Consider the following 127,576-nt stretch of genomic DNA (forward strand, 5'->3'; position numbering starts at 1 on the left):
GGGTCTGTCAGTCACTCTGCTCTGCTGTAAGCCGAGGAGAAAACTTTCATTGTATCCTACAACCTTTATCCAATGAGGAGAGAGAACGGCATAAAGGGGCGGTCCTCTCTGTGTGTGCAGCCAAGAGATGCGCGTGAATGTGGTGACGTAGGGACGAGGGCGGGGACTGCTAACTCCATCTGCTGACAGGAAGTTAGCCAAAATGACCGGATCGCTTACTTCTGCTTTAACGCAAATAAGTCTAATTTTGAATAAATTTGAGTTTGTTAGAAACTAATGAAATATTTATTTTGTTTTTCAACAAGAATAATAAAGTCATGCAAGCCAAAAAACATAATCTCAACCAAATAAAAACTTAATTATCTATCTTTACTCTTTTCCATTCAACACCAAACACTTAAGCCATCAGCCATTTATGAAAAATAATGGCTGATGGGTATTAGTGGTTAGAACTCTCACCTTCCAGCAGTAAAGGTTCAGGGTTTGGTTAGGCCAGGGGCCTTTGGAGTTTGAAGGTTCTGTGTGGGTTCTCTGTGTGAGTGTGTGTTGTTTGTCTCATTTCTTATTCATTTATAGCTTAGGAAAAATCAAGTAAATAATACAAAGATTAACTTTGTTGAATCTAACCAACAAATTAAGTTCATATTACTCAGATTCACAAAAACAAATTAGTAGTTTAAACAAAGATTAATCTAACTTGATCTACATAAATTAATTATGAATCAAATTTTTTTAAGTAGATCTGGTACTTTATTTTTATCAGTGTGGAAGTCTGTACAGCGTCGGTGACACAGTGACTTTTAATGTTTGTTTTGGAGAGGAGGACATCTCTGTGGATACATAAGTAACAACCTCCTGAACGACTCATCACTGAGGGAAACCGGGAAGCTGATGGCTTTTGTTAAAGAGCAACTAAACCCCTCAGTTTTGGATGACGTGCTCTAAGCTTGAAATTCCAAAAATGCCTTGATTATGGGCGGGGCTCCAGGAGCACTCTCTGATCCCCCCCCCCCCCCACCCGCGCCGCATTCACACCCGCAAAACCACACAAAGGAGAAAAAAAAGTAATAAACACACATCGACACTTCTGCTAGCGCTAACGAGCTACTAACGAGCGACTCTAACAGCACTAGTAGCGCGGACACTAAGAGCGGACGCCGGAGCCGTGACACAGTGCATCTACAGCCGATCTGCTAGCAGCCGTGCTGATTGGCCGGGGAGCTGGTGGACGGTGACGAAAGCTGCCTCCAAAACGTCATCTGCCTCCATCTCAGCCAATAGAAAAATTTGATTGTAATAGCCATGTTTCAACCCATAGAGGGCAGTCACTCTACATTTTTACTACAAAATACACCAAATTGAAATATTTTGACTAAAATGTCAAGAGTTGGACCAGAATCAATCGACAACACTACTTCATACCCAAATATATTTGTTTTCAGCAGAAAAAAGTGGTTTAGAGGTTTAGTTGCTCTTTAATGTTTTGATTGAGAGAAGTTCCATGTTGTGTGTTAAAAGCTGGGTTCATGGTGATGTCGCTCCAGTCTCATGGCTTTATTGATGCTCTCATTTGCATTGTTTCTTATTGATCTTAGTGTGACAGTCCCAATGTGATTTGTTTTGCCCATTATAGCTACTGAAACAAATTAAGAACAGTCCATATAATATTATATTGCCACCCTGACAGTGATACTGATTATGTTCCATGTTAACTACTAACACTCATTCAGATATCGTCTAAGACTTTTGGGGATACTGATACAAGAAAGATCAAGTAACATCAAAACCTGTGTCTCTACAACTTTTATACCCTGTCAGACTTTGTTTTAGTCGTGTGTCACTGTGTTCCCATATCTCAGCAGAAACATAAAACAAAAAGATGAAAAAAAAACGCCTGTACAATGCTCTGGGCATGACAACGTCTCAACCTCCTACCTACCTGAGGTATATGTGCGTGTGGGTATTATTCAGTCTTTGGTTCAGCAGATTATTCTCACTGAGGACCTGCAAAGACTTAATAGATGAATGTTTCCCCTGATGATCACACGTTTATCATAACTAATAGAAATTATTGCCAAAACTATGAAAACAAGCCCCGAGATTTTGTCTTTTACATAAGCACATATTTTATTTCTCTTTTGCATCTCATCTCCCTCTGCTTCTCTTCCCCTCTGTCTCTAAACTCTTTGTCTTTTCTGCCTCCTCTCTCTCTCTCTCTATCCATCCTTCCCTCCCTTCTTCAATCTGTATCCCCCTCTCTTCCTTTCCTCCTCCCTCGTTCCTTCCCTCTCCACCCCTGCAGGCAGTAGCCGCCTTGCACAAAGTGACGCGATGGTTGTAATTGGCTGCCCTCTGCCACGAATCAGATCACAGCTGGCGCTGGGAGTGCTCTGCCGATTACCCATAACCCCCCCACAACCCTAGATGAGGGGCTAACCCCAAAGGGAGGGGAAGAGAAAGGAAGGAGACTAATTTTCTTCATCTACTGTTTGCCTCCTCATCAGCCCCCCCCCCCCCCCCCGTTGTCTCACCACAGTGATGGTGGTCATCCATCGATTGCAAGCAACACCTCATTCTTAAGTGGCTCCTCCTCAGATTAGCACCGAGCTGATGGGACGGATCCCTGAAAAGGGCAAACAATGATAAAGACCCGCACTGCTTTTAAAGCGTCAGCCGTCACTTACCTTTCTCCTCAATCCTCCGCCTCTCTTTTTTCTCATTCCCGCTCCCATTGCACGCTTTCTGTGAAGAGAAAAGAAGCTGATGAGATCTTGGGCCTGTGAGCAATTGACTTGAGATTGCATGGGCTTCTCGGACACTCAATCGACCCCCCCGCCCCCTGTACTCGGAGAGGGGTCACGCTTGATGTGGTCCTTTATTAGCTCAAATTAGGCCTCTGTGTCTCCAAGAAGGGAACATTCATCTCCTTATTCATTTGTTCTCCTTGTCCCATTTATTTACCTAGTTGGCTGGGCAGTGGGCTGTTTGGACAGAGAGCATTGGTCGCCCCAGGCAGGGACACAAATAACATCTTATGCACATTAGTTAGAAATCACCAATGCGGGGCTGAAGGTCAGAGAGAGGGAAATAGGTGAGGCTAAAAGAAGAATGGGAAGATGTGCAGGAGCTAAGACTGCACTGTGCAATCTACGTCTATCACACTGCACTGTACTGTTTGATACATTTTTAGACTGTTGCCTTTTTTCCCCACTCAGCCACTTGTTTCTGTTCATCTGTCACTGTGAAATTAGAGTCGGTTTTGTTAAAGTTCAGTTGGGATCAGAGGCTGCTTTCAATACTCTTCATGGTGTTGCCTTCAAGGACGGCTGGTCGTCTGTTATTTGAGAGTCAGCAGGAATAAAGCTTTGCATTCATGAGCTGAAAACAGCTCCAGTGGTGGAAAAAGGAATTTTTACACAACTGCAGTACAGTGAAAGCAGTACCCCATGAAAATATGGTCCATTAAAGGTCCTGCAGGTCCATATTTGACACTTTTCTGGTGTTTTATTTGCATTATTATAAATACAAAGATATATTTCTGCTTTTAACTCATTGAGTGCCGCGCTCCTTTCCAAAGTTTTAGTCAAGTGTACCGGCAATTTAGACCATTTTTGACTTTTTATGTAGAGCCATAGTGTATTCTATATTATTGCCACCAACACATACTGTAGCTCAATTGAAAGGTTTAACTTTATGCTTCAAATTGCCACAAACCGTTTGTTTCTACGTGCCTCCGTTCCTGAGAAAACTCAAGCTAAACATGGCTGGGTTTCACCAAAATCCCTGCTTTTTTTCTAGAAAAGGAGATAGAGCGTCTTTTATGAAAGGTGCTCTGTTTGTGTCTGTCGCTCTTCTGACACTCGCATTTCTGGATCAAAGGGCTCGTATAAGATAAATATACACAACAATTGTTGTTCTATTCACAAAACCACCATCGGGGGCGGGGGGGGCGCCACTAAACGACAATAACACAGACGCACCGTGCCGTGTCACAGCCTCTCGCCGCGGAACGTGAGGGTCTGTCGGCCACAGCGGCTCGGGAACACCGGTCCCACCGGTGGTCGCGGTTCTTCTGTGGTACGGGTCGGTGATGCCGGTCTGCTTTGACCCAGAGACCATCAGATTTTACCGCGGGAGGACTTTGGGGAGCACACGGTGTTGCTCCAGATGAAGACCGGGCGGGACTGTCGGCTGAGAGCTTCCTGTTTCTGCTCCGAGCTGCTGGAGCCTCACGGGTGAGAGCGGAGCAGCTGCTGCATCTGCATGCAGAACTCGTTTGCAGAAGCTGAGTTATGATAAAAAACTTCCAGATCATGAGCTGTCATGTGACTTTGATCGTCATCTATGTCAGTTCTCCTCGTCGTAGAGTCCCCAAATTTACATATAATGTGTATTAAAGTGTCTATTTTCATAATTTAAAAAAAAGCAAAAAACGAAAAATCTCGTTTTTGGCACTCAACGCATGGGAACGAAAAACGAGAAATTACGTGGTTGGCACTCAATGAGTTAAGAATCAAAAACCATCTCAGTGTACTTCTGCATCTAACACATTGATGAGCCAGTCCTGACGGTGCTGCCTGTTGTGACATCATAAAGTCACAGAAGTCTTGATGGCTCATAAGCCTCAGTTTTTCAATAGTAGATATGTGCAGTGTATCTACTGAGCACTTAAATGCTGTTTTAGAACCTAGACCTAGACTGTTTCATGATTGGATATTATCAATTGAAGCTGTGCAGTAAACATTACACAGGAACTATGAAAGATTTGCACCTTAATTAAATACTGTAGCTTCGGTTACAGGGAGAATGGAGGCTCTCTGCCTTCCACGTAGCGTCTCTTGGCTGAAAACCAACCTTGCCAGACTAGAGCCTCCGACCCTGTGTCCTAGATCTTGTCCCGCAAGAAACATGGACTACTTTACAGCACTATGACACAAAGAAGCCTGGTAATCTGTAATCTCCTGTTAATGATACCCACTTCGGTAGACAACGCTCCATGGATTGCCTTCTCACTGGCTTTGTTGAAAACAAAAGCACATGGCCAGGAGGAGGGCTGGAGGGTTAGCTGTGAGATTTTACAACAGTGAAACATATGCACTCTGAAACTGTAGGGGGAGCTCTCAGGAGAAAAAAAGTGACCAAAACAGCAAATAAGTGAACGATTTCAATAGTTCCCCTTTAATATAGAACCAACCAGTTGGTACAAGTGGTTCAAACTGCCACTAAACTACAGTATTGGAGTAAATAACCATACTTTTGTGACCAATAAGACAAACAATAGTTAAAAATTGAATCTTTTAAAGTTTCTGTAACACACCGGCTCAGTGAATGCGACATTAAGGTTATATTGAAGAAAAACTTCATCTAACCAAAAGGTCAGACCAATAAGCGATGGTCTGTGGAAAGTTCATCCATGAAAGCAGCATATGGACGAGTGAGTGGCGTCTGTGCTGTGGGGTGTTATATTGTGCACAAGTAAAAGGTAATGCCAAAATAAATGGATGTCGGCAGTTGGAAGGAGAGTTCACACGGGTCGGCTTTTACAGTGTGGACCAGTCAGGTGAACTCCATCAGCTGATGACGCTCTGATGTCAACCAACATGCTGCCTGCTGAGGATTCACTGACGTTCTTATATCTTCAATTAGGACATGCTGTGAAATCTGAGCTGCCAATGAACACAACAGGGGTTTAAACACTATTAAATGTAGATTTGATGATCACATCTTAATTACGAGTACAAAAACCAAACTTTGTAATTTCTGATTCTAAACAACTAAATCAAACCCTACAAACAGCATTATGTGTATTTTTTATTTTGCTTTTAGCCAGAGGGTGCTAAGCACTGGTCTTTCATCAATGACTTGCTGTTGCCCATTTCCACAGCTGATTCATGACTCAATTATTGGCTCATTAACACACAATATCAATTTATAGATTGATGGCCATGAAAAGCAGCGGACCCAGAGGTGCTGAGGGATCAGGCTAAGGAAACATTGTTAAACATGAACAGTTAGGAGCATCTCTTTAAAGGCGCCTCCTGGCTCATGTGTATCTACAGCGATGATGTCTCTGCTACAAAGATGGATGTTTTCTTTGTGGTTTATGTGCAAAGGGGGGGAGGAAAGTCAGCGAGTGCATGTTTAAAACTCATTGTATCAAAGACCACCACGCCGTATGCTAATGCGTTGAGACGCCTCTAGCAGTAATTCATGGTTACCATGATGACATGCTTCACCCCGACCTCTTTGATCATTACAGTAGTCGTGTTGCAACAGAATCGTGGCTCTCTCTCTCCGCCACAGGACCCTGCCTCCTCTAACAGACTGCCAAATGTCACCTGGCTGAGTTCACTCCGGCCTTGTGTCTCTTTCAACGCAGCGGGGGGGACCGGGCCGAGTGATGAAAGGTGAAGAAGAAGTGAACAAGTGTTCTTGGGTGTTGTTTTTTCTTTTTTTCTATCAGTGAGCAGTGATTTCACTGGCACTCAGAGTACAGTCATCTCCAGAGGCCAGGTCTGCGTTTTCTCCCTCAGCTTTGCTTCTTTTAAAAGCCTCTATTTGAATTTAGAGAAGGAGTGAAAGAGAGGTGGAGGGAGCGCCTGCTAGGGGCTGATGGGAGCAGACAGAGAGTGCAGGGGTTACTGTCAGACAGAGAGCCTCTCTCCTCTGCTTATCTCAAATTCTCTCTCTGTCTGATCACGAATTATAGCCCTGACTCAACTCGAGCAGAGAGGAGAAAAGCCGAACCCCTTCAGCCATCTTCGCCGCTTATACCGCCTCTCCTCCGTCCTCTTCTCTCTCTCTCTCTCCAGCCATCCGACTCGGGGCGGCTATGGCTGGCCTTTAAAAAAGGCAAACTTGTAATCTGATAATTAACAATCTGCTAAATTTCTCAAAAGGAAAACAGTCATGAGAAATGTCTGCCTCATGCCTGTGAGTGGGATGACCTTTTGCCGAGGCTGGAATGGCAGGCGAGGCGAGGCGACTCACTTAGAAGCATTTAATTAGCTCTGCTCACGGCTGTGTGCGCCGCCAATGGACAGAGGACGAGGACGAGACGGAGGAGGAGAGAGACTGTCGAGGAGGGAAGGAAAGACATTCGCTCATATGGCGCTTGTTCACTATCTATACGGCAGTATGGAAGGTGCAGGAGGAGTCGGGTGGAAAATGAAAGTAACATAGCCTGGCTCGGTTCTGACATATCTTCTTTTTTTTTGTTCTTGTTGTTGTTATCGTCGACTCCACGGGGAGTTGTCTGTCGTAGCTTGGAGGTCGGGCTCTGAGGTCATGAAGTGCACATTTTAACGTGTGATTCAAAAAAAAAAAAAACGAGAAAAAAGGGATCAAGACTCTCAGCCAGGGCCGTTGTATAGGGGAGAAAGGTGATGATAATTCTAGGGGCCCAGCACCCAGTAGGGCCCACAAAAAACCCCAGTAGTCTAATCTTTGTATGTTATTTATTCTGCATAAGATCCTGACTAATACTCATAGTAATGCTGCATTAGCATCAAAACAAAGTAGGCTAAATAAAAAATGATAATACATACGTAGTCTAAGAAAGAAGGGGAAAATTCAGGGGGTAGGGGCCCACTTTAGTATTCTTTAAGGGGGCCCAGAATTCCTAGCAACGGCCCTGCTCTCAGCACCAAATGGTTTGTTTTCTGTCCTGCTCGTCTGTGTTTGCTCTTTGCCTCTCTACACCCAGGCCTCTAACCTCAGCAGCTGTATGGGAACACGCCGGCCCCTCGGCGTCTTCTCTGGCTTCCCTCTGTATGTCACTGTTCATCTGCTGTAAACGCACAGAGGCAGTGACACACGAGATCTCTACATGTTGCAGTCGTGATATTTGTCCTATCATTCCCCGCAATATAACTCTGCGGCGTTACGACGTGCCCCTAGACACCACATCCCATCCTTTGCGCTTGTAACATTGAGCAGTGTCGGTGTGTACACCTGTAGCTGTGCTTTCCCCCGCTACTTCCCCTTAGGGTCCCCTTAGGTCTCATCAGCATCACTTGGCTGACTCAGTACTGAGGCTGTGAAACAAGAACAGTAGCAACACATGTAAAAATGTTTTATATATATCTAGCTGTTAATATCTCACAAAGTGAAACAGATACAAGCGCAGCTGCTCAGGAACTAGCAGCAAGCTATGCTAGCCAAATTAGTACCAGCCAAAGCACCTACAGCCAAAACATTTCATTTACATGGTGCTTAGAATATTTCTGTTACTTTGGCAACACTGTCTCCAAATCCTCCTCTTGTTGCCTAGAAACGTTTATGTCCATCTGTCTGTCCAACTAAGGATGTTTCAGTGGGCTAACGTATTTCAGGCCTCAAAGGTCAAACGTCAAGGACATGGTGAACTTGCAAAACACAGTTTTGGCCTTGAGGGCAGAATATATGGTGCTTTGAGGGAATTATTCAAATCTGGTTTTAAAAAAAAATGTTGGACTCAAGGATGAGCAGGATGTATTTTGGAGGCTGAAGGTCAAAGATCATGGTGACCTCAAAATCTGTGAGTCAAAAATCAAATGTTCACTTGTACTCAAGGATTAGATTTTAGTGGTAAAAGTGTTTGGTTTCACAAAACAACCCAAACCATTACTCAGCAATAGTGGTTAACACAGTTGTACATAAAGTTGGAAATATTTTTTAATTTTTTACCTCTTCTCATGAACTGATTGTGACAATGTGATTCTTAGTAGATCTTTTCAAAACTGTATTGATCAATCTCTTCCAAACATATCACAATTTACAAATTAAACCACAATAAACCTATGCAGTATAATGGGAATAAAAAAATATTTCCAACTTTATGGGCAACAGTGTGTATTTTATATGACTGAGATGTGACACATCTGACCCAGACAAGCAGGAGGAAGTAACTTTTTTTTTTCCTAGTGTCACTATTCAGTGTGAACAGTAAGGATTCACAATTACACTCAGGCTATAGTAATACAATACACTCCATGAGCCCCATGTCTCTATTCTACTCTTTATTTACCCTTAACATCCTGAATCTATTAGTTTTTCACTTTAATGACAAAGTTTCACCAACTGGGATCATTCAATATCGTTTTTCTTTGCTTCACTGCCTTATTGCTTTATCAGACACAATATGGAAATGTGTTTCTTAAATCCAACAGAGAACAGTGTCATAATGTCAAACGCAAACTGAAAACTCACTGTGATGTATTGGCATAGCGAAAGGAATAATGTATCTCAGAAATCCATAAACAGAACAGCCAGAGGAAACGAATGTCAAGTCAATTCAACAAAGTCAATAAAGCATCATTATTCCACCTCATTTCAAGCTCACATAGACAAACGGTGAGTGAGATATTAGCGCCGGCACTCCCAGAAGCAGCCGCGGCTAATGCACTTAGAGGGTTAATCACTGCATTTGTATGCAAATATGTATTTAAGTGTGTCTGCCCTTATGGGAGGGTTTAATGAAGGAATTGGGCACAGGCAGTAGGTGACATTCAGCACCTGTGCAACCTCGGCGGATAGCTTCCCTCACGCTATTTGTGAATGTTAATTGCTTTTCTGCTGCTGCCACCTTCCCAGTCTCCACCTGTCCCTCAGTCCTGTGCAGCAGGGGACTACCTTCCGTCCTTTAAAGCCGAGGCTGTTGTTTAAAAAAAAAAGGGGGGGGGGGGGACCCTCCGAGGGATGAGGTTTTGTTGTGACGGAGCATCACGCCAAGCCTGACGCCTGTAGACGGATAAAATATATATAAACGAGAAACTTCAATTATCAGAGGCCTGACCTCTTCGCCGTTGGCTTGTACCTGTTGGAGAGGACGGTGTGATGTCATTCCTTCTCCGCCTGCTCCTTCCTCCAGTGTGTGAAGAAAACACAGAAGGTAATATTTGCATATCCAGTTGAAGAGAGCTAATCCATCCAAAGATAATGGATGTTTTGTAAGAAGCTTGCATAAGACAAAAGAAACCAGCCTCTCTTTCTTTCTATATATATATATATACACACACACACATACATAGAAAAAGAGCTACATAATCATTATTATTATTATTATTACCTGTATATTCTTTTTTGTCCACAAGTGCACACAACAACAACAAGAGAGGAGAGGAGAGGAGGTGAGATGCGATGAGGAGAGAGGAGGAGGAGGAGGAGGAGGAGGAGGGGGTGAAGATAGAGATCTTTCCATTTCTGACAGGGAGCTTTGAATTGAGGTAATCCACAGAACTGTGAAAATTAAAACCTCATCTGTTAAAAGAATGCAAATAGACCTTTTGATTCAGCTGCAGAGGGAAATTTGCCCAATCAAAAGATTAGCACCAATAGTTATGGATTATGTTTCACTTTTATGCTCAGTCTCCACACTCCCCAACTCTTTTTATACTCTTCCTCTCTCTATCTTCCTCTCTCTCTCTCTTCATCCAGATCTCAGTCAGGATATTACAATCTTACTGTTTTACAGAGAGGCGGCGGAGAAGAAAGGGAAATGGATACAGACATAGAGAGAACGAGAATTTGATACCGGCTCTGAAATCTACCTGTGATCTAAATTTGGCCTGTAACACTGACAATCCATAAGCACTTTTCTCAGCTTATTAGCGGGGATTCACGTGGCAAAATGAAATATTTAACACGATAAATCAGCCCCTCAACTCCCGTCTCGTTACTATGGAGCGAGGCTCAATCAGCATCTATATTTGTCGCAGTGTGTATTTGCTTGTAAATAAATAATGCATAAATCCTGGCTGCGCCGATTGGTTGAAAGTGACACTAAACATTTATGAATGCCGTGAATCTGTGTTAAAACACCAGCCATTTAGTCCGGAGTGGTGTTTAATGGGCTTTGTTAAGTGGACAACATCGCTGCAAGTCTGTTTCATGGCTATCACCTGCTACGGCTAACAATCTCTTATTTTAATTTTGTTCCCGTTGCTTGCGGCCTCCCTCCCAGCAAGCAATATTCAACCCAACCCCATATAAAAGCAAAGACCAGGGCATTGATTTTCCTTGTGTGTGTGTGTGTGTGTGTGTGTGTGTGTGTGGTTGTATCTGATACATCAATCTCATTAAATGGGGCGCTCAGGGTGGAGGCCTCAATGAAAGACGTAAATTTGAACTGTCTCGCACACAAAACAGCGCGGCGTAGTGAACAACGGTGTCCACACTGTGCAATTATTTGACCCCATTAAAGCAGTAAACCTAAACAGTAGTAAACAGAGGAGAGCAGAGGCGGGGAGAGGAGAGTCAATTTATCTCCAGACATCAAGCTTAACAATGTGAGGAGCTGAGAAGTGTGTGTGTGTGTGTGTGTGTGTGTTTGTGTGTGCGGGTGTGTTTGCAGGATGCTGCAAGTTGTCGTCATGGCACAGTGACATTAGAAAGAAAGGGCAAAGGGATCACAGGGATCAGCGTGCGCGTTCCGCTCGTGTGCACGCGCAAGATGTGAATGTGAAAACATTGTCCTGACGACAACCCTTTCACACATTATTGAGCCCAGAGAAGTATGCAGCTGCAGCGGGCTGTCAGCCATGATACAGCTCACAACACAGGGAGGTTAGACCAGGGGATGTGAACTTGGAGAGTTTGCAGCAAAACAGTTAATACCGTGTGTGTGTATGAAGCCGCGAGCCAGATGCACATGATTTAATGTGGGCGGTTTTTAGTTTAAGGGTTTGTAACTTCAAACGCATCTGATTGAGGAGTCTAAACAGCATCAGGATCAAGCATCCTGTCGTGGTTGTAGTTTGGTTTCTCAGCAAAAATGGATGCAAAGAGGAAATCCAGCTGTTGACTCCAGTGTTGGGAATAACGGTGTTACAGAATAATGGTGGTAATACCGGTGCTACTTTTTTCAACGAGTAATCAAAAGAGTTACTGTTACCCAATGTCCGTCACAAAATAATACACAAGTGTACGTTATATAGGCTACACAGTTCTTTTAGTCCATCAAGTCGGAAAAAAGGCGTTTATCTGGAACTAGGCAGGCTCACAGGAGGAATAGGAGTTGAGGAGTTGGTTAGTTCCAGATAACTGTCAGATTAGGGTTATGGTTGGGGGGTTTTCCTGGTAATTTTTTACTTTTATAATGTAGTAACTCAGTTTTGGGGAGGGGCAATTATGTTTTGGGGAAAGTAACTAGAAACTATAACTAATTACTTTTTTAAAGTAACGGCGACTGATTCAGCAGAGAAGGTGGATTATGCAAACATGGTGGATGTTGCGTTGGCCCTGAGAGCTCAAAACACTGCGATTTAAGAAAACACCATGGATCTCTACATTATACATTATATCTACATAAGTTTTCATTTCATTGTTTTTAACATCGCAATAATGTCTTATATAGACAAAAGCATCGTGACAATATCAGCAGGGCCTCAGGCAGTGATGGGAATAACGCCGTTAAAATAAACGGCGTTACTAACGGCGTTATTTTTTTCAGTAACGAGTAATCTAACTAATTACTATTTCCACCGTTACCACGCCGTTAACGTTACCGACAATTAAATGAGGCGCATTACCAGCGCCGTAACGTAACCGTGCGGGGCCCCCCGCGGATGACTACATCTTTTTATTTAACTAGGCTAGTTAAATCACAGTAGCATACTGATGTGTTGAACTTACAGGCTTGTTACTAAATGTATTAATTATCATGATAAATAAAACTCAACCTGTAACACAGCTCCATGTTGTCTCTGTGTGGTGTTCAGGGACAGTCAGGACAGTCTGAGGACAGAGTTTATATTAATGCACCGTGACACTGTGGCAGGTCTCTGTACGTCTTCACCACAGATCAGATGTTCAGCTGTAGGAGCGGAAAACTCAGCTGTGTTTTTTTTTTTTTTTTTTCCCATATCAAGCTCCGGTAGCACAGCAGGACACTGTGCAGCTTCTGCTCACCTGACTCTGTGCAGCTTCTTCATTAAATCCAAACAGTCCGACACAGCAACACACTGCTCCTCTTTGACTCTCAAGTCTCTGTAGCTCATCAGCCCGGAACTCGCCGTCATGGAGAAACGACGGCGGCGTTTGGCCTCAGTGTCTCGGACTTCCAGAGCAGCTACAGCGCAGCGTTGTGACCTCAACCATGGTTGATGAGAGCAGAAATGTTGTTGTTGTTGTTGTTGTTGTTGTTGTTGTTGTGAAAATGGGCGAGCTCGTGAAGACGCGAATTTACACAAAATGGTCACGAGTCAAAAAGAGCATCAAATCGCGTATCTCGCGTTTGGTCGCGCGTCAGAACTCGAGCGAAAAAAAAGCGTTCCTCAATTCTCTGGCCTCACACACGATGAAATAGACGAAGACGCGATGGTCCCGTCGCCAAAAAAAAATCGGGTGTATTGCGTCGCAAAAAAAAAAAGTCGCGTCTACCGCGTCTCGCGCCTAATCGCGTCTTTGCGTTACGGCCTTTTACACCGCGGACGTAACGAATAAACGGTTACGGTGTGAACGAACAACATAGAACAGGACCAGACGTGGCGTTGTTTCCTCTTTTCACCGACAGCTCCACTCTCCCTTACTTACACTAACTACTGTTATTGTTGAGGCCAGAGAATTGTGGGATTTGTAGTTTTTGACCAATCGCAGGTTGTGCTCTTTTTGTGATTTTCCCGGTTCACACACTAAAATTTAGATTTTCACATTTTAGACTTTTTAAGACCCCGCGGATACCCTGTTATTTCATATAAAAGTTTAAGTGCATACATATTTTATGATGCTGTGTATTATATATTATATATTTAAGACCATCTTAGAATTTTCTAATAAATGTAATACTTTTTAAGGCCTTAATTTTAGATACATGAATTTAAGACTTTTTAAGGATCCGCGGATACCCTGAGAAGTTGTGCGCTCGCAGCAGGACAGATAATATATGGATATGGATAATCGGTAAAGTTAATAATTTCACTTAATGTGGCCATGAATAAATTAATTTCGATGTTTCGCCTGTTATTAAACGCAAATCTTGAATAGGTCTCCGCTGTTTTCACATTTAAAAAGGTCTTTGTTGTCTTTGTACAGAGACAATATGAGATTTGCTTGTAGCCACAGCACTTAAAAAACCCACTGTAACCAATTTTCATAGGCACACCAGCCTCGCTTTCAATAAAACACACACTCGCGTTCCATAATTGCGATCAGTGAAATATATGAAAACAATAAAATACAATTTAAAAATGAGAGAAAAAAAATCAAAATTCTTCGACATATTTAAACTTAAAAAAAAGAAAGAAAAAGTAACGCAATAGTTACTTTCCCTGGTAACTAGTTACTATTATAGTGAAGTAGTGGAGTTACTAACTCAGTTACTTTTTGGGAGAAGTAATTAGTAACTATAACTAGTTACTTTTTAAAAGTAATGTTCCCAACACTGGCCTCAGGTGATTCCCATCCAGGCTGTGGGACACTAGTTAGCTGTCACGGTATTGCATTTTGCAAATGCATTGTAATAATCTCTGAATGTAATGTCCCATTAAAATAGATTTTTTAAAGGTAAATAATAAATAATGTTGCACAGCCATAATGAAACGTCACAAATATGACAAGAACTTAATGACAAAACACAGAATGTGATATAGGGACAGTGTTTTCCTCCTACATAGTCAGATATAGCTGAGTTTCTGGGTCTGCAGCAAACAGGGATTCAGATAAATAATATTTTAACAACATGAAAGTCATAATATTAATTCAAACAAAACATACCGGTATACAGATTAAATAACAGAGCTGGACACATCAAAATCAAGTAGGGAAATAAGTGTTAGTCAAAAACCTATGATAATAATTTGGAGGCGTGTCAGACAGTGCATGAATACCAAATGCTCTGTGACACTGAAATGTAATAGAAGAAAAATAATAATTGAAGGAGACATGTCATCAGTTTGCATCATCCATGTGTGTGTTGGTTTGAAAAAGTATCACAATGATAAACAAAGCGTGTTGTAGCGTCCAGTGCAACCGAAAACCTCAAAAAAAAGAAAAGAGGAGCAGAACATACAGCTGCAGCCGGGGGAGAAGAAGGTGGATTTTGGAAAGCTTGTTTGACGTGAACAAATTTTCACCAGTACTGTTGCATTACTCCGGCTCACTAGTATATGTTTGCATCATTTCACATGGTTGCACTGAGCGCAGATTCCACCATGACTCTCTGGGGTGTGAGGGCTTCGGCTCATGCATCTCTGAGATGGGTTTCCCAACAATGTCATAAGTTATCAGTGGAAGCAGAGGCAATTAGGTGAATAAATGAACACGCTGGATAGGATACATTTTGAGCTTTATTTTTCTGCATGTGTGACTCTTTACTTTTTGAGATTTCTTGGCAGATAGATTCTGCCTTGGACGTCCATCTCAGAAATCCTCACTTATTTCCTCAGCAATGTTAACAAATCATAGTACCTGTATCCCCCAAAACACCATTTTTAAAATCCTACAAGTTGACTTGTGAAATCTGAATGTGCAGCTGACTCCTGGCTTCATCACTCTCCTCTCCAACTCCCCCCACATCCTCCCTCCCCATGTTCCTGCTGATTGTGGAGGACAAACGCGTCACAGCGCTCATAAGCCTTTTTAATCAGCGTGAGAGATTGCCCACATATCTGTTAACTCTGTCACTAATGGCTATTCTTCCTCATTAGGGAATGCTATCGCTCCTCTCTCCCTCCGCCACGTGCAGGCGTGATCAATTCCTCTATCATTTACCACCAGATCAATCTCACAGCCCCTCTCCCTTTTTAAACTTCAATATCACCCCCTTCCATCGTGATGCATTACAGCATCTAATTAGTCACATAGCCCAGGGAGCGGAAGTGGAGCAGGGGAACAGATTCTTACATTCAAGGTGGGCTTCTGTAGTATATAAGTCTTCATTAAAATATAAAATCACATACACCCAGCTCTGTAAGTGTAAAGGACAGACATATTGTAAAAGTCAAAATAAAACAGTTGGAGCTATGTGTTGTCATCTAATTTCTCAATTAGTGCTTCAGGTGGTTATTTCTTACACGATAAACCCCTGAAAAACCAACCAGCAGCTTCTGAGGCTGAAAACTGAAGACTGAAACCAACATGGAAGTAACAAAAACTGCATTTTAGTGCAGGTTTTTCAGTCAAGTGAGTCAATCTAAGGCTGTGTCCACATGTAAATGAAAACAGCTGATACTTTTCTATGTGTTTGGGCCTACACTGCAAAAACTCAAAATCTTTCCAAGAATATTTGTCCTTTTTCTTGTCAAAATGTCTAATGTCTAATTTCTAGTCAAAACTAATCTCTTTCCACTTAAAATAAGACCCACCTTAAAAATGCACTTGTTTTTAGATCATTTTCACTTGTTTCAAACAAATATTCACTTGAAATAAGTAGAAAAATCTGCCAGTGAAAGCAAGTTTTTTGTGCTTGTAATAAGGAAAAAAAACTTGCTCCACTATCAGATTTTTCTACTTATTTCAAGTAAAAATATTCTTGAAAGAAGTAAAAAAAAAAAAGTGTCTAAAAACAAGCTACTTTTCATGTGATGTTTTTTATTTTAAGTATAATGAGATTTGTTTTGACTAGAAATGACATTTTGACTGGAAATAAGACAAATATTCTTGGTAAGAGTTTTTGCAGTGTATAATCCACTCCTAAACAGCGTTTTTGGGCCTTAAAGCATCACAATGTTAGATTTAGCAGCTACTCTGACCGACAAGGCAACTGTCTGCTACCTGTGTCGTAAATGGGACTGTATGCTGTATCCTCAAGAGAAGCAGTAGCCTACGTGAATTTGTTGACGGAGCTGTTGCTGTTGCCATTACCGGTAACAGCCAGCACGACCCCGCTCAGGCTGCAGCGGCCGCACGGTTCATCCTTTTAACCATTTTTTCAACCACTTCAGTGAGTTTAAAAACATTAGTTTAAGGTCGAAAAACTACACAGTGTTTGCTTTAAAGGCAGATATTTTCAAAAAACCCTTCTGGGCAGTAGACTTTTGAAAACAATGTTTTCACGTTTATGTGTGGAGAAGGAAAACAGAGTTTTTTGTTACACAGGGGGCTGGACTCGAGTACCTGGGTGGATGTCGTCAAGGCTTCACTTGTTTGAATACTGTCAGGACATAAAGTTCAGTAGAATTGAGGGCGTAGATGCAGTAGAGTGACAGTTGTCTTGGCTACACACATGACATGCCCGTCCTTCTTTGCCCTCTTTTTGATTAGCAGGGGAGTGAGGTGGAGCCAGGCCGACCCACTCAGAGAACACCGTCAGTAGGCTACACATAAATGTGCTGCTGATTCTACACTGGGAAAAAAAGCTCCACAGTGAGCATCATTTTTAGGGGTTATTGAGTTTTATACTCTGCAAATAATGAGATTGTTTCACCTTCCAATGCAAATGAGCTGGAATTAGATTCTCAGCTGCAACTATGGGCCTTGTTTAAAGACTCTCTCTCAAGTTGATACATGACATCTCATTAACAAAACAAGGGTCAAGGTTTATTTATTGTCATTGTAAAAAAAAAAAATGCTTTCACATTAAGAGAAAGAAAGTCATACTCAGCTCCCAGCTGCTCAATAAAGTGACAGTAAAAAACAAGTGAATAAGAAGACAAGCTTAAAGTCCACAGCAGCAGCAGCAGCAGCAGTAGAGGGGCAGAGGGTTCAGTTTGTCAGTCTCTGGAAAGAAGCTGGACTTCAGCTGTGATGTCCTGGCTTTGATGCTCCTCAGTGTCCCGTCTGAGGGGAGGGGGACAGACAGTGGGTGGGGTGGTGGTGTCCTTCATGATACAGGAAGCTCTGCTCCCACACCTGCTGACGTAGATGGAGGCTGCTGGTCATGATGTTTTTGGGCAGATCACGCTCTGCAGTGCCCGTGCTCTTGAGTGGGTCGTTCACTATTCGGTTCGATTCCCGGCTCCTTCAGTCCGCATGTCGAAGTGTCATTGGGTACGACACTGAACCCACACTTTCCCTCCGATGTGTGAATGTGTGTGAATGATTAGCTCACAAAAAAGCCTGTCTGTATGAATGTGTGGAAGGGTGAATGTGACGAAACAGTGTGAAGTGCATTGAGTGGTCCAACAAGTGATGGATGGATGTAAAGGACTTGCAGTAAAGACATTGATGGGCCTTCTATGATGCTGGTCATCACCATAAAATCAGTGGTCATGACTGAGTATTTCCACCTTGAACTGCAGGTTTCATATGTCACAAACCTAAAGGAGTGCCGTTATTTCTGGCATAAAATATGGTCATGTACTCACCCATGTAACTTTGGTGTCATTAGGAGTCCTTACGACGATTTGTAAATCCATTCGAGAGCCACGTATATCCATATAGTGGGGGTGATCTGGGCAACGAGAATGCAGCCTCGAAATAACGCATTATCTGCCACAAAACCCATTATGATTTGTTAGTGCTATTCCACAAGAACACTACCAGTTACCATCTTCGAGTGGTCCAACAAGTGGCTAGAAAAGCACTGTGTATGGATGGATGTAGAAAGCATATTGCAGTAAAGACATTGAAGGGGCTTCTACAGTACATGATGCTGGTCATCACCATGAAATCAGTGGTCAAGACTATGACTGAGTATTTCCACCTTGAATTGGCAGTTTCATACTGTATGTCACAAACCTAAAGAGGGGTGTCTTCAGGCCGCTTACTCACTGACTGTACTCCTGTTCGGTTGTGTTTGTGTGACTCCATTCATGAATGCCTTATTAAAACTCAAGAAAGACAGCTGACGTGTTCAGTTATCCTTTTTTAAATACTTAATTATTTCTGGCATAAAATACGGTTGTTTACTCACCCATATAACTTTGGTGAGTCCTTCTGACGATATTTAGATCCATTCGAGAGCCGTGTATATCCATATGGTGGGAGTGATCGGGGCACCGAGAATGCAGCCTCAAAATAATACCACGAAACCTGTTGATTTCACCAATATTTTGTTATGATTCGTTAGTTCTATTCCACAATAAGAATAGAGGTCCAACAAGTGACTAGAAAGCGATGTATGCATGGATGGATGTAGAAAGGACTTGCAGTGAAGACATTGATGGGCCTTCTACAGTATATGATGCTGGTCATCACCATGAAATCAGTGGTCAAGTATTTCCACCTTGAACTGCAGGTTTCATATGTCACCAACCTAAGAAGAAGAACCAATCATGTCACTTTGTGTGGATGGGAGAGAAAAAAAAATCAACCTGGGGCCCAAAATCTGTCGTGTTGACATTTTATGACAGTGTGAAGGAGTGAGTTCCCTTTGAGAGATAGATACGTACTGTATGGATGGGCAGGTTTTGGTTTTTAGTGAGGCCATCTGAGAACAATTGTTTCCCCTGCATTTAGCTCAGTTATGAGGTCAATACCTCTGTGAGGGCTTCAGGGACACATAACACACATATAAAAACCTGGGTGTAAAGTCTTGTGGAGCTACAACCACAGCGGGAACTCAGATTGTAAGAAAGCCATTGTGAGTAAGAACAAAGCCAGTGAGTGAAGAATGAAAATGTTTTTGTTTTTCAGGAGGTGATGCCAGTTTCATTCAGAATACTAATTATTCATACTGTTTTGATGATGGTAGGCTATAATGAAACTGACGTGCTTCAACTTTCTCTCTTACAGTGCAGTATCTATTAACCGGCAGCACAAGGTTAAAAAACAACACTCGACTCCATGATATGAAACACACAGGGCACAGTTCTTTGAAATGCTACACCTGATAAGGCTGGATTTAATTACTATGTATACTTCATGGCCAGTGCTCAGTGATGCTGATTGGACTACAAAGGTGGCAGCTGGTAGCTTTTTTTTTTTTTTTTAGCCTCCTTTGATGTTTTGGGATGATATTATTGGTCTAACCCTGTCTGGCTCTGCCCCCTATGACCTTCAGAGTGAGAGTATACTGCAGGTTAGCAAGAGGTGTTGTTCCCCCTCTGCCGCGCTGCCTCTCCATCCCTCCACTGTGTAGAGAGGGAGGTGAAGAAAGAGGACAGAGGGAGGTATTATTTATTAATAGTCAGTCTCCCCAAAGCTCTGTAAAACATCCTGTTGAGCTCCCCGAGGTAAGCACACAGCTTCAAAGCAATTAAAACCAAGGCTATAAGAAAGGGATGAGAGCAGAGGAAAAAATGGATAGGGAGGAGGAAAGAGAGAGAGAGAAAGGGAGGGAGGGCTGACCGGCCACAAGTCCACTGGGTTTGACTGGCTGAACAGTCACATAGCTTCTTGCCTTGCAGGGCAGAGTCAGGGAGCCCCGTGTCTGGGTTTCAAGCCGTGGGGACGAGCTCCGACTTCTCTGGAGGATGATACAACCAGAATGGAGAGAACACATAGTGATCCTCTGCCTTTTTCTTATTCCTCTGAGTCATGTGAAGAAGTTACAGAGGAAAGGGCCCGAGAAAAGAAGAGAGAGAGAAGCAAAGTCTTCTTTAATTCTCAATTTTTCTGTCAAAAACCCTTTCACACTCTGGGAAAATGTTTAAAGCGGGTGGTTTGGGGATACAGCTGCCCTCGGGTGTGGATGTGAGGTTAAAGGATTATCTGCCTCGTGTTTGCCCTGTGATGGACTGTTAACCCCTGCAGGCTGTTTACCTGGCCACTGCTGCATGCTGGGAATGTTGTGGTGTACCTATCACAAAAAAAACAGATGAGTATCCCAGCAACACCTTGACCAAATTAGCACAGCCTGACCCTATTGTTCAGTCCAGTCCAATGCCAGATTTGCTCAGATGCAAGCCCATGTTAATGTTCCACATGGGGGTACCCAGCAGCATCTAAATTTAAAAACTTTGAACATTCCTAATAAATAAACTATTTTGCAGCTTTCAACATAATATAGCCCCAATACTTTTGAAACTTTTGTACATTTAAACTCAGTACATTATGAAGTCCATTACTCTGTTTTATCTTTTCAAACACTGTAAAACCTATTAAACCTTTCTCCTCCAACATTTTTTGTTCAATTGACACCAACCTTCAGACTGTCCTCCACAAAGGATTTTTGATATTTGAAAAATTGAGCCTACAGTGAATGAAATCGTTTGACTAGCCAATTATTGCTAAATACATTTTCAATGTTTCTGAAAAAAATGACAATATTTTGGATTCACTGTTGATGAAGTTTAGCAAATATCAGAATTTTATCTTTAAAACTGAATTTTTAAAAACATCAGCTTAGTCCATTTGTGAAGCCACACACCAGGGCTCCAATCTGGCCAAATAGCTCAGTGAGTTTGGAGATGGTTCTTGGTCTCCGAGGTTGTGAGTTCAAGTCTCAGCTAATGTCCAATTGACACTGTAATGCCGATGATCTTGTTTTCTTCCTATTTTATCTCGTATTACTCAGAATTGCCTAAATTTGTCTAAAATTGCCTGGCTCCAACCACTGCTGCGAAACATCCTTAATTCTTCTCGCTGTGTCCTCGACTTCCTGCTCCACACTGTATCCAACACCATCCTTCTCATAAACCATAAACCCGTAAACCAGCATGAAGCAAGGTTATGCCTATATCCATCAGAAAGTGCTGTTAGGCATCATAAAAAAAGCTTAAGTGGTCTTTAATAAAGGCGGGTTTTACATGCCTCTCAGGCGTTTTCTCATAAAAACCTGAAAGGTTTTGGCGAGTCGTTCTCTCTTACGGGCCTGTAAAACCTCAGCGTCCTCCTCTAACCGCAGTGACACTGTCAACGCCTCACGCCGAGGTTCTTTGTGCCTCTAGGAGCTTCATAACACTTGCATAATTGCCCTGAGATGATGCTCTGTCCCAGTATCCTCAGCTACCCCCACCCCCACCCTGCATTCCGTTCCACTCCTCTCTTGTCACTCCACATCTTATGATTATATTTGTCGTGAGCTTGATTCGATCAGAGAGGAAAAATAGGAGAAAGAAGGGGATCTGTGAATAACTTATGAGAGCTCCCTCCCTCGAAATTGAGGCATTATGATAGGTATATTAGTTCCACTGCTTTGCCATTCTTTACCCCGTCGTCAAGGTGGGTTATGCAACTGAAAAGGCTGAGACAAAGCAACTATTCTGGGCGGAGGGGCTGTGTTTTCCTCAGAGGCATGAAGGAGGAGGTGTCTTTCCTCTAGGACAGAAACAAAAGAAAAAGACAACAAAAATATGTAGTAGCAGAGGAATTGGTAACCACATACATATACACAGGTGATATCAAAGAGAACAGTTATTTACATGTACAAACTGTAACCAGAGAGGGGGACTGAGTACATAAACACTGTCTGTATCCAGGTCCAGGTCTGTGCGGTGAGCTAGCCCAGAGATCCTCCAGCTCTGGGGATCCCAAGAGGCTCCAGAACCAGACAGGATATGTAATCCCTTTGGTGCACTCAAGTCCAAGTCCAACCCACACTTCCACAGGATGACATTTAGGAGAAAGGCAAAAATATAAAATAAAATAAAAACATTCTGAACCCCAGCTGCCGTCTTTCCAGCTCTTCCCAGACGTCTCTGCCTCAAGATGAGCCTCGTGGTCGGTTCATCTTGATTTCTTGATATCGTAGTTTCCTTCTGTATTTTTTTTTTTCCTGCGACTGTCCTAGACTGCAACCTTGAACTGGCTTTAAAACCAAAACAGCCCAGCAATTTCCAGATCTCGTCCATCACTGTCCTGCAAAGATTAACTACCGTGATGACCTCGGCCAGAGATTTGCCACTATAGACCTCTTCCAGGCTCCGGGTTGTTCGGCTCCGGCTTCTTTGTCCAGCAGCTGGTTGTCTGGGCCAGGCCACCGGCTGCAATGAAGAGCCTCTGGCTGAAGCTCACATGGAGCTCTGGCTTGTGGCTGAACATATTTATTATGCACCTTTCTGTAAATGCAGGGATGAATTAGAATAATTCAGGACTGAGTTTGGTTTGTACTGGTTTCATTTTGAAGTAACCACTAGACAGCAACTGATCTGAAAAATTTACATATTTGGACATTTGTTAGTGCTTTCCTACCAAAGGAATGGTCAATGGAGCCGTGTGAAGAACTGCAACAGAATAACACATTTGCCAAAACTTTTACAAATTCACACCCATGAGCAATTTGGAGCCAATTATTCGCCGAGCCAGCATGCCCACAAGGAGAACATGCAAACTCAAGAGCCTCCTGCTGTGAGGTAACAGTGCTCACCACTGCACCATTCATCCATTAATACATGTGGGTCCTTGTAACTTTGAAATAATACAACTATGTCAATACTGAAACAGTGTAATTCATGTCCTCCAGCTGTGGAACCTCCACATTTAAACATGCATAAGCAAATTAAGGGGAGACACTACAGGTGAATAGGGTAAAAATGTTAAATAACAGATATCACCATGAAACATCCCAAGTTTATCACTGACATTAAGACAAATATTTTTTGTATTACAAGTTTTGTCAAATTTTATGTTTAAATATGTAAATGAGGCAATATCTAATGAAATATGCGCTTTGCATACATTTCCAGAACCAAAATCTGAAAAATGGATAAAGCCCCTCAAAATTCTTGTTTTATTTTGTTGACATATTAGAGTCAGAGGTTTTTACAGAGGGGATTTTGGATATCTCTTTTTTATCACTTTGGTAATGAGAAAATACTGTGACCAGCCCATGTTGTATAAGTCAGGCTGTGAATGATCAACAAACCACTCTGTAAAAACCTTCAGAAGAATATAGACAGGAATAAAACTGGAAGGTTTGGTGTCTGTAAGTGCTGCTGAAGTGGAGATTTCAGGTTCAGAGTCTGAGTCTGAAAAACTCATTTTAAGAAAACGGCCTTTAAAGACTTGTAAAATTCCATAGAATGTTAATGTAAATCATACTTTTACGATTGGTTGCGGATGTTTTTTATTTTTGGAGCCTGGAGTGAGAGAGCTTTACAATGATACCTGACATGACCTGGGTCAGACAACAGGCACAGCACAGTATGTCACAGTAGCTGTTAACTTTTGGCGAATTTAGGAGAAATCTAACAAACGAGACAAGATGAAGTAAAATAACCACCTTAATGTGGACGGTCTCCCATTTCGTTTGACTTTTCTGAAAGAATGTTAAGAAGGAAAATTGCCCAAAATCTCAAAATTGATCAGTGCATGAAAAAACAGTGTTTTTGCCTGTAGTGTCTCGCCTAAATGCACGAAGGATGTAGAATTGATAAAAGGTTAAACAATGAGTAGCCTCGTAAACCAGCCTCTCGCGGAAATGCATTTCATTTCATTTCTCGGGAGAGTCTGGCCTCATCCCCCCTCTAAGTGTTTGGGGTGGGTGGGAGCTGGGTGGGAGTAGTAGCAAAGACGGTTTAATATCTTTGATAGTAGCGTTGACAGACAACCCCATTCAGCCAATCAGCAAGTTGGTGTAGTGACGGGGCGTTGCACCAGTCAGTCCCTGATTGGCCAACGTGCTGTGTCAATCACAGCGGGCGACGCTGATTGGCTCGGCCTTCTGAGGGTTTCAGTCCAAACGCTTAGAATGGGGATGAGGCCAGACTCTCCCTCGGAATGAAATGAAATGAACTTCCGCGAGAGGCTGGTTTACGAGGCTAAACAATGAGGGGATTAATGAGGCTCTGTGGACTGAGAGCAGAGCATCTGATGCATTCAGTGTTGCAATACAGTAGAACTCACCTCAGAGATGATAGAGTGGCCTGCCTTTAGAGAAAGCTCTGTATTGCAATCATCTCTGCATGTGCACTTTTATAGCCTATCTGTGCTTTTATGAATGTACTGTACTGTACCTCAAAGCTGAACCATCTGGGCCTTTTATCTGAAGAAGAACAGACAGGGACATTACAGCACACAGAGGAGCTAGCAGCTCCTGACAGCGGTGCAACCTGGCCCTGCAAGGCTGCACGTAGATAAGTCTGAGGTGCGGCGCTATCGCTGACGCCCGGGTCACCAGATACCATCCGCAGGTTCATCAGTCAAAACACACTTGCCTTGCTGCTGTGGTTTACTTACCCCCTCCACACACACACACATACACACCTCCCTCTGCCCTGCAGCTTTAGGAATATTAAATATGTGCACTGTGCTGTGCCGTCCCCCGTTGCAGATGCAGCGCCATTGATTTTGTGTCAATCCTGAGGCCGCAGTAACTTGATTTGGTATCAGTGAAGACTAAATGAGAATTTTCTAAGCAGGAGGAGGAGGAGGAGGAGGAGGAAGGGTGAAGGCTTGGCCAGTTTCTCACTCTGATTATCTACATTTTTTCAAGTGCTTTTTAATTTATATTTAATAAGAAGGTGCAGGGCCGTTGTGTGATGATAATTCTAGGGGCCCAGTGCCCAGTGGGGCCCACAAAAAACCCCAGTGGTCTAATCTTTGTATGACTGATTTATTCTGCATAAGACCCTGACTAATACTCATAGTAATGCTGCATTAGCATCAAAACAAAGTAGGCTAAATAAAAAATGATAATACATAGTCTAAGAAAAAAAACTGGAAAAGTCAGGGGCCCACTTTAGTATTCTTTAAGGGGGCCCAGAATTCCTAGCAACGGCCCTGAGAAGGTGGAATAGTCCAGTTTTCTGTCTGTCCGTCTGTCTCTGCCTCTGTTAGCAGTGTCACCTCCCTCATACACCGGGCTCCCGAGGCATTCAGAGAAGTTTGACCTTGGTTGTTGCCTCTTGTTCTCCTTAATTCAGAAAAGTCCAAGCCTTGGAGTCTTGACACTGCAGTAATTCAACCTGACGATAGATGTGCTTTCTTTCATTTCTTTTTAATGCGGCGCAGCAGAGCTAACAGGTCCGGGGCTAACATCCCACTGGGTTTCTTTGGCATAAGTAAAATTTTCTTAAAGCAATATTCATCATAACTGATTCTACTCTAATGAGGATTCCAACCCCCTGCAGTGCTGAGAGCTTCACCAGAGTCAGCAATGAGCTTAATGCAATTAAGGCTGCGGCTCCCTTCGACTTTGCGAGAGACTGTTTGCCCAGCTGCTTCTTAAATGTGGACAAAGCCAGATAAGCAGGGCTGGAGTGCTGGGGGCACTTTCACTGGAGCTTATTTGACTTGTTTTAGTTGCCATCAACTTTGTTTATCCAGCTGAATTTAAAGACCCTGATGTAGAAGTCAATTTAAAGCACGGAATTACAACCATTTCTTTAATTCTTTTTTTTTTTCTTAAAAAGGACATCTGTATTTTATTCCCCTCTGCAAACCCCCAAAAACAACAACAACAACAACAACAAAAGAAATAGCTGAGAATTAGTGTGAAAAGCGTCGTAGCTGTAGTGGTATTGTAGGATCTTCCTCAGCTTGTCTGCGTGTGTGTGTGTGTGTGTGTGTGTGGGCGACTGCCAGCTTATGAAAAACAAGCATGAAGCAACATTTCATTTGATTTACAAAGTGTATCTCCTTGTGCGCACGCATAGGTTTGATTTTATGGGAAGTAACATGTAAACGACAGAGAATTGTGCTGCTGTTATCTGCATTGTGATGCTGCATTGTGATTCACCATACACTCTGACAGTGGCTCTGTTTTTTTTGCTTTTTGTTTTTTTGTTTTTTTTGCCACATCACTGGCAGCGTTCCCACCTTTCTCACAAGAGCTCTCCCTCCTCTGGTGGCGCGCTCTCCCTCCACTCAGCGGCTCAACAATGCCACCAAGTGGCCGCTGGTCGCCACGGCGCCTCGCCTCCTCCTCTTTTTTAAAAACATGAGGTTAACAGCTCCAGATGCTTGCAGTCAGTGCACCACAAGGGGGGATGGCATTGCAGATGCAGGTGTCATGGTGGGTTCAAAAAAAAAAAAAGATGAGCAGGCATCAGGCGGCCATGGAGCTTGGCCGCCGTCCCAGTTTTTGATGAGCGGGACATCAAATCAATAATCTGGTCATTAGTCTTACAAGAGCAAATCTGAGAGTGATCTGCTGTTGAAACAAATCAACACCGCATGCTGCGACTCATTATGCCAAATCCTCCCCCCTCCGTCCATTATAACCTTTTATGTCTATCAATAGCTGCTGAAATGCCTACCTGCCAATATCTGTGGCAGCAACGGCCTATCAGGGCGCTTTATATGCACTGCAATCTCCCTCTAATTGCACAGGACTGCAGACCTTAAGCATCTGCAGCGGGGACAAAATGACATCTCAGTCCGGATGCATTTCAAGTATCAGGCCACAAATCCTTTTCCTTCTTTTCCTCATCAAGGTCGCAGTGTGCAAAGCGCTAACAATGTGTGAGGTTATTTCCCTCCCGCCTTCATTACTACGTAATTAGCCGTGGTGCTATTCAATTTCTCTCATTTCAGACTTTTCAGATCAATATCACTCAGGCTGCTGGCTAAATAGCCGTGGCCGCTAGGAGGGCTTTTCTATAGCTGAATGGGGAGGTATCAATCACAGGGCCAAAAGAGACGTTCAATGCTGTTGCAGGGGGCGATGACCACACACATCTTGAGGCGCGGGAGTGGTACAAGGCTCTGGAGGTGGTGATATTTCAAAGAGGATATTACATTAGAGTGTCAGGTTTACGACATCCCCTTTTTTTCTGCTCTGTATCAACCCCTATCGAGGCAAAGACACAAATCTGGACTTTTCAAAATTGATTTTCTTTTGTTTTTTCCTGGTACATTGCAGAGTCTGTCACCTCTTTGTCTGATTTCCTACCTCCATGGCCCTCTCAGAGTAGTCTACACACTCATCCACTCTTTTTGTGGTTATTTTTCTCTGCTTCATGTATATCGGCTCAGTTGAAATCTAAAAAGATCAATTTTCTTTGTCTATTTATTTGTGGTGGACCTGGTGTTTCCCGGCTGGTGGCAACACGCAGCCACAGGAAATGAATGAGTCACAGTTGCATAATTGCGCGGTTAACGCCAAACGCGTCCGGGGTTGTGCGACCAAGGTCGATAGGCCGAGTTATGAGCACATCACCTCCGCAGTTCATCAGCCCACTGTTAGCCGACACTGTCCCACATGAGAGCACTTAGCGGTATCATAGCACTGAATGAGATATGAGCCGACTCAAAGGCTGGATATAACCCGATCAATGTCCTCCCATTGAACAGAACATACAGAGAGGGGAGTCAGGCAATCAGAGGCCCAGGCTGACTTCATTCTGAGAGTAATTAGATGTGGCATCGACTCCAAGGCGCTTTCAGGAGTGGTTATTAATGTCTACAGTGGAACGCCACAGGAGTCTATAGAGCATGGTCACATGAGGGATGGCAGAGGTGTGGTGGTGGCGGCTGGATGGAGAATCGATTCCAACATGTGGATGAGCAGGTTTTTAGGTGTGGATCTTGGGCTGATGTTTTTTTTTTTTTGTCTTCAACGTCCTGTTGTGAAATGATCTTGTTGGAGAGGGAGGAACTTGAAAATGAATTTCATAACTTAAGTTACGGTGCAATATGGACTGTTGTAATCATATTCTAGTAGGGGCCCTCCAGTATAGGCATAGTCATCACTACAGTGTCCTGGGTTTGAATCCGACTTACAGTATGTCGCCCTCCTCCCCCTCTCCCCTGATTTCCTGTCTGTCATGCTGTCCTGTCATCATAAAGGCCCCAAATATATCTTGAAGGTGTTCAGAAATTGCCGGTTGTCCTGTTTGTCGTGCCTCCTTCTACAAGTTTCCATGAGTTGCCACAGAAGTTTACCCGAGTAAGGAAAACTAATTTGATATGGCGGCATATTCAATGTTTGGGGCGAGACCGAGCTTGGTGTGTGTGTGTGTGTGTGTCTCAGACGTTTGATTGTGACCAATTTTCCTTTTCATCATTATTATGATCACCAATATAACTGACCTACACATGCACGCACACACAACCACACACACCTTATTTCACATTTTATGTACACATCAATGTAAGCCATCAATGCATGTTCACTGTGTTGTCTGTTGCGTTTTTTTTCACGATAAAAAAAAAAAAGATTGATGGATGACGGATCCAATATCAGTGGCTGATGAATCGTGAGCAACGTGACGCATAATTTGTGCGCCTGCATTATCCAATGCGAAAAAAAAACTACCCCACTTTCATCCCGGATTTACTCGAAAATAGAATTTTGCACAAAGTTTGGGCTACATCGTCTGATAGATGACTTATTACACTAATTTTATGACCCATTAGTGGAATCAAATTCATTTTTCTTTTCTGTACACCTTTAAAAATATATCATAAAAAATATAAGATAGATAGATAGATAGATAGATAGATAGATAGATAGATAGATAGATAGATAGATAGATAGATAGATAGATAGATAGATAGATAGATAGAGTGTATAAATGAATATATATAGTGTCTAAATGAAAAATATGCCACAACTTTTAATCAGCTTCAGTGGTTTTCAAACTATTTCACCACAATGTTAAACCACTGACCGCCATCTGATAATATTTTGGTTCTCCATTAAGATTTGTAATTTTAGATGTTGTAGTACAGAACGTGTATGATACCCATGACCACAGTACACCTATATCCTCTTGCTGTGTTACTTATGGATGGAAATATACAGTATAGCAGAAAAAATGATTTATCTCTTTCAGGGATGTAAAGCACCTTGAGTGGTCGATCAGAAAGGCTCCTCAGCACAGCCCATTTACCACTTCACACCTGTCAGTGTCGGCCCCTTTGTTCTGCGGTGTATTCAAGTGAACGACTCTTGAGGTTTGCTTCCAATGCAAGGACACATTCAGGCCGTAGTACAACAGTTACATTATCGCTGTTGTTAAGTGAGTCTTATCTCCAAAATGTCACCTTTACAGGAAGTGAGCGACACGGCTTTGATTGTGGTGGCCGTAATTTGCAGGGGCTTTTTCCGAGTCATTTCTTTTTATGTTAATTCTTCAAGTTAAAACAAGACATTTTCTGAGGTTTCACCAGAGATTACCTCTATGAATAGTAATGGATATGAAATTTTAACTTATTTTAGATCAAAGCAGCTGAAAAACATCCATGTGATTCATTAGAGTAAAAAAGAAAAAGTACCTAATTCCCATTTCACAAAGACAAGACAAAACTTAGTTTTTTTCAGTAACATTAGTATTATTAGTCACAGAAATCCTTAACCAGAGCACATATCAGAAAGATGCATTTAATACTGAGGAATCATCCAGAAACCACAACAAGTAGCGTGACATCAGTCTGAACGATTCATATACAGAAGAGCAACAAACATCTTTAGTCAGGCAAGGGAATGAAACAGAAGGACCGGCAGCTATTTAGCTATTTACAGAAAAATAAATACCAGCAACGTGATGAGTCTCAGTCGATGACAATCCAGCAGTTAACAATATGGCACTCGAAGTCTGAATTCATCTCCACACAGGCACAAAGACACAGAAACATTTCCTCGGCCTGGAATTTCAAGACTTCATGTTGCCTAAATAAATGATAACTTGGCATGCTACTTTAAAAAAGAAGAAGAAATCCTCATTCTGGCCAGAGAATAGAGCTGTGAAGAGAGAAGCATGCAGGATAGAAGCAGCAGAATACAACTTGCATCAAAAGAGATTCTCAGGAAAATGTTTTTTTTTTTTTTTTTTAAGATGCTGCTGTCAAATGAAAAGCCTCATTACACCACTCTTTTTTTTGGTATTATTCTTTTGATTATTGTGTTTCAAGTGACAGTGTAAGAACATCAAAAGCTAATAGAGGGATCATCGGGAAGTTATCCAGCTCCCTGCTCTCTGCTGTCAATGCACGGCGTCTATTGGAAGAGACGGGCTTCTTCATCTGACAGCAGCTGCTTCTGCTACATTCACAGCACTGTGAGAGGATAGATGGTCTATCAGTGCACTGGTATACCAGACATAACAGTACTGTATACTGAAAACATCACGACGGCAACGGCTAGAGGACAGTTACTGATATCCAGGAAAAAACATGACAGAAAATAGAACATTGATCAGAGTTCACTCTAATTATAACTGTCCACACGGTCATCGCAGCTGTTTTCTCTTTTGTTTGGAGAAGCGGTTTTTGCCTTTTGTCGCTCCAGACGGGCACCGCAGATCCACAATACTTTATCTGACACTTGAAAATTGGCCTATTGAAACGTATTTCAAAGCAAGATGATAAACAATAAAAAGCAGGGATTCTCAGATAAAAGGAGACAGTAGCTTAGTCTGGATGGCAGGTTTTACATTCTTGGAAATAACAGCACCTCTATTATGTTTTTTTTTTTTTTAAATCTTTAAAGGAAAACCTAGACAATCGTTCCAATCTGCAGCAAAATGTGCTCAAATTATAAACTCCACTGACTTTTAGCATTCCACCAAGAAAATACAATTTTGTGGATTTTTTTTTGTTGTTTTTTTGTCTTTTTTGTTTAGAATATATAGTATAACACTTGGCCGACATCAATCAATCAATCAATCAAAATGTAGAGATTTGACATATAAATCATACAAAGAACATTCCATTCACATTGGTCATCAACATTCATGTGTGGAGAGGAGTTGCTGTTGCAGTGTGCGTCCACCGTGTGGCAGCGCGTCGACATCCTGGCATGTGTTCTCAGTGCAATGTCTCCTCGGTGTGTGGAGGTGCTGTAAAAACTGACATACTTGTAGCACATTCTGGCTCCTGACAGTCGCTCGTTTTGGCTTCTTGCACGCACACGCACACACACCGACTGTAGGAGGGATTCTAAAATAGCGAGCTGGAGACTGGCCTGTGCATCCGCACCGCACTTCAGTTCAAGGCTCCTGCAAAAGATTGTCACACAATCAGTGATGCAGCTTGTGTAAAAAAAAAGGTGAACACACAATTCTCCCTGCAAGGCTGAGTCACAAACTGGGTGAAGCAGGTTCAAATGGCTTGAGGTAATAATTAGTTTCTTATGGAGGCGGCCTGTTGCAAAATAAGGTTCATGTTGCCCGACCTAATATCATTTGCGTTTAATCAAATCACCACAAACTAACAACTTGTTTTTGCTCCAGGCTCCACTAGCGGGTAGTTTGGCTGGTATTTTGTTCACCTTATGAGTCTGTGTGTGTGTGTTTGTGAGTCATCAAGGCAGAATGTGTTCAAGGAGACACCTGCTGTTGAGGAAACCGCCACAGAGGTGTTTTTCATGTTTCCATGGACAAGCTTTGCAACCCTGAAGGATGCAGTCACAGAACTTCACAGATGTGTTGATGACGACGGGATGAAGGGTCAGTTCAAAGATGGACTGAGCACTGCAGCCATGTCATGATGTAATAACTGCTGTTGTATAGTTGTTTAGTTAGACTGAACAGCCTGCACTTCTATGCAACCTGCGCTGAGGGGATGTACACTTTGCTTTGCCTTAACAAGCCAAAAATGTTGGTGACATCACATAATTTCCAATGCAGTGATCACTTTCTATCACTATCACTCATCTATATTAATATTAAAGGAGCTGTATCTAAGAAATGTACAGCAAGTAATCATAAAATCACTCAATAGACTAGGCTCCCACAGAGTCGGGCGTAGCCTACTGTGCGTGTACGGCGCGCCTCGAATACTTGCAGACGTCAACTTTGTGGGGGCCAAATTTGAAATACTAATCTAACTGAAAACAATAGTACAGTCAGAATATTCACATTTAAACATTTTATTTGCAGCCTGCAAATCATGTTTATGTTTTGATTTTGTGTTTTGGCCTGTTGCGCCATCTACCGCCCTCTCCCAGTCACAGAGTCTGTGGCATTTTGGCCTCCGGGTTGCCAGTTATGTTAGCACTGAGCTGCAGCTACGGCTGGGAGATAAAATTACCTCCAGTTCAGATTGCGACAACATTTTTGATCTATTTCTAATAACAGCTATTATGGTCATATTTCCTTGATATCACACAGGAATAAGCTGCTTTTCAGCCTGCTTTTCTGCTGTCTGATACACTGCCTCCTGTCCTGAGCAGAGAGCCTAGTTAGTTGGAGCTGCAGCAGCTAAAGCTAAAGGGATGGCTTACAAAGTGAAAGTTGGAAAAGAGGGAGGAAATGTGGGGAAATGGAGCCGATGGTAAATAAAGTGATGGTGAATGTGTGGACAGTGGAGCCTTCTCTCCTCACAGTCAGAGTAAAAAGCTAAATATTCATCAACAACCTGTTTAACCTACAGAAACACAAACACATAGGAGATAATACTATGACAAGATGTACTGCTGCTTCATCCCTCTGACTGCAGGTAGTAACTAATGCTGTCTAACATGTTTTAGAGAGGCATGATCATCTTTACTTTGAGACTGTGAGCCTCGCTCTGCTCTCAGCCACAAAACTGGAGCAGAGCAGAGGTTAGTGTGTGGTTATCTGGCAACCTTGCTGCAGTGTTTTGAATTTTACTGCAGCAACAGTTTGGGCCACAGTCTTACATACAGCTCCTTTAAAGAAAGTGTTTGGTATTTATTCTGGAAAGAGGCTGAAGTAGTTACTCTAATTATATTCCAAGTCCAGAGTCATGTTATTTATAAGATATAAATTCCTGATTCTGAACAACTAATCCTAATTATAACATGATTACAAGTAACTGCAGATTACACTGATCAGGCCTAACATCATGACCACCTGTTCAATATTGTGTTGGTCCCTTTTGCTGCCAAATACACAACAAACTATGTTGCACAGAACCAGCGTGACCTTCTTCATCAGTCTGGGCAACAGTGGCTGGTCTGTTGGATGGGAGCACATGGGCCAGCCTTCTCTCCCCACGTGTATCAATGAACCTTGGCCCTAACCCATGACCCTGTGGCTTGATCAGTGTATATGTTAAGTGATGCCAAGTGTACATCTTCTAAAATCAGCTGTTTAAAGGTCCAGTGTGAAAAAAAACAATTGAAATGTGCTCTCTGGTTGGCTGGATTTTCCGTTTGGGCTGCCGTACAAACATGGTGGTGCAATATGGCGATACTCTCTAAAGCAAGACCCTTGCTATTTGTAGATAACAGAATAATTATATACAAGAACCAAACAAATTTTATTTTAGAGTGATTACACACTTATACAAATATATTCATGGGTAGTATATTCAGATTTTGCCATTAAACCTTGACAATTATTACACACTAGACCTTTAATTAGCCATAAGTCATGCAGTGTAATGAAAAGGATGGGAGTTAGTGATGATAAAAATACACTATATCATCCACAGTTTGCAATATTATTACAGTACAGTAAGAGTCACATCTTTGTAGGACATCAGGAGGCATTCTGGGTAATTCAGAGAAATACAAACTTCCTCACCTGGTTATAGGTGGACGTCAAACACTCCCTCCTCCACTGTCTCTATGTCCTCTTCAGCAATTACTGATGGGAACAGAAAGGAAGGGGTGGGGGTGTGGGGGGTGAGAAACAGCTTTATCAAACAAATGGCAATGCAAAACACACAGTGCAGCTAATGAAATGCACGGCCTCCGTCTGTTTACCGCGCCAATTCATTTCATTTTGCGTGGAAGCTATTGTCTGATGGAGTCGGTTCGCACCGGTATGAGTCCAGAGACGCAGGTATAGCCGGGCTCTCCACTTCTGCTAATTCCTGATGAAAACACCGCATCTGTGAGTCACTGGCCTCGCTGAGAGCCGAGCCAATCACATTTCCATTGCAAATCATTCTCCATTGTTTGAGAATATCTTCCCGAATGTCAGCGCACCATATGCTCTGGGGGGGGTGAGACAGAAGCACCCTTCAAAAAGTGGAGGTGTTTTACTGGTGATGTGTGAGTGCTGCGAATTCCTCTGAGCTACACTCTTCAGAGAGGATGACTGCATTAGACAGAGGTGTGGGAAAGGAAGTGGTGTTTTTTTCTGTTGGTGTGTTTTTTTTGCTTATTTGAGGAAAGTGAGGCTGTTTCCTGTGCTACTGTTGCTGAAGTAACACCCAGACAACGGTATTCTACTCATCACTGGAATTATTTTGCGGTTTGGTTTTAAAAACGAAGCCTGTAACAAACAGAGGAGAGTTTAACACCTCATAACTAACACATTAATGATTATAGCTTCATTTTAATTGATCTAAGATTCTTTAATTGGCCCGATGATGCTTTAATTCTCCTCTTTATCACTGCAGCTCAGAATAACATGATCACATCTGTGAATAGAAACTGAAACCCAAACCATCTGTTGTTTTTGATGAGAACAAATATCCATTCCACACAGAGTCGTTATTATAAATGATGCTTTCATGCACTTATTTTCACTGTTATACAGATTTTCTACTCTGTCTTTCCTATTCTAATCATATTGTTTACATTTCACCTTGGTGAATGTCACTTCTGGATAATCAAATAGCAGGCATCACCGTTTCTTCTCACACTGACTAAATACCTTAACTCACAGCTCTCTTTCTAACTGCCTTTGCACCTCACACCCTCGCTGTAGTAGAACAGGCTTGTAGTCAAGGTCTCACTCCTTTGTGTAGAAGGGAATGTGAAGTATGATGTCGTTCAATCAAAATCTAAGAATGACTTCCAATATATCCAATAAGGTTAAACACAGGTCGTCAGGTGCTGGTTGGCAGCAGGAGAATATGAAATAAAATGAACAATGAGCAACCACCACACACTGTTAGGACTCTGGGATTTATTTTTGACGAAAGTGTAGCGTCATCAGGTTATCCTCAGGTATTCCTGGGTGTGTTTAAAAGTCTTTTGGTCACATCAGAGCGATAGATATATATAATATAATGTTATATCTATCGCTCTGGGTCACATGACCCATCATAGTCACATTTTTACATCTCAGCATTCAAATCATGGACATTATAAGATCAATATTAACCATTGCAGAGTTGCACAAATGTATCTCACTGTAGTAATCAAGTTTAAAACAACATAATTTCTGAATCTCATACGTTAATATGAATAATGAATACAATTGATGGCTCCAAACGCACCACAAACCTGTAGTGTGTTTGTGGTGGGTTTCAAGCCATCAACTCTATTTTATTCTATTCTATTCTCTTCTATATTGTAAGGTTATTACTTCTATCTATTTTGTGTGGTACTATATTATTCATATTAAGGTACAGTATGAGATTCAGAAATTATGTTGTTTTAAAGTTTATTGCTACAGTGAGATACATTTGTGCGCAAGTGTGCATACTGTGCAATTCATTCATAATTGAAAATCTTATAATGTCCATGATTTGAATGCCGGCATGTTAAAAAGGGACTATGATGGGTCATGTGACCAAAAGACTTTTAAACACACCCTGGAACTGCATTGTTCGCCACAAATTAATCACAGTAGTCCTAAAAGTGTGCAGTGGTTGCCTATTTTTCATTATTCAAATGAGATTGTTTGTATTTTCAGTGCAGCAGCAATGTTTAAGCTTAAAGGGATAGTTCAACATTTGGCAAATTCGCCTAGTGCCATAATTCCATAATAGTCATAGTAGAAGGTTCATTACCTTTAATTATCTGTGCATGTTGTTTTGAGATGTGCGGGGCAGAGACGCAAGCTGCTCAGTGAACACAGTGGAGGTGAATGGTACAGGCCCCCTGTCCCTTTAAAAATCATCAAATACACAATCCAACAACTCCAAAACACTCTTGGACAAGTTTTGACCTGTACATTCACCACGCTATGAAATAATCATGTATAATTACAACACATGACGCAAATACTCGGGACTACTTGCGTTTTTGAAATCACTCCGCCCAGCAGCCGTGTCTGGAATGTAATTCCGGCTACGCATTTGCCTTGAAAACAACTCATAATGTTCCATTATTATTTCATAGTGTGGTGAATGTGCAGATCACAACTTCTCCACGGGAGCGTTTTGGAGTTGTTGGATTGTGTATTTGATGAGTTTGATGAGGGACAGCGGACCTGTACTGTTCAGCTCCATTGTGTTCACTGAGCAGCTCACGTCTCTGTACCGATAAATACTGGTAATGAATTATAGGGGGGAATATAGGGATTATGGCAATAAGTGAATTTCCCAAAATGTTGAAATATCCCTTTAAGAACCAAAGGCCCCTCACCTGTGTTCTGCAGACTGGGTGGAGTGTTTGCAGGTGGGGGGAAGCTGTAGGACCTGGCCTGCAGAGTGGGCGGGGTCTCGTGGCTGATGCTCTTGGTCCTCTTCCGGCACTCGACGGCCAGGCGGCTGCGGCAGGCCTTGTGGCAGTTGACCCCGCAGGCTGCTCCCACGGCGTCCATGTGGACGGAGAGGGACGGCGGCAGGGACAGGTTCCGGGTCAGGAGGAGAGGGCGGCGGGGTCGTCGGAGGGGAGGGAGGGAGAGTCGCCGAGAGAGGAGGCGAGAGGAGAAGAAGGGAGGGAAGGGCCGAGGAGAGGGGGGGGAGGGGGGAGACAGAGGGACAGGGTCAGGCACGGGGATGGGCGCCAACAGAAACATCGGAGAGAACGGAAGAGCGAGCGGCGACGGGATCGTGCATCTACACGGCATGCACACACACGAACACTGGCACACACACACGGTGAGGCCGACTGTGCCCGACATCAGCTCTGTGAGCGAGGGGGGGTCTAATGAGGAGAGGGGCCACGGGTCATCCAGTGAGAAAACACATGAGTCAAACAACCTCACATTCACACAGCTTGTTAAAGTTGCCACAGTAACAAAGACATCACTTTTCCTTGACACCACTTGAAAGGAAAGCTCAGATTTCACAAAGGTTTGACTCTTCTAACTGAGGTGGAGGCTAATTAAACTTTCATCACCACCTGCTGAAAGTATAAAGAGCCATTTAAAAATACAAAATGATTTTTCCTCCTTCAAACAGGAAGTGTTTTACCCAGCTCCATTCATGACGAACTGTCTACCTTGAAATGCTGAGGCAGAGCCTTCTTTGTTCAGCTCCACTACGACTCTCTCTCTCTCTCTCTCTCTGTCCTCGCTGTGGCATTTAGTGCCGTGTTAGCCACGGAACACACCCATGGAATTTGGGGTGGAGGGAGAACGAGGGGGGGCTGATGTGACCGTTCAATTACACAGGAAGCTCAGGGCCAGTAAGTGGGTTAGTTAGTGAGCACCAGAGCATCAGGGAGACATGGGCGCTCCAGAGAGTGGTATTCATATTTAATGGACAATTATGGAAGTTATGAAAGTGAGATTGATCATCTCTTCTTGTGTGTACATGTGTTTACACCACTGATGGGCAGAGCCGTTGTATAGGGGAGAAAGGTGATGATAACTCTAGGGGCCGAGCATCCAGTAGGGCCCACAAAAAACCCAATATGACTGAATTATTCTGCTTAGACCCTGACTAATACTCATAGTAATGCTGAATTAGCATCAAAACAAAGTAGGCTAAATACAAAATGATAATACATACGTAGTCTAAGAAAAAAAGTGGAAAAGTCAGGGGCCTACTTTAGTATTCTTTCAGGGGGCCCAGAATTCCTAGCAACGGCCCTGCTGATGGGAATAACGGCATTACTAACGGCACTACTTTTTTCAGTATCGAGTAATCAACAAAGTTACTGTTTCCCCTGTTATAACAAAGTTACCGTTACTGACAATAAAATGTGCCGTTACTTGACTGAAGTCCTGTCACAAAATAATAGGCCCTGTTAAAGTGTACATTATATAGCCTACACTTTTTTTTTCAGTCCATCAACTAGTCGAAAAAAAGCAAACTAATCAACCCACTCAGTATTCCTCCGCACAGGCAGGCTCCACAATAATACTGAGTGAGTTGGTTAGTTCCAGATAAACAGGAGGGTTATGGTTATGGTTAGGTGGTTATGGGGACGAGTCCAAGTAATTTGACATATTTGAGCATTTTATAAAAAATAACATAATAGTTTCTTTTCCTGGTATTAAGTTACTTTTATAATGTAGTAATCGAGTTACTAATTCAGTTACTCTTTGGGGAAAATAACTAGTAACTAGTAAACTTTTTAAAAGTAACGTGCCCAACACTGTTTTACACAATACCAGTCATCTACAACACAGTGCCCCGCCCCAGGGTGTGACAGCACTACATTAAACCCATAAAAAAAAAAAACTCTAAGATGCCTCTCACATTTAAGTCTGAATACTGTATCTGAAGTCAAGCCACACACACACACACACACACTCAACAGGGGTGATTCATTTCAATTATGTCCGTGGCGCTCTGTGGTAGCCTGCGCTCCCTGAGCAGCTAACAATGGTGATGGGGATGAATGGCTGTGGGGCTCTTTCATTGACTTCCTCTGGACTCATTAATGCACTGGAACACTCACACACTCCCAGTCCGACACTCCTCAGAGTGAAGAAAAGATGGGACACTGTGGGGGGTTTTTGCGGGCAAGAGTCTAGTTTTGTACGTACACAAGGCCTAAGTGTGTTTGTTCACCTCCTCTTTCTCTCTTGACGGCAACAATCATGTGGCTGCGCTTGTCTTTTATTAACAGAATTACCTTTGTGCACGACGCTTAAATTACATTTTAGCCTTCTCTTCGACACTTTGAACAGGATGTGTCAAGCTAATTAAGAAATTAGTGATCAGAGAGGCGTTTTTACTTCTAACACAAGACGCAGGGTGCTGTGAACGCAACACACACCGCAGGACCTCAAAGGCCCAAAGGAGCATTAATTACTCTAGTTGCTATGCAACTCCAATGTTTGATGATAACTTGCAAGCTTTTTAATAAGCATTAGCGTTTAGCTAACCTAGGATGAACCTGAGGAAGCAGTTAATAGAGAGAATAGGAATGGGTTGGTAATTGAAATGCTTGTTTTTCATAAAAAGAATGAGGAGAAGGTGAATATATTACATCCTCTGATTCCTCATGTTAGTCCTGTTTCTGGCTGCGAGACACTCAAAGGTCAAGGTGCCAGATCTGACGCCACAAACTACAAACTTTGTGTAATCAATCACTTCTTCTAAGACTTCCACCAGATGGAAACTTGCATGAGTTGCACTTTTGGCAGGGCTTTCAAAGTTGTAGCTTGACATCTGGATGGGAACATATGTAGTGCAAATGAGTCTGAGTGCTGAGTGTCTTGCGGATCATCACTACTTCGTTTCCAGCATCAGCACAAACCGCCGGCGGCCACGTCCAGGGAGGAGGAAGGAGGAAGCTGCTTTAAGTGTGTGTTTTTGAAGATAATGGCCATGAGGATGAGAGGGTGGGAGGGGCTGGACGGCTCGCTTGTGTGTGTGAGCGTGTGTGTGCAAATGCGAAATGAACCAGCTTCCTCAAACACAGCTCTACCTTAAAGGACAAATAATTGTGTATTGTGGTCCCAGCTGCTAGTGAAAAGATTGTGTGTGGACATAATTGTTTCTGTGTCAATGACGTTTACAAAGCATTTCAAACTCTGTAGATGTTTAACTGCAGGGTGTGTGTGATGGCTTTGAATCCATTGTAACACAAAAAAATACTTTTTTTTTGAGGATTCATCTATGGAGGACCAGGGAAAGTAATAAAGCATTATCTTAATTTCATGTTTTAATAGAGATTGAAAAACTATTGCATTTATAAATGGTTTATCTAATGAGCTGTGTTTGTCAATCCATTTTTAGATCTAAAGTTTTTCCTGATGGATTAATAGGTCATGTGTAAGTTGTTTAATGGCTCAATAAAATATGAAATTAGGGAAAAGCTTTGTTACTTTTCCTGTGACCTCCCTGGTCCTCCATACACATCTGGGTGGAACACGCACATCTGTGTTGCAGGTGTAGAACATGGGAATTGCTCTCTTACCTTTACACTTGTAGCCTTGTTTGTAGAAGCCCCAGATCTAAAAAAAATAAATAAAAAGACAGAGACAGAGAAGGGACATGTGGGGTTGTGTTAATTAAGATAAGTTTTTCTGTTTCCACTTGGGCAAGAAAGATGTTGAAACAACCAAGGTGATGCAATAATTACAGCAACAGTCAGATGACAAGGGGGGGAGAAGTTGCTGGATCTGGATCACAGGTTTACAAAAGGTCATCATAGAAAAATTCAAAATATTTCACTGTAGAATTACATGAGTCTTAAGTTATATTGTCTGTAATGCTTTAACGCTTCCTTTGTCTTTGTTTTGCTTCACCATGTTAAAAAAGGGAAGTGAAAAAAAAAAAAACAGCAGATAAAAATCAATATAGCTCATAAAAACGCATTACGCAAAATGGAAATGGAAGTACTTGGTATGCAACGATAAAAAGAAAAAACGTGATTATTAAATGAAAAATATATCAGTGTTTTATTTGAAATGACAAATTTGAGTGCTTTACTTTTTTTGTAAAGGTGGCAACAGGGTGCAGTACTACCCTTACAACTTTTCTATAACTCTTCTGAAGACATTAATTAGATTGTATTCCTCTTGACTCTTTCATACTTTATATCCATGGTACAACAATTAATACTTCCCAGACATCTATTAGTCTCTGTTCATTTCACTACATTGTGAACATTAGAGACATTTAACATCTTGCCGCTTCCATTAATTGTCTGTGGGTGAAAACTAATCAACAACATAATGAAAATGCACGCTCGTATAGGAAGTCTGCATCATTTTTACTGTTGGCTCCCCGAATACAACTTTTAAATAACAAAACACAAGTGTGCGTAAATGACTCTTTAACTGTCTAACAGTATGAGCCCCTAAGCTGTGGTGAAATGAAATGTATAATGAAATATCGGGTAATTCTAAAAACCTATGCTTTGGGAAATGGCTGGCAGTAAAGTGGAAGCATACACACAACCAGCGGTTAATGGGCTAAAACATGTTAACGCACCCACGTAGTTCACATCTTGATGTACCCCACTGATGGGAGAGAGGTACAGGCAGGGCCGTTGCTAGGAATTCTGGGCCCTCTTAACTCATTGAGTGCTGCGCTCCTTTCCAAAGTTTTAGTCAAGTGTCCCGGCAATTTAGACCATTTTTGTCATTTTTGTAGAGCCACAGTGTATTCTATATTATTGCCACCAACACATACGTGCCTCTGTTCCTGAGAAAAGTCAAGCTAAACATGGCTGGGTTTCACCAAAATCCCTGCTTTTTTACTAGAAAAGGAGATAGAGCGTCTTTTATGAAAGCTGCTCTGTTTGTGTCTGTCGCTCTTCTGACACTCGCATTTCTGGATCAAAGGGCTCGTATAAGATAAATATACACAACAATTGTTGTTCTATTCACAAAACCACCATCGGGGGCGGGGGGGGGCGCCACTAAACAACAATAACACAGACGCACTGTGCCGTGTCACCGTGGAACGTGATGGTCTCTCGGCCACAGCGGCTCCGGAACACCGGTCCCAACGGTGGTCGCGGTCCTTCTGTGGTACGGGTCGGTGGTGCCGGTCTGCTTTGGCCCAGAGACCATCACATTTTACCGCGGGAGGACTTTGGGGAGGACACGGTGTTGCTCCAGATGAAGACCGGGCGGGACAGTCGGCTGAGAGCTTCCTGTTTCTGCTCCGAGCTGCTGGAGCCTCGCGGGTGAGAGCGGAGCAGCTGCTGCATCCACATGCAGAACTCCGTTTGTAAAAGCCCAGTTATGATAAAAACTTCCAGATCATGAGCTGTCATGAGTTTCTGATTGTCATCTATTTCAGTTCTGCTAGTCGTAGACTCCCCAAATTTACACATAAAGGTGTGTTAAAGTGTCTAGTTTCATATTTTTTTAAAAAAGCAAAAAACGAGAAATCTCGTTTTTGGCACTCAACGCATGGGAACGAAAAACAAGAAATTACGTGGTTGGCACTCAATGAGTTAAAGAATACTAAAGTGGGCCCCTGCCCCCTACCTTTTCCAGTTTTTTTTCTTAGACTATGTATTGTCATTTTTTATTTAGCCTACTTTGTTTTGATGCTAATGCAACATTAGTATGGGCGCATGACGTCTGTCCGACTACCCATTTCTCCGACCACCCATTTCTCCGACTCCGACCATACATTTCTTTATTTTTGCATCATCAGTCCGACCTCCCACTTCTCCGACTTAAGTAGCCCTAACCCTTAACCTTACCCTAAACCTAACCTCAACACTGTAGAATGGGTAGTCGGAGAAATGAGCCGTCGGACTTGTGGGCAGTCGGACTGACGTATGCTCCCCCATTAGTATGAGTATTAGTCAGGTTCTTATGCAGAATAAATCAGTCATACAAAGATTTGCCTACTGGGGTTTTTTATGGCCCCACTGGGCACTGGGCCCCTAGAGTTATCATCACCTTTCTCCCCTATACAACGGCCCTGGGTACAGGGAGAAGGAAGAAAAAGGCAAATGAAGAAAGGAGGGCAGAGAGATGTGGAGTAAGAGAAAGGAGGAGAGAGGGGAGGTTGGTGGGACAGAGGGGGCGGAGGGGGCCCGAGATCAAGCGGGACGCGGGGAGCACGAGGACAGTGGGGGAACAATGACATGAAAGAGCCGAGCTGGAGATCACACACAGCACTGGCACATCTGAGGAGGCACAAAATATCCTGACCTCTTTGCACAACACACACACACACACATAAACGTACATGCATGGATGCAAACACGCACACACATCCATAGAGGCGCATACATATATATACACAAACAATGACACACACACATAGACGCAGTGGGAAAGCGCGAGCGCAGTCAGAGGCTCTACAACAAAGAGAAGTTGCTTACGAGCAGAACATCTGAACACAACTCTCCTCACGGCTCTGCCTACACCGGCTGACCTTTACCGACTCAGTCGACTGGAGAACACAATGCACTACAAACAAGAGCCGCAAACACTGACTTGTTACTTTTCTTTTGACACGTTACTGCAGGCTTTTTAGAAAACAGCTACTTTTAGCTGCGCTGTGTGAGATGTGCTTTTATTTTTGGAGCCCTTTACTCTTTATGTGTTTACAAGCTGCGGAGTCGGGATGCTGCTGTTTGTGACTGAGCACCAGGCCGGCACATTAGATGTCAATTATTAAAAGCAAGTGTGTATTTTATCTCTGTTTAACAACTGTACTGGATGGTTTCGTTTTCTAATAGGAGACTTTGAATGAAAAGAAAACTTTTAAAGGTCCACTGTGTAAAATGGGGGGAAACCGTGATATCCAGCATTTCCAGCATTTCCAGCAGATTCTAGATTACAGCACGCACTCGCTCGCACTCATCCCTCCCACCGGCAAAGTGACGGTGGCCTCTGAGGACAAAAAAAACATTCAGGCTGCCGTACAAACATGACGGTGCAAGATGGCGACTCTCTCCAATATAAGACCCTTGCTATTATGTATGAATATGAATACTTATAAGGCTACGAAAACCAAATGAATTTCATTTGATATTAATTATACACTAATATAAAATACATTCATGGGTAGTACTGTATATTCAGATTTTGACAATAAACCTTGAGAATTATTACACATAGGACCTTTAATTGAGTTGAGGGTCAGGTTTTTTTTTTGAGTGCTGACCTTGTGTACTGTACTTGTGTTCCCTGTGCTGCTGCTGCTACAGTAAGTGTTTCTAAACCAACTGACTTCTGTGTTTTTCTACCACACATTACGTTCTGTTCCTGCCTCCCTGAGCTCAGGCAGGCAAATGGAGCCAGGAGAGTTTCTATTTGCAATTAGCTACTGTAAATTCACATCAACAGGAGGTGCCATATGGCACAGCTTGTATCCCAAATCTGGTGGCCCTTTGCTGCATTCCTGCCTGTCTCAAATCATATCAATTAAAGGCAAAAAGCCAAAAAATATACTTTATACGGAAAACCAGATAATGTTTGTTATTTTTGGAGACGTTGAAAATGAGGGGAGCACAGGCAAGTGTCCTCTTTATGCTGGTCTCAATGCAGGAAGGGCATCCAACATAAAAACCAATGCCAAATGAAGTCTATGGATATCGCCTCTTATCCAAGGGGCTTCATCAGTTCATATGCAACAAGTCTCACTAGTCTGTACTAGTTGGACAAAGACAGTGGAGTAACACCCAGGAAATATGTCAAGTTAAAATCACAAGACTCATGAATCCTACACCGGATCGGTCTAGGCCCAGGTTGCAGTGGTCACCAACCTTCTTAAACCCAAGATCCCTTACTTCAGCCCTGGTGACAGGCAAGATCTACCTTATAAACAACTGTCCAGATTGTACTTATAATTTAAGGAATTGTATCTTGCCTAGTTGTGATAGAATTACATCAAACACTTTGGTCCAGCTTTCAAATTGATGTCACTAAGAACTGCTGTAACTGTTAGGCCATCCCTGTCTTATTAATAATTTCACATCATTCTTAATAACTTCATTTCAGTGCATCACAAAAAATGGTAACACTTTATAATAAGTAGGCTACACACTATTAAGCATTAGTAAATGCAGAATTCTTCATTTATGACGCGTGAATACTCATTAGTATGTAGTTTATAAATACAGTTAGTGCTTAACAATGATGAGTAAAACATTTTTAACTGTACTTATAAACTACATACTAATGAGTATTGATGTTATAAATGATGAATTCAGTATTTAATGCTTGACTAATGCTTAATAGTGTGTACTTATTATAAAGTGTTACCCAAAAAATAAAGGCATGTGGCTTATTTCCCATGGGGAAATTATTTGTTAATAGTAAACAATAATAATTAAAAAAAAACACACTTGCAGTGAGCAGATCATACAAACTACCAGTATTAAGTGTTACGTTTATCAAGTGAAGCTTCATGCAAGTTACAGCATTTATTTCTAGTATTTCAGAAAGAACTGTAATGTGTGCTGACAAAATTCTCAGTCCGTGCAGCTGCAGCTGTGACGGCCACACTTTGCTCGGAGCAACCGGTGACAAGAACCCTCAATGTAACAACCACTCTCTGTGCAGCACTGATCCACTCTGTGCGGCTTCTCTTATCTGATTGGTTACTTTAATGCTCATTTTCTGGTATTTTCGATTGTGATCTACAGGTTGGCGACCACTGTACAGGATGCCGGTGGAAATTGGGCTACTCTTGGTCAAATAAGGAGAAGAGGAAGGCGTGTTTGTAGGGAGAGAGAGAAGAGGAAAAGTAAGAGAATCAGACTGAGAGTAAGGACTTTGAATGTTTGGGCTTATGACAGGAAAAGGTGGAGATGTAGTGAAAGAGGACATGAAGTGAGTCAGTGTGAGAGCAGAGAAGGCAGAGGATAGAGTTAGATGGAAGCAGATGATTCGCTGTGGCGATGCCTGAAGGGAACAGCCGAAAGGAAAATCCTGTGAACCTCAGGTCAGTAGATATTATCCATTACAAAGCCTTTTATTTCCCTCCAGTTTTGACCTCTAGGAGGCATAAAACACCCTGACGAGCTGCTAGAGTTAGATCAGAGACTGATGTGAATATTGATACCACAGGACTGGAAATATGGAGGCATAGCTCTGTGTTTGTTTCACCTCTGTTCCCACTAAAAAGTCTTATCTACAGCTCCCTAATTAACAAATTATATTACATTTCATTTTTTATTCGAGTCTTTGGTCCCCATCTGGTTGCCAGGAAACGAACAGGGGAAGTTTCCATGGAACCATCCACCAGCATGGGTGTACTGTTACTCCATAGTTACCCTTCGCTGCAATGAGCCGCATGACACAAACATGACTGAATGGATGATGATGCTGACTCGACCGATCAGAGTCTGTATCCAGTTATCGGCCTGATAACTTCAACGTGTCCACCTGGCGTGGACAGAGAAGGAGGAAAACTGTTGCTAAGAGAACGGACAGGTCCATCGTGTCTAGCTGAGGGCTACGAGGGCCGGAGACAGATTTGTTTGGACACGCCCCCCCTCCTCCTCTGCACTGCCAAAGTCTGCAGGCTGGCAGGATAAGGTCACCCACACATGTCCATGTCAGGTTCATTTACAGTGCGCTGGCTCGCACCCTAAATGCAAAAACAAAAATCTTTAAAGGGGACATATTATGGAAATATCACTTTTTGAAGGCTCTTTAACATATATTTGGGTGTTTGTCTTGCCTTCCAGCCCCCAAAATGTGAAAATTGACAAATGAAATCTGTAATTTATAGACTCCCTAGGTTAGGCAAAGAGACTCTTGCACACTTTCCTCTTACTTGCAATATTATTTGTTGTTAAAAGGCTAAAGTTTTGGTTGTTTAACCTTCTTCAGGGCGTCAACTCCCTAGGTTGAAATCCACATGGTTTTACAAGCTGTTCCCTCAGTTGTTTTCCAATGATGTAACTAGTTTTAGAATTTGCATAAAACCACCCCTATCTGGGACCAGTAGAAGGGGCGGGGCAAGTAGTGGTTCATTTGCATTTAAAGGGACAGGCACTGAAACCAGCCGTTCTGAACAGCTGTTTTGAATGGATGGAAAAGTGCTGTGATGTTGGATCCTTGAGGTATTTTGACCAAAGCATGTCACAGACATGTCTTTAAGACACCTGGGAACTATTTTAATTTGTGGAAAAGAGGCATGATATGTCTCCTTTAAAGGAATGTCCTCTGTGGAAGGAACATTTAAATGCTCTAATTGACTGTCTCAGTTAAGCTGCACCTTTGTCACTCCGGCAGTGAAAGAAATAATATGATTAGTATCGACTCACTCCTGAGTCCATGAGGCTAAACTGTCATAAACCCAAGGAGACTCGTGCATCACACTCTGCCGTCTCTCACATTAAAGTGTTCTGAGCCTCCAGCTAAACACTTTGCCCTATATCCTCCCGAGATGCAAAAAAAAAAAGAAACACACATACACACACTCTCTCTCCGCTTCTCCTCGCCGTGAACGTTCAGCAAAAAAACTCATTTGCGGGTCATTAATTAGGATAAAAGAGGTTATGAAGATCTGACTAGGAGACACTGGGAGGTGAGAGAAGTGTTTTGTCTGCCCGGGTTCGGCATGCGCAGCACGTTTGGAGGTGAAGTGCTGGAAAAAAAAGAGAAGAAAAGAAAAAAAACGGGGGCTGCTGCAGGATAATATTGTTTTTGCACAGGAGCCAAGAGGAAAGCAAGGCAAACAAGGAAGTGGCTGGTGTATCTACCTCTGCCACACACACATATTCAAAGGAAGAGGCATGCTGTCAGAGTCCTTATCTCTCCCTGCTCTCTATTCTGTGTTTCCCCTCATGACGGTTTGAAAATGCCCGAGCTTCCCCCTGGATAATGGATGTTTGTCTGCTGGAGTGTGTGTTAATCAGACCCTATACCTATAGCTAATATGACATACCCCTCTTGTGAGCATCGCAATCTCCCCTCTAGCTCGTATCAAGTATGGAGAAATGAATGGGATGTCGCCTCAGAGTCTCCGCTTCAACACGAGGGCCCTGTTCCTGCTCTCATTACGGCTCAGTGCTGACTCACTGTGTCTGAATAACACACAGCTCCTTGGGGAGGGGGGGTTTAAGGGCCAGAGGACACCCACACACACACACACACAAATAACACTGCAACAGAGGAGCGTTATCATCTCCCCCAATTACTTCCCTCCCATATTTCCCAGAATGCAACTTCAGCAGCGTGTGGCTGTAGCTCAAAGTAATTGGCATTGCCCTGACCTGACAGGAGGAACCTCCGGAGAGACCGAGACAAATAATGAAGTGCAGATAGCCTGTGTGCGGGTACACGGGGCTGTCTGAGCGCAGCCGACCTTTGACCCCTTGCCAAACTACGACACGTGCCTTCGATTGGGGATGGAGGATCGATGCGTTTGAAAACACAAAAGCAGACTAAAGAAAGATCAATATTGGTTCAGTCGGGTGAAGCGTTTATAAATCACACGGCCAATGCAGCAGCTGATAATCTGTAAGTATTGCCACTGTGTAATGTAAACTGGGTTGTGTAATTTTACTATCGACTGTGATTAGTGGAAGAAAGTAGAAACACAAGCTGAAAATAGGATCAGAGAGAGAGTGAGTGTTTACTCACAAAGCCGGCGCAGTGTTCGCAGAACGTGGGCTTGACGTAGGTGGCCTCGGTGAAAGTGTGGATGAATCCCATCTTGCAGTTGAGCAGCGAGCTGGCTTTCATAAAGTAGTCGATCATCTCCTCTCTGCTGATCTTGCCGTCTCTGTGAGAGGAAGACAGAGAGACAGAGAGACAGAGACGTGAGTGTTACTGCCGCTGTGCAGACTCGGCTCCTCGTGTGGATCCATCTGCGAGAGGAGAACAAACGTGCAAAGCGCTCACTGGTTCTTGTCCAGTTCTCCGAACTTGCTGAGGTACGGGAAGTTGTTCCTGATGGCTTCAAACTCGTCCCTGGAGATGTTGCCGTCGCCGTCCGTGTCGAAGTTTTTGAAGACGGACTGCAAAGCGAGAGACACGGATTCAACATTTACTTGCACCTTGACCACAAGACAGACATCATTTGGGTCAAGTATGAATAATATGCTGATAAAATGAATTCCAAAACAATCTATAAACACAGCATTTGCATTTATAAATAATAATTAAATCACTGAGCAGAGCTTTAAAGCTCAGCAGCGTGAATGCTTTTCAATCACACTGATGAATGAAGCTTTATGAAACAGTTTGAATGCACCAGACTTGCTGATAATCAAGTCTTTCAGACGCGTATCTGATAATTAATAGGTTTCATTCATCAGGCCGTGCGGCTAAGTGCTCATCCCAGAGAGTCTTGTGGGGGAAAAAAAAAAGCCAGAGAAGCTCATTTATTTCTAACCTTGTTAACATGTGGTGTTTTTTATATGCAAGACATGTAATGAGTCAAACTATCAGTATAACCAGTTTGAACCAGTGGCAGCGTCATGAACAGCCACAGTTTCACATAACTGTCATATAACCACAGAACCAGTCTTGTCAATGTCAGGGGAAAGGGGGTGGGGCAATATAATATAATATAATATAATATAATATAATATAATATAATATAATATAATATAATATAATATAATATAATATAATATAATATAATACATAAAACGCAATGTATAACATAACGTAACATAAAGTAACATGACATGACATGACATGACATAACATATAACATGTAACATAACATAACATAAGATAACATACTATAACACGTAACATAACATTAAACAACATAACATGACATGACATGACATGACATAACATAAGATAACATATAACACATAACATATAACATGACATAACATATAACAACATAACATCACAACATAACACAACACAAAACGAATTTCTCAAAGACCTTTGATGAAATGGAGTGTGTCCACAAGCAGGAGACTAATGTAAAGTAATGTATCTATTCAAATGTACCAAAACTACACTTTTTTAAGGATAAGAAATTAGCCTTGTTTTGACAGTGTCATTGAAATGTAAATCTTCCCATGGGGTATTTCAGGACTTCATTAGTTCAGGCTGAAAAGCTGTTAAACCACAGAAACAAACAAGCAAAATAAAAACAAACGTTGCAAGGTTGTAAATAACCCAGCCTTGGTAACCGTGGTTAGTAGCCTGAGCAGAGAGCAGCACTTCACAGCAACCATGTCAAGACGGTGGTGGAGAGGTTGAACAACAGGTGAATGATCTGCAGCCTCCCGCTGCCCTCACAGCTATAGACCTCAGAGTTACACTCAACTCACCTCCACCATCTTCTCAATGTGTTTCTTGATTATCGTCGGGTCGGCGTTGGGCTTCACCGAGACGGCCCAGTCGTCGATCACCGTGGGCTTGACGTCGGGCGCGGGGGCGGGGCTGGTGTTCTGCTGCTGAAACCGAAGAACAGAAGATCAATATTAACACAGGGAGGAAGAAGAAGACAAAGGAGGATGAGGAGGATGAGGAGGAGGAGGATGAGGAGGAGGAGGAGGAGGAGGAGGAGGAGGAGGAGGAGGAGGAGGAGGAGGAGGATGAGGAGGAGGAGGAGGAGGAGGAGGAGGAGGAGGTGTCCTCTCGAAAAGAGAAAGAAAGGACAGTAGATGCTGTAGAGAGCAGCAGTCAAGAGTTACTGCAGTGGATCAAAAATGTCAGGAGAGAATGAAAGTAAAGATTTCCAATATGCCTGTGTGACACTTTTCTTCATGCCACTCAATATACATTTGCAATAGCATCTAAGCTATTATAGAAAAGGGCAGATATAGATTCTGGGAGGCTGGTGGGCTGGTTTTGTCCATTTAAATATTTCAGTTCAATACTCTGAGGATGAATACTGCCTCTATTTTGGGGGGTTGGCAGCTTCATAAAGCAGGTGGCACCTCTCCAGAGATGAGGAGAAGCAAAAGTGTCCATCATAATAACAGAGCAGGAGAGTGGAGCCACCACTGTAAAATATATAGGGATATTAGAAAGAAAGAAAGAAAGAAAGAAAGAAAGAAAGAAAGAAAGAAAGAAAGAAAGAAAGAAAGAAAGAAAGAAAGAAAGAAAGAAAGAAAGAAAGAAAGAAAGAGTGTCAGTTGTGTAAATCTGTGAGCCGCTCACCACTGGCTTCCGGGGTTCTCTCTGGAGAGACATCTGGTAGATCTCCTCCTCGGTGTGGTACTGGTCCAGAGAGACCTGCACAGAACACCATGTCATCAATCTGTCTTCAAACATGTCTTCATGTCTTCATGTAATTCACCTCAGGGGAAGAAGAGAAGATGTCCAGAACTGAGGGTGTAATGTGGTTGTAATGCTCCTCGGCTGCATCCAAGGATGGATGACCACCAACTAATGGATCTCTGACTGACCCTCACACATCACCAGAGCTTTTCACTATCAAACATGATGAGACACTGAGACATCTGGCATGTTTTTTGAGTTTTTTTTCTTTTTTTCATCAAATTTTGAAGCTGTATTGCCTCAAGTTGTATTTCATGGCTGTGCTTCTTGCTACTGTACACCCACCTGCTCTCTCAGGTCAGCTGATCAGCTGTTCCTGACTGTGCCAAAAACTAAGCTGAAGCTCAGGGGGGGCCGTGCATTTGCTGTTGCAGCTCCAAAACTATAAGGAACGATCTCCCTCAAAACATTAGACTGGCCTCTTCTCTGCCGGTTTTTAAATCTCTTCTTAAAACCCACCTCTTCTCCTTGGCCTTTGTTCCCTGGTAAGACGTTGGCTTGATTTGATTAGATGTCTTTTATTGCACGGCTATTATTTTACCCATGTTATACGCCTTTTAGATTATTTTATCCCTTTTTTATGTGTAATTCTATGTTTTGTGTAAGATGTTGTGTCTTTATTTCTGGTACTTTTATTTATTATCCTATACAGCACTTTGGTCCTCTGTGGATGTTTTAAAGTGCTCAACAAATAAAGTTGGATTGGACTGGACTGTGAGTGACGGCCCACTTCAGCTTTACAATGTGTTACATCCTACTTTGGTTTGGTGCTTCCTGTTGACAGTCAGACAGGTGCCTGCTCTGATTGGATGGAGTCTGTGGGCTGAGTCTTTATCAGCCGGCCTTCCTGTTCAGCTCTCTCTCTCTCCACCTTGCTGCAGCTCTACCTTTGTGGTGCTGAAGCGTGAGTCTGCCAAAACCAACATCACCTATCTCACTGCCTATCACCTTCTCCTCTGACTGACCTTGTTAGTCTTTCTACAGGGAGTTGGTGTGGGACTGACCCCCCCCCCCACAGCAGAACTGAAGTCAGCCCCAACTGTGAGCATTTTTACAGTAAATCCAGGTTAAAAACATTTCTCTTTTCATGTGAGCTCTTTTTTAAGAACTTTTAACTTCATCTATTTTCTTTTATTTTACTTTTTTATTCTTCTTTGCTCCTGCTTTTAACTGTGTTTTTTATGCAGTTTTATAGATAGATAGATAGATAGATAGATAGATAGATAGATAGATAGATAGATAGATAGATAGATAGATAGATAGATAGATAGATAGATAGATAGATAGATAGATAGATAGATAGATAGATAGATAGATAGATAGATAGATAGATAGTACTTTATTAATCCCTTGGGAGGTTACCCTCAGGGAAATTGAGGTTCCAACAGGCAGCACAGCACCAATCATACATTAAAAAGGCACAGATAGAATATAAAAATATAAAATATAATTATTATATAATATTTATAATTATGCTGTTTTTTGTTTTTTTTAATGTTTTGTCTTTATGTAAAGCACATTGAGTTGCCTTGGTATGAAATGCGCTATATAAATAAAGATGCCTTGCCTTGCCTAACTACAGCTGAAAGAAAGAAAGAAAGACCATAGCATTGCTTTACTGCACCCTGAGGTGTCAGCCCTTCTCTTGAGCTTGTTGCTGTGTAAACAGACCATAATCCTTGGGTATTCCTGCAACAGCAACCTGTGTCTAATGCATTGGGCCAATATTGTTCAAAACTACATAGAAAGACCAGGAAAACATTGTAGCTGATGTTCTATCACATGCGTACGAATAGTGTCGCCGCATTTCAGTGTCTTTTCTTAAATTTCATTGTACTTGATTTTCTTTTTTCTGAAGTGCCATCATTCTGGGAAGTAGTGCTACATCCTGTTTTATTTTGGTGCTTCCTGTTTGACAATTTGACATTTACCTGCTCTGATTGGGCTGAGTCTATATAGGCCAGCCTTCCTGTTCAGTTGTCTCTCTCTCTCTCCACCTTGCTGCAGCTGTACCCTTGTGGTACGAGAGATCTGGTTGGTTTACTCATCTATTGCCTTGTTTACTCCAATAACTTCATGTACAACTGCTTTTCATGTGTTGCAGCCATTTTTATATTTAGTTTTTGAGCATGTCGTGACAAATGAAATAACATGCCTGGGTTATTTGTTGCATCTTTGAGCAGAGACACCGGGCTCAATCTGAGGCCACAATATGAAACCTCAATCAGCAGTTCTCAAAGTTCAAAAACGATTGTGCACGGCACGCTCAAAGTTCTGGTAAATAACACCATCTGTCTTACGTCGTTTGCATGAAGAGAGGAATCTAGATTTGTTTTTGAAAAGTTTAAACAGGATTTAGAGAGACTCTCTTAATCCTCAGCGTTTAAAACAAACGCATTCCTGGACAGTTTTCAGGCAGATGCGACTGTAAACTTTACAGAAACAGACACAGAAATCCATAAATCACAAGAACCCAGTTCAATTAAATGAAAATATTATAATAGAACAGAATATGTCTGCATGATTCAGGTGAAATTATTTTTTAAAGGTCTGAATCTGCATCATGCTCATTGCATTCCACTGAAAATAAAACAAAAGCTGTTGCAATAAATATTGTAGCCATAAATATTCTTTGCTTTTGGATAATGGAAAATATTGAGCTGTGCATTCCTGATACTTCTCGTTGTAAATAGACTAATGGCCCCACATATATACAAAGCCCCACATAACACAAAGCAAAGCTCAAGTCAGAATTAGCCAATGCGATGACAGTGACAGCACAGGCGTCTTTTGCATTAACGCAGCCGCTATGGCAACAGGTAAGAAAACAGCATCTATTTTTTGCTCCAGTTAACACATCACAGCCAACTGCCACATGTAATCATCCACTGCATCCACTGTTGGCCCCTAATTATTTTCCTCAGAGCTATTCTCTTACTGTAATTGTGTTTCCTGGGTTTCATTGAGTTGGAGATGTAAGTGCGGAAGGAAAAGTTTTTTTTTTTTTTTTTTTTTCTTGTATTGTCCCTCTGATTTATAGTAGAGCAGCCTACAGTATTCCAGGGCAAAGGTCGCTGAAATAGTTCACCACATTCAGAGTGATATAATCTTATAAACCTGTGTGGTTTGTTTATTTTTAGCTCTCCACACAGGCATGCCCTCAGTTTTTCATTATTTTTGAAGGATTTATTGACTTTATTTTGGTCTCCTTGCTGTGAGCCAAGCAGGACTCAAGCTGAATCAACTCCAATAAGCGCTGGCATAAGATAATTGGGTATTGACTCTGTCCAGCAAACTTCCCTGGTGCCTGTCAGCTTGAAAACCTGTCAAGTTGTTCCTTTTCATTTACACAGAAAAAGAAAGGGGGATGGAGGCTGCAATCTCGCACAAACACCTGCAGCCGAATTGAGTAATTGATCTCTTGGGATTGTTTAAAGTCAAAAAGCTCCCCCCCATTTCAAATTCAGGAAACTCTTATCTGCATCTGCCAAAAAATACTGATGCACACACACACACGAGTTTAGTGCGAGGTACAAAAACATCGCCTAAGCTTTCACATTGAGATCAGTCTGTTTCCACTCCTACTAAATACATGTGAATTATACTGTATGTCTGCACAAACACCTCTCACTTCAGTGTCATTAAACAAGCTGCATGTCTCATGTGGCTAACAAGCAGCTCTGGGTTCTATATTAATACCATGAAAGTATCAGAACCTCAGTCCACAGAGAAATGCACACTGTGTGCATTTAGGAACTGAGCCCTTAAAACAAGCCGTTAGGACTTGTGAAAGTTTGTGATGTCATAACAAAACAGTCACCACCCTTAACCGTGCAGCATGGCTGAGAGAAGAGATGTAAAACTACACTGGTTGGATGGTTTTGGGTTCTTTAAACCACAAATGTAAATAATATGAGACCTTTAAGCCTACATATGGTTTTTTTTCATGGTGTGGTGGGTTTATATACTGCTGCAGGCTTCCTTTTCTTCCTGTTGGTGTTTGGTGATTGACAGGCATGAGAGAGCAATATTCTGTAAGTTAGGACAGACAAAGAGTCAGTGGAGGAAGATTCGGGGGCCTAGTTCACAACCAATAGAGAAATGAAAACACAGGACTAATCGGTAAGACGAGACTGTTCCTATGTAGTTATGTGATCTCTTAAGTAAAAAAGGCTTTAGTGCAAAAGTGTTGAGATTTAAAAGGCAACGTTGATTCTGCTGTGATCCTCTTTTCAGGTTATTTCAAAGCCAAAAAAGCCCTTTAGCCTTAAATCAGTAGACAGGAACAGACAGGGGCTTTCAGCACAGGTTAACAATTTGAAGTTGGGTTGAAGTTCAGTGTAGAGATGCTGACACACACACACACACGCACACAACTCCTTGTTCTGGATAAAAGGCTAATGGCGAGCAAGCATTGATGTCGAATGAATGAAATACTTTGTTTGATCTTTATTATTACAGATTGTTCAAATTCATTAAGAGTATTTTATGTATTTCACACATGGAGTTCAGTTTCCTCACAGAACAGCCTGTGGAACCAGTTGTATAATGTTTGTTGTGGATCAGAAGGGACCTTTAAAAATAACTGATGATGTCATCAGGGTCATGTTAAAACAGGCTAGAGACCTCAACTGTTTACAGAAAGGCGGTATAGAGCAAACAGGAAAAGCAAAAGCTGTATTATGGGAAATGTGGACTCAATTATTACTATTTGTTATTATCAATAATGGATACTGGCTCTTTTGACTGCTTTGGAGCACAGTATTTTGATCCTGAATGTTTAAAAGGCCTTGGTCAGCTCTTCACACTCTCCAGTCCTTTGTCTGTGCACAGAGTCGTGTCCCAGCTGGCTACAGCACAGCCTCTCTGACCACGAGCCAATGAAATCGCAGCAGAGCAAAGGGAGTGTAACAGGCTGCCTGGACACAAAGTCTTCATCCCTATCAAAGTTTTTCACAGCCCACGATTGCAAGACCTGATAAGACCTGATATACACTGCTGTGCGAGCCAAACATTCAGCTTGGACTCTGCACACACACACACACACACAGACACACACACACACACACACACACTGTGTCCTGTCTGTGCAACCCACCGTGAGCAGGTTGAGCAGATCTGTGTTGGCATCGATGCTGGGCGGAGTGGTCTGGATGAGGGCCAGCTCTTGAAGGATGGCGTACAGCTGCTGGGTCTTGGCTAGGTTGACCCGCGTCTTCTCTTTGTCCGCCCAGTCCGGCAGCGCCACGTGGACCGCTATCAGGTCTTTGAGGTGCACGCCGAGGATGGGGAAGCGGAAGCCGGAGCACTCCGAGAAGCGTTTGCGGTACTGGCTGTAGTTCCCACACGATGTCACCAGTTCAATGAGGTTGTTAAAGATCTGTAAAAAAAAAAAAAAAAAAAAGAAAAGAGAGGGACAATTCATTTGAGAGGAGAGGATGGACACGCAGAATGGGATGAGATGAGAGTTGGCAGTAAACAGAGAGAGTCTGTCTCCAGAGATTTGATCAGAAGAATCAAAAAACATTCTGTAAAACTTTGCTCCAGATGGACTTACATAACTGACAACAAGACACTCTAACTCTCCCAACTGTTGCATTTATCTTTCCTCTGTCAAATGGCCCAGATTCATAGCTTTAAAAAGCCACGGTGTAGGAGTAAGAGGCACAGATAAGGAGCTTGGCAGCTCACACAGCACAGAATCAAGATTCAATATCACTTGTTAGCTAAATGCATCAATATGCAGCGAGCATTGAATTTGTCTGGTTTTGTTTGTCTGTGGTGGAAGCCAGAAATAGAGCAGCCATGGAAGAGAGGACAGCATGCCATGAAGGTGATCGAACAGGACTACAAACTACCGAGCCCTTCAAACCACTTTTGAGACAGCTGTAGAAAATCAATCACAAAGATTTCTAAATGATCATTAACATATTCTGCATAATGAGTATGAGCTCTTACCATCTGGGAGACGATATAGAATTTGTAGGCATAAAACAAATAGGAACAAGCTCTAATTTCTCCCAACATCAATTTTCCCACTGAACAAATCTGCTTAAAGGGATAGTTCAACATTTTGGCAAATTTGCCTATTGACATAATCCCTATAGTCATAGCAGTAGGTTCATTACCTTTAATTATCGGTGCATGTTGTTTTGAGATCAGCGGGGCAGAGACGTGAGCTGCTCAGTGAACACAATGGAGGTGAATGGTACAGGTCCCATGACCCTCTTAAAACTAATTAAATACACAATCCAACAACTCCAAAACACTCTGGTGGACAAGTTGTGACCTGTACATTCGCCAAGCTATGAGATAATAATGTATATGTAACATTATGACACATGAAGCAAATACTTGGAACTACTTGTGCTTTCGAAATCACTCCGCCCAGCAGCCGTGTCTGGAATGTAGCTCCGGCTGTGCATTTGCCTTGAAAACAACTCTGTCTCGTAACGTTACATTATTATTTCATAGTGTGGTGAAGGTCCCAACTTGTGCACCAGAGCGTTGTGGAGTTGTTGGATTGTGTATTTGATGAGTTTGATGAGGAACAGGGGACCTGTAACATCACCTCCACTGTGTTCACTGAGCAGCTCACGTCTCTGCCCCGCTGATCTTAAAACAACATGCACTGATAATTAAAGGTAATGGACCTACTCCTATATGATAAAATGTTGAATTATTCCTTAAATATACTGGAATAACTTTTATACTTAAGGTTTTTAGAGTGTTGTAGTTGTATTGGCATACTTTGGCACTCTACTACGCCACTTTAAGCGAGCAGTCTTTAAAGTCCATGGTGCAATGTATTATTATTAAAGGGACAACGAGGAGTTTTGGAAAAGCGAAGCGTTTTCACACATACATTTCTTTGACCGGGCGCAAGACAGACTCATGTTTTCATTCATCAATAATTCAAGTCAGAGGTTCAAAGAGGTTCACATACCGTCGTAGTTCCGACCATAATCGGCGATGCGGCTGCGTTATTCTCATGATTCGCAACGAAGGAAACGCTGGTCGGCTCGACCAGCACTTCCGACACCACTAATAATAACAAAATAACGATAGAGACAGAACGATATATTTATCGAAAATGGGCCCATTAACAAGTGTGGGTAGCGGAGATTCATCCACATTAACGTGAGACTTTTTTATAACCGAATAGAAACTCCTCGTTGTCCCTTTAAGGAGAGTGCATGTATGTTTTATGCTTTATGTGGATTGCGTGAAGCGCTGCTGTCCAAGACAAATTTCCTTCAGGAGACAATAAAGTTTATCCTGATCCTGATCAACCCCCGCACCTTGTTGGTCTCGGCGCTGATGTGGGACTGCGTGTCTTTGAGACGGGAGATGGAGCTGTTGCTGAGGCCGCCCACCACTGCCATCAACGTGTTGAAGTTCTGCAGCTGCAGCAGTTTCTGTCAAAGGAGAAGGAGGAAATATTAAGCACTGAGTGGAGCGGAGACAGTGATGAATAGGATTTTAGGGAAAGAGGTTGAGAAATATTCAAAATGAGTCAGAAAGATACAGCAGGTGAAAAGGGAGAAAGCTTTCAGGAAGATAAATACTTGTGGAGCAGATAGGGAAGTTCTGCTGCCCACATGCACGCCCACGGAGTTACGCCAAGATATGACCGAATGTTCCGACCTGTCTGTGTCAACGTTAAAGCTAACACTTTGTGAATGGCGCTCCGCAGGGCTCCGCGCTGCCCTTCAGCCCGCTTGGCATCTCAGTGAAAATCAATGGGGTCGCAGCTGTGTGGGAGGGCTGCCAGAGGGGATCATTCGGTTGCAGCTCAAACACCCTTTGGAATCAATTGGCAAAGCAGAGTGGAAGGCCGCCCCACATTCCCCCAGTAAAAGGGGGTTTTCACTCGGCCACGGCGCGCGTTCATGTAGCCGCCGGCAACGCCCGGCTGAGGTTTTGGCGTCACAACGAAACCAGGGCTTTGATAAATGTAACCATGATGGGGGTGAGAGATGTCAACCAGCTGATTGGAGATGTGGTGCCAGAGAACACACAGTGAAATGAATTGGAATTGAGCTTTTCAGTGTGCATGAAAGGGCTGCTTTTTTTACATTTTGAATCAGAGCACCAGTCATCACTGTCCAAATAAAAAGAAGAAAAAAAAGGAAAAGTAATGAGTAGTTATTTGTGATTTGTTCCCAATAGGAAACTGAAATGGGACACAACCGGCGCACCCCGGGGGAAGCTTCAGGAAATGTCAAGTGTGTCGAAGCTGCCTTCTGTGCGCCAGCGGAATACATTTGAAATCAGCGTAAACATGATTTTCTTTTTCTCACCGGGTTTGTTTCTGAATAGAAGCATTTCAAATTGGCAAATAAATGTAACAAGGGAGTTTCCAGATGGGAGCATACATCTGCCAAGGTGTTCAGACTCTCAGTCCGGAATGGCTGTCGGACACTCTGTTCACCCGGCGTTCCGTACGGAGGAGTGTGAAATACTTAGAGAAGCTCTGCTGACAAAAACTCTCTGCTGGGGTGTTGGAGTGCTGGAGTAGTCTGACAGAAGGAGGTGAAGAAACATGCTGAGCCCCTGTTGAGTAAAAAGCGAGTGAAGTTTGTTGTGCTGATGAAGAGGAGCATGAATAGATGGTAGAAGAGACATCCCATAATGATGAAAACAATCCCGAAGCAGCCTCGCAATCAGTAATGAGGGCGCATTCACAGAGAGCTACGGGCTATTAAGATGAAAATTCTTCGTCTGCACTTTCTACACTCGACTGAAGTTCTCTCACACAAACACACACAAACATACACACACACACACACACACACACATACCGAGGAGATGAGTAAATTGTCACTTCGAAGGAAAACCCTCAGCCCATCTGGCCGACCAAAGCGAATGATAACATCAAGATGGAATGATATCAATTACAGGAAAGCCCGGGACGACCTTTCAAGGGATGTTGTTGCCGTGACAGGACGAAAGTCTCCAGACATATGGTCAGAGAAGCGTAGAAGGCAGTGAGCTGGTAGATTTGTTTGGGAATTGGCAGGGAGGGAACAGATTTAGTTAAGATTAGGATTACGGCCATTTTGACCTGTGGATGACTGCAAGACGAGTTCTGTTAACAAGTGTAGAAATGAAGGGAGTTCATGAATAAATGGAGACAGGGAGAATAGTTTATCATTAATTACAGCTCATATTGTATATTTTCCTAGTGTTTTTAGTTATATACTGTAGCGCATTGACCCGAACATTTAAAACGACCCTGAATATAAGACGACCCCTCTTTTTCAAGACCCATTTTTGGAAAAATACTTTTTGATATATTATCTGGTAATTTGCAATAAAACAGCAGTGGTTGAAATGTTCATAATATAATGATGTAATTGTAAATATAATATAGTATTTTTTATGCGATACACTGTCAGACACCCCTAAGTTGGACTGTTCCATATCTGAACCTCCTTCAGTTTAGACTGTTGACAGCTACCTGAGATGGCATCACTGTAGACTACAGTCTATAGGAGAGACCTATAAACAGGTGGCTCCTTCTTTTCGACAGTGTGTTGTGCCATGGAAATTAATATAAGCAGCAATCATGTAAGCACCCCCCTTGGAAATTTTTTTCCAAAATTGAAAGAGGTACAGCAGTAGAAAACGATACATCTCCATAGCGTGCGTGTGTGTGTGGTTGTCCACATGTGTCCTGGGCCACGGCTGCTTCTCTCCAGGTCACTAGTGTGTGTGAGTGAGAGGACGAAAAGCTGTGATTCACTTGGTGAGAAGTCCAGACCGCGAATATAAGACGACTTATCTTTTTCTGACTTTTTTCTTGGGAAAAAATACCGTCTTATATTGAGGTCATTACGGTATTTGTAGTTTTATGGTTCAAAAACCATCTCTGTGTAGTTGTGCAGCTACTCTCGGGGCAGTGAGCTATGGCTCAGAGTGGTGCCTGCTTTTTGTGACATCACAAAGTCCTGACAGCTCCTTCTAAGGGCGTTTTCACACCTGAAAATCCAAACTAAGGTTGGTGTTTTTACTACATTGTCTACATTTGACACTGTATTAAAGGAGATATTATGCCCCCTTTCCACAAATTAAAATAGTTCAAATGCAAAATGAACCACTGCTTGCCCCACCCCTTCTACTGGTCCCAGGTAGGGGTGGTATTATGCAAATTTGAATCCTAGTTACATCACTGGAAGACAACTGAGGGAACAGCCCGTAAATCAAAGTGGATTTCAACCTAGTGAGCCTGAAAATTACAGATTTTCTTTTCAATTCTCACATTTTGGGGGCCGGAAGGCAAGACAAACACCCAAAGAGCCTTCAAAAAGTATATTTCCATAATATGTCCCCTTTAATGCAGAGCACCACTCATTACCTATGTATGCTGCGTGTCCCTACCCTTGACATTGACTGTAAGCAGGCATGAGTACGACGTGTCACCAAAGCTCTCCTCAAATGAGCTCGTTAGCAAAGCAAGCAAGTTCAGATTGTTGTTTATTGTTGTGGCACTGCTACCAGCAGCTTTAACGCCATGGCCAATATACGAGCCTAGTTCAGATTCAGATGAACGTCCTCATCAGGAGGAGGCTTTATCGTCGCTGGCAGGAAAGGAGAATAGGACTGTGAGCTCTGCTGCGAGGCCACTGAGGTGTAGCATGTACGCTAACATGTATAGGCTAACCACTGCACCTCTTATGGTCGGACCAAATTCTGGGTCTTTGGTCTGGACCATGATCCAGGGGCTCTTTCACACCCCTAAGGCTCAGTTTCTGAAGATCGGTGAAGTGTTTTTTTTTTTTATCTTACACTTTTGATACTTTCTTCTTCTAACTTTAAAATTGCCCCCATAAATGAAATGTGCCACACAAATGAAGCAACCTTACCTCGCCTTGCATCCACTATATTAATATAGATCTTATAATCAAAAAAGACATGGAACTCTACCTTTATACGATTCGGGACCTTTAAATGACCTTTGCAGTGACATTTTTGAAAGGCACGGTTAAATTCAATCAACTCTCCTTCTTCAGTAAAAAAAATATCAGGTTCTCTATTGAATGATATTAAAATCATCCCAAATGCAATAGTTCTCTCTGTATCAAAAAATCCACATGCTGCTACGGCTCTTGTTCCATTGTGAGCATCACTGAATTCTTTCTAGTGAACAGAAAGTATAAATACTCTGATTTTTTTTTTTTTTGCAGCAAAAAGCTCATTCTCTTCTGGGAATGATAACTGTTTATTGTTAATTGCAAAAGCTTTGCATATCAAATTTGGGTGGTTTTTACTGTTTCAAATAAACTGAAGTTTTACATGCTCTTCTACTGTTGGGGACAAAGCCTTCAGGCCTGTTAAAGGCTTTGGGAAATGTCAAAAATGCATCATCACCCAGCTAAAGAAGGGCTGTTTTTTCGTGTTCTTATTGTTATTGGAGATGCAAGCTGACAGCAGCATTATCTTAAAGAGCTCTCCAACAGTCTTCTTAACATGCTAATACCTCTAAAGCCTTTTTAAATTTAATTCGCTTTTTCACACAATATGTGCCGCCTAATTGGAAATGATGGCTCCTTATATGTGTGGGTGTGCAAGTTATCAAAGCCATTGTGCCTTCCCCCTTTCTCTCCATATCTCTTGGTTTAATCTTTAATTCACCCTCTAATGATTTTCTATCCTCTGTCTCTCTGGTCCCAGATGCTGATCTCCTATCAGCCTGCTCCATCATGCAGCCTGAGCTCAGTAGCAGTAGCAGTAACCAACCTGAACACCGCCTGTGCCTCTTCAAACTTTTGACGGTAAAACAGACAGACCTGTGCCACTCTGATGAAGTGGGCGATGACGTCGGCTCTCTGCGGGGCGGTGGGCTTGCTGAGCACCATGAGCTGGATCCACTGGGAGACGCTGTTGAAGAGCGTGATGAAGCGCTCCAAGATGGGGTTATCCACCGTGCAGCCGTGCATCACAAAGCTGTGGTAGTCCTGGAACTGAAAGGAGAAGTGGAGCATTGATCAGTTTATTTCATTTCTTCAAAACACAGTGTTAACCTTAGAATACATCAGAATGTTCCTGTTTGCTTTCACCACATCACCAAAGAAGTCTCATTCCGGATGTGAGGGACCAAAGACAAGAATATATCCAAAATCCATTTACAGACTAATTAACACAACTAAAGCCGTCAATTTATTATAAAGTGACACTCCACTATTTGTCTTCAGTGGCCTGTGTTACAAACAGGGGCAGGGCTTCAGGGGGGGGCAGGGAGGGCAGTACTCCACGGGGCCCTGGGCCCATAGGGGCTTGTTACTGTGACAAGGTGTTTTTTTTTATATATATATAATTTTTTTTCCAGGCTTTATTCCTTTATTTTGACAGGACAGCTGTTGAGAGACAGGAAATGGGGATAGAAAGAGGGGGAATGACACGCAGAAAAGGGGATCGCACATGGTCCTGGGTCCACTCCCCATTTTCCCCAAAAAGTAACTTAGTTAATAATTGAATTACTACATTATAAAAGTAACTAATTACCAGGAAAATAACTACTGTGTTACTTTTTTATAAAGTGCTCAAATATGTCACATTACTTGGACTCACCCCCCCCTAACCATAAACATAACCTGCCATTTATCTGGAACTAACCAACTCAGTATTCCTCGTGTGGAGGAATACTGAGTGAGATAAAAGGCTTTTTCCGATGGGATGATGGACTAAAAAAAATGTGTATATAACGTACACTTGAACGGGTGTATTATTTTGTGACGGGACTTCTTGAGTCAAGTAACGACGCATTTTCTTGTCAGTTACGGTGACGTTATAACGAGGGAAACAGTAACCTTTTTCATTACTCGTTACTGAAAAGAGTAGCGCCGATAGTAACGCTGTCATTTTATTAAGCCATTATTCCCATCACTGACGACTCCTCTTGATATTGAGCAGAACCACTGATCGTCAATGCTTTGGATTGGGTGTTAAAAAATGTTGCTGTGGGCATGTGTATGTTGTCAAGCAATGTAATGTCCAGCTTTATTGGGTTTAGAGTTCTCAACGGGCCTGAAAATTAAAACCCAATCCAGCCCCACCAGCTGGTGTGGAACCTGGCACAAAAAGAAAAAAGACAGACCGAGGCTTTTATTGATCCTGGATAGGCCTGTTGTTCCCAGCTGTTTTTTTATGCTGTGCTCATCTCAGCTAAGCAAATAGCTGCTAGCTACAATTTCATATTCATATATTTGTGTAGTATCCAGAATGTCAAATTATTTACTGTTGCAAGTGCATGACAAAGCACCCGGCTATTAAAGTGACTAACTGATAAAACCCATCATTAATCTGAGCGCCCTGCTGTTTTCAGTTTGTCTAAATACAGAATAAGTGCCATTACAGCAGTCGGACCAGTGGGCTCTGCTTTATGTCTCTGTCTATTATAGCGTCTTTGCTTTTATAGTGAGTCATCATTTCTTTCAGAGAGAAACAAAGACAAACCCAAAACAGACCACCACCACTGCCCCCGTCTTGCCATCAACACCATCACAGCAGAATAAATTATCTATATTATGTAAAAAAAAATAAAAAAAAATAAAAAAGAATCAGCACAAACCCAGCAATTTTCTTTGCTTCCCAAAATAAGATTCAAAGAGCAATAAATACAATTACTGCCACTTAAAGTAAATTTTAACCTCCATTGCTTAGCAACTACGATGTGTTGCCGGCATGTAAACAATGAATTACTCGAGTATTCAAAGAATTCGGGAGCTGTAAACACCACGCTATCTGCACAGTGTCAGCTTCCTGGCAGTTCTGCAGCAACACTGACCAGGATCTTGCAGAAGGACTTGTACTCCAGGTAGGTCAGGTGTTCGGCCAGTTCACAGGAGTCGAGGTGGTCGAACAGCAGGGACATCTTCCTCTTTTTGGAGACGGACGGGACACGCTGAGTCACCTGCCGCTTCCATTTATACGATGGGCTGACAAGGACGATAAGGCACATGAAAATCTGTGAGAAGCTGTGCAAGTCAAAAATATACCATCACACAATTTGCACAATAATAAAATACCAATAGCCCTGCACAAAGCAAGAATGGAAGAATGGATTTCCCCATAGAGCACTGAAAGGAAGTCACACATATGTCTTGGATGGGGAGAGGAGGAGTCAGTGACCCTGCATAGCACTGCTATGTCTTGGAACAGGCAATAAAAGGGCACGCTGACATAAACACTCCCAGACAGAAACACGCATTCACAAGCGTCAGCGGCACGCACGGCTTTCAGCGGCGCCCCGATTCACTCACACACTCTCGAGGTCAATGAGCTGACTCTGCCTCTCGTTGCCCTCGGTGGTCAGGAGGTCTTTGTAGTCTTTGATCTGGTCGGCCAGCTCCGGGTTCAGATTGAACTCAGCTGGAAACTCAGAGATCCAGTACCTGCAAGGCAGAACAAAGGCTTTGACGAAGGGGAAAAGAGGTGATGAAAATACACAGAGTTGTTTACATCGACACAATACTGTGACTAATGTGAACATCAAAGCGTTCTATAAGATAGAAAAAGAAAGTTCCTGTAGTTTCACTGAAAGAAGACTAGGGAAGAGGAAAAATAAGAGGGAATAAGAAATCACATCTGGGAAAGACCAACGTTCAGAGAGTCAGAGCACTGGGAGGGTAGAGTCAGACAGACAGGAGAGGTTATTACTTGAGAAGGTGGCATATTCTTGTTCGGCGTTCAGCGGTGGAGCTCTCCTCTTCAGATCTGATCCACTAGTCAAGGTGCAACCTTGCTGCAAAATGTAATCTATTTCCTCCCTCTGTTCACACTACAACAACTCTGACAAAGTAAACATGGGGGTTAGGGTAGATAAATATTAGGGGTGTGTATTCATCAACTCTTGTTAACATTTCTATGTTTTCCATATTCTGTGTTGTAAACAGTTTTCTTGTCTGTAACAACATCTACTGCCCGTCCTGGGTGAGGGATCCCTCCTCTGTTGCTCACCCTGAGGTTTCTCCAATTTTTCCCTGTTAAAAGGGTTTTCCCGGGAGTTTTTTTCAGTGAATGTGAGGGTCTAATAGCAGAGGATGTTGTTATGATGCCATGTAAAGCCCTTTGAGACAAACTGTTTGTAAAAATGGGCTATACAGATAAAATTGCCTTGTCTTGCCTATTGGCAAGATTCTGGCAATATGATACGTATCACAATACAGGGGCAACGATATGATATGTATTGCGATACTATTAGCAAGACGATATATTGCCTTTTTGTTTTCCTTTTTTGACTGAGCTAAGTTAACTAATGCTTGAATGCAATGAGCCACAGATCTGTACTCTTGTGTGTCATTGTTCAGTTGAGGGAAAGGGGTCAGCGGCTGAACGACTGCTGCCAATGAGCAGTCGGAGTTTGAAATGCAACACAAGAATGAACCACCACCGTGAATGTATCATGTAAAATAAAAAAATATTGATAAAGTGCTTTTAAATAATGATAAAGTATTGCGAAACGAAATTTTGCTTTATTCCAGTGTATTAATATTTTCTTACACCCCTAATAAATATATGTATGTAAAGTTATTATTCATGGGAATATTATTGCTCTTGGCTAACGCCAAATAAAGGTGGAGGATACTTGAGCACCAGCTTCTTAGCCATGTCCGTTGAGGGGATGTACCAAGGGTGCATCATGAGGACCATACGGACCAAGGAAGTGTCTTTCAAAGTGCCTTTCTCATCTGAAACATAAGAAGGCAGCACTTTCCATTAGGATGCATACTCATCTGTGATCAGTTAGTCTGTATCTACTTTGCCTGATCACCAAGACGTTTTTCTAAATTGTATGATTATGATGAAATACATTAGTATGACATAAAACATAATGTAAAATTGATTTTAGTTTGTTTTCATTGATGGAAAAAAAGAATTATTTACTAAAAAGACGACCTACCAAAGGCTTTAATGCACGCTTCCACCAGCTCGTCCACTGTGGCCGACTGCTCCGACAATATGGACTCCATGGTTCCTTTCCTCTCTGTCTTTCCCTCTTGTTTCCCTCTGGCTGGATTAATTATTGTGGCTTCCACTGAACACAACAGGAGATAAAACAGGACGGAATGAGCATTAGAGAGGTAGTCATGAAGCAAAGAGAGAGAGGGGGAGAGAGAGTGCCCGTCGCTGCATTTTCTGTAAAGGATCTGTGGTTGGTTATTTTGTGAGCTGTGAGAGTGAGATAATCAGCGGCTGTTTACATCCAGGGCTGGTATGATGATATTTTCTGAGTTGAATTCATGAGATAGCTGCCTGTCGCTGTCATCCCCTTGCTGATGGTTTGCTTTGACCTGAGAAATTCCATGTGTCAGTGTGAAAAAAAATGCTCAGAAATGTGTTCAGCTTGAAAAAAAAGCCTGATGTCGCTGGTCAAGCTTTCAGTGCGTTGCATGGTGAAATGTGGGGCTGGCTATTGCTTGAGATGTTAGATATGTTATCATATTGGCATATGTATACTGTCAATAAAATAACTGGGCAGTAATTACAAGCTCCCTTATGTTGGCCCATGGGATGCCACTGTAATGCAGTCAATAAAGAGATAGTTCAACATTTTGGCAAATTGGCCCATTGCCACAATCCCTACAATTTCAGGAGTAGGCCTTTAATTGCTGGTGCAAGCTATTTTTAGAATGGCGGAGCAGAGCCGCGAGCTGCTCAGAGCTACGCTAGCCTCCATAGCATATGAGATAATAACAGAACAATACAAGACAATGTTGTTTTCAAGGTAAATTCATGCAAAACCACTGATTCGCATTCCTGTGACAGGCAGTTTTTCATCAAGCAGTCTCTGCATTTGCCTCAAAAACAACTCTGTCTGGTAACGTTCTGTTATTATCTCATAGTGTGGTGAATGTGCAGGTCACAACTTGTCCACCAGAGCGTTGTGGAGTTGTTGGATTGTGTATTTGATGAGTTTGATGAGGGAAACCAAGAAATTCCATGAGCCTCGGTAGCGTAGCTCTGAGCAGCTCACGGCTCTGCTCCGCCGTTCTAAAAATAGCTTGCACTGACAATTAAAGGTAACAAACCTACCCCTAACACTATAGGGATTATGGCAATGTAACAATGAGCCTACACAGTCCAAACACAGGAAGCATTAGCTGGCAGCTCTAAACTATCCATAGGTGTGATTGGTTGTTTCTTTCTATAGACCTGACCTGGCAACCTGTCCAGAGTGAGGGTACAACCATCAGGTGATTAACACTGTAACAGATGTTGACTCAGCACATCTGACTTACAGAAACATCTGACTCAAGAATATGTATGTGTTTCTGTTTCGACCCTTAATATAACATACACATTTCTGTAAAGACTTAAAAAGTGTTAAGTTTCAATACCCAGTGCTACCATCTGGCATTAAAAGCAACAGTGGGATGTTAATTCAGTACATTTAATTGTATACAAGTTTGACTTCAAAGTACTGCCTCTTCCTCTCTCCTCCTCTATAAATATACAGTTGTGCTTTTGTGTAATTAGTTTATGATGATGATTATACTATAACACATTCCTTTGAAAATCAACATTACATTTAAGTCTTTTCCTTTGACAGATGCTTACACCCATTGTTTTGATACCTATAAAGTACATTTTGCTGACAACAGACTTTTACTTGTATGTAACTGAACACTGTTGTATTGTACAACTGCTACACAATTGTAAATCCATCTTATGTCACTCATTCAAAATGAAAACATAAATACCATCAAATTACACCTTTAACTCAACTGATGTCGCTACCTGCATTGCAAACTCAAACTCCCATAATGCCTTAAGTCTGATTTACATTTACACATCCATCCCTGCTTTATGACGATGAACTTTGGAGCTGATACAGACTCTGATGCAAATGTGGCGTTACAAATAAGGTCATGTCGACGGCAGGACAGCGTGATGATTTGGTCAAGAGCTTGTCTTCTATATGGTTTGTCGAAAAAGCTGATAGAGAGCCGCAAGAGCACACCAGGAAACCACAGCTTATTATCTGTTCTTCAACATGGTCCAGTGTTAGTGTGTATCATACCAGAGAACACACGCAGACATGCAGTATACTGTACAGTGCCTTCTGGGTTTGTGAGGCTATTTTTTGAAGCAATGCGGTGAGAAAAAGATATATACTGGAATTTTACCTGAGTGAGTCTCCTCTCTACAGGGAACCATAGCAACTGCAGCTAAATGTCCAGTCACACATTCCCAATATATATATGCACACACACAAGGCGTGTGTGCACAAAATGCATGTTTTTACCCAGAGAAGTGTGGATCAAACAGCAAGAGCAGCCTAAGGGAAACAATCTTTGCTCTAATCCGAAATACATTTATTGTGTCTGCGGAGGTAAACTACACTGATCCTATCTTCTATATAGGTTACAGCTCAGGAGGAGATAAAAGGAACCGTTGGATATTTTTGGTTCGCTGCTGATAAGCGTGAAGGTAATGCCGAGGTGACGCTTGAGAGGCAAACTTAGGCCACGTAATCCTACAACGGCGCATCCCGCACATCGCCATCTGCTAATGCCTCCTCTGTGTTGTGATTCTGTGGCAGACACAAGGGTGTGATGAGTGTGTGTACGTATCTATTGTGCCTTGACACAATGAAGCCTTCCACTGCGCTGTCTCTGCTGCAACTCGGTGGGCGGACACACTCAATTACAGGCTTCACAAGCTGTCTAAGACACACACACTTACACACTTACACGCAAGAAAGAGGCAGAGGGAAAAGAAGAGAGGGTGAATAAGGAGTATTAGCCTAAAAGCTTCAATCAGTGTACATGGCATCCTTAGCTGCAGAGCGAGGGTGAGTTAAGGATGTGTAGGGGGAAAAAAGAAGTGATAGTAAATCCATTCAAATCTGTGCTTTTATGGTGAAATCACTAAGCAATGGAGTGTAAATAAATAACACACTGCCTCAATCTGAATCTATAGATAGACATGAAAGTTCCTGGGAGGGCTGCTGAGATCACCACAGGAAGTAAATATGTGCTCTCACTCTGAAACCTCAAAGAAAAAAAAAGAAAAGAAAAGCAACAACACCTGTGAGACCCCGCTTGGCACTATTTATAATATCAACACCTCAGCAAAGATTCCCCCACTGCTCACGTCTCATGAATATGACAGGATGGAAAGTAAAGTGGCCCTGGAGCCCGTTATTGCCAAATTCATTATTGTCAACGATGAGGTTTAAAGTTGAAATGGCTTCTCGATCTGAAGCGAAATGGACATCACTGTGACAAATCAACGGCTGTTTCACTTTGTCATTTTTACAGTCGGGGTCAGAACGGCCTGTCCTCACAGGAGCCGAATGAGGATATAAAACCGACTCTCTCTGCAGATCTAAAGACCTACCGCTGTGTCTGTCCCACGTCGGCCATTACAGTAAACACAGAATGAAAAGGCGAGGGGTGTTTTTCTTTAAACCCACTGTAGTCTGGCACTGCGGCAGAATGATACCAGCTTGCCATCCAGTCGAGCACACATTCATCATATTGCTGACAGGAGCTTTGTTCCCCCCACCGCCACTCTTCTTCGAGCCATCCTTCATGTATTTTAACCCTCAGTCCCATTCCTGATATTGTCTCTATAGCCATGAGGCGGTAGATTGATTGTTAGGTATGGCACGCTGGGAAAGCTTTGGTGTCATCCTTGGTTGCCTGGTGACGACGATCCGGGGCCATCGATCAGGGCAGATTAGGGGGTGGGATGGGGCACAGCGGGGATAAAGGGAAGTTGACGGGTGCCTGGTCAATCCCGGCCATGCAGAATCTGTAGTGTGCTGCTGGTTTAGTGGGCAATGGAAATGTCACATCCTCTGCTTAGACAAAGACAGTCACCTTCTCACTGATGGCCTTTTTTCCATTTTCACTATTACAGTCACCAAAAGACATGAAACCTGCTCCACACACACTGAAGAGAACTGAGCTACAGTGTATTTGCCTGTCTGACTTAGAATATCTGTTATCAAGGAAGTGCATTGTGGAATAGGGCTGTTAAATGCAGGGCTGCAACTAACAATTACTATTAAAGGAGCACCCAGGTTTCAAATTGCATTCAGTATGTTTTTCAGAAGTACAACTCTGAGGTATGATGCCATCTGTGACTGTGATGATGTCATCAGAGTAGGGACGTACCGAAGGCAGGATTCAGTTTCAAATTTGGCCAAATTTCAGGCTTTTTGATAGCCTGTGTGGTATGCCCATGCTGCCTTGTGCGCGATTTTATTCGCTCTGCAAGTCAGCCTGGAAACCATGGACCCAATTTTTTCCTCAACAAGAGAGCCAATCACAGAACGGGGGAGGGGGCAGCATGACGAAGCGACTTTGTTGACAGCTTGTCAATCCAACATGGTGGCAGACGCTTTACCTTTCGATGCAGCGTTATAAAGTGTTTTAAGTAGTTTAGACCGCAAGTTTATTTTGAAAAAATGGAGTTAGCATTCCCCGTCCTCGTCCCTACGTCACCACATTCACGCGCATCCCTTGGCTGCACACACAGAGAGGACCGCCCCTTTATGCCGTTCTCTCTCCTCATTGGATAAAGGTTGTAGGATACAAGGAAAGTTTTCTCCTCAGCTTACAGCAGAGCAGAGTGACTGACAGACCCGTGTTTCAGACCAAACACTCAAAGTGATTGCCGTCGGAAGATAGAACTATTTAAGACTTATATTAACACAAACATTCCACTTACTTCTGCTTTAAGACATTTGTGTATTGTGGGTGAATGTCTGATAGTGTACTGTGCACATAGCGTGTTATGTGTGACTGTGAGAAAAAATACCTCTGGGACAAAAAAGGCATCTATCAACTATCTATGAAGCATCCAAAAGAGTACAAGGTGTATGGCAGCGGAATCTGCAGCCGCACAAGGGCAGCCACAGATTAAAAATGGTACCCAGACCAACATTACCAGCTTTACTAGCCCTACACCAAACAAACAGTGGGCTTCAGACCACCCAACAGCCAAAGCCATTAATGCAGCAATTGGGTAAATGATAGCAATTGACTTGCATGCCTGTAGCATTGTGGAAGACAGAGGATTCACTGACACTGCTACTTCATCGTCTTCTGTGTTACATGTATGGATGATGTACGTAGGATTTGGTATATTTGCTATTTGTTTTCAGAGCCACTGTTTCGGATTCAGCTGAATCTTAAACGGTGATTTCAGTATTCGGCAGAACCCCAAAAATCTGAATTTTATACATCCTTATGTACTTCAGAGTAACTAAAACAGGAGCCTGAACTCTTATAATAAACATAAAGTTCTATAAACTGTGAATGTGAGGCATGACAGTAGTAAACACAAAGACAAAGAGACAATCTAATGAAAGATGCTATTATGGGAAATGTAAGACCTGTGTTTGGCCTATACTAGCAACTAAACATCAAGATATCTTGGCTTCTGCAATGGGAATTTTGATGGTTCAGAGATAGATCAATAGGTACCCATCAGTCTTTATCTTGCAAATCCTCCACCAATAGAACATACAAAATCACCAGATCACATGAATTTGTCTCGAAACATACAGTAATACTTCCTCCACATCCTTAAGAGGGTATAACATTGAACATCTATTGAAGTAAACTGTTTATGGCTGGTCATCAGGCTGTGGTAAATAAGCCTTCTAATAAATCCCTCATGGGCCTAATTAGAAGGAAATTGGATAATTATATCAATCTTGGTCACCTTTTATGACTTGACATCGACATTTGCACTGATCGATGATAAGACACTGACAAACACACATGATAATGATGTCCATCCTCTTATTGATAAACCCATAATGGGCTCTCTTCTGTGCTAGTAAATATCCCAGGCTATAATGCACAGTCTCCATACAGCCATTGATTTAGGTTTATATTGTCCCTACTGGCGTTCGGGTAAAACAAGTCTGATTGATGTTTTCATGGATCATGGTGATGGGCCAAAAGACACGGATGCATTCATTTACTCTGATTCACTGTTTGGCAGTGTATGAAAAACAAGTCTTTGGCTTTACATTTAGAACCATCATCAGGTCAATTAGTCCGAAAGCCTCCAAAATAACATTCTCATCAACCTCCGCAGTATCGTGAGTTACTGTAAGTACTATTTAACCCAATGTTAGCATGCAAGCTGGAGCAAGATGGAGACCTTATGAAAACTCTTTGCAAAACACAGTTGGTCATGTAAATCAGCCTCAACGCGTGGCTTCGATAAAGAGACAGTCCAGAGATTTGGGGCGATTTAACAGCTTTTCTTACTTTCCCAGAATCAGAAACAACCTTGGACAGACTCTTTTTCCATGTATTTGGTTTGGTCTCAGGTTATGTTGAACAGCAGTATCAGGCTGTTTTGGTTCAATTTTTAATGTCTGTGGGATCAAATAACATAGACTTGCTCCCAGGGGGACCAAGACCTGAGTCAAACAAAGCAAGTTCCTAGCCCAGCCTGCCCACCAGAAGCTGCCTTCATCAACTCCTGTTAACTGAACAATTCCATTTCCATGTTTTTCCATATCCCTTGTTGTAAACTGTTTTCCTGTCTGAACACAACATCTATACATCTGCCCATCCTGGGTGAGGGACCCCTCCTCTGTTGCTCTACCTGAGGTTTCATTCTCCTGTGTTTTTTTTTCTTGGGAGTTTTTCCTCAGTGGATGTGAGGGTCTAAGGACAGAGGATGTTGTCACGATGCTGTGTAAAGCCCTTTGAGACAAACTGTAAAAATGGGTTGTACAAATAAACATGCCTTCCCTTGCCTTTAGTTGCTTTGTTGCAAATAAGTGAGGAGCGACCTGAAGGTTATTTCTGACTGGAGGCCAACAGTCACACACTAACAGGATGACAATGTGGTGAGTTTAGATTGAGAGTATTAATATTCAGGTGTGATATGCATTTGGTTGCTTAGTGGCCTCACACCAATCGTAATGGCGATGCTTGTGTTTCTAAAAGTGACAGATCTGCAGATTCGCGCCTTGTTGCTTCCTGTCACAGAGGAGGCTTGTTTTCTTGCCTGCCCATTCCCTGCTGTTCCTGCATTTTACCGTGAATTTCAACGTGAATTTCACTGGAAAAATAACGAGCGAAAAGTTTGTTTTCCATCCTTTCATCATCTCCGGCAGCCTCACAAGTCAAACAGCTTCGGATTCAAATCCAATTTGGTGGCACATAAGTGTAAAATGCAGTTTTGTGTCTTGTGCAGGCACAGAGTCTTGCATGGTGAATAATCTGATTAGTTTTACAAACTGTCCAAAATGATCATCATACTAAATTAAACCTCAGGTTCAGAAGTGAGGACCAGTCATCCTGACTTTGGAGTTTATCTTATCTTTCAGTTGTTGTGGCTTGAATTACACAACTGCAAAAACACCTACAAACACCACTTTTTCACAGCATACACACCCCACCCTTATCTCTAACCCAACAACCCCCCCCCCCAGTTTGTTTCAGGAAGTTGTAGCAAGGGTGCTGCATGATGGGACTGATATAGTTCTCCAGAGGGGCCTACAGAGCTCTATTTACAGCCTGCAGGGTACTGAGAGCAGGAAGGGAAACATTTCCTTTTCCCTGGACACGCAGAATGCCACATCGGTGGGGGGGCACCGGCTGCAGACTGAGATTAGCAGTTACTCCTTCGGGGGGGGGTTGATGGGAGAACAGGAGATAAAGAGAAAAACTGGGAGGCAGAAGGAGAGCGTACTCTACCTCGCTTCGGCTCAGTCAAATATGGAAAGAGATTGTTGGCTGAAGAGTCAAGGATGGGGTGGGGGGGGTGAATAGGGAGGGTTAGTCATTTTGAAAAAAAAAGTGCAACCGATCCGTCTCAAAACAAACCAAGTCCTACTAACACTGTGCACACAGACGAGGCAAGCAGCACTTTTTCATGAGCTTGAAACAACAGACGGAACTTGAGGGAGAAAAATATGCAGATTTCACAATGTCTTGCCGGGACACAGCAGCTGCCAGAGTGTTATGTTTTATTATGTCGTCCAGAACCCCAACCCCCCCCCCACTGAAAAAAGTCATGCATCCTGTTCCACATCTGGCACGCTCTCATATCTCACATCTCAACTTTCTGACTTCAAATGAGAAGTTGTAATGTGTGAAACAGAAAGAGCCGTGCTGCAGCAGATCCCATGTGCTGTTACGATACCGGCCTCCTGCCCACCCCCTCCAGAAGAACACAACAATGTATCATTGTGTCACACTGTTTTTACTGCTTTGTTTTGAGGCTTCCTGCTCAAACTACTGTCTTTTTACCAGATGTGAAAGTTTTCAGCACAACAAATACCGGAAGGGTGTGTTAGTAGTATGCATATGTGTAAAATGTGGTGAGTGCAGTCTTGTTACAAATCGTCTTTAATGCGGTGGATTCTTTAAGTGCAATAAGTAGTCAGCAGTATAAGAGATTTATCGTACATATTTCTGTCACTACACAAGAGTGTTACCTCACTTTGTCAGTTATTGCCCTGACAATCGCACAACTCGCTGTGCGATGAGTGAAGGCCGAGGACACATGGTGTATTGTGTAAAAAAAAAAGCAGACGTGATAGATCGTCTTTTGCAATAGCACATTAGGGTCTTTCTCAGTGAACACCCAGGAAATTTCTGCCAACCGTCCATTGCTTTCTGAACCTGCCACGGTCAGAGTTCACATTCTGCCATTCTGTGTTATGCTGAAGTCAGGAATCTCATTTCCTGTTGTAACAAAGTGTTTCATTTATCACGGGCAAATTCCTTGAAATGACCGTGTGGTAATCTGAAATATTGCTCTTTACCAGAAGAGTGTATTATCTGACATTAGTTTTGGGGACAAACAGCCCATTTGAGGGAAGATTTGTAGTGATAATGCTGTTTGGTTTTTGAACATGCATGCACAGTAGCCTACAGTACAGTAGCCTGCAGTAGTAAAGCACCCAGTAAACTTTAATTTGGCCTGTTTAATTTAGCTAGCAGATTGTATTGCCTGACAGAGCCCATAATACTGTAGGAGTATAATCAGGTTGTCCAGAAATATTTCCTCTGACTCTTGCATACTGAATAGAGAATATCAACTTTTGCCCTCGAACAGACGCTACAGAGTTCCTTCTTTCAAATGAAATAAATTCAAACATTCTTTTGTATATCAGTCCATCTTACTGCTAGAATTACTAAACTATAATTAAGTGCAATGAATCCAGGGTCATGGATCTACACAACTTGATTTATGATGTTGTATGAAAGAGAATGTGTGATTTTTACTTGTTTACCTTTGTGTAATGTTGTAGGCCCTATGTCATGGAGATCAGTAGGCTAATCATGTGGTGTGTCAGTAGGAGGTATGTTGTATTTGTCCTTGTGAATGGGCCTTTGTTATTTTTGATTGTGTCCTAAGTGTTATGTTCATTATTTTGTTGTTAAATGAGCAACCCAGGGATGCAAAAAGAATTTCAGTCCAACTGACAATAAGGAAATTATTTTATCTTTTTGATATTTGAGAAATACGTATGTTATCATTAGGTTTCAAGATGCTTGTTGGCAGTTTCTTGTTTTTTTTGGATAAGCCAAGCTATCTCCCCTTCTTACCTGGCTTTATGCTAAGCAATTAGCTAAATTCTACTGTCTTTCGCTGCAGATTTTCCTTTAGCTGTAAACAAGGGGAAGCTAAAGCTAACTAAATTTGTTAACCAGTTAGATCTAATGTGTTTGTTGTTGTGTTTTTGAAATTGAGACTGATATCTTAGTGGACTCCTCTCTCATGCTAAGCTAAGCTAACCAGCAGCTGGTTTCAGCATTTGCACATGCACACAGAAGTGAAACCAATCTTCTTATCTCACAAGAAAGCCAATATCAAGTCAGTCAAGCAACTTCAATTGCAGTTAGTAGGCTAACATGGGACGAAATCAACAGAAGGAAATTTAATTCACATCAAAGACCCAAATTAATATATTTTGTGTTAATTAAGAATTCCAGATAGCGATTCCAAGTGCAAATGTAGACCATCTGATTTGCCTGGAGGCCAGACCACCCTCCCCTCAGATACATGGATGTAGGCTACAGCTGCAGGAAAACATAAACCCACAGCTTCTGGTTAGGCTGTCATATGATATGATTCCTTAAATTTTTTTTTACAAAAACAACCTTTCTAAGAAATATCTGAGGCTCGCAGAACAGGGCACATGTCGTACATTTGCTGACAATTTGCTCTTTGCGCAGTGTTTTATCTGTTTCATTTCCTCCTGCCTGTCAGAGTTGCTCTCACTGAGCTGGGTGGTGGTGGTTTTATACATCAGTCTTTCTCAACTGCCTTCATGTTATGTGTGAATGTGTATGGGGGTTTCACATTCACCCAGCTGGCCTCTTCATTACCGCGGCGGGCGTTTTAACCGCGTTAGCTCTGGCTAGTTCCTGTTTATGTCGAATTTCCTCCCTAAAACAGCTCGCATCCCTGAGGAGACCACAAACCCAATAATTTCCTGTCATCACAATGCACCATTCATTATGCAAATAAAGAGTGTGAAAGATTATAGACTGCAAATAGACTGAGTTATCAAAACAAAGGTGGAGGAATGAATGCTTTTTTTTTTCTTGACGCTGCAGGTGCAGGATACCACATGCACATCTTTTCAATTCCCTCATGTTCTGAAAGTGAGGCACACCCAACACCTGTTGCACAGAGAGATCAGTCGACCGAACTGAAACCTAATCACAGTTGAGCAATCACTATCACTGCTAATTCACTGCCTTTAGTAATCACGAGCCAAGATGCAGCACCAGTGAGTTTCGATCCGTTCTCCCACCAGGCTCATCTACTCTTGTGTCTCTCTCTGACTGATTTGATTCCACCCGCAGCTTGATTTACAGCTCTCTATCCCTGTGTCACCTCCTCTCCTCTGCATTCAAGCTCTGAGAGCAGCTGAATGCATTGACTTATGGCTTCCCTGCCTTCTTGAAGAGATGATGATATAAGATGAGACACAGAGAGAGTCATTTCAGTAATTCCTGGAGAAAGTTTACTTTTTGCAGTTTGTATAAGAGTTTGTATAAAGCTTCTTGGCACAATAAGACACAATCCAGTTCCCACACAGAGATGTCACAGTCATGTCATGTCAGTGTCTTAGTATTACTATCATATAAGTTAAGTTGCTGTGTATCTTAATGGGAAACTATGCAAGTCAAGTCACTTCTCTGTGTTGCTAACCCTCCTCTCGGCCATGTGCATTTGTTTTCAACAAAGCCAGCGAGAAATCAATCCATGAAGCGGTGGAAAACATTATTTATCATATTCAATGTTACGATGTGATTATTTGTGTAGTATTATCTGTTATAAACAAGAGATTACTGGATACCGGGTCGGAGGCGGTCTAGATGGAAGGCAGAGAGCCTCCATTCTCCCTGGAACAAGTCATTCATTTAACCATCACGTTTACTCCAAAGCTGTTTAATTTAGGTAAAAACAAATGTGGCATTCTTAAGAAAAAAAAGCCTGCATAGTTCCTCTTTAAGGCTCTTTTTTATGGTGTTTAGATCAGCTATAAATAGGCACACTGCAAATAATTGCACAGTTCTGATTTTTGTCACTGCCACAGTTTAAATGAATGACTCCAAAAACACTCGGTGTGAATGCGACCTGGCAGGGAGCAGCGAGTGTGTGAGAGGATGATACACGTAATTAGGAGTGTATAGCACGGGGGCTCTGGGGGGGGGGGGATTAGCCAATGAAAAATGAGATAGTGAAGGCAGACAGAGGCAGAAAGTGCACTGGACCGTGCACCCCGATGATGGCGAACATCCAGCACACGTGTCTGAGCCGCCCGCTCGCTGTAATTATTTTCTTCTTTGCTTGATTTTCCTCTCGTGTAGATCGATTTTTGGTTCCCCTCCTCCTCGCTCTATCCTTCTGCTCCGCTTGGTAGTTTATTCCTTCCTCTGCTCCTCCTCCTCCTCCTCCCCATCCTCCTCTCCCTCCTCTCACATTTGTTGCTGTTGGTCTTTTGGCATAAAGCAGCAGCCCCTTCACAACAGATCCAATTATGGCTGGCTTTCCTGATAAGTGCAACGCTGCTGCAGGTGGAGGTGGCTGGAAGTAATGCTAAATATCAAGGGTTGGCCACTCCAAGGCCTGAAGTAATTGCACTGCGGCAGCAAAGGAGAGAGAGAGGAGGAACGGAGACAAAGAGGGTTTTTTTTCTTAAATCTCTTATGTTTGATTTCACCACTATTCTGTAGGTGCTATACCTTTCAAGTCAAGCACCACTTCACTTGTTGGGTATGTGAGATCACAGGGGCTCTGGTTTACTTTGAGGCGCCCGATGATCAAATATGCCAGCGTCTGATTAAATGGACTCCAGACTAATTGTTTTTATCGATTCGCACCTCGGTGACAGATTTGTATGAGTGGGCATGCACTGTGCATATGGTGGCTGATGCTGATGATGGCTTCCTCATTTGCATTCCCTGAATCAGATGCCGGCCTGGATGAACAGCAGCACACAAAAGCGAGCTTGTCCAGCATTCAAATAGGAGCAGTTAATCAGCGACATGCCTCGCTGGAAAACACCGAGGTGACTTTTTCAGTTTCCTCCCTCAACTGCAGCTGCTATAAGACTTTCAGATGTCCAGACGGGCTGTCAGTCAAGGCTTACAAAGTCAAATCCCACAGCTCTGACACCAAAACATGGCAGAAGTGAAGTCAGCAGTGGGGGGAGAGAGAGAAAAAAAAGCTGCAGAGCAAAGTAATCAGCAGCCCCGGCATTCAAAGAAGCCTCCTAATCCTTGTCATTCTCAGGGTGGTGGATGTTAGTGGTGGTGGTGGAGGGGGGGTGGGGGTGGGGGGGTGGAAATCACCTTGAACCACATCAGCCTGTTGAGGAAAACAGCTAATGAGGGCGCTGATTGAATGAAGCCTGACTTCTCCCCTTGTTTAATTCAGCAGCCGAGGCTGAATCACAATAAGCAGCGACGCGGCCTCGAAGGTTATATAGTCTCGCTGTTGGGAGGGGGGGGGCTCTCATCAACACACAGGTGTTCAGCAGTAATTAGCCGAGCCGCCACGGGGTCCAGGTCTGATTCTGACGGACACCCCTGAGTCATGAAAGATGGATCACACCGGGGGGAGGCATCGGTTCAAATTGAGCCTCTGCATAACTTTACATGACTACAGACTTTTTGTTTACCACCCCCCCTCATCAGTCAAAGCAGGATAAACATTCTGCCGCTCCCTCTGTCTAATTTTAGGAGTAGGCGTTCCTCCATCCTCTCCTCTGCTCCATGATGCTCCTCCTCCCTCACAGACACTGTTCACTCCACTTGTGCATGAAGCAGGTTGTTACCTCAGTGCTGCTGCAGCTCTAATCACCTGAGGATGCACAGTGCTTATTATTCTATAGGGTGCACGTGACTTATCAATAAAAACCAATGTACTCTTTGCATTCATTTGGGTTTTTCTATGAGCTGAGTGATGACATCATCAACGCTGCTCAACTCTAGGATGCAACACGTCCTCTTCAAGTCAGAGCACAACAGCTATAGGCTAGTTGTTGCTTATTACACAAAGTGCACAAAGCCTAATGAGTCAACATGGAAATATCAGGTTGATGGTGCAAGCAGGGCAAGTTAATTCATGATCTCACCTGCTGTTGCAATAACACAACAAGACTGATGAAGATCAACAGACCAAGTGGTCATTTTGACACAAACCATAAAACACACAAACACACACACAGTCACAGTTGCAGACTTCCTCTATTAAAAAACACACACACACACACAAGTCTGGTATTATAATGTGATCATGCGTAAGTGCAGCTCAGTATTGCTCCAGCATGCGAAGTAATGAGACACATGACATCTTACCTTCTTCAGAGTTTGAAGGGCCCCATGCTCTGACAGGAGGCGACACTGATCACAGTTGTTGGGAGTGAGTGAGTGAGTGAGTGAGTGAGTGAGTGAGTGAGTGAGTGAGTGAGTGAGTGAGTGAGTGAGCGCCGAGATGAGACTTCGTTTACATCACCAGCATCGCCGAACTCATCACGCCTGTTTGTGTTTGGTCACCAAGTGTGGAAGAGAGGAGCAGCTCCTGTGGCGAAGGGGGCGTCAATGATCGAAACCCACGAGAAGTCATCAAAGAGGAGAAACCCTCGGTTCCTTCTTCGGAGTTAAAGCAGGCGCTTCCAGCTTCCCCCCGCCCCCCCTGCCTGAGCCTCCCCTGCTGGATCAGCTATGCGGGTATTTTTAACGGCACATTAACCCTACAACGCGTTCGAGTCCTCTCTCGTGGCGCAAAGTTGAGGATGTGGTGGTGTGCGGTGTGTGCGGTGTGTGTGTAAATGTGTATGTGTGTGTGCGCTGGATTTGCAGCTGATCCCAGTCATCTGGTCGCAGCTGGAGCCGCGCGCGCCAGCCCCTTCTTCTGTTTCGCCGTTCCAGCTGTGCGTCTCACACACACACACACACACACACACACACACACACACACACACACACAGTCACACTGCAGAGCCACAGTCCCGCCTATTGGTCGCATCACAGCAACACCACCACCACGCTCCCCGTCTCGGTCCACATGCTTCGCTTTGTTGTTGTGCACGCGCGGGGCCACATAGACTAGGCACCATTCGGCACCAGCAGCGGTCCATCGTCCATCAGATCACCGGGGCTGCAGCTGTGGCATCTGCGCGACCTGTCAATCAACATCCTCCCCCCGGTGGGATGGATGAGATATGTGAAACTTTTAACTTTGTTTTAACGTGCTTTTAATATAAGTCAGGAAACAAGAGACACAGTGCTGCTGCAGTGTTAAAAGGGAATATATTTATTAATTTATTCATAAATCTCTATATAAAGCAGTATCAGTATCAGCTTGCACAAGTCTAACTTAATTTTCACTATGAATTGATGTAAACGTGAAAGGAAAGTCCTGGTCGTGTTGTAGCCTAAAATAAACGACGGGGTTTATTATAAATGGCTGATTTAAGCACTAATAATAACTATAGTAAGAAGTCATATGGTTTGTTGTGGCTTTGGTGGGCGTGAGGTTTTTCTATTGGTAAAACTCACCAGTGTCAGATCCAGGCTACTTCACTCAAATTGAAAGTGTCAAAATTCCCGACAGCGCCTGAAGGCAGCACCGCATAGTCCTTCCCTTACCAGGAAGAAGACCAGAAGACAAGTAGGTTGTGTTGTTGGTTTACCGCCGTGTATATTAACTTAGAATCTAAGTCCGTGTATTAAACAATAGTGATAAACTAAGTTAGAGTCCAAAACATAGATAAACATGTCTGTTACAGGGATTACCTGTCTGTGTTTTGGTTTTGCCTTTCACGTTTTCAAGGCTACGTCAGTCTATGAAGAAACAATAGCGTCTAACACCATATTAAAGATCATTGTCATCATTAGATTTAAAGTAAACATCTTAACTAACTTTTCCTATTGATCTGAAAATATAATGCATAATATCACAATATGACACTGCTCCAGTGTGCAATTATCTCCTGTATTTCTTTTATGTATCTAGCCTATGTATATTTATTTCTATATAGCCTCTTTTTAATTTATTACTGTTTCTTTTTTATCAGTCAGAGCCACAGAAACGTAATTTTGTTCATGCATTCACAGCAAGGTGTATGTTCATTGAATGACAAATAAAGTATGTCTGTCTATCTATCTATCTATCTATCTATCTATCTATCTATCTATCTATCTATCTATCTATCTATCTATCTATCTATCTATCTCTACAGTATCTATCTATCTATCTATCTATCTATCTATCTATCTATCTATCTATCTATCTATCTATCTACTGTATCTCTACAGTATCTATCTATCTATCTATCTATCTCTACAGTATCTATCTATCTATCTATCTATCTCTACAGTATCTATCTATCTATCTATCTATCTATCTACTGTATCTCTACAGTATCTATCTATCTATCTATCTCTACAGTATCTATCTATCTATCTATCTATCTATCTATCTATCTCTACAGTATCTATCTATCTATCTATCTATCTATCTCTACAGTATCTATCTATCTATCTATCTATCTATCTATCTATCTATCTATCTATCTATCTATCTATCTCTACAGTATCTATCTATCTATCTATCTATCTATCTATCTATCTATCTATCTATCTATCTATCTATCTATCTCTACAGTATCTATCTCTCTATCTACTTTCTGTTTCTGATTGCATTAACTGGAGGTAACCTAAGAATAAAGTGTTGTATATTGTAGACACATACTCTGATAAAGGTGTGATGTCCATGTATTTGGAGCTCAGTTGGCTGAGGGATCATTGTTTTTGTCTCATGTTTTATGTTCATTTCTTATGGTTGATTTGAGATTGAGTTGATTGTTGTGTGATTAGAATCTTCCTGATGGGGCAATCCTTTCTCAACAGCGCCCTGGTCATTCTACGGGTTTTCCCTCCTCTTGAATAACTCTAATACGGGAACTGAGGTGAAGAGGTCAAGAAAAAAGGAGGACTTCATTTCATTCCAACCAACGCAACATCTGTTTCAGCAGAATGGGCAGTCAGGAGGTGGGGGATTTACTGGAGGATTGCCTCAGAGCAGCCAAGGCAGCGGCTCAGCAGCACACCCAGCCCACTGAGGCACAGAGGCTCAGTCACTACAGCTGCAGAGGTCAGACACAAGATGGTAGTGTTCCGTCAGTTTTGACTCAGGATTGGGATTTGGGAGGATTAGAGATTTGTGTTGAGAATTAGGGACAAAGGCGCTGTTTACTAATTGTCTGTAAATCCAACATGACGTTGGATTGAATCTGACAGAATTTCCTTGTGTAACTTTTCTGGTGTTCATTGTAAATCATCTTCTCAGCTTAAGCATGGCATATTCCTTTACCATCCAAGTGGCCACATATAACATGTGAAAAAATAGAAAAGTTGACCATTTAAGAAATTGATATAAAGAATCCCAAAATAGCCCTGAAGCAAATCTACAACTCGAATTAGTGCAAATGTTTCTGCATGTTAGAAATCAGTTCACTATTATTAAAAGCTCTGCTCCCATTATTTAGCAAATTAAGCTGTCAAATAAGGAGATACAACCACCAACTGGGAACTGGGAGTAGAACCAATAATGTCAAGTGGTTTGTGCTGGAGGGTGAAATTTGAAATGAGATGCGTCCATACGACACATGAACTGTCTCTTTTCAGATTTGAATCTGTCAGAGATGCATGACCCATATGTAGCCTATTTCCACATCCAGAGGCAGAAATGTGGAAATACAGAATTTTACAAATACATTTCTTAAAGAGATATAAATGTATTATACAGTGGGTATATATTTTACACCATGAAGAGACCTGCTCAGGGAGGTAGAGCTGGTCTGTTCTAAGTTTCACTTAGTTAAAGGTCACATACCCTACAGGTACAGTAGTAGAGTATAGATGTCATCTGACTGTGTCAGCTGACTGAGTGGAGGACATGATGGCTGTCTGCCATCAGGCATGTGTCAGTGTTAGACTTCATCAGCAACATTTCCCACACTAGTTCCCCATGCTGCAGCCGTCCATCCTGTTCACATCACCTGTTTTGCTGGTGGGACTTTCCAGTCTAACATAATAACCATTGATAATAATAACTTTTATTCGTATTGCACTTTTCAAAACAAAGTACCTAAGTTTTACAAAAACTGAAATGTTGCCAAACGTCCGACATTTTGCTACATTTTATGTTTACAGTTTGTCTGTCAGTGTGTGTGTCTGGTTGTGTTTCACAGAGACTTCATATACACATTATGGCAGTGTGACCACATTTTGACATGACAAATTTCTGGCGACCCCGTGATCATGTGCAGTCACATGAACGCTCAGATATTTTTATATGCTGCGTTTTATTTGAACTTGATTTATATTCGAGAAAGTGAAAGTATAGAATACAGTTTAAGATTGTGTGTGGTGTTTTTAATGATAATTTAAAAAAGAAATTAGTTTAAGAAAAAAAAAAGATCAATTACTAGACATTTCAGGAGACCCCACTTGAATTTCAGGATCCATCCACATCCACGGTGCACTTCTGCTGGGAAATCTGCTCCAAACTTTGTACTGGAGTCAGTCAGTGGGGAGCAGGAAGGGACCTGGCTGCGCTCAGAGACTCACAGTTTAGATTATAGAATCTGAACTGTGAGCCTCTGAGTGCAGCCTCTGCTTATAAGCACATTGTCTACAACTGTGGAACAAATCATGTAGAATGTAATTTGTGGCCAGTAGCAGCATGGAAAGAGAAACATTTCAGACAATTTCAGAGAACTTCTCCCACTCCAGCCTGAACATACTGTCCAAAACACACACATTCAGAAATGATTATGATCATGAACAATGATTGATCAAAACTATAAAACCTACAAAAATCTGACTTTTGTCTACATTTTAAAGCTTAAATCAAGTGTCTTGATGAAAGTGTGCTAAAGTAGTAGTAAATTCCCGGAAGTCTTGGAGCACAGCCCTGTGGCACTGATAACAACATTTCTTAAACAGTAATTTGGATGGATTTCCTTATGTACAATACTTTCTTACATTGATTTACATAAATCATTCTCTCCTTAATATAATGCTAAATAAGTCTGTGCCCATTCTATCTGGGCCTTTTACCTCAAGGCATTTTATGTCTGTTGATCTCTCTGCCACACTTCTTCTGTTTGACTTTAAATATTCCTCCTACTTACTCTTATTTCCCGTAGAGTCACTGTGTGCTGAACTGGCCTCTCTCCTGGAGGAGGCTGTGGAGATGAAGTGGCCCTTCGTGCCAGAGAAGTGGCAGTACAAGCTCTCAGTCAGCGCCAACGACAAAACTAACCTCAGTGACCTCATCAAGAAGCACTTGCCACAGCTACTGGTAATAATGACAGAGCTGAGTGACCGGTGTCGTTTCCCCGCTTGTTATTGGTCTTGCCGGTTTTACTTTAATATGTTTCCTCTCTTGTCAGGCTGTGTTAAAGGCTTCCACTGTGGCTCAGGAAGCAGCCACAGCGCTGGCAGTGGTCTTCCTAGTGGACCGTTTCCTCTACTGGACGGACGAGTCCAGCCGGCTGCTGAAGATCACCAAGCTGCTTCACAGACGCCATCCTGACACCCCCGTGGCCCCCCAGCTGGTCATACGACAGGCCAGGGTCTACCTCAACTCTGGTACAGTACAGTGGGGTTGCTAAGGTTACGGGACTGGCGATCACACTACTTCTAGATTTCTTTGTGTATGGTGATGCAGAGCTGGAAATTTTTTGTGCACTGCTCTTCTTAACCAGTTTTTATAGTTGTTTCTTGGCCTCATGACATTTAAATAAATATTATGTTTTCTCTTATACTGTATATATGCAAGTAACAATCTATCTATCTATCTATCTATCTATCTATCTATCTATCTATCTATCTATCTATCTATCTATCTATCTATCTATCTATCTATCTATCTATCTATCTATCTATCTATCTATCTCCCTATAGGTAAACTGCAGAAGGCAGAGTACATCCTGAGCAGTCTGATTAATACTTGTGGAGCTACAGGTAAAGTTTTGTATGTTTTTTTTAATTGAATTGAATAATTGATTACTCTGCGTAACACAAGATACATCTATAGCAGATGTTCATCTCTAATACACAGGTTGCTGGGTGTACCAATGTGAAAGCGACAGGGCTCTTGTGCAGGCTGTGAGCGTTCAAGTGCGGGGAATGATTTTGCAAAAGTTAGGTAAGAACTTTCTTTTTTTTCTCTGAATAAAGAATAAGGTCTCCTCCTCTTCCTCACCGTCCTCTCGCTCTGTTTCAGGTCTGTGGTTAGAAGCTGCAGAGCTGATCTGGGCCTCTCTGGTCGGCTACTTCTCACTTCCCCAACCTGATAAAAAGGTAAGCCACAATATTTTGTCACAGTTGCCATTGTATGAGCTCATGAACATGCATAACACAATTGAGTTATAAACCTTTGCTCTGCATGTCTCTTCATTTTATAGGGCATTGGAACTTCTCTTGGAATACTGGCCAATGTATTGGTGTCTATGAATGATGAAGACTTCCACACTTTCAGGACTAATCCAGATATTGAATTGGTAATTATAGCTGACATAATAAGGCAAGGCAAGGCAGGTGTATTTGTATAGCCCATTTTTACAAACAGTCTGTCTCAAAAGGTTTTACACAGCATCATAACAACATCCTCTGCCCTTAGACCCTCACATCATGAGGAAAAACTCCCAGAAACCCTTTTAACAGGGAAAAAAGTGGAGAAACCTCAGGGTGAGCAACAGAGGAGGGATCCCTCACCAAGGACGAGCAGACGTGCAGTAGATGTTGTATAGAGACAAGAAACTTACAGAGTGAAGAGATGCCGCACAGTGCACTCGTAGCCTTGATGTTAAATATTTTTGGTTTAATGTATTAAAGAACAGACATGGCCAGTGTTTCGACCAGAAGGTCTTCATCAGGGCTCAAGAACAAAGCAAAGTGAGTTTACTGTACTAGATGCAGGTGGGGAGTTGACAAGGTGGGTGTGCCCACAGCTGGGTTCGTTACTGTTAACATTGGGAGTGGACGTGGATCTGAGCCAATCTCCTTCCACCATGCACAAGAGTAAAATAAAATGAAAAGTTAATTAAATTGGTAGATTTTTTAAGTCTTTTTTTTTTGCAGCAGGCCTTACTTGGGGACGAGAGTCACCGTCTCCTCTCAGCAGCCCAGGCAGCAAAGATGGCAGTGGTCTACAGCCAGTATACTTCACTCTATGTGTTGACCAATGTGGTGAGTCATCTGCCCTACAAAGGCAGTATCTGCATTTTTTCATTAATTTTTTTTTTATGCCAAAATGTGGCATATTCTCTTCAATCTGGTAGAATTTGATATTGGTACTGCTAAAATTTCCAGAGTTATTGGGCTTTTTATTTTGCTGTCCATCCAAAACAGCACTGTGAAACCAAGACAAAGTGCAGTATCTGCAAAGAGTATACTCCCTACATTCTCTATAATTCCATTGGAGTAAAACCAAGGCAAAGTGCAGTATCTGTAGCTAATACCAAGCCAAAGTGCAGTATCTTCCATAAAACAGTCAAAATTGGTCAGAAATACAAACTACAAAATACATTTAATTCAGTCCACCTTTATCTAATCAATTACAGACTTGGTAGTTATTCATAATTTGATGCTTAAACCTAACAATGAAAAGCACAAAAAGCGGTTTTTCTCAGTTTGGCATATTTACAGATACTGCTCTAGCTTGACTCATGGTTGCTAGGAAGTCACAATTGAAAAGAGAGATAAAGTGGGATGGGCCATGATGGAATTGATGCAATAGAAATTTCTCATGACCCTCTCTTCTTTTTTTCTCAAGGCCACTCAAGGAACCTGCCTGTTATCGTACAGTTTCTCGGTGGAGTGCCCTGACTCTCAGAGACGGTCTGTCCTCCTGCTGGCTGAAGAGGCGTTTGCCATCGGCTTGCTCACCAAAGCGGAGGGTGAGCAGGTCACCAGCCAGCAGGAGCTCCACACCTTCCTCAAAGCCGCCTACTCCCTGACCGTCGCTCACAAGTGGCTCGGTGATCCTCGGGAGGCGGTGGCGCAGGCGACACGGGCCTGCCAGAAAGCTTTAGCCCATTTCTATGATTTCTGTCATGCAGAAAACCAAGACAAAGACAGCCTCTGTGCTGAGATCATGCAACTGGTTGCCCAAGTCAAGAATCTGTTGCGGGTGGAGCCTTTCCTTAATTCGGACAAGGGGTCATTTATTCCTGACAGCTACAGACACATTGAAGACGTGACAGTCAATTTTACTCCAGACAGTTTCTCCAAAGTGATGCAGAAATTCAAGAAGTACCATGCGTCGCTGTGTGATATCCCCAGCTCGCTCTGTAAAGCACCTAAAGACAAGGTAGATGGAGCTAGGCTGTGTATAACTGCACTGGGGACAACCATCGGTACACTCAGCACAGCGTGTAACACTGAGGCCTGCAAAGTGTCAAAAGACGCAGCCCTGGAAGAGGAACCACAGCACAGAGGTTCAAATACACCTGCTGTGAATCCAGAGCTGTGTAGCACTCTAGGAAGCACAGATGCCCTCGGATCATCCTGGGAGAAGTTCTCCTTGAGTGGTTCAGGCTCTTCTTGGCCCAGCAGCAGCGGGTACGCAGGGAGCGCTGCAACTAAAGTTGGAGAAAATGCGACGAATCAGAGCTGCCTGCCCACTGAAGTTGATGAAGAGTCAGACAGCATGCTTCGATTCACTGGTAAAAACAAGAAGCAAGATTTGCGTGGTTTTCACTCTGCGGCCAGCCCGACAGTCCCACGATCTGCAGCACCTGCTACTTCCTCTTCTAATGTGAGCAGTGATTCAGACAAGTTTGAAGTGATACAAGCTGGGATAGAAACAGAGGGCACTGAGGAGGAATGGACTGATCTGACTGAACTGGGAGCCCCAGTTGCTGATGGAGCACCACAGTCTTTATCCCAGCTAACTCTCAGAACGTCCTCCAGCTCCCTCGCCGACAGTTTCAGTTCCCAATCGTCATGGGAGAAAACCTCAGCTGACCTTAACTCCCCCACAACCCAAAAACCAGAGTCATCCAACCTGCCAAAAGCAGGAAACAGCCAAAGCAGCAAATCGTCAGAGTCGGACGGGAGTTTCTTCCCGTCAAAAGCATTAAATCCTGTCCCCAGCGGAGCAGCTCGTGATCTCACGTCCAGAAAACTCCCATCTGGATGGGAATCCAAAGCTTTGTCCAAGAAACAACCTCCAGAGCGCCTCAATGCCAATGCAAATTATACCACTGAGGTCGACTCAGCTACTGAGAACTCTTCAGCAGCCCCACAACAAAACCTTTTCCAGTGTGCCCCCACTGAAACCTCCTCAGAGAGCTCATTTGAGATGCTGGAGCAGAATCAAAGTGAACACCAACAGAGTGAAGTCTCCTCTGCAGAAAAAGAGAGGAAGAAGAACCCCTCGTGCTACAGCTGCCTAAAGCACAGCGCTGTAGGGAGTAGAGAGCAGCAGTATTTGTTGTCACAGATGGATTACCAAGCCTTACTGGCTGGAATCTGTCATGACTGTCTGCTGCAAAGGTTGCACAGTGACATGGTACAATTCAAACTCAAGGAGCACAGAACTGCCTACAGTGAGTGTGACATGTCGAAATGTGTTTTCAGCATACATTTGTCAGCTTCAGATGCTGACCTTTTGTACAGATATTCATGGTCCCTAGTCATGGATGGAGGACCAACTTCTGTGTCAACTTCTAGACCTTGAAGTTGACATTTTGGGGTTTTAGCCATTATAGCTAAATGTCTTGTCAGTTAGTAGGTTGGTTACCATCAGATTGGTATTTACCAATAAATTTGATCACTTGCTTTGTATTGATCTGATCATAAAAAGATATGCATTGGAACAAAATTTTGAGGAATTCCCAGAATTCCCAAAAGATGAATCTTAAAGTCTGTAACACTTTATTTGACACCTATCTCTATAACGCATTATAACCATACTTATAATGAGTTGTAATGTAGTTATAGCACTGTATAACTATAGTTATAAACACTCATAAATGATCATAAGGCTTTATAACAATAAGCATAAGACATCATAGAGCATTTTATAATGGCTTATATGGTCAAGTATTATAATAGAGTTATAATGCTCTATAATGTGTTATGCTTATTGTTATAAAGCCTTATGATAATTTATGTTTGTGAGTGTTTATAATGATAGTTATACACATTTATAAGCCATTATAACACATTATATTTTTATATTGCGTTATCGATGTGGGCATTGTCAGCGAATTACTAACAATTAAAGCGTATTATAATAGCTGACCGTATAAGTCATGATAAAATGCTTTATAGTGTATAATGATTATTGTTATAAAGCATTATGAGATGATTTATGAGTGTTTATAACTATAGTTATACAGTGCTATAACTGCATTATAACTCGTTATAAGTATGGTTATAATGAGTTATAGAGATAGGCATCAAATAAAGTGTTACCAACTTTTCCTTTAGTACCACCATGTTTAATGAATGGGTTCACATGTCATTTGGTGTAATCCTGCTCATCTATGAATCTAATATCCACCAGGCGCTCTTCATTTGAAGTTCTCCAAGGCAAAAGGCTTATGGACAGCAAGGGAGACCTGTGTTTACATTGGACAGCCAATGGGGATGGAGGGCACGCAAAGAGCTGCCATATGGGTACAGTTCTTACACCAGGAGGAAAGGTTAAGCAGGTATGTAGCTACACATTGTGGGTACAACCTGAATATGGTGACTTTATATCTCATTTTTGTCTCGGCCTTTACCTCCGTAGTTATGTGGGGAAGGATTACTTGGAGCCAAAGCAGATCCAGTTTCACCTGAAAGACGTGGAGAGACAGATGACAGCGCAGTACTATGTGACTGAATTCAACAAGCGTCTGTACGACAGAGACGTCATGGCTCAGATCTTCTTCATTCCCTCAGAAGCGCTGTTGGTGAGACCAAATGATAAAGACCAAGTTGCACCAAACCATCCCAGTGGTAGCATCATTTGTCTTTCAGTTATGAATCCTTCATCACATGAACAGTATAGTGACATGCAAAGTATCAACTATAAACCATCCATGAAAGATTTACAAACCTTCACTGACTGTATTCACTGACTGTATTGTAAAGTGACATACAAAATAACATTTCTAAGCCATCAACCATTGCAATAGAAAGCTGAATAGTATTTTTGTTATTATATTTTGAATATTTTGTTCTTGTATTTCCAGGTTCAATTAGGAGACTCTTTTTTTGAAAAAGATCTCCAGATCGTTATTCCATAGCAGTGTAACCTGATGTATTAATGCTGAGTCATGCCTCATGAAGCAGTTGAATGCATTCCAAACACCTTATGAAACATCTTAGGAATGTGCTATGCACCCAACCTTCAAGTAAAGTGTTACCTAGATGTCATATACAAATTGACCGAACTAACCCTATAATACACATCATTCCAATCCCATTATAATATTATTGACCTCAGACTCTTAATTTGCTCTTGTCAACAGATCTTGAATGGAAATGAGATTGTGGGCTGTGTAACAGTGGAGCCCTACATGCTGGGAGACTTTGTCAAACTGACAAACAACACTTGGAAAAAGGACAAGAGTTTCCAGGCTACAAAGTACGGCCTCGCCTTTGGACACTTCACCTATCAGTTCTCTGACTTCCAGGACATTGTTGTAGACCTTCAAGGTGTGTATACTGTATGTGTTTGCATGTGTGTTTGTGTGTCATGAAAACAAATCCTGTGGTGATCTTCCATGACTTGTGCATTCTTGTCACGTGGAAATGATGGTACCATCATCCTCCTTTCTTTTTCTACAGGATGGGTGACAGCTAATGGTAAAGGCCTGACCTACCTCACTGACCCCCAGATCCACTCCACCAAGGCCCCTAAAGGAAAAGGAAACTTTGCTGCCAGAGGAATCAGGTACTTCCTGGAGGAGCAACATGGACCAGAGTGCAATGACATTTGCCAGCTGCTCCATCTACCTCCAGTGGTCAGACAGCCACATGCTGTTCCCTAGAACAGTGATATTCAACACTGTGCCACGCCAGAACAGCAGAGCGCTCCTCTAGCTCGTCTGTGCAGCTGCAGGTGATGGGGGAGCCGGCTGGAGAGCGCCTCCTTTTTTATTTTAGGGGCACCGTCCTTACAGGTGGAGCACGCGTTGCACTCAAAGTTTGTTCTGACTTTCTATCACAGGGAGTGCACAGCATAAGTGTAAGTCCTCTCATGTAACGCTTTGCTGTGAAATATGGCTGAAGGCACAGGTGGAAGTGTGCACGTGTTGACAAGCCCCCATCAGTTGACTGACATAGCTAAAAAAAAAGAAAAAAAAGGGAAGAAGAATCGGCCAAAGTCCTTGTTATCGGTTAACAGTTTGTGTCCAAACAAATATTTTTTAGTTCCTAAAAATAATTTGGCATTGTTGAGCATCTGTGTCTGCAATAGTGACTGTCTGGCAGAGTTGGCTAATAAAATAGGACTCTTTTATGTCAATAGGTGTAGTGGCAGAAGCCTGCACAATGACCTGGCCTTAGCAATGTCCATTACTGAGTCAGAATAAACTAACTACACCGTAAGAGACAAAATGTGTATTATATTTACTGTATTAGGCTGCACTGTGTTGTTTTGTAACATTTTTGGTTAGTGGTGTGCCACAGGATTTTTTTAATGAACAAAATGTGCCATGGCTCAAAAAAGGTTGAAAAACACTGGCCTAGAAACACTGAGAAGAGTTGGTAATCAGTACCTGTGTATGAGTATGAGTGTTTACTGTTTTTATCTATACAAATGTGAATAACATGCCATTGATGCAACTTAAGCTACAATCAATTGTCTAATCTCATGTATTTTCCTCTACCTAAACAGTTTTATAGCACAGAATATGCAAGACATGGAAATAGAATTGAAAATACTTTATTAACCCATTGGAGAGAGGGTGGGGCGGGCGATGCAGACGGCAGTTGGTGCAGAGGATGGAGCTCCGGTGGATCTGTGGAAGAGGAGAGGAGAGGAGAGGAGAGGAGAGGAGAGGAGAGGAGAGGAGAGGAGAGGAGAGGAGAGGAGAGGAGAGGGCTCCATGTAACCAGATGTGTCCCCCAGTAGTCTTACAGCCTGGTCGCACTGGACGCGGAACCGAAGCGCGGCAGTGCCCTGGAGCGGAGGCAGTTTCAGATAGGTGCACATGTTAACCGGTCTGCCTGGTCGCACATCTCGCGCTGTGGAGCGCAGTGCACGCGCCTGCAGCGCTTCAGATCGGTTCGTTTCTATTTTTCACGCAAGCCGCGAGCGCCGAGAGCGCCGTCTGTCAAGCTGGATAGACCAGATCGTACCAGACGGGCACAGAAAAGGCGAGAGAATCCGGTCAATTTATTTTATTTTATTTTATTTTATTTTATTTTTATTTTTATTTTTTTTCAAAATAAAATAATTAAGTGATGATTAATGAAGTTGTTGCTTGTCCATCTATACATATTTGACCGTTGCGTCTGCACATGAGACACACACACACATGTTTAAAATGACGTGTGTGTGTGGAAAACCGAGTGAATACGAGTATGAACGACTGCAGTCGATGTCTGACCGGCGCGGAGAGAGGAGGAGCAGTACGCTCCCAGTGCGACCACCCAAGCGCCCGAGAAGCCGCGCGCAGTGCGACCAAGGCCCTACAAGGGAAGTTTAGTAGGGGGGAATGCACACACACAAAGAAAGTGTGAAATTATGAATGTGCCCAAAATAGAACTTAACCACTGTATATTCATAATTCTGTTGTACACCTGGAAGTCCTTTAAACTATGTCTGTAAAAACAGTCATTTCAGTTTTACTATTGCCTTTTTGTTGTAAATTGAAATCCTACATTTTCCTGAGATTTTATACAGTTCTTTTTTATCAACATTAAACTCAACACAGCCTTTAATCTCACATCCCAAATGTACCAATGCAGCCAAATTATGTCATAAACTTTACACCTCCATAAGGCAACATATTCCTTTATACCTCTTGTGTGGGCTGTAAACCATTCTGTGAATGAAAGAGAGTGGTGAGAGAACATTATATTGTTCCATACAATAACAAACTGCTCTGGATTTTACCTCCAAAACTGTAAATTGAGAAGAAACATGACTCTAATAGCCTACTTGTCATGTCTACTTTTACATTACACGTTGTTGTTCTTTTTTTCTTTCATTGTCTCTGACTGAGTGGATGGTTGTCAAACCAGACTAACAGCAAGAACCACCTGACACTGTCACCAATAATGTTGAGCGTAAAGCTCATTGAATGCACATTGTTGTTATTAACACTATAGTGTGAAATAGTCATCCTTTTTTTTTTTTTTTTACATTTAATGAGCCTCTGACTTTTTAAACTACAGTTCATAGAATGAATGTAAAAAGTAAACACACTGCAACTGATAAGACATTGCTGTATTATTTATTCAAATATAATGTAACACTGTCAGTTTTTCATAATGTTGAAATAAAAACCATTGATTCAGGGATGTTAATATGAATACAATGTGACTGTGTTGTTATAAATAAAGTGTGTGTATGATCTGAACAGAGTGAGTTATGAGGAGGAAGGATACAGGCCACCTGTGACATGCAGGTATTCTTATCTGTAGTCACGCACCTCCAGATCATATGACTGTGATGTCATTGACCAACATCCTCTCCATCCGCTCCACTCAAACAACAATCCAGTGCTGCTTTTTATGGCGTCCTCACACTGTTGAACACAAACAGCATTCTTTACCCCTGATCCAGTGCACACAGGCCTCACAGCCACTTTATGAAAAGCGATCTTTAATAAACACACATAACTCCAAGGTAATGTACATTTGAAGTGTGTGGAAGTGTTTTGTGTATGGTTTAGGTGATATATTCTAAGTTTAGATGATTATATTCTAAGTTTGGTTGTAAAATGTCTTCACTCACACACGCTAACCAGTTTATAAAACAGAAAGTAGAGCAGATGTTATGTGGTGGAGGGCATAGTGGCTTTTATAGGCTTTATATCTGATAGCTGAGGCCTTTCAGTTTGATGGATGACCAACTGACCTTTTTTTTACACAGGGTTATAAATAAAACCTGGAGGCTGGATCTTCTCCTGGAGTCTCGGTCTCAGTGTTTATAAGGAAGTGAATCCACACGAGCACCAGAGTGTTTGTAAGAGTGAGCAGGAGGGAGGAAACTTCAAACATGCAACTCTTGGTCGTTTTGTCGTGTTTACTGGCTGGCTGCCTGGCAGACAAACCTACACCATGCAGTAAGTAGAATACAGATAGATATTTCTATCTCAGTTTTCCTTTCTCTTCTATGTTTTTTTATTCATGAGTATTTGTGCTAACAGAGTTTACCATTGCTGACTTAAAAGGCTTATCTAAATCTATTTTATATGACAAAATGTGTGTGGTTATGTTAAATATTGCAGTGTAATGATTCACATTTTATATTTCATCTCCACAGCAAGTCCTGCTTTACTGAGCGGAGCCCTCACTGTGGTGAGTGTTCCTATTTTTCAAGCATGTGAAGGCAGGAAATGTGCATCTAAGTACAATGTTAAAGAAAAAAGGAAGCACTCTCACTGAAAAAGACACAACTTGTGGAGGTGCACGGCTGTTTCAATGTGTCATGTGTGTTGACACATTGAAACAGCTGGTCGAAACATTGGTAACACTTTACAATAAGGGTCCTTTAATTAACGTTAGGTTGTACATTATTAAGCATTAATATATAAAGTAATGTGTTAATTAATGCTGAGTAATGCATACATAATGATAACTAATTACATTATTCAACTTTTAAATGTAATAACTAACTTTGAGTAGTAAACATTAATTAACTGCTTAAAGCAGAAGTAAGTGATCCGGTCGTTTTGGCTAATGCTGCGTTCCAGGCAGGCTTTTGAAACCGTAAATTACAGCTTCAAGTCACAACTTACGACTTTGTAGCGTTCCAGGCAACCCACTCGTGTTTTTCCGACCTGTTTTACCGGTGAAAGTCACTATAACGACCACTCGTAACTTCTGACCCGTGAACTCGTACCAGATCAAACTGGTACAACTTCACAGGTCGGAAAAACACGAGTTACGAGTTGCCTTGAACGCACCATAACAGTCCTCGTCCCTACGTCACCACATTCACGGCGTCCCTTGGCTGCACACACAGCCCTGCATGCCGTTCTCTCTCCTCATTGGATAAAAACTGTAGGATACGAGAAAAGTTTTCTCCTCGGCTCAGAGCAGAGCAGAGGGACTGACAGACCCGTGTTTCAGTCCAAACACTCTATGTAAGTGATTGCTGTCAGAAGATATAACTATTTAAGACTTATATTAACACAAATATATCACTTACTTCTGCTTTAATAATAGGCTACATTAAAGGGACAACGAGGAGTTTCTATTCGGTTATAAAAAAGTCTCACGTTAATGTGGATGAATCTCCGCTACCCACACTTGTTAATGGGCCCATTTTTGATAAATATATCGTTCTGTCTCTATCGTTATTTTGTTATTATTAGTGGTGGCGGAGATGCTGGTCGAGCCGACCAGCATTTCCTTAATGAGAATAATGCAGCTGAATCGTCGTTTATGGTCGGAACTACGACGGTAACTGAACGTCTTTGAACGTCTGACTTTAATTCTTGATGAATGAAAACATGAGTCTGTCTTGCGCCGGTCAAAGAATTTCACAGTGCGCGCAGAAGCTCATAAATGTAGTGTGAAAACGCTTCACTTTTCCAAAACTCCTCGTTGTCCCTTTAATTAATGTGTTTCCTAATCCTAAGTAATACATAATAATGATTGTTAATATATCTGTTAACAGTTAATTAATGCTTAATAATGTACTAACAAACGTTAATTAAGGGACCCTTATTGTAAAGTGTTACCAAAACATCTGTGTCCTGCCTGTCCTGATGTTCTGCTGATTAAAACTTTCCTAAAGGATTTTTGAGTGTGCTGGCTTTTCTCCCCTCACATACATCAGTATAATGACCATTATGTAAACTCACTGCCATCATCTCTCTCCAGTCTTCACAGAACGAGAAGGTCTTTGCCAACGCTCGGTACCTGTACGATGCAGTGGGGAAACGGACAAGGTTCATGGAGATGGGCACGTATGAGAACAAGAGCTTCATCTTGGATGTTCTCCTGCTCTACGAAGAGGTGACCAAGGCCATGATGGGATTTATTTTACAGATCTGTCACAACAGATTACAACTGAAAAGTACACTGGAAATTATTTCAAACTGAATTGAATTTTGAAATGTACTGTAAATTAAGGCTGAGGAATCCGCAGAGAGATTCTCTTGAATTGTCTTTGATTGTATGACACATTTGAAGTGATCTTTGTATAGACTGACAAACACAAACAAAACTATAATCTGTTATGGGAGATACAGTGGCAGTTCAATGAATGTGCAAGTTAAAGTGTTCAATTTTAATCTAATGGTAACTTTTTTTTCATATGTCCTATTAGACTTAAAGTAAAACAAGAACCATCTCAGTGTAGTTGTACGTCTCTCTCCGGCTTCCCTTTGGAGCCCTAGTCAACAGATCAGAAGAGAGTTTAACTGTTTTCTGAAGTACCATATGAAAATAAAGCAGACTGCTCCATTTTGACATCACAGAGTTACAGAAGTCCTGACAGCTCAGTTCCTGAATACAGGCTGTGTGCATTTCTCTGTGGTGTGAGCACGTTGCTTTAATATAAAAGCTATCTCATCCTCAAGACAGATAATACCAGACATTAAATATTTATTTAGTAAAGGGGTAGAAGAACAAAAAAAAGTCTAATGCAACAAAATAAGCAACAATCCCTTCTCTACTCTCATCCCTCAGCGTACCATGTACCACATTTTCAGAAACAACAAAACATGCACGAAAAAGTCATTCAAGGCGGACTTCCAGCCTCTGGGAGTTCCAGATGGAGCAACTCTGCTGGGCCAAGTTGTGGTGGGCAGCTCATCTATACCTCTAGCAGGAATGCTGGTCGACTCCTGGATCGGTCAGGTAGCACAAGGAGGTAATGGTTCAAACTGTGGTCGCTACCTATACTGTACCGACGCCATGCTGTTTTATGAACTCAGTTATTTTCATCTCTGTCTCTCCAGGAACGTTTATTACCACAGTCACTGAGGTTGGATGCATCCCAGTCACCAGTCTGTACCAAACCAACCAGTTTGGATGGCTGATGATGAGGTAAGACTTTCATCAATACTGTAGAAAAAAGAAAAAAAACACTTTCACTACCACAAAATTTGGTATCACCAAGTGATAATTGTCACTTTTTCCCATCCACTAGCTTCTTTGACAACCTCGTCGGCATCTCAGACCCTCAACTGCTCAACCCCCCAGATTTCTGCCCAGATACAGAAATAGACAGCACAGAGGAACCAGCGGACTTTGTCAGCTTATTCTTTACAAAGCATTGAGGCTCATTTAACTAATGTCTCAAATCCTGCTGCTTATATCACAATCACTTCTATCACAAACAAATCAGAGCATCCTTGACCAGATTTTGCAGAATTATACAAAAAAAACAGCCAATACAGCCTTTTTTCTATAATAGAGGTTGGAGGAAAGTAACACTCTGATTCTTTAACAGACTGTGCCTACATAACTACCGAATGATCATGCTCCTGAATGTACACAACAATGTATTGTGTTACCACCTGCATTTCTTTTTCAATAAAATATGAAATAGAAAAAATGTGTCTCTTGGAATAATTTCAACATACATCATCCCTTCATGGTGTCGTGTTATTGAGATCTGATGCCTCCCTCATCCAACTCAAGCACCTGTGTGCCAGTTCATGATCTGTGCTTTCTGTCTTTGTGGTGGCTGCTAATATGTTTACTCAGTCACTTCCTCCACTTTAGTTTTGTCCTACCCATGGAGTATCAGTGTTAAAGCGCCACAAAGCTGAGTTTGACCAAAAGAACACTGTATGTTGACTGTAGCATGCTGAGCTCACCTGTTGTTGATTGGAATTAGTTCTTTTCCTTCAGTGTGCCAGGCCAGGATGCCATCTATATGCATCCCTGCTGAGGTTTCTACACTTACTAACAGTAAAAGCACTGGTATATGAATTTAGTTTGCACCATTCTTCCTGTGCTGCACCTGAGGTGAGTGGGCGATTTCACCGCAGAGCACTTGGTGTATTCTGCCTCTCCAAGTGGACTCAGTGTCTGCCATTTTTGGAAATATTAAAGCATATGCGTATCGTTCCAAATCTCTGTAGTCCAGCCTTCTTTTCTTATCTTAAACTTGTATTGAAATCATATTTTGTGGCAGCTCCAGTCCAGGCCACTCAGTCATTGTGGATTATCTGAAACATTTGGCTGAGTCTTTTATATCAACATTAATATTAACCTCACTCACTCATTTGAGACAGTTTCTCTTGGGGTGCAATTCCCCAGGTGTTATTGTTGGCCCATTTTGCTCCAAGTCTTTTTATTTATATTTGTATTAATTGAGCTTGTATGCAACCACTTGTATTACATGCATACATATCGAGAAAGAAGAAAAACATATATATATATATATATATACTGTGTATGTTACTATAAATAAATACTAGTGACACAGTTAAAATATATTATTTCACTTAATTTTTGACAGGGTTATGATTTTATTTGGTTGTATTTTATGAATGCATCATGTGTTTTAAGAATGTAATGACCATTCAAGCCTCACATGCAGCATACGGTCTAGATGTCTTAGTTTTACTTTGATGTAAATGATTATGGCCTTCCATAGGGTAAACATTTTAACCTTAACCCAAATTTTCCTTTTTACATCCCCTATAAAATTAAAATCCAGAAGTTGAGGGGTTGTCTATAGGCTAGGTGCCCCCCCACCCCCCTCCCCATTTTTATGTGCTTGCAGTGTCTGTTTGATTGCTGTTTTGACAGCTAAAGGACCTTGCAGTGGCATGCTGGGACCATCACCAGCTTGTGCATAGCAGAGAGAGCTGTTTTTTTCTCCCTGTGCAGGTGACAGTGCATTTATCATCAAACAACATGAGAGCTGGTTCTGCTTGTGAGTCTAAACAGAGCAACACAGACATTGTTACTTCAGCGTCTGTGTTGCTCTGTGCCTTTGATTCTCCCCTGAATTCTCTGATCTCAGAGGCACACTGCAGTTCTCCTGTTCCATTATGGGGAATGATGAAATTGCCATCTTGCTAATAGTGTTTTGCAAGTGTTCCATTGGAATTCCAACTTTATCTTTAATTTAGTCAGCTACCAACCAGAGGCCTTTCCTGTGCTAAGTGTTGCTCCTTTGATTATGCTATTATGTAAATCTAAGTCTTAAAGTGATTAATACATTTGAAAAGTTTCATTCGCCCTTGATGATTGACTGGATTCCTCTGATTTAATGTAGTCTAGTTTAGAGCAATACACAGCCAATGCACTTGTATGTTTAGTAAGAAAAAATTGAAAGTTCAGACCAACTGAGATGTCTGGGCTAGGAGGCATGGGAAATCCTGAGTTTGGATCTTGTACATGACATCAGTAAATGTCATGTAAAACACAGAAGACATATGCCATGCTGTCCCTCAGGGTGTCAACTATAAGAACCACTCGTGCTGCAAGAAGCCACTTCCAACCACTGGCACTTGCACAGGAGGTTTCTTCCCTGCTGGGACAGATTGGGTTGGGTTCCCCTGGACTCAGACTCCTGGTTTAGACCTGGGTGAAGAGCTGCAGCTGAACAATAGAAATTCAATCAGGATAGACCATTTACAACGAGAGAGCCAGGTTTGAGGATGAAGATGAAATTACATTTATTGTGCACAAAATAGACTTTGGCGCTTAGACCACGGGTGTAGACCAGCTGAGTAAACTGATCTGGGGATGAGAAGCTTGCATCTGAAGTAGTTATATCCCCCCCGGGCCTAGACACTGGTGGTGGTAGGGAAGCTTGAAGTCGCCTGATGAGGGAACTTCTCGGTTGAAGATCCAGGTTAAGACAGTCTGTATCTTGATGGAGGTGGTGCCGGGGTGGAGGTGGGCTGAGAGTTTTGCAGGAATGACGGCTGGATGACAGGAGAGAGAGAACTTTTAAATTTGATGCTAATGACTGATTGGTGGAAGGGAAAGAGGATGGCAGACTGTGATTGGCTGAATTATGAGAATGAGGGTGGAGCGAGAGGATAGCAGGAAAACAGGGAAAGGGCTTTGAAGCGTGCTTAAAGAGATAGTCTTCCTGTCTGAACTTTCGCTTAGCTTCATTAGAATGGGAAGAGGAAATTAGACAGAAAAGTCATGTGATGCATTGCAGCACATAACTCTCTGTGGCTGATGACCTGTGTGTTTTAGGTTCATGAACCTGCTTGTCTGGTTGTGCTGCCTAAACCTAACCACTTCTGGAGCAAAGTGCATGAGCCATGCATGAGTCTCTGAGGTTAGCATCAGCCTGTTCAGCATTCACCGTTCCTAAATATTTGAAATTTCAAAATTTCATACTTTTTCGAGATCCAAATTTCCAGACTACTCTGTAAAAAATTCTAATAATTTGTGACATTTGAGTAATCATAATTATGTGTATCATGTAAATAAAGGTAACACTTTACTTGAATACATGTTCATAAGACTGACATAACACTGTCACAACCATGACACCTGTCGTAAACATCAATGAATACTTTGACAGCTGTCATTAAGTGTCATTCGGTAAGTTATGTCACTTTCCATGCAAAGTTGACATTGTTTGAGATGTCCTTGTTATGACAACTGGACATAAAGACAACATAACCCAGTGGTTCCCAACCTTTTTTTACTTGTGACCCCATTTTGACATCACAAATTTCTGGCGACCCCGCGATTACGTGATGGTCACGTGATCGCGATTGGCCGTCAGTCAAGATGAGCCAGCTCAGATATTTTTATATGCTGCATCAGAATTTTAAAAGAATAATATTTTTATCAGTAATTTTTTTTTCGATTTAATAGACATTTCAGGCGACCACATTTGAATTCCAGGCGACCCCACGTGGAGTCCCGACCCTAAAGTTGAAAAACACTGACATAACCTGTCTTTAACTTTAAAAATTATGTCCAGTTGTCATAACAAGGACATCTCAAACAATGTCAACTTTGCATCAAAAGTGACATAACTTACCGATTGACACTTATGTGTCATAAGTATTCATCGATGTTTATGACAGATGTCATGTCATGTTTATGACAGTGTTATGTTAGTCTTATGAACAAGTATTCACCCAAATAACCTCACATAAGACCAAACCCAGATAAGTATTAAAGGGACAACGAGGAGTTTCTATTTGGTTATAAAAAAGTCTCACGTTAATGTGGATGAATCTCCGCTACCCACATTTGTTAATGGGCCCATTTTCGATAAATATATGGTTTTGTCTCTATGGTTATTTTGTTATTATTAGTGGTGGTGGAAATGCTGGTCGAGCCGACCAGCGTTTCCTTACTTTCGGTTTCGTGGCGAGTCATGAGAATAACGCCGCCGATTCGCTGTTTATGGTCGGAACTACGACGGTATGTGATCGTCTTCCAACCTCTGACTTTAATTCTTGATGAATGAAAACATGAGTCTGTCTTGCGCCGGTCAAAGAATTTTACGGTGCGCGCGGAGGCTCATAAATGTAGTGTGAAAACGCTTCGCTTTTCCAAAACTCCTCGTTGTCCCTTTAAGATAAATATATTTCCATACAATAGTTTCCATTTTCCATAAAAATGTATAAAACCAAATTTCATATTTTCCATACTTGCGTATAGGAACCCTGAGCATTGCTTCAGCAATGATGGTCAGCCCTCAGCATTATGTGTTTTCCTCAGGAAATGTATTCCAAAGTTTTCCCAGGATAGGAGAAGGACAGATAAAAATAGTTACACATTGGCAGTTTGTATAAGAGAAGACTACGATGGATGGATGGATGGATGGATGGATGGATGGATGGATGGATGGATGGATGGATGGAGACTGAACAGAAGGAATCTCAGCAATCCCAATGCCAATACAATATGCTATTGTATACAATACAATATCTTACGGACATATGCCATAAACAAGTAAAAATATTACTGTGTAGATGTGAATTTCAATGCAACACATATCCACACTGCATTGCACACATATAACCTGGGCTTATGTCAACTATGCATCAATAATATTATCTGATTGACTTTAGCCATTTGCTACATCTGTTCCTCTATTGATACTACTACTTAAATAACTATATATTATATATTGTCATAATAGTATTCGTATTCTTTTTATGCAACATTTTTAGTTCATTTGCTTATGTTTCCGTGATGTGTACTCGCTGAGACTCCTTCAATACTGGTGGTGAAAAAGGATCATGTAGTGTGCTTGATGAGGGAGTCTGCTACTGTTCCACCACTAGATGGCAATGTATGATAAGAAATAAAAGGGGATAAACCTCAAACCCATGTGTCTTGTGAATGACTGAACTTCTAGAAGCATGTTTTAAGTCCAAATGTAATACAACAAATGGAAACACAAATAATAACAATAATGTGAAATAAGTGACTCGGGTTGTCTCTTTTTCAATCATTGTCAATAATTTATTATTTTCATATTATGACCACACACACATAAGGCAAGACAACTCAATGTGATTTACATAAAGACAAAACCTTTAAGAAGAACAGCATAAAACAGCAACAAAAAAAACAATTTTTTTTTAATAAAAAAACTGTAAGCATTAAACATAGAGTTAAAAGCAAGAGCAAAGAAGAATTTAAAAAAAAGAAGTAGAAGAAAAGAAAATAGATAAGTTTAAAGTTCTTAAAAAGAGTTCAGCCATAAAAGAGAAATGTTTTAACTTGGATTTACAGTTGGAGCTGATTTCAGTTCTGCTGGTGGTTTGTTCCAGTTGTGTGCAGCATAACAGCTAAATGCTGCTTCACTGTGTCTAGCTTGAACTCTGTCCTCCACTATCTGAGCTGGGTCAGAGTTTGACCCTAATCAAACTCATCAAATACACAATCCAACAACTTCAAAACGCTCTCGTGGACAAGTTGTGACCTGTTCATTCACCACGCTATGAGATAATAACGGAAGGTTACAAGCTAAATTCATGCAAAACTGCTGATGCATGTTCCCATCGGGGGCAGTTTTTCGGCAAGCAGTCTCTGCATTTGCCTCGAAAACAACTTTGTCTAGTAACGTTCTGTTAATCTCATAGCGTGGTGAATGTGCAGGTCACAACTTGTCCACCAGAGCGTTTTGGAGTTTTTGGATTGTGTATTTGATGAGTTTGATGAGGGAAATCCCATTAGCCTCCGTGGCGTAGCTCTGAGCAGCTCACGGCTCTGCTCCGCCATTCTAAAAATAGCTTGCACCAACATTTACAGGTAATGAACCTACGACTATAGGGATTATGGCAATGGGCAAATTTGCCAAAATGTTGAACTATCCCTTTAAATTCAGCACAACCTTTAATCTCACATCCCAAATGTACCAACACAGCCAAATTATGCCCTAAACTTTACACCTCAATAAGGGAACATATTCCTTTATACCTCTTGTGTGGGCTGTAAACCATTCTGTGAATGAAAGAGAGTGGTGAGAGAACACTATATTGTTCCATACAATAACAAACCGCTCTGGATTTTACCTCCAAAACTGTAAATTGAGAAGAAACATGACTCTAATAGCCTACCTGTGATGTCTACTTTTAGATTTCTTTTTTTTTTCTTTCATTTGTTTCTGAGTGAGAGGATGACATGGCTAACCTGACTAACAGCCGGAATCACCTGACACTGTCATAAATATATTGGGTGTAAAGCTGCACTTCAATGCACATTGTTGTTATTAACACTATAGTGTGAAGTCAGCTTTTTAGCATGTAATGAGCCTCTGACTTTTTAAACTTCAGGTTATAGAATGAATGTAAAAAGTAAACACTTTGCAACTGAATAAGACATTAAGATGTGATGTATTCTTTATTCAAATATAATGTAACACTGCCAGTTTTTCATAATGTTGAAATAAAAACCATTGATTCAGGGATGTTAATATGAATATACAATGTGACTGTGTTGTTAAATAAAGTGTGTGTATGATCTGAACAGTGAGTTAATGAGGAGGAAGGATACAGGCCACCTGTGACATGCAGGTATTCTTATCTGTAGTCACGCACCTCCAGATCATATGACTGTGATGTCATTGACCAACATCCTCTCCATCCGCTCCACTCAAACAACAATCCAGTGCTGCTTTTTATGGCGTCCTCACACTGTTGAACACAAACAGCATTCTTTACCTCTGATCCAGTGCACACAGGCCTCACAGCCACTTTATGAAAAGCGATCTTTAATATTCATAACTCCAAGGTAATGTACATTTGTGGTTTGTGGAAGTGTTTTTTGCGTGTGGTTTAGGTGATTATTATTGGTTTGGTTGTAAAATGTGTACATATGTATTAGTCTTCACTCACACTCTCTGTCATTCTGTGACAAACATTAACCAGTTCATAGAACAGAAAGTAGAGCAGATGTTATGTGGTGGAAGACGTAGTGGCTTTTATAGGCTTTTAGCTGATAGCAGAAGCCTTTCAGTTTGAGCACCTGACCTTTTTTTACACAGGGTTATAAATAAAACCTGGAGGCTGGATGTTCCCCTGGAGTCTCGGTCTCAGTGTTTATAAGGAAGTGAATCCACACGAGCACCAGAGTGTTTGTAAGAGTGAGCAGGAGGGAGGAAACTTCAAACATGCAACTCTTGGTCGTTTTGTCGTGTTTACTGGCTGGCTGCCTGGCAGGCAAGCCTAAACCATGCAGTAAGTAGAATACAGATAGATATTTCTATCTCAGTTTTCCTTTAGTTTTATACTTTTTTTATTGTGCTAACAGATTTACTGAGAGGCTTATCTAAATCTATTTTTACATTACAAAATGTGTGTGATTATGTTAAATATTGCAGTGTAATGATTCACACATTTTATCTTCACAGACAGTCCTCCTCTTCTAAGCGGATCCCTCACTGTGGTGAGTGTTTGTATTTTTCAAGCATGTGCAGGCAGGAAATGTGCATCACTATGCATAATTACCATGCGTAACTCACTGTTATCATCTCTCTCCAGTCTTCACAGAATGAGAAGGTTTTTGCCAACGCTGAGTACCTGTACGATGCAGAGGGACAGCGGATAAGGTTCATGGAGAAGGGCATACATGAGAACAAGACCTTCACCTTTGATGTTCTCCTGCTCTACAGAGAGGTGACCAAACCCATAATGGGATTTATTTTACAGGGCTGTCACAACAGATTACAACTGAGAAGTATATGGGAGCTAAATTTAATTTTAGACTAAGGAATAGGCAATAAGTCAGAGAGTCTCTTGAATTGTCTTTGATATATGACAAATTTTAAGGCAAGGCAAGGCAAGGCAATTTTATTTGTATAGCCCGTTTTTACAAACAGTTTGTCTCAAAGGGCTTTACATGGCATCGTAACAACATCCTCTGTCCTTAGACCCTCACATCGACTGAGGAAAAACTCCATGGAAACCCTTTTAACAGGGAAAAGTCGGAGAAACCTCAGGGTGAGCAACAGAGGAGGGATCCCTCACCCAGGACGGACAGACGTGCAATAGATGTTGTTACAGACAAGAAAACAGTTTACAGTTTGTCACAGAATGTGCGAAATATGGAAATGTTAGCAGGAGTTGATGAAGGCAGTCTCTGGTGAGGGGAGGGGGCGGGGGGGGGCGGGAGCCGGTGATCTTTGTATACTGACACAAAGAATGCTCCTTTGGTTGATAGAATTACAAAACCATAATCTTTTTATGGGAGATTGAGTGTGCAAGTTAAAGTGCTCAAATTTAATCTAAATATTTCTTATAGGTAACATATTTTACATTTGTCCTCTTAGACTTGAAGTAAAACAGGAACAATCTCAGTATAGGTGCATGTCTCCTCTCTCAGGCTTTTCTCTGGACTAGTAACAACAGGTCAGTTAACCAATCAGAAGAGAGGGGGCGCTGTTCTGACTGTTATGCTGTTATCTGAGTGAGCATTTGTCTGTGGTCTGACTCTTTGATATGCCATAGCTTTAATATAAAAGCTATTGCATCCTCAAGAGAGATAATATCAAACTTAATTATTTTTTATTCAATCTTATTTATTTTTTATTTTACTTAAGGAAACTGCTGCTGTCTCTATTTAGAATTATTGTCTTGTTTTAAATGTGTCTCCTTTTTATTTTGCAAACACCATGACAGGGAGAACGGCTTCTCACTCCCACGTTAAATAAGGTTTCATGAAAGTGACAATAAATTGAATTGAATTGAAGTATTTTATTTAGTAGGGTGTGGAAGAACAAAAAAGAGTCTAATGCAACAAAATAAGCACCAATCAACATCACCCCTCTCTCATCCCTTAAGGTGTCATGTACGAGATCTCCAGACACAACCGAACATGCAAGAAAAGGCCAATTAAGGACGGCTTCCATCCTCTAGGAATTCCAGATGGAGCATCTCTGCTGGGCCAAGTTGTGCTGGGCAGCTCATCTGCAGCTTTCGAAGGAATGCTGGTCAACTCCTGGATCGGAGATATTCCAAAAGGAGGTAATGCTTCAAACTGTTACCACTGCCTACCAACACCATGCTATTTTATTAATTTATTATTAAGTCATTTTCATCTCTGTCCCTCCAGGAAAGTTCATTATGACAGTCACTGAGGTTGGATGCATCCCAGTCACCAGTCTGTACCAGACCGACCAGTTTGGATGGCTGATGATGAGGTAAGACTTTCATCAAAAAACAAAAAACACTTTCAATACTATAAAATTCAGTGTTGTTGTGACAGTGCCAAGTGATAATTGTGTCACTTTGTTTCCATTCACTAGCTACTTTAACAACCTCATTGGGATCTCAGACCCTCAACTGCTCAACCCCCCAGATTTCTGCCCAGATTCAGAAATAGACAGCACAGAGGAACCAGTGGATCTTGTCAGCTTATTCTTTACAAAACAATAAAGGTCCTCATTTCAAATGTCTCAAATCCTGCTGCTTATATCACATTCACTGCCTCAAACCAATCAGAGCATCCTTGACCAGATTTTACAGAATTGAGAAAAAAAAACAGTCAATACAGCCTTTTTTCTATAATAGAGGTTGGAGGAAAGTAACTTTCTGATTCTTTAACAACATGACCCTGATTGTCACGACTGTGCCTACATAACTGCCGAATGACCACGCTCCTGAATGTACACAATGTATTGTGTTTTTTATCAATAAAAATATAGAATACAAAATAATGTGTCTCTTTGAATAATTTCAACATACATCATCCTTTCATGGTGGGCAGGGCTGTTGCTAGGAATTCTGAGCCCCCTTAAAGAATATTAAAGTGGGCTCCTGCCCCCTGACTTTTCAAGTTTTTTTTTTTCTTTCATTTTTTTGTCTTTTTTTCCCCTATGTATTATTATTTAGCCTACTTTGTTTTGATGCTAATGCAGCATTACTATGAGTATTAGTCAAGGTCTTATGCAGAATAAATCAGTCATACAAAAGATTAGACTACTGGGTTTTTTTTGTGGGCTCCACTGGGCGCTGGGCCCCTAGAATTATCATCACCTTTCTCCACTATACAGCGGCCCTGATGGTGGGACCCAATGCCCCCATAAAGTGTTACAGATCTGATGCCTCCCTCATCCAACTCAAGCACCTGTGTGCCAGTTCATGATCTGTGCTTTCTGTCTTTGTGGTGGCTGCTAATTTGTTTACTTGGTCACTTCCTCCACTTTAGTTTTGTCCCACCTCTGGAGTATCAGTGTTAAAGCGCCACAAAGCTGAGTTTGACCAAAAGAACACTGTATGTTGACTGTAGCGTGCTGAGCTCACCTGTTGCTTTTTACTGTTTGATTTGCATTAGTCCTTTTCTTCCAGTGCTGGGTACCATAGTAGGAGGCTGCATCCCTGCTGAGGTTCCTACACTTAACAGTAAAAACGCTGGAACGTGAATTTAGTTTGCACCATTCTTACTGTGCTGCACCTGAGATGAGTGGGCGATTTCACCACAGAGCACTTGGTGTATTCTGCCTCTCCAAGTGGACTCACTGTCTAGTTTTGTTTAGATTGTTGGACTGCAATTTTTGGAATAGTATAGTTCCAAATCTCTGTAGTCCAGCCTTCTTTTCTTATCTTAAACTTGTATTGAAACCTACTTTGGCTCCTCTGGTTGCAGCCCTTTGCAGCTCCAGTCCAGGCCACTCAGTCATTGTGGATTATCTGAATGAAACATTTGGCTGAGTCTTTTATATCAACAACTACATTCAAAGTTCTTGAGACAGTTTCTCCTGGGGTGCATTTCTCCAGGTTAACACCCCAGGAGAAACTTGTCGGCCCATTTTAACCCCTTTACCTTAGTGTCCTATGTCGAAGTTGTATTCGTCTTCATATTATTTCACAATAAGAGACTTTATTCTTTACAGGGTTATGGTTTTATTTGGTTGTATTTTATGAATGCATCATGTTTTTTATGAATGTAATGACCATTCAAGCCTCATATGCAGCATACGGTCTATAACGTCTTGGTTTCACTATGATGTCAATGATTAGCCTATGACCTTCCATGTTAAGTTTTTTTTTTTAACCTTTATTTACCCAGACAAGCAATTAAGAACAATTTCTTATTTACAAATGCAGCCTAGTAGCTCATTATCACAGAAATAGAATTATAGAGGCTAAACATTTTAATATTTTGAACCCAAATTTTCCTTTTTACAGCCCCAATAAAATTCTATGATCTGGGAGTTTAGTGGTTGCTTATGTAAGTTGTTATGAGCATGCGGTGTCTGTTTGATTGCTGTTTTGACAGCTAAAGGACCTTGCAGTGGCATGCTGGGACCATCACCAGCTTGTGCATAGCAGAGAGAGCTGTTTTTTTCTCCCTGCAGGTGACGGTGCATTTATCATCAAACAACATGAGAGCTGGTTCTGCTTGTGAGTCTAAACAGAGCAACACAGACATTGTTACTTCAGCGTCTGTGTTGCTCTGTGCCTTTGATTCTCCCCTGAATTCTCTGATCTCAGAGGCACACTGCAGTTCTCCTGTTCCATTATGGGGAATGATGAAATTGCCATCTTGCTAATAGTGTTTTGCAAGTGTTCCATTGGAATTACAACCATATTTTTAATTTAGTCAGCATCCCCACCACTACCAACCAGAGGCCTTTCCTGTGCTAAGTGTTGCTCCTTTGATTATGCTATTGTGTAAATCTAAGTCTTAAAGTGATTAATACATTTGAAAAGTTTCATTCACCCTTGATGTTTGACTGGATTCCTCTGATTTAATGTAGTCTAGTTTAGAGCAATACACAGCCAATGCACTTGTATGTATGGGAAGTATTGTACAATATAGGCCAATGAATGTTTAGTAAGAAAAAATTGAAAGTTCAGACCAACTGAGATGTCTGGGCTAGGAGGCATGGGAAATCCTGAGTTTGGATCTTGTACATGACATCAGTAAATGTCATGTAAAACACAGAAGACATATGCCATGCTGTCCCTCAGGGTGTCAACTATAAGAACCACTCGTGCTCCAAGAAGCCACTTCCAACCACTGGCACTTGCACAGGAGGTTTCTTCCCTGCTGAAACAGATTGGGTTGGGTTCCCCTGGACTCAGACACCTGGTTTAGACCTGGCTGGAAGAGCTGCAGCTGAACAATAGAAATAGAATGGGAAGAGGAAATTAGACAGAAAAGTCATGTGATGTATTGCAGCACATAACTCTCTGTGGCTGATGACCTGTGTGTTTTAGGTTCATAAACCTGCTTGTCTGGTTGTGCTGCCTAAACCTAACCACCTCTGGAGCAAATGTATGAGTCCCTGAGGTTAGCATCAGCCTGTTCAGCGTTCACGGTTCCTAAATATTTGAAATTTCAAAATTTCATACTTTTTCCAGACCCTAATCTCCAGATATTGGTAAAAAAAAATTCTAATAATTTGTAACATTTGAGTAATCATGTATCATGTAAATAAATTATGCAATTGTATTCATTGTTTTACATTATTCTGAATTTGTATGCCATCATGTCACTAAATAATTTCCAGTAGATTGTAGATACAATAGCACATACAAAAAATAACTTCATATAAGACCAAACCCAGATAATTAATATTAATAATAATAGTTTCCATTTTCCATACTTTTCCAGACCTGGAAATATATAAAATCAAATTTCATACTCTTCCATACTTCCCATAGTTGGGTATAGGAACCCTGAGCATTGCTTCAGCAATGGTGGTCAGCCTTCAGCATTTCTATGTGTTTTCTTCAGGAAATGTGCATTGCACACATATAACCTGGGCGTATGTCAACTATGCATCAATAATACTACCTGATTTGTTAAGTGAATGACTTTAACAGTTTGCTATCTGTTCCTCTACTGGTACTACTACTTAAATAACTCTGTATTATATATTGTTATAATAGTATTCTTTTTATGCAACATTTTTAGTTCATTTGCTTATGTTTCTGTGATAGAAAATCGCTGAGACTCCTTCAATATTGGATGAGGGAGTCTGCTACTATTCCACCACTAGATGGCAATGTGTAACAAGAAATTAAAGGGGATAAACCTGTGAATGACTGAACTTCTAGAATCTAGAATGTTTTAAGTCCAAATGTATTACAACAAATGGAAACACAAATAATAACAATAATGTGAAATAAGGGACCCGGATTGTTTCTTTTTCAATCATTCTCAATAATTTATTAATTTCACATTATGACCACACACAAATAAAAAAGGTTACTGCTGCATAATAGAGCGAGGAGTTACTTGGTAGCAGTAGTAACAAACTCCCCTTAATTCCCCAACCTCCTGCACCCCAACATCTGCTGCCATCACCCCCGGCTCCTGGACTTCAGTCTCCAGCCACAGCAGCCTGGCATCAGGGTCCTCGTCGGAGAACTGGAGCAGAGATCCTGAGCCCCGCAACACCTTCATACACTGTTTCAGCACCAAGGCAGCCTTCCCTCTCCCCTCCTTAGACCTCAACAAGGCGTCCGTGGTGCCCTTGTCGATGATCAGGTCCACGCTGCTGGAACCGTAGTGCTTGTAAAGATGTGTGCAGTCCAGCTCCACAAACTCAAGCTGGGAAGAAACATTGCGAGGTTGAATGGCTTTAGTCTTAACGTGTTCCTGCATCAGTCGCACAGCTATTGGGGAAATGTCAGCACAAGTGACCCGCACTGGGAGAGGAGAGTGTCTGTAAATACAAGGCCCCAGAGCTGAAGTGCCACAGCCCATATCCAGGATGTGGAGCAGAGCATCCTGATGAGATTTAGTATTCTGCAAGAGGGGCATGATGAAGTCCTGCACCGAATCAAAGCCGAAGAACCATTCAAAGTTCTTGAAGGTGGGCGTCCTGCTGCTGTTCTCAGTGTAGAAACGGTCCCAGGTGGCTTTCTTATCCATGTTCTCTATCAGCTCAGCTAGGAGGACACACAAACACACACACAGAGACTGGATTAGATTGAGTTAAACAGATATACAACTATCTTTGATGTCGGGAGCGTAGGCCTACCTATGTTCCCCGATCAGGGAATACAGGACCCTCTTTTTGTAAAAGGGTCCTATGTTCCCTGTTTTTCCCAAAAAGGGTCCTATGTTCCCCACTGTTGCTGGTCGATGGACTCTCTCTACTTATCTGGACTCTCTCTCTCTATCTGGCCTGTCTAGTCCCTACGTGGTCTCTTTACTAAACTTAACCAACTCCTTTCTTCATTGCCTAACCCAACCAATGGTACAATTACACTTCTCACAACTCAACTTCTCACTCAAAAATAGGCAAAAATATGCCAAGTCACAACTCCACTTCCAGGTATGGGTAGCCTACAAAAATTGCATGTTCCCCAAGTCCTTTTGGGGAAAAGCGAGGAACATAGAGGGTTCTATGTTCCCCAGTCCCATACCCTTTTGGGGAAAAGTGGGGAACATAGGACCCAGGGAACATAGAGATGATCCTTTGATGTCTACATCAGTCTGGCAGGTGAATGTGTCCTTGTTTGTACAAATGGGTGGTTTTATTGGGACACAATAAATCAGTAATCTAGATTTGTAGGTAGGTTGAAAATCATTTCAAACATGACTTTTTTTGTGATTTGAAGTTCATCACGTGACTCTCAGTGCTTGTGGAAACAAACATTAGCGGCATGCTAACTCTTGAATGAACACGAGTTTAGCTAAACTTGCACAGCTGCAAAATGTTAACTTCATTACAGGTTCAAGATTAATTTATTGTCTTGTTTAGACTATAGACTGTTCTAGACACGCTTTAATGTGCAGAAGAAAAGAAAAAAACAAGTGAATAAACAGACAGCATTAAGTCCACAGCAGCTGAGGGGTCAAATAAAGTCATATCACATTTACAGCTAACACACTGTAGCTGTAGCTAGCTTATTAGCCGCAGTGCCGTGTGTTACCTGCAGTAAACCATACACACAGTACACAACACTTCGGTCGACAAAGATCGTATCAGGCACTTGACTCCAGGTTGAGACGTAGCCTACTTGTGAGTGAAGAGTGATGCCGCACGCAGGCTGCAACTTTTCGCCATCTTGACAATGTCAGAGGTTTGGAGAGTAGAAACATTTTCCCTCAAGGACTTCACCGCTCCGTCCTCACCACCACTACTCCTACTAGCGTCATATGAGGAGAGGTCTCACTCTGAGCGGATTTTCTAGTGCCACAAACGGCACGACGACTGCGGCCGGTCTCCAAAATATTGCAGAGAAGGCTTCCTCCGTTACAGGCGACGATCTTTGATGACGTTATGCGGCAACGACGCCACTGCGCATGTGTGACTGCAGGTGTAAACAAAGTGCAGCTTGAACTCAAAACTCAGAGGAGTGTGCGGTGTACAAAAACTGCTGCATTATGCTTGTCACTAGAAATGCGCGTCACTCACTTCCGCAGTAATTATCATGTAACTGACTACAGCTGTTCTGGAAATGACTGTACATTAAGTAGATGCATGCTGTATGTTGTTTGCATTAACATTATTTTTAGAATAACCCTGCTGCTTGTCAGTAGTGTTTTAAGATATTAGTTAATCAATCAAGTAAATAGAGCATCAACAATTTTAGTTTAGGTTATAACAAACATACAATCATGGTATCTAGTTTCAGCTTTACAGATTCAATTTCAGGACAGAAATAGCTATTTGAAGATCTCAGTAATGATTGAGAAAAGTATACACAAGTATCAGTTGTGTAGATAATCAGTGCTGAATACAGGCTGGCTCTTAAGAAAAACACGACACAAGTAAGATGTAAATCCCTTTAATAAAACTCAATGAAACGCAGTGTAACAAAGGAAAAGAATCCAACATAAAGCAAGTAGATAACATTTACAACCACAAAAGAAAAAAAAACCTGTACAACTCTAAATGCCTGGAGTCACTTCTATTTTTCCAAAGATCTTTTTTTTTTTTTTAATTAACCATTTTGTGATGACTGAGGGGAAACTGGGGAGTTTGGGGCGAAAAAGGGGTAAAGGGAGGCATGTAATGTGATTTAAATTTTAATTCTTTTTTTTTTTTCAAATACATGAGTGTAATCTCATACACAGATGTATGCTTCATCAACGTGGCTGCTGAAGTTATTTTTATGTTTTTTTTTAACCAACTGCTGTAGCGTACGGCAGGAGGAGGATGAGGTGGGCTGAGGCCAGGAGTGTTATTTGTATAAGATGTCATAATGGCCGGGTCTATAGAGGAGGAAGATGCGTGGGTCGCCGCCTTCAGGGAAGACGTGGTGATTGACAGTTCCTCCTTCTCCTCTATCCATGTACTCCACCAGGATGGATACGTCCAGGGCCTGTGCTAAGGCGATGATGTGAATGTGGTCACTTTCTTTAGACATTGGCTCTACCTCCTTGGGACAGGAAACACAAACAAGGATTTCAGTTTTCCCTCTAACATATAAATGGTTAAAACATCTCATCATTGTTTACCAAAGAGTGGTTGGCTGAGTCATTTTATGAATGTACACACTTTTTAAAAAAAAGTAGGTGGTTCCTATTCAAAAACACCACAGACAGCCTTAAGAGGAAATGAGAATGAGTTTCTTTTTCTATTTCAGGAAGCAGAAGTTACTTCAAAGTGAGAAGCGTAGACTCACCTGCTGACAGAACTCCTTGACGGAGCGTCCTCCCTCTATGAAGTGCTGGAAGAAGCCGTGCTCTCGCTGCAGGTAGCCCGAGGTGAGCAGCCGCAGGTACACCACCACGTAGTCCGACACGTTCTGGTCGTTGAAGGAGCTCAGCAGCTCCTTCAGGCTCGGCTGCTTCTCGCACAGTTCGATCAGGTCCATGAACTGCCGAAAAGGAAAGGCAATGATTTATAAAACACCGTTTAGACTGACGTATGGAAGTGCAGCTTTCCCAGCCTGCTGCTACAACTGGCCCGAGCCCAGTGTTGGCAGACGGCCACGCTGAAGTGAGAGAGAAACACTTATACTATAGTAAACTCTCTCAATATAAATCAAACACTGGATCTTAAAGGATGTAAACACTTCTTCACAGAAATGAAAGAACCAATGACTGAAATGAAACAGGAGGATTGCAAAAAGTCTCCACATACACTATACATTTTAATATACACAATCTACATAGCAAAATCAGATTGAAGCAATTAGGATTGTAAATTAGCAAAGAGACAATCAGTGTATGGTTTATCTTGTGCAGGAAACTCACAGTGTTGTGGAAGTCTTCAATGGTGAACTCAGTGAAACCTTCGTTAACCAGGTCCAGTTTACTTTTAGATGCAACTGCTTTGAACCTCAAGAGACAAAAAAAACCATAAATTCAGTAATCTTCATGATGCTATTTCAGAAAAGAGTACAGGACAAACTGATTAAAAAAAAAAGCACAGTGTACACTTTTTCTTTTATGTCATAATAGACTCAAAGTGACTGCATACAAATGCATCTACTTTGGCATCCTGTGCAGCCACAAAAACAACTAAGTCCAGTCCACAATGACAAAGGTGTGAGTTTCAGTCCTGAGCAAGAACTAAAAAAGAGTAACCCCCCCACCCCCACCGTGACACTCACTTCTGGAGTTCTTTGCTGTCATCTAGCAGAGATTCGAGATGTGCGAAACCAAAGGCTCTGTAGAAACAGTTCCCGTCTGGCCGTGTCTTACGAATGTACGAGTATTTTTTGTATAGGTCCTGCAACGAAAAAGCAAACAAACAAATGCACCGTATTGTAAAAGCACACAAAAGCCCCAGTGTGATTGAGACCCGAGAGGAAACGATGCCCTCGGCGGTTAGAGGAAGTGCATGCGATGTGGGTGCAGGTGAAGCGGTTTGACTGACCTTGATCTTGAGCTGATAAACCGTGTCATCATCGGCATACTCCCTCTGCAGCACCGACAGGTCCTGTCTGTCCGACACTAATGGGTTACTGTTGGCTATCTGGACGCCCACAAACAAATTATGAAAATTAATACATGCACTGCACTGTCAACAACTTCACTCATTATGAATTTGACTGACAAAAATATAGCTGCACGAGTTTCCTCCCAATTGTTGCTTGTTTACATTTGTGTTTTATAATATAAAAACACCATATTTTAGTTTTACATCAGGTTATAACTTCAGACAAGTTCAATAAAGGTCAAGGTCAAGGCTTATTACTGGGAAGCTTTAAAAGGCTTCAGGATGTCAACAATTGTTCTTTAAAATAATGGCAAATCATTAGGGAAATAAAGAAATGTTTCTTAATTAGTGCTGCCAGCTTCATATCTCAACATATTAGCTGGGATTTATGGGTGTTTACTGTATTTTATTTTATTTTTTAATACGGAAGCTTGTTAATCCTGATGCGCAGCATTTTTGTTTGTTAGCTTTTCAAAATAAGAGTTCCTCATACTGCTGTCAACTGAAATCCTCACCTCTTGCTGAATTCTGTCCTGTTGAGCAATTATGGCCTCGTCGTACGCGAGGCAGTTCACTCCTGAAAGAGAAAGGGGGACAGCTTAATCAGGCTTCAGGAACAGATGCTCCAAAAGGGAGACTGGTTGACCAGCATGAGGCAGAGCTGCTACCAGCCCAGCAGTTACACCCAATCACAAACCAACGCTGCAGATTTACAATAATAGCAAATTTCTGAGCAAACGACACAAATTCACACAATTAAATAATGATATATTAGGGCACTGTATGTATAGCTCAGTGGGTATAAGATGCCCCATATAGTCTCCTCGTCGCAACCGGCCCTGGTTTGAATCATGGATCGGGTGGCCTTTTGCTGCATGTCATCGCCCTCTTTCTGCCCCCCCATTTCCTGTCTCTCTCAACTATCCTATCAATTAACGGCAAAAACCCCCCCAAAAAATATATAAATATATTGTAGTGTACATGCCAAAAAAAACTATTCTGCCTCGCTATGACAGAACAAGTGCTGAAGGAGCTACCTGTAAAGTTTAATCCACTATTTCTTATATTTTGTAGGCTATTGCTTGTGTTTGCAGAAATTATGTTTACCTGTGTAATTCAACTACATTGATATTACAGCCATAATGCACCTATAATAACACAAACAGTCCTTTAAAAAACAAGCAACATAGTCATCAAGGCTAGGATTAATTTGGTTCATTTCACATGTTAAATCTTCTCTGACATTACTGCTGGTACTGCCTGTGCCGTTTGTTATTCACACTAGGTGGAGAAATGATGCAGTTCCCACACAAGTTGTTTCCCAGTTTGAATGACATTTTACTCACTCAGTTACACTTTCAGTAACTAAGACTATCAAATTACATATGTATATACACCTCAATCCGTTTTAATTATTTGTCTTCCAGGTTTTAAACAAGGACAGGTCACAGGTGGAGTTTTATCATGGCTGGTTAAACCACAACAGTCATGTAAACAACAAATAACAAGACGGTTTGATTACTTATAAGAAAATAAAAAAAAATCTGATAATAATAAAGTAGCCATGTTTTCTCTTCACGTGCTCAACACCTGCAAAGAGCAGCAGCCACCGCCGTCGCCCTGAGCCCAGTCAGCAGCGAACATGAAAACAAGTTAATCCACAACACCGGCCACCGTCACTCAGCTAAACTCGGCTAGCTCGACCTGAGCGAAAACAAAACAAATTCGAGTCACGACGAATAACGTCGTTTTGTCCAACAAAAATGTCCGGCCCTATCCTCAACACTGGGCATGCACTTTCAACGGTCCCTTAGGTGGAAAACTCCGGGACTGTCATTTACTGTCGCCGTGTCGTTAACTAAACAAGCCGTTTTTTTCCTTTGTGTAGCAATGGTAGCTATAGCTAACGTTAGCCAACAAGCTGTGGCCTCAGTGTGTCCCCAGCACCGCTGCACGTCAGTGGACTTTACCCCGGGCAGGGCAGCGGCTCGAGGGGCGAGCACACACCCCGCTAGGATACCAGCTGCCCCGGCGACAGGAACGACCCGCGTCGTTTGTTGGATATTTTGCGCCGTAACTGTTTCTCTCACCCTCCATCTCTCCTCCCTGTGATGAGTCCTGCTGCTCCTCCGCCATCTTAGCTGTCGAGATCTGTTTCCTCCTCCTGCATGACCTCATTCATTACACACTTCCGGCCGTTGGCAAACAAAGGGTAAAAGTTTTATTGATGGATTGATTGATGGGTTCATTGGTTTATTTGACTTTTAAAACAACAACAACCAAGGGGCTTATAAACATCACATATAGGCCAAAAATGGTAGGCTATATTGGCCCTCTGTGGGTGAAATAGCCTAGTTGTTGCATTCAAATGGCCCCTCATTTTCATAGGGGGTCCCTGAGGGCCACTTGGGCAGTCCCATGGATCTATTATAATAGGACATCCATAGCCAACCCATAGGCTAGCCTATGTCTGTTGGGTTTGGTTTGGGAAAACATAAATAGGCTAGAGTAAAGCACAATGTAAATCAAAGGTATGAAGGCCATTACCCCTCTTACTAGATGCTTATAGCGTTTTTTTCTACCACAATATTATTGACACACTCATTTCAAGTGGTTGTATTCAAGCTTACCTGATGAAGTAACAGGATACAGTGCAAAGACAGTGCACCTGATTGGAAAAAGGACCTTCCATGCTGCATTTAGGGCTTGGGGGCAAAAATTACATCAGACTTTTTTATGTTAAACTAGCCTACATAAAAAAATATCTATAAAATTCTATTCCTGAGCAAATGTTTCAGTGCACTTCTATATCTGGATGATCAAGCAAACAGGATTTATCCAAAGCATAGCCTATTTAAGTTCACATAGGGAACCTTTAGAAAAAGCAAACATGCACATTTATTTCAGACCAATCAATACAAGCAGATCCCCCTATGTAACCCTTAAATGAATGAAAATCCAGGCACGTCAACCAGGAACATCACTTTCCAAAGTCACAGTGGAGTCTTTCATAGTTCAGTAGTTTTTGTAGTTTGCGCGCTCAATCAAGTCCCTGCACTTCCCAGCAGTACACATCAGGGGGCGCTGTCTGCAACAAATACAGTCTGTATTGAACTTACAGTAATACCATTTGTCTGCCGCTCGTACCTGTTGGGTTGTAGGCTACTACCAGATAAAATGGCACATTGCTTTTGCCACATCCTGTCTCAGTAGCCTGTAACCCAACTCAGGTTTTGACATTCATCAAAGATAATTCTGTATTTACAGAAACACAATACTAATGTGTCATACAATAATACTTCATATTTGCCCTGCAAAAAAGGCAAATGTTTTATATTATCCCTTTGGCACATTGTCCCATATGGACTGTAACAGATATTCAGACACATTTACACAAAAAATAAAAAAGTAGTCCATAGAAATCTGTAACGATTCAGGTCAGATTCCTCTCCTCTTTTTCATGGATGTTGAGAACAGGCAGAGGAAACTTTGAAAAACACAAATAAAGTCTGTCCATTGTCATTTCCTCCATGGTCTCCAGTGAGGCCAGATTATAGAACTAGCCATTTGAGTAAAACAGTGACATAAAAAAGTTAAAATGTATTTTACAATTACTTAGCGTTCCCCAGCTTTCATGATAAACTTTACGCGTATGTACATATTTAACACGTCAAAAAACAATGTTTCAGTTTCTATTCTAGCAACACAGCAGTGGGGTTTAATAATAGTTTGTCTGCTTTTTGTGTTAGTGTGTGAATGCAGGTGCAGATGGAGGAGGAGATGGATGAGGAGTGGAGCGTAGGTATGTGGGTTATACCAATCAGAAATAACATCATGACACCTGCCTAATATTGTGTTGGTCCCTTTTTCTGCCAAATACACAACAAATTGTACTGCACTGTGTGTTCTGACAGCTTTCTATCAGAACCAGCATGAACTTCTTCCTGTGGCCACTTCACCACTGTTCCTTCCTTGGACCAACTTCTGATAGATCCTCCTGACCACTGCAGACCGGGAACAGCCCACAAGAGCTGCAACTAGTTCACATGAGAGACCCAGTCCTCCTGGTCAGACTGGATCAGATCCTTACACTGCCCATTTTACCACATCAACTTTGAGGACAACATGTTCACTTGCTGCCTAATATCCACTAACAGGTACCATGATGAAGTGTTATTCAGTGTTTCTGTTAATTATTTGTCATAATGTTATGCTTGATTGGTGTATTTAAAGGTCCAGTGTGTAAAAAATGGGGAGGAAACCGTTCGGATTCCAGATTGCAGCGCTCACTCGCTCGCACTCACCCCTCCCGTCGGCAAAGTGACGGTGGCCTCCGAGGACAAAAAAGCTTTTTTACCATGACTGGGATTATTTCAGGAGCATGGAGCCATCTAAACCATTTTAACAATATGTCTGCTGTTTCCAACTCTTTCTTCTTTCCTTCTGCCTTCTTCTTTGGTTTATTTATGAACGCGTCACTCACAAAACGTGCTCTCTGGCTGACTGGGTTTTCCGTTCAGGCTGCCGTAACCATGGCAGCGGAAGATGGCGACACTCTCTAAAGCAAGACCCTTGCTATAAGAAGACTTATAAGGCTAAGAAAACCAAACAAACTTTAGGCTATTTTTATAGCGATTATACACTTAGGCCTATACAAATATATTAATGGGTAGTAGATATTCAAATTTTGCCAATAAACCATGCCAATTATTACACACTGGACCTTTAATGTGTCAAAATGCTAATATAATGTAGGCTACTTTATATGTGTGTTGCTTTGGTTGTGTGAAGTCTTTATCTGATCAATGCTTAAGGCAAAGGCAAGAGAACAGGTAGACAGTATTGGAGGTATGCATGTTGCAGGTGTGGCGAGAGAGAAACAACCCCACGTATGTCAGATCCCAGCATGTTGTTGTGTAAGGGAATTTAACACAGGCACGGGTACGGGGGAAAAAAATCACCCTCCGCACAGAGGTGTTGCAATCTACCTGACTGATGTACCAACTTTCCCACAGCCTTCACCTGGATTCCTGGTCTCATACTGTACTGTGCCCTTGAGTGTTTGCAACACCCCGCACAGAAGGTATGTCAGTTGCATTGAGCTGTTTGTTACAGCTGGTTAGAGCCACACATGCTTTATTTGTGAAGAGTTGAGCCGAGCAAGGAATGCTGTTATGTTAACGCTTAAAGCTGTAGCTGTAGCTGCACTGGAAATATTGCGACCTTGTGTCCCACAGAGAAAATGTGCAGCAGATGTAGATTTTTTTCCTTTAAGGATGTTGTTGTCTTATAATAAAGACGCCTCCGGGACCACAAACTGGTTTCTCTGAGCCTATAGAGTTCATCAGTTCTGTGGCTTCATGGGTTGTTGTTTTTTTTTTCCTGCTAAACTATCTGAGCCTTGTGGATCAGGGAGGCGTGGGGGCTGATCATGGTGTGGCTCGGTCGGGGTTTGGGTCTTAACGTGCCGTTAGTCTGCTGGTAGCGCGGGCTGTGGGACTCGGACCGCTGGGAGCTGTTGGTCTCGCTGTACTGGTCGTCAGGATGCTCCTGGCTGGCCGGACCCCCCAGGCCTTCGTCCACTTCGTCCTCGTCGTCCGTCACCGGCGGGTAGTTGCAGCTAATGGGGGGATGCTGGTGGTTTTTCACCACGCTTCCGGGCCGAGAGCCCCCGTCTATTGGGGGGGAGGCGCTGCCGTTCAGCTGCCGCACGATCTCAGTGGACTGCTGCACGGGGAAGCTGGACGGCATGAGGGGGGGGTGGAAACGGGTTTCCTGCTGAGAAGACAAAGAGCAGACACATAACCACTGAGTAATGACATCATCATCAGGTAAATATGCAGAGGTTAATGAGCTGGGTGAGATCCGTTCCACAAGTGGGTGAAATCAGGCGTTGACATGCCCAAAAATGCACGCGCAACAACCGCACACTCACCAAAGACATGGCGCTGTTTCTCACATATGATTCCACTCGGAGTCGGTTCTCCTCATCTCGATCCAAAAGCCTCCCCCTCCTTGAGTTGTTGTGTAGGACCGGTCGGCCCAGGTAGTCGAAGGCTCCTCCTCCTCCTCCTCCTCCTCCTCCACGCCCACCTGAGATAGTGGATCTGCTGTCACGACAGTGAGTCTGCTCCTGTCAGCACCGAAAGCACTCTGATCAGTATACTAAGATACATTAGGGGCTATATTATTATTATTATTATTATTATTATTATTGTGAAGTTCTACTCTCTCAGGTTCTGAGGCTCTAGTAACAACAGGTCAGTGTCAGCCAATCAGAAGAGAGGAAGCTCTGGTCTCACTTTAAACAATATGGGACATTCAAATTTAAGTGTGTCATTTTCTTTTATGTATGCTTGTTATGCTAAATGAGTGATAGGATAAAATGTGAATAGCTGCAAACAGCAGGCTAGCTGTTAGCTTAGCATAAAAACCATCAAAGGGAAACATCCAGGGGAAACATTTAGCCCAAATGACCCTATCCATAGGTGACAGAATCTGCCCCCCAGCTATCGCAAACTCAACATGTTCTACCTGTTTGTGTATTTAGTCAAATAAGATGCAAGAACAGCCTGTAATAGTTTTTAAGTGTTGGACTCTTTTTTTGGCTGCACGCAATGAGTTTCTAGTGTCAAACATCTGAAGATCAGCAAACAAATACAATTCACTCGTACTAGGGGTGGTGCCCTAATTATATTAGACATTTAATGGTATTTCTAGCTCGTAAAACTGACAATTTATTTTTTAAGTATGTTATAATTATCTTTTGTTTACAATTTGTCTGTGATCAGTCAGTTTTGATTCTCCATGTTGATTGATTGATTGATTGATTGATTGATTCATTCATTCATTCATTCATTCATTGAATAATAAACTCTCAGTCATAAACTGCTGTATATCAAGTTTAAATGAAAACAAAACAAAATGTGCAAATAGCCTATTTACTTAGGTTTAAATAAATTAATGAATTTAAAATTCTTAGATTTAAAATGTAATGATATTATCATTATCAGGAGACCAAAGTAAAAAAAAAAGATTAATAATGAACCTGTAAAATATTATTATTATTATCAATATTTGAGATGCACTACATTCAGATTCAGAACTTCGCCGCCCGGCATCTGGACAGTAAAGCCTCAGTCCCCGGCCCCGGCCCCGCATGTAGAGTTAGACTGATATGTAGACTGACCCCAAGAGAAGACAGGCTGGTCCTCAGGGTGCCCTCCACCCTCAGAGGGATGTGTTCTTCCGTCTGCAAGTCAAAGAAACGCAGGGGTGGAGGATTTAGCTACGTAGATAGATAGAAGATAACTCAAACAAAAAGTCTGTGCATAAAACATCCTCTCAGTTCAAAAAGTCTAAACCCACTCCTTGATTTCCACAACTGACTGACAGCCGCGTTCATGGAGCGCACAATTAACAATTCATCACAGTAAAATATGAAGGATTTCTGGGGAATCTTTGAAAAGTTAATGGTGTGAAACACTCTTCTGGTTTTGATGCAGATGTGATAAGAATAATTCAGAGATAGTACCAGTCCTCTGGCGTCTGAGTTCACTCTCCTGATAGACGCCTGCCTGGAGAGAGTGGTTATCTCCTCTCTGTGAGAAACAAGAAACAAGAAAAATGTTGAAATAAAAACAGTGACACATCATGCATGTTTTCTTTCAATTGTTTCCATTTCCCTTCTCGCCTCCACACTTATTTTTCAGCTGAATTGAACATTTACCACTTCTCTTATTCTACTTAACACACTGTTGTATCTTTCAGCTGTAATGAGTGTAATAGCTCCACCATTTTTGGGGACGCTCTGCCCTATGGAGATGAATTGACCTCTCACAACATGGTGTTACATCCACATACTTCCTCTCATCCAGCTCCTTCTCCAGCTTCCGGTTCTTGCGCTTATGGTGGCACGTGACCGTGACGACGATGACGAGCATCAAGATCAGCAGCGCGACAGACACGACCAACACAATGAGCATCAGCATGTTTTCAGGGGGTTCTTCTCGCTCTACAGGCACTAGACAGAGAGTGAATATGGAGTCAGGCCGGGTTAGACGGATGTAAATATCATGTATTATTATCACATCTGGTCCAGTCGACGGTGTCACTATCTACCTGTCACTGTAATCTCCACCTCCGCCTTCCCTACTCCCACTTCGTTCTTTGCTGCACACTCGTAGACACCCCCGTCTGATGAGTTTAAGGGTCGATCAAAAGCTAGTGTCCCATTAGAGTGGCTGATCACCCCCTCCGGCAGCTCGCCACCTTTTCTGCAAACACAATGAAATACAAGACAAAATGACATTACAGAGCAATCAGATCAACACATGGACCTGTTGGTTTATAATCTGGGTTAAAGCTAAAAGCTGCTCATTATTGGGGTGGTCGAGTGGTTAGAGAGCACATTCTGTGTTGGCATATGTCTGAAGCGCTGATCGATGGTTCGACTCCCGACCGACAGGATCTTTAGCGCATGTCATCCCCAGTTTCTCTCCTTGCTTTCCTCTACACTGACCTATCAAATGCAAAAAACGCCACCAAAAATTATGTATAAATACAAAGTTGCTCATTGTTTACACCTTCAGATATAAAAGTATACATAGAAATGAATTCATTGAATTTAAAAAAAAGTCTTTTGATCATTAAAGGCACAGTTCAACATTTTGGCAAGTTCACCAATTGCCATAATCCCTATAGTCATAGCAGTAGGTTTGTTACCTTTAATTGTCGGTGCAAGCTGTTTTTCGATCAGCGGGGCAGAGATACAAGCTAACACTAATGCTACGGCGGCATATGGTATTTCCGGGTTTCCCCCATCAAACTCATCAAATACACAATCCCACAACTCCAAAACGCTCTCGTGGACAAGTTGTGACCTGCACATTCACCACGCTATGAAATAATAACGTATATGTAACATTACGACACACGAAGCAATACTCTGAACTACGAAATCACTCTGCCGAACAGCCATGTCAGGGATGTAGTTCTGGCTACGCATTTGTCTTGAAAACAACTCTGTCTCGTAATGTTACATTATTATTTCATAGCGTGGTGAATGTGCAGGTCACAACTTGTCCACCAGAGCGTTTTGGAGTTGTTGGATTGTGTATTTGATGACTTTGATACCATATGCCTCCTTAGTGTTAGCTGAGCAGCTCACGCCTCTGCCCCACCATTCAAAAAACTGCTTGCACCAACAATTAAAGGTAACAAACCTACTCCTAAAACTATAGGGATTATGGCAATGGGTGAATTTGCCTAAATGTTTAAATATCCCTTTAAATGTATATAACTAACCACAGCTGTCAACCAAAACTGGTTTTGAAGCTCCGAGTGAGCTGCTCCACCGGTCGCCACCTTGACAGTTCCTAACTCCCTGCTAATCCAAAAATGGGTGAAGAGGTGGGGTGTGTTTCTGAGCTCAGACTTCGTCCACTCACCCACCTCGAACTCAAAGAGGTCACACCCGGTGTGGAGACTACCTATGTATGTTTTATTTCTGCTGTAAAGTTGGACATTTTATCTAAGTATCGTGATTGACTTGATCTCGAGCCAAACTCAAGTTGAGGAACTGTGGTTTTTAACATTTAAATACTTGGATGTAGTAACATGCTTCCTCTTTTTAGATGCATATGCCAGACGCCGTGTTGCTCATCCTAACCACCTGTTCCTTCTTTTCATTTTCACACACATCATCTTTAAATCAGTGAGAAATAAATTTAAAAATGAATCATTCACTGAAACGAGGGACGTTCACTTGCTCAGTTCAGTTCAACGAGACCAATCCCAAACTAAATGACTTTAAATTTACCCCAACATGTATCAACAGGCCGCAACACGGCAGACAGTGACCTACATAGACACCAATAATACTGTAAATACATAATTAATACATACCCATAGAACAATGTTGGTGTTGTTTGTTACATTTTATATTTAGTATTTTGGGATTTGTATATACTGATACTTTGGCAGTATTGTTGTCAAACTGCTTTGAACTGAACTGAATTGAACTGATAGAAGTAAATCCATGTTTATTAAAGTCTCTCTTTATTGTGAGTTTTCATGGTAACTCTTCAGACATTGTTTGGAATCATGCAGTGTATTTCCTGGCAGTGTGTGACTCAAGAAGCTTCAGTGAGAAACACCGACCAGGGTGTTGCCTCAGTGTTGTTGTTTTGATCTAATCACTTTGAACAGACCTGAACTTGATGTCTGCTTGTTGCATTTCCAACCAGAGATACCTGCTGTGTTTCAGCCATTATAGCAACACACTCTGAAACTAACTTTTTTTTTTTTTTCACAGCCATCAAGACCGACATCAGTCTGCATTTAGTGCACAGTGCAGTGTAAAGCTATACTGTTGTTTTGTTCTGTAAGCCCCTATCAGGCACAGGAAGGAGGAACTGTCAACTGTCTATTTTCACATA

General features: G+C 42.0%; 7 protein-coding genes across 11 annotated transcripts in view; 3 read left to right on the top strand and 4 right to left on the bottom strand.

Annotated features, from left to right (window-relative positions):
• Positions 1–29,988: 29,988 nt before the first annotated feature.
• LOC146969387 (RAS guanyl-releasing protein 2-like) lies at positions 29,989–81,153 on the bottom strand. 3 transcript variants are annotated; one of them, XM_085806266.1, is made up of 17 exons: positions 81,053–81,153; positions 67,144–67,278; positions 66,829–66,931; positions 65,901–65,957; positions 65,504–65,635; positions 65,029–65,179; positions 63,032–63,205; positions 58,541–58,657; positions 56,338–56,619; positions 51,120–51,194; positions 50,285–50,407; positions 48,888–49,003; positions 48,627–48,768; positions 40,529–40,565; positions 36,854–37,012; positions 34,113–34,175; positions 29,989–31,619 (listed from the first exon to the last, which is right to left on the bottom strand). In XM_085806266.1, the coding sequence occupies exons 2-16, from the start codon at positions 67,211–67,213 to the stop codon at positions 34,117–34,119; spliced, it is 1,797 nt and encodes a 598-aa protein (XP_085662392.1). In that variant the 5' UTR covers positions 67,214–67,278; positions 81,053–81,153; the 3' UTR covers positions 29,989–31,619; positions 34,113–34,116. The 3 variants fall into 3 exon arrangements, with proteins under 3 accessions (XP_085662392.1, XP_085662391.1, XP_085662393.1); XM_085806265.1 differs by having other exon boundaries at positions 50,285–50,410; XM_085806267.1 differs by having other exon boundaries at positions 31,201–31,585.
• Positions 81,154–82,279: 1,126 nt separating this feature from the next.
• alpk1 (alpha-kinase 1) lies at positions 82,280–92,778 on the top strand. Its single transcript, XM_085759693.1, has 14 exons — positions 82,280–82,367; positions 83,609–83,852; positions 85,912–86,066; positions 86,158–86,356; positions 86,672–86,731; positions 86,829–86,915; positions 86,994–87,070; positions 87,175–87,270; positions 87,851–87,958; positions 88,545–90,321; positions 91,284–91,431; positions 91,512–91,674; positions 92,236–92,422; positions 92,555–92,778. The coding sequence occupies exons 2-14, from the start codon at positions 83,735–83,737 to the stop codon at positions 92,755–92,757; spliced, it is 3,378 nt and encodes a 1,125-aa protein (XP_085615819.1). The 5' UTR covers positions 82,280–82,367; positions 83,609–83,734; the 3' UTR covers positions 92,758–92,778.
• A 2,667-nt stretch (positions 92,779–95,445) lies between these two features.
• Positions 95,446–99,360, top strand: LOC146969389 (ependymin-2-like). Its single transcript, XM_085760533.1, has 7 exons — positions 95,446–95,564; positions 95,811–96,003; positions 96,204–96,238; positions 97,769–97,903; positions 98,579–98,762; positions 98,851–98,938; positions 99,042–99,360. The coding sequence occupies exons 2-7, from the start codon at positions 95,937–95,939 to the stop codon at positions 99,169–99,171; spliced, it is 639 nt and encodes a 212-aa protein (XP_085616659.1). The 5' UTR covers positions 95,446–95,564; positions 95,811–95,936; the 3' UTR covers positions 99,172–99,360.
• Positions 95,546–108,739, top strand: LOC146969390 (ependymin-like). Its single transcript, XM_085760534.1, has 8 exons — positions 95,546–95,564; positions 106,332–106,524; positions 106,698–106,732; positions 106,828–106,962; position 107,286; positions 108,127–108,309; positions 108,398–108,485; positions 108,591–108,739. Exons 2-8 carry the CDS (start codon positions 106,458–106,460, stop codon positions 108,718–108,720), a joined length of 639 nt encoding a protein of 212 aa, XP_085616660.1. The 5' UTR covers positions 95,546–95,564; positions 106,332–106,457; the 3' UTR covers positions 108,721–108,739.
• A 3,707-nt stretch (positions 108,740–112,446) lies between these two features.
• Positions 112,447–114,467, bottom strand: cskmt (citrate synthase lysine methyltransferase). Of its 2 annotated transcripts, none has more exons than XM_085759897.1 (2): positions 114,265–114,467; positions 112,447–113,187 (listed from the first exon to the last, which is right to left on the bottom strand). In XM_085759897.1, the coding sequence occupies exons 1-2, from the start codon at positions 114,344–114,346 to the stop codon at positions 112,502–112,504; spliced, it is 768 nt and encodes a 255-aa protein (XP_085616023.1). In that variant the 5' UTR covers positions 114,347–114,467; the 3' UTR covers positions 112,447–112,501. The 2 variants fall into 2 exon arrangements, with proteins under 2 accessions (XP_085616023.1, XP_085616024.1); XM_085759898.1 differs by having other exon boundaries at positions 114,178–114,320.
• Positions 114,468–115,019: 552 nt separating this feature from the next.
• otub1b (OTU deubiquitinase, ubiquitin aldehyde binding 1b) lies at positions 115,020–119,338 on the bottom strand. Of its 2 annotated transcripts, none has more exons than XM_085760018.1 (7): positions 119,228–119,338; positions 117,653–117,711; positions 117,075–117,173; positions 116,809–116,927; positions 116,450–116,534; positions 115,876–116,070; positions 115,020–115,629 (listed from the first exon to the last, which is right to left on the bottom strand). In XM_085760018.1, exons 1-7 carry the CDS (start codon positions 119,313–119,315, stop codon positions 115,432–115,434), a joined length of 843 nt encoding a protein of 280 aa, XP_085616144.1. In that variant the 5' UTR covers positions 119,316–119,338; the 3' UTR covers positions 115,020–115,431. The 2 variants fall into 2 exon arrangements, with proteins under 2 accessions (XP_085616144.1, XP_085616143.1); XM_085760017.1 differs by having other exon boundaries at positions 117,653–117,714; positions 119,228–119,330.
• A 3,078-nt stretch (positions 119,339–122,416) lies between these two features.
• Positions 122,417–127,576, bottom strand: part of LOC146969393 (nectin-4-like) — a 19,731-nt gene continuing 14,571 nt past the window's right edge. The window contains exons 6-11 of the mRNA XM_085759848.1: positions 125,259–125,413; positions 125,001–125,160; positions 124,672–124,738; positions 124,327–124,389; positions 123,073–123,270; positions 122,417–122,915 (exon numbers count right to left, since the gene is read on the bottom strand). Coding sequence (XP_085615974.1) covers positions 122,523–122,915; positions 123,073–123,270; positions 124,327–124,389; positions 124,672–124,738; positions 125,001–125,160; positions 125,259–125,413 — 1,036 coding nt within the window. The 3' untranslated portion in view covers positions 122,417–122,522. The remainder of the gene's footprint in view (positions 122,916–123,072; positions 123,271–124,326; positions 124,390–124,671; positions 124,739–125,000; positions 125,161–125,258; positions 125,414–127,576) is intronic.

Source organism: Trachurus japonicus, chromosome 18 (assembly GCF_045865225.1).
Source record: "Trachurus japonicus isolate A0001 chromosome 18, Traja_1.0".
NCBI classification, from domain to species: Eukaryota; Metazoa; Chordata; class Actinopteri; order Carangiformes; family Carangidae; genus Trachurus; species Trachurus japonicus.

Coding starts and splice junctions, on each gene's coding strand:
- cskmt (XM_085759897.1), bottom strand. CDS start 114,346: ATGTTTCTACTCTCCAAACCTCTGACATTGTCAAGATGGCGAAAAGTT. Junction 113,188..114,264: donor GCATCACTCTTCACTCACAA/GTAGGCTACGTC, acceptor GTGTCCTCCTAG/CTGAGCTGATAGAGAACATG.
- otub1b (XM_085760017.1), bottom strand. CDS start 119,315: ATGAGGTCATGCAGGAGGAGGAAACAGATCTCGACAGCTAAGATGGCG. Junction 116,928..117,074: donor TTTATCAGCTCAAGATCAAG/GTCAGTCAAACC, acceptor TTTTCGTTGCAG/GACCTATACAAAAAATACTC. Junction 116,071..116,449: donor TTGAAGACTTCCACAACACT/GTGAGTTTCCTG, acceptor CCTTTTCGGCAG/TTCATGGACCTGATCGAACT.
- LOC146969387 (XM_085806265.1), bottom strand. CDS start 67,213: ATGGAGTCCATATTGTCGGAGCAGTCGGCCACAGTGGACGAGCTGGTG. Junction 58,658..63,031: donor ACTTCATCAGAGTGGCACAG/GTCTGTCTGTTT, acceptor CTCCTTTGACAG/AAACTGCTGCAGCTGCAGAA. Junction 51,195..56,337: donor ATCTGCTCAACCTGCTCACG/GTGGGTTGCACA, acceptor TGTTCTGTGCAG/GTCTCTCTGGACCAGTACCA.
- LOC146969389 (XM_085760533.1), top strand. CDS start 95,937: ATGCAACTCTTGGTCGTTTTGTCGTGTTTACTGGCTGGCTGCCTGGCA. Junction 96,239..97,768: donor TGAGCGGAGCCCTCACTGTG/GTGAGTGTTCCT, acceptor ATCTCTCTCCAG/TCTTCACAGAACGAGAAGGT. Junction 98,763..98,850: donor CGGTCAGGTAGCACAAGGAG/GTAATGGTTCAA, acceptor CTGTCTCTCCAG/GAACGTTTATTACCACAGTC.
- LOC146969390 (XM_085760534.1), top strand. CDS start 106,458: ATGCAACTCTTGGTCGTTTTGTCGTGTTTACTGGCTGGCTGCCTGGCA. Junction 106,733..106,827: donor TAAGCGGATCCCTCACTGTG/GTGAGTGTTTGT, acceptor ATCTCTCTCCAG/TCTTCACAGAATGAGAAGGT. Junction 108,310..108,397: donor CGGAGATATTCCAAAAGGAG/GTAATGCTTCAA, acceptor CTGTCCCTCCAG/GAAAGTTCATTATGACAGTC.
- alpk1 (XM_085759693.1), top strand. CDS start 83,735: ATGGGCAGTCAGGAGGTGGGGGATTTACTGGAGGATTGCCTCAGAGCA. Junction 87,071..87,174: donor TTCCCCAACCTGATAAAAAG/GTAAGCCACAAT, acceptor TTCATTTTATAG/GGCATTGGAACTTCTCTTGG. Junction 91,432..91,511: donor CAGGAGGAAAGGTTAAGCAG/GTATGTAGCTAC, acceptor TTACCTCCGTAG/TTATGTGGGGAAGGATTACT.